Source organism: Pyrus communis, chromosome 17, assembly GCF_041283825.1.
Source record: "Pyrus communis isolate YQ-2024b chromosome 17, ASM4128382v1, whole genome shotgun sequence".
Classification (NCBI taxonomy): Eukaryota; Viridiplantae; Streptophyta; class Magnoliopsida; order Rosales; family Rosaceae; genus Pyrus; species Pyrus communis.
This window is the reverse complement of record NC_142581.1, coordinates 23,177,352-23,299,247: the sequence shown is the minus strand read 5'-3', so window position 1 is coordinate 23,299,247 and position 121,896 is coordinate 23,177,352. Positions and strand designations below refer to the sequence as shown.

The 121,896-nt window shown below is 36.8% G+C and overlaps 11 protein-coding genes, 1 long non-coding RNA gene and 1 pseudogene across 15 annotated transcripts; 6 read left to right on the top strand and 7 right to left on the bottom strand.

Moving 5' to 3' along the window:
• Positions 1 to 6,734: 6,734 nt before the first annotated feature.
• On the top strand, positions 6,735 to 7,997 carry LOC137749196 (ethylene-responsive transcription factor ERF003-like). The gene is made up of 2 exons (XM_068489311.2): positions 6,735 to 6,921; positions 7,139 to 7,997. Exons 1-2 carry the CDS (start codon positions 6,839 to 6,841, stop codon positions 7,641 to 7,643), a joined length of 588 nt encoding a protein of 195 aa, XP_068345412.2. The 5' UTR covers positions 6,735 to 6,838; the 3' UTR covers positions 7,644 to 7,997.
• Positions 7,998 to 10,624: 2,627 nt separating this feature from the next.
• Positions 10,625 to 11,225, top strand: LOC148689638 (uncharacterized). The gene is made up of 2 exons (XR_015958730.1): positions 10,625 to 10,846; positions 11,058 to 11,225. It is a non-coding gene; the product is annotated as an uncharacterized LOC148689638 (long non-coding RNA).
• Positions 11,226 to 20,229: 9,004 nt separating this feature from the next.
• On the top strand, positions 20,230 to 26,157 carry LOC148689637 (1-aminocyclopropane-1-carboxylate synthase 1-like). Its single transcript, XM_088688690.1, has 3 exons — positions 20,230 to 20,494; positions 23,440 to 23,570; positions 25,954 to 26,157. The coding sequence occupies exons 1-3, from the start codon at positions 20,324 to 20,326 to the stop codon at positions 26,036 to 26,038; spliced, it is 387 nt and encodes a 128-aa protein (XP_088544816.1). The 5' UTR covers positions 20,230 to 20,323; the 3' UTR covers positions 26,039 to 26,157.
• A 13,154-nt stretch (positions 26,158 to 39,311) lies between these two features.
• LOC148689636 (uncharacterized) lies at positions 39,312 to 43,267 on the bottom strand. The gene is made up of 5 exons (XM_088688516.1): positions 42,385 to 43,267; positions 42,112 to 42,303; positions 40,271 to 40,495; positions 39,558 to 39,790; positions 39,312 to 39,485 (listed from the first exon to the last, which is right to left on the bottom strand). The coding sequence occupies exons 1-5, from the start codon at positions 43,265 to 43,267 to the stop codon at positions 39,312 to 39,314; spliced, it is 1,707 nt and encodes a 568-aa protein (XP_088544642.1).
• Positions 43,268 to 48,132: 4,865 nt separating this feature from the next.
• On the top strand, positions 48,133 to 53,284 carry LOC137708270 (ATPase 9, plasma membrane-type). Its single transcript, XM_068447311.2, has 14 exons — positions 48,133 to 48,444; positions 49,007 to 49,126; positions 49,200 to 49,298; positions 49,389 to 49,526; positions 49,605 to 49,919; positions 50,023 to 50,349; positions 50,496 to 50,615; positions 50,735 to 50,962; positions 51,056 to 51,365; positions 51,458 to 51,972; positions 52,061 to 52,234; positions 52,338 to 52,520; positions 52,605 to 52,783; positions 52,892 to 53,284. The coding sequence occupies exons 1-14, from the start codon at positions 48,388 to 48,390 to the stop codon at positions 52,986 to 52,988; spliced, it is 2,862 nt and encodes a 953-aa protein (XP_068303412.2). The 5' UTR covers positions 48,133 to 48,387; the 3' UTR covers positions 52,989 to 53,284.
• Positions 53,285 to 53,741: 457 nt separating this feature from the next.
• Positions 53,742 to 55,945, bottom strand: LOC137749187 (ribonuclease 3-like protein 1). 2 transcript variants are annotated; one of them, XM_088688856.1, is made up of 4 exons: positions 55,829 to 55,945; positions 55,018 to 55,247; positions 54,374 to 54,488; positions 53,742 to 54,141 (listed from the first exon to the last, which is right to left on the bottom strand). In XM_088688856.1, the coding sequence occupies exons 2-4, from the start codon at positions 55,217 to 55,219 to the stop codon at positions 53,982 to 53,984; spliced, it is 477 nt and encodes a 158-aa protein (XP_088544982.1). In that variant the 5' UTR covers positions 55,220 to 55,247; positions 55,829 to 55,945; the 3' UTR covers positions 53,742 to 53,981. The 2 variants fall into 2 exon arrangements, with proteins under 2 accessions (XP_088544982.1, XP_068345405.2); XM_068489304.2 differs by lacking the exon at positions 55,829 to 55,945 and adding an exon at positions 55,337 to 55,732.
• An 8,064-nt stretch (positions 55,946 to 64,009) lies between these two features.
• Positions 64,010 to 68,102, bottom strand: LOC137708775 (Protein kinase superfamily protein). 2 transcript variants are annotated; one of them, XM_088689784.1, is made up of 10 exons: positions 67,605 to 68,102; positions 66,487 to 66,657; positions 66,129 to 66,379; positions 65,904 to 66,036; positions 65,734 to 65,797; positions 65,531 to 65,627; positions 65,352 to 65,454; positions 64,689 to 64,807; positions 64,520 to 64,609; positions 64,010 to 64,428 (listed from the first exon to the last, which is right to left on the bottom strand). In XM_088689784.1, the coding sequence occupies exons 1-10, from the start codon at positions 67,780 to 67,782 to the stop codon at positions 64,285 to 64,287; spliced, it is 1,350 nt and encodes a 449-aa protein (XP_088545910.1). In that variant the 5' UTR covers positions 67,783 to 68,102; the 3' UTR covers positions 64,010 to 64,284. The 2 variants fall into 2 exon arrangements, with proteins under 2 accessions (XP_088545910.1, XP_068304026.2); XM_068447925.2 differs by having other exon boundaries at positions 66,487 to 66,660; positions 67,605 to 67,923.
• A 10,596-nt stretch (positions 68,103 to 78,698) lies between these two features.
• On the bottom strand, positions 78,699 to 79,757 carry LOC137708934 (patatin-like protein 5 pseudogene; annotated as a pseudogene).
• A 4,515-nt stretch (positions 79,758 to 84,272) lies between these two features.
• On the top strand, positions 84,273 to 86,292 carry LOC137708935 (RNI-like superfamily protein). Its single transcript, XM_068448093.2, has one exon. The coding sequence runs from the start codon at positions 84,361 to 84,363 to the stop codon at positions 86,116 to 86,118; it is 1,758 nt and encodes a 585-aa protein (XP_068304194.2). The 5' UTR covers positions 84,273 to 84,360; the 3' UTR covers positions 86,119 to 86,292.
• A 32-nt stretch (positions 86,293 to 86,324) lies between these two features.
• On the bottom strand, positions 86,325 to 91,471 carry LOC137707887 (S15/NS1, RNA-binding protein). Of its 2 annotated transcripts, none has more exons than XM_068446821.2 (5): positions 90,294 to 91,471; positions 89,442 to 89,527; positions 88,984 to 89,095; positions 87,507 to 87,559; positions 86,325 to 86,788 (listed from the first exon to the last, which is right to left on the bottom strand). In XM_068446821.2, exons 1-5 carry the CDS (start codon positions 91,261 to 91,263, stop codon positions 86,609 to 86,611), a joined length of 1,401 nt encoding a protein of 466 aa, XP_068302922.2. In that variant the 5' UTR covers positions 91,264 to 91,471; the 3' UTR covers positions 86,325 to 86,608. The 2 variants fall into 2 exon arrangements, with proteins under 2 accessions (XP_068302922.2, XP_068302923.2); XM_068446822.2 differs by having other exon boundaries at positions 89,442 to 89,524; positions 90,294 to 91,467.
• Positions 91,472 to 92,671: 1,200 nt separating this feature from the next.
• Positions 92,672 to 97,209, top strand: LOC137708753 (uncharacterized). Its single transcript, XM_068447905.2, has 5 exons — positions 92,672 to 93,294; positions 94,972 to 95,022; positions 95,444 to 95,506; positions 95,596 to 95,664; positions 96,523 to 97,209. Exons 1-5 carry the CDS (start codon positions 92,926 to 92,928, stop codon positions 96,802 to 96,804), a joined length of 834 nt encoding a protein of 277 aa, XP_068304006.2. The 5' UTR covers positions 92,672 to 92,925; the 3' UTR covers positions 96,805 to 97,209.
• A 3,565-nt stretch (positions 97,210 to 100,774) lies between these two features.
• Positions 100,775 to 106,050, bottom strand: LOC137708936 (beta-amyrin 28-monooxygenase-like). Its single transcript, XM_068448095.2, has 3 exons — positions 105,472 to 106,050; positions 104,559 to 104,977; positions 100,775 to 101,511 (listed from the first exon to the last, which is right to left on the bottom strand). The coding sequence occupies exons 1-3, from the start codon at positions 106,005 to 106,007 to the stop codon at positions 101,021 to 101,023; spliced, it is 1,446 nt and encodes a 481-aa protein (XP_068304196.2). The 5' UTR covers positions 106,008 to 106,050; the 3' UTR covers positions 100,775 to 101,020.
• Positions 106,051 to 110,973: 4,923 nt separating this feature from the next.
• Positions 110,974 to 114,836, bottom strand: LOC137707733 (Actin-like ATPase superfamily protein). The gene is made up of 5 exons (XM_068446643.2): positions 114,616 to 114,836; positions 113,953 to 114,532; positions 112,906 to 113,061; positions 112,347 to 112,713; positions 110,974 to 111,296 (listed from the first exon to the last, which is right to left on the bottom strand). The coding sequence occupies exons 2-4, from the start codon at positions 114,505 to 114,507 to the stop codon at positions 112,363 to 112,365; spliced, it is 1,062 nt and encodes a 353-aa protein (XP_068302744.2). The 5' UTR covers positions 114,508 to 114,532; positions 114,616 to 114,836; the 3' UTR covers positions 110,974 to 111,296; positions 112,347 to 112,362.
• Positions 114,837 to 121,896: the final 7,060 nt, after the last annotated feature.

The window sequence follows — 121,896 nt, the reverse complement described above, 5'->3', positions numbered from 1 at the left end:
ATGCTGGTTTACACTCAAAATAATTATACTTTCTTAAAAAAATTTCTATGTAGTGAGATTGATCTAAAGAAAACCCATGTTCGGACCTAGTTATTTTCAAACCAAGTATTACACTAGCTTCACCCAAGTCTTTCATATGAAAATTAGCACATAACAAAGATTTGACATTATTCACAACATGAATATTTGAACCAAAAATAAGCAAATCATCCACATATAGGCATATTATAGTGCATATATTACTTTCAGACTTATAATAGATGCATTTGTCACTTTCATTTATTTTAAAACCATTCGAAGTAACCAAACTATCAAATTTTGCATGCCATTGTTTAGGAGCCTATTTCAATCCATAAAGTGACTTATCTAACTTGCAAACTTTATTTTCTTGTCCTGAAATAATAAAACCCTTTGGTTGATCCATATATATATTTCTTCCTCTAATTCACCATTTAAGAAAGTTGTTTTAACATCCATTTGGTGCACAACAAGATCATGAATAGAAGCTAAAGCAAACAATACACGAATAGAAGTTATTCTAGTCACAGGTGAATAAGTATCAAAGAAATCAATATTTTCTCTTTGTCTATAGCCTTTGGCAACATGTCGGGCTTTAAAATTTTCAATTGATCCGTCAGGTTTTAATTTTCTTTTAAGAATCCATTTGCAACCTATTGTTTTGCAACCAGGTGGAAGATCCACCAAGTGCCAAGTTTGACTTGACTCCAGGGAGTCGATTTCATCATTTATAGCTTCTTGCCACAAATCTGCATCTAAAGAAGTCAAAGCTTCTTGAATTGTATTAGGATCTTCTTGTAAGTTATATACATGAAAATCAGGCCCAAAATCTTTAGCTATTCGAGCTCTTTTACTTTTCCTCAGTTCTAATGCAGATTCGCTATGTTCTACAATAGTAGGTTCATAAATTTTAGAAGAATTAGAACCCCCACTATTTGGAAGATTAAAAGGAAATTTATTCTCATAAAAATCAGCATAAAGTGACTCAATTATGACATGATTTTTCAAATCATAAAATCTATATGCTTTGCTATTACATGCATAACCAATAAAAACACATTCATATGCTCTACTAGCCAATTTCAATCTTTTTGGATCAAGTTTACGAACATAAGCTAAACAACCCCAAGTTCTGAAATACAACACATTTGGTTTCTTATTTTTCCAAATTTCATAAGGAGAAATATTCGTTTTTGAATTAGGAATATTTAACACATAACAAACAGTCAACACAATTTCACTCCACCAATAAGAAGCAGCTCCAAAACTAAGCAAAGTAGCAATAGTCAATTCACAAAGAGTTCGATTTTTTCTTTCCGCTTTACCATTCATTTCAGGAGAATAAGGAGCAGTAGTTTCATGAATAATTCCATGAGACTTAAACAAATTAACAAATTAAGTGGAATCATATTCTTGTCCTCTATCACTAAGAAATCTTTTATCCTTACGATTAAATTGATTTTCAACTTTAGTCAAGAAAGTTTTGAACATATCAATAGCTTCACTTTTATTTTTCACAAGTAATTCGAACAATCATCAATAAAGGTAATAAAATAACGTTTTCCATTTCTAGTTAACACTATCAAATTCGTATATATCGGAATGAATTAAGTCAAGTGGTTCAGATTCTCTATTGACAAATTTATGCGAAGTTCTAGTGATTTTAGCTTGACTACAAAATTCACATTTTTCAAAATCATTCAATAATAAGTTGGGTAAAAAGCCTAAGTTACTCATGGTCTTAACCAAGCGTTTGTTAACATGACAAAGTCTAGCACGCCAAGTATTAAAAGAAGACAACATGTAAGCAGAAGTAGACATTTTATCAACATTCAATTTAAACATTCCATCAGTAGCATATCCCTTTCCCACAAAAACCCCATTTTTAGTAAGAGTATACATATCTGCTCCAAACGTTTGAGTGAATCCAGCCTTGTTGAGAAGAAAGCCTGAGACCAGATTCTTCCTTATTGCTGGAGTGTGCATCACATCTTTCAGTATCATGGTTTTTCCAGAGGTGAATTTCAACTCCACCTCTCCAGTACCAGCAACATCAGTTGAGTGCAAATCACCCAACAACACCTTCCTTCCATCAGCCACATAATAGGTTTTGAAAAGGGAACGATCATAGCAAACATGGCGAGAAGTGCCAGTGTCCACCCACCATCCCTCGGATCCATCAACTACGTTGATTTTTGATATCATTGCAATCAGTTGTTCTTCAACAAGATTTGCCTGAGAAGCAGAGTTTGCCTTATAATGCATGGCATATTGAATTCGTCTTAAAATTGTTGAAAACTGAAATAGAAAATGAAAGAAATTACCCGAAAAATGTAGAAGTCTTGAGTGGTGAATGATTCTTGGGATGAGTCGCGGACTAAGTCGCAATTTTTAAGACGTTTTGCGGCTCTGTCTAAAAGTGTGCAAGCAGTTCACAAATATCATGTCGTCCCCAGGATAAAACAGCCCAGAACCTTCTTCTTCTGAACTCACACCCTCTCAATATGTTGCTTTTTAAATCAATATTTGTAAAACTTTTTTTTTTTTTCTCTTCACTTTTTTTATATACCATCTGCCTATATATATATATATATATATATATATAAGTAGACGTTGTGAGGTGTACGAATGTAAGAAATCAAGGGAGTAATGGGGATTTATGGCGTGCAAAACTATCTGCAATTAAATGCAAAACTGTCTGTAATCAAAGGTTGATAACAATTTATGTTTTATATTTAATGTTTGTAATAAACCAAAATATAAATATATTTAAAATATTTAATAAAAACATAACTACTCCAACATGGTCGATACAATAATATACACCAATTAAGCAGTGGGTGATTTGGGTTAAGCCATCCAATAGGCTAACCAAAGTAAATTGGTACTGCCTTGCCAAAAAGAAAAGAGAGTAAATTAGTAATGAACTTAATTATTATTTATGACAATTAAATCTAAAATATATCGCTTGTAAATAAAGAGAAACATTAGTCTTGATAAAATTCTTAATTTTGCATAGATTTTGATTGACAGTCTTATAGCACTATAGGTCAAACGGTCAAAGAAATGAAGGCGGATTCTCTGCCCTTCCACTTTTCGTGTTTTCCCGTACCTTCCTGTTTGTGTGGTCACAGTTAAGTCATGTCAACATTTTATATTACTATTCTTTTTTGTCTTATTATCTCTATAAAAAAAATATAAAATGTTGACATGGCTTAACCGTGACCACACAAAACAGGAGGACACAGGAGGGCATAAGAAGTGGGAGGGCAGAGAATCTGCCTCCCAAAGAAATAATAAGAGAATGATACTCTTGAGAATGCTGCAGTGTGTGTGAAGGTTTGATTTTAAGGAGTTTTAACGAAACACTTCAGGTATTGTTTATTTTTAACAAAAAATCATATTTTTATCTTTTTTTTCTGGTACTACTCTACATATTTATTTGTCATTTTTCATTAAAACTAAAGTTTTTTTTGTACTTTTCGTTAGTTTTCCTTTGATTTTATACATATGTGCGAATTACATGGTGGAAAATAACAAGAGCAAACAAACAAAAGTACAAGAACATATTTTGATATGCAAATATATAGATATTTTATCAAGAATCTAAAGAGATTTTGTTTGCTTATTTCCCTTGCATATCAGATTGCTGTCGATATAAAGTTTCTCCTTCGACTTAAGAATTAAGTACAAGAACATGTTGAAAACATGGGGACACAAACATATAATAAGTGTTCATCCAAGTATTCAACGAGTCTCTTATAATTTATTGAAAAAATAAAATGTAAAATAAAAGTATGAGTTGTGACCTAACGACCTAGACGGATACCTAGGCAGATCTAGGCATCTGTTATTACTATTCAAATACCTAGGAGTTAATCGAGATGGTACTAAGGGAAGATTTTCATAACAGTGGGTAAAATGCAAGAAGAGAGGCCAATCCTTGTGTTAATTATGATAAAGTATTTATCCATGATTAAATTGGTCAATGAAAGAAAGTTGAGTTGCTGGGGTAATATTGGTAATTACATCCCCCACCAAGTCAATGACTCAGATTTTGGGATGGCCCCGCAAATATTCTTAGGACGTATTAGGGTGCATGGAGGACAATGAAACTAAAGTGAATCGCAAAGCCACAGTATCTTTGAGTAAATGTCAAGAAAAGAACAAATAAGGCCAAGAATTAATGTCTTCATTTGAAGTGGACTTAAAAAAATAAAAGCTTTTGTTCTTGGACTGGAATATGAATTATACCATATATAAAGCACGCGCAATCTCACCTTTTCCTCTAAGTCACACAACAAAGCTTTCTAGCCTTGTAGCCTTCTAAGAATTTTACCCTAAATCATGTTTGTTTTTTGGTCTACACACCAAAGTAATTCTTTCTAGGCTTGTAGCCTAGAGCCTTCTAACAAAATTTGAATTAATTGTGATCGAATTTGCAAAGGGCTTGTAACAAGTGGTTAAAATCAATTTTCTCTGCATTCCAGGTCTTAAGTTTGATTTTCTTCTTTGAAGTTCACTTGTATGAAAGGGTTGTGATAGAAGTGGAGCATTAATCATAAATAACGCATATTGAGTTATGCATGAGCATGTGTAGTATTTCTTCAAAGGTTTCATTGATGACCACATGGAAGTGATATACGATAAAAGATATCATTTTTTTTGGACAAGTGAAGCTACTTATATACAAAAACTGACTATATTGATGACCACATTTCTTGTATAGGCTTGTGGTTGTTGATACACTACATATTGTGTCATTATTATCTACTACAATGTTAGTTGACATCAATCATATTAGATAAACTTTTTGTAAGTATTCATCACAAATGATAGAATAATCTACATGAAATTCATTTAAATTAGGGAGACAAATTCATCAATTATTAATTAACAAATGATGTGTTATATATAACATGCTAATATTTTACTTAAAAGGGCATGAAATTCTGTATGGCCTCTAGCCCATATATGCCTCTACAAGCCCGTGCTTGAATGAGCTTATATATATTTTCGTCTCTTTAGAATTACCCAATTCATAAATTAACCAACAAAATAATGTAATTATCATAACAATACTTGCTATTACTAATTCATGTATCATAATACACCGTGCACTGCATGTTGAGGTTATATTATAGGATATGTAAAACATTATCAAATATTCACACATAACAACATAAGTTGATGAGAACCACCATGTATATAATGTTCGGATGACACAAAAACTTACTCCTATAAGAGTAAGACATTCAAGAGGCAACAAATACTTGTCCTATATATCATCCTATCGATCAACTTGGCTCAACAACGTATACTAGCAATACCAAATGGCATGTCATGTACGAATGACCTAGGCCTTGCTGCCTTTATAGAGTGAATGAACGTAAATTGGGTGTATATTTCGATGTCACCCCTTACATCACATCTAAATATCTGCATGCTTTGGCTTCGCTTAATACAACAAAACAAACACAATAATGGTCAAATATAACACCTAACGGCTGCCACTGCTAGTCTACAAGCCCACGAGAGAAGGGAAGAGAAGAGAAGAGAGGTTGAGGGCATGGGCATGGCATGAAAATTACATCAAACATGGGTTTGTATCTTCATCCTGTGTTGTGGCATATGGGAAGGTTTCCTGTGTTTAGAAATTGTGATGTAAGCCACGTACCCATGTCCTAATCACTACGATGTATACAAAAACAACCATGTACCCTCTACACATGCATGCATGATCTACAACTAGAGACATTTTTATACTTTTTCTTTTTGGTATAAAGAAACATTTATATTCTACCTGTTTGTGTAAAATCAAACGTTATACTTATCTGTTATAAACTATCGTATTTGTAAATTAAGAAATAACCTTTTGTAGGAAGTTTTGTGTTTGAATTTTATGAACGACAATAATTCATATGAAAATTGACACAATTGATGTAGTAACATTGTGTCTTAAATAAAACAAATTAAATTTTAAGCTTTCTAACTCTAGCGGTAGAGTACTTTAACATTCATAATCTTGCTTGTTTAATGATGATGTATTGTTTAGGGTTTAGATAAACGAGTAATTCTACTTTGCAACCAGTTAGGTACAATTATGTGTCTATCTTTTGATGGACGTATTGATTCTAGAATTAATGGTTAATAGGTCTTCACAGTTAATCAAGGATTGTTTGGAGTGTAAGTAAGGTTAGAATTCAGTAAAGGCTATTGCTTGGATCCTAAGAAAGGCTAATATCAGATTAGGAATTAAGGGCTTCTAATACTATCCTATTTGGAATTGGACTTGGTGGATCAATCATATTAGCTAAAAGAATCCTCTTCACTAAGGTTAAACATATATGAACACAAGGCTATGGTCCTAGTGCGCGGACACACACCAGAAAACGCCAGAAAGCGCCCAATTAGTTTGAGTGCTAAGAAACACTAAGTGTGTAAAGGACTTAGCTTGCTAGCTTTGACAAGTTAACATCTCTTTCATCACATGACAATTCTTACCAATCAACAAAAACCCACACCCTTATTACTAGCATAATTAATAAAGTAGGATACAAAATCATTGTTTGGTTGAAAAATTATAACCTTGCAATGATAAAGCTAAACAAAAAAGGAAAAGAACATAAAAGAGAAGGGCGAAAAGCCCTAACCAGAGGGCCCCATTGGTCACAAAGGCCGCAAGATAGAACGCCTATATAAATCCCCTTTGCCTTCCTACTTGTCACCTCCTCTTCTGCTACTCTCACAAAGTACACCATATTGGGCCCCTTCAGACTTTCGAAACGCTTCTCTTTGCACAACAACCACCACCACCACCATGGCTAGATCCCAGCAGCGGTATCGAGGCGTCCGACAGAGGCATTGGGGCTCTTGGGTCTCCGAGATTCGCCACCCTCTACTGTAATTCCCTCTCCGAACCGTTTCTTTTAAATCCTTTACAAACGTTTATGTCATATTCCTTCAGTATTCAATGAAATATCTTCATATCATGCTTTAACTAAATAAAGCTTGCTTTTTATCCTAATGGTTAATGATAATTGTTTTAATTGAAATTTTTTTATGCATATTTCTTTGATTAATTCTGAACTAGAAAAGCGTTTCGTTGTTGTTTTTTCAGGAAGACACGAATTTGGCTAGGCACATTCGAAACTGCGGAGGACGCTGCACGAGCATACGATGAAGCAGCAAGGCTCATGTGTGGCCTAAAAGCGCGCACAAATTTCCCATACAATCCTAACGAGCCCATGTTGCATTCATCCACGCTTCTCTCAGCAGCTTTGATGGCAAAGCTGCACAAATGCAACATGGCCTCTCTCCAAATGGCCAAAACTACCAAACCTGCAGTGCCAAAGGAGGAGCCCCAAGAACAAGTACACATGCCACTCCCTTCTACCACCTGGATTACCGGAAAAGGGGGCGAGAAGGTCAGGGATTATAGCGGAGCAGAACAATGGGTAGATCATGGGAACTGGGTTGGTGGTGATCTGCAGGGGGTTCCTCATGATCATCATCATCAGCAGCAGGAGTTTATTAAGCCTCTTCAGGATGATCATATTGAGCAGATGATTGAGGAGCTTCTTGATTACGGCTACATTGAGATTTGTCCTGGTGTTTCTGCATAGGCAACGATGAACTCAATTGCAGCTAGAGCTAGCATTTTAGCATCTTGTATGTGGAAATGCAAAATTTTTTATATTAGCATATGTAGCCTTATATGTAATAAAATTAGTTAGATGAATTTAAATGAATGGTTATTGACTAATAAATATATCCAAAACTTATATGAGGAAAAAGAACGACAATATATGTAAGATATATAGTACACAGTCTTAGGAGAAATTTTAGTTAATGTTTTTTTTAATATCTTTAATGTGGGGTGATAGTGTCATAATCTCAAAGTGAGGCTCAAAACGCTTTACGCCTCAGTGCAATTAGAGGTGAAACTACTTAATATAAGTTCTAGTTTATTATGTCAAGGTTTGTGATGTTGGATTACATTTTTCAACACTCTCCCTCACGTGAGATCACATCTTTAGTGTGCCACATGTAAACCAATTTCACATCAGCACCCTTTTTTTCCCAATAAATGAAAGATTCGTAGTCGAGTCAGAGTTTTGTTCATCGTTACGACAGGGTCTTGTTCACAATTGGAACGGTTGTCATATCAAATCAAGTTGGAGTAAACCTGCTCCGACACCATGTGAAGATTTTAGCGGGCTAATGACCGACTATTAATCACACTAATACTATCCCAACTTAATCACCTGCACAACAAGACAATTGTGATTTTTATCATAAGGCCTCAACGCAATTAGAAGTGGAACTATTCAATAAAATTTGTGATTCTCCAACGTGGCACTGCATTTTTCAACATATAGTATTGGTCTCATTTCAGCTTGGTATTTTGATCAAATTTGAAAAACAAAATTGTAAAAATTAAAGTACAAACTCACTGATTATTTATTCTATGAGTATTTAATTTTCATCATGTTAGAGGAGACTTTGAATTCAAATCATACGAATAATAGATAGATGTTGATTAAAAATAGCTTAGATATGAGTACTGTTTGAGTGGAATCTAACTTTAAATCTCTTTTAATGGCCAAAATGTGAGAGAACATGGAATGCCTTGATCAGGACAACACGAAAAGGCAAGGAGGGGAAAACAAAATACTTGTATAAACTGTGAGCGAAAGAGTATTATGTGTACAGAACTGTGTTCAGTATCTAGTGGATAAGACATTTTCAAAACCTTTTGTTTTGTACCCGCTGATATTTCATATCTTGAGCTTCAACATGACTCACAAAAGAATAGATTGCTCTGGACTGTAGAAATCTTTAATAAAATATTGCCCATCCATAATCCAACAAAAAAGCAGCACATGAAGTTTGGAAATTCAATTAATGTATAGTCCAATCGACGTAAAAATTTACATTTCCAACAATACAATGCAGCAGGTGATAAATTTGGGATGCCGTCGCCTTGATATTTAGTTCTGCATCGATTCGATTTGAGTTGGATGTCATGGTTGAACCAAAATTGGTTGATGGTAATACGAAATATTTGCCACGAAGGGGTGTCGTTCCATTATATGTATGAAGCCGACAAGCATTCAGTCAGTAGTTGTGGCAATAGTGGCAACACAGTGAAATAATGTTAGTGTCCAATTTTCGAGTCAATGTTATTTGTATATAGGTGTCTCTCCAAGCAACGCGCAATGATCAGATGCTGCCAAAATATGAACAAATTGTTGCAGACTTGGAGCCATAAATATACGACTGCTTTCCTCTCTCTGCAGAGACGTTCTCATTGTTTTCTCACTTGCTTTTCTGAGCTGATATACACATTAGACAGCTTTGTTATCCTTCCAGCTTAGATCCACGGATTCCAATAGCTAAAAGCCTCACTTTTGACCAACAGAAAAAGAAGGGGAGAAAAACACTTACAATCCACTTTCTTGTTTTCTGTGGTTGGGCACGTAATACCGTTAAGTAGTGTTATCTTTCCTCATAAATTATAAGTTGTAGTGCCTGTGAATTTTGATTTTAAGCTTTATAATTAACAAGTGTGTTACAACACGAGCATTACATTCACTCGTTTTATCTAACTATTAAGTGAATCGCAATTGATATCATAATTGTGCAAAAAAAAAAAAAAAACAAAAAGATTAACACACCTTTGGCCGGTTTTATACACGTTTAATTAATTTAGACATATATATGTAGTGGTAACGATTCGATTCAAAAGATTGAAAAATTTGGCTTTCGTGTGTTAATGATTAACAGCTTAATATGTTGTCAAAAAGCGATTTCAACATATATTTTTCTCATTTTGCACACCCTTACTATTATTTTTTTATTTTTTTAATAAAATAAATTAAAAGATAATTAAAAGCAGACTAACCGTAATCAATTTCACGTCATAAGGCAAAACATATATTATTGATAAAGCATCCATTGGAAATTGTTATTATTGCAATTAAGTTTTGCAATTGTCTAATCGAAGAATGTTAAGAAGATCGTATTTTTTGCAAGTGATGAGTAATGTATATATGTCACGTCAATTAATAAATCTATTTGATTAAGTGATGGTTGTATGCATTATTTATCATATGAGATTGTACATCAATATGATTTAAAAATGTAGTCTTCCTAACATTGTTCTCATATAACCGTTAATATAGCATCAAAAAGAGATTACAGCTTCATATTTTGAAGGTAGGTATAATGATCTCTGCGGAGTAAAGAAAATTAGAAAAGTTCTTCCGACGATAATTACCTACTAGTCAAGATCGAGATGCACTTCGTCCGTTACTTTTGGTTTGTGCTTATGGATCTCTTATATGCTAAACAAACAAGGACTTGCAGTTTGACAAAAAAACAAGATCATGTAGTTTCCAACAGATTGGGGTCACATGTCACTCTGTTTTTATATTTATTTATGTCATAGTCATGCAGTTCCATCAAACATATACAGTATTGCGCCTGTATTTATTTTCTTGTCAAAAATCTTTGTCAATACAAATGCATGTTATAAATTGTTCCTCCCATTGCCGTTCTTTTCCAAATCCAAAACTTCATCCACCCCCACACTCTACTTTCCTTCCCCATGGATTTGGATCCTCGCAGGATCTTCAGAAAGGGGATTCGGCGAGGATCCAAATCCCTTCCCTATAAACCATCCATACCCCATCCTTTGCTCTGATATGCAGACTCCGCACCAAATATGTTTGCCAAATTTATTTCCCTCCCTCGATGTACCCCCAAAACGGCATGCTAGATTTCTCCTGAGGCCAAGTGTACTGCAGCTTTGGCCAAAGTAAAGGTATTTTACATACGCCTCACCTTTTATCCATGTGTTATTGTGTTTGTATATATTTGCAGGGATTTGTGAATGAGATTTGGATCTGGTGACTATATTTTGGTTTTTGCGTCTTTAGTGAAGAAATCTAGATGTGCTGTGCTTCTTGTTGCGGGTTTGGTACTTTTGTGCTGCGATGTCTTGTTCGTTTTCACCACTCGATTATTTTTTCTAGTGTTGCTGCTTCGGTATTTGCTGGCAAGGCTTTTGTGGCAGTGACGGCGCCGGACGCTGCTTTCTGCGGTCGGAAATTAGAGATTTGGGCTTCTGTTTTAGTTCATTTTATTGAGTTGGGCTTTTATGTATCTGTTTCCATCCAATGTATTTGAGTTATTTTGCTTTCTTGTTGGCCTGTAAATTTCTATCGGATTAATGCAAATTTTTTAGACCAAAAAAAAAAAAATTTAAATTTACTTCAAAAATCCTTTCAGGTCAAAAACAACTATTCGTTTTTGAAGTGATTGGACTTAACTCTTCCAACAAAAGTAGTCATCCATTGCTTTAATATGATATAATATTATTATATTGAGGAAAAAACATAATAGCAAAGAAAAAAACGCATAAAATTTGAATAAGGGAAAACAAGTTTGGAAAAAGACAGAAGAAAACAAGGATGGTTACAAGATTAGTGTGGGATTTCCCCCCACGCTGTAATCGTATTGTTTAATGTTTATCTCTCTGGAATTGATTTTGTCCCCCGCAACCTTTTTTGTGATCATTTTATTATCAACTTTTACAGAATTCGGCATATTGTAATAACATGTCATAGGAGTCAAATATAGATCATGTATTCAGAAATTTGTGATCATCTTTACATTCGGTTTTTGTGACAGAAAACAAAAAAATTGGATGTGTAATTTATGAATCTCTCCCGTAGACATCTGTGACATCGTATAATTGTAATACCAAAAGTAACATTCAATCTTTTACCCTAAAATGATAAAAAAACAACTTATTACCCTGTAATGTGGTATTTAATTTTTTTTTTTTTTCTCTTTCCTTGAAAAAAAAAAGAAAAGAAAGAAGCAATATCAAGACAGTCAAGATTAATCATGGTACATGGAATTTAATGTGTCAAAATTGATCACAAGTAGGCAATCATATGCCATTAGCAATCCCCAAGCCCTTTAAATCATAAATTGGATATGCGTCAATCTTATATATTCTAGTTAATTGGATTCGCTTTATCATTGTATTTGGATACCTGCGGGAATGAAGCAAACATGCGGCCGGGCAGCAGGTTGGTGGCCAAACTTCCCATATTGCATGCCAAAACACTTTCAACCCCATTTTTTTCTTCTAAAAAACAACATGTAGAACCAAACAAAGCGCTCTCTCTCTCTCTCTCTCTGAGCATGGGCATGCATGTAATATATGTTCCCCTTTACACTCCCTTCCACTCCCATTCCTTCACATGGACGACCATGTTATCCTCAAATGTATAGACTCTCGATGTATATATATGCATGTTAGCATGCACATGGTTTTAGCTACCCCCTTTACGATGTAGGGTTAGCTCGCGCTCTCTCTCTCTCTCTCTCGCTCTCTCTCTCTCTCTCTCGGTACTTGTTTACCTTGTAGTTCTTTGTTCACTTTGTCTCACCCAATTCCTTCACATGAGCAAACATTTTATCCAAATAATTTGTCTCAATATGCATGATTGTTAGCATGCACGCACATGGTTTTAGGCTTTTAGCTGCCCGGTCACATGAGCCATGTTATGGCACATTGGAACAATATTTTCCATTTTACCTAGGAGTTCTCACGTCATTGTCTTCCCTCTCCTTTATCATTTTGAATTTTAACACTAAAATCATAAGAAAAACTAACAAAAATGACTTCAAAACTTTGCATTTTAACAAAAAAATCACCTAATAACTTTATTTAATGATAAAAATTAGATAATATATATAAAAGCATTGGCCCACCGCCTCCCACCATTACCCCCCCCCTCCTCCCTAAAAAAAGCCACCTTTCCTCCTCGTCATTGAAGTGATCAAGTTTTTGATAAAAATCAAAGATGATTAGTAAAAATGATACTCCTCTCTACAAATGATGGTCCAATATCTACATCAATCTCTAGGAAATTGGCTTGCCTCAAATATTATAGGATACAACCTTTTTTGGTAGGTAAGCTTTTGTTGCAACATCATGCGCACTTGACCATCCAATATCCTTCAACAGTACTTGGAATTAACTTTAATCTTGCATTGCAAAACATGTCACTTCCATTCACAAACTTAGCCTTTAACAAAGCAAGATAACATAAACACACGTCTAGTACTATAATCTCGTAAAGTGTATTTCATGTGTATAATAAATTATATATATAAGTGATATATGTAGATTTCACTCGTACCTACTTAAGGAAAAATAAATAATATACGTATATACATAGTATAGTACTGTTAAGGTTCATAAACATTGTAGTACCGTTAAGGTTCATAAATATTGTAGTACCGTTAAGTTTCATAAGCAGTGTAATAAGTTTTATAAACAATATGTGTGAGGACACGTGGGTCCCGAGCGTTAGTTTTTTTTTATTTTTTATTTTTAATATTAAAATTATGTCTTTTTCATTAAAATTTAAGTTCTTTTGTTATTTTTATTAAAATTTAAGAGTTTTTCATTAAAATTTAAGTCTTTTCATTAAATAAAGTTATAGCATGGTTTTTGGTTAAAATAAACTTAGCTCAAGCCCTTTTCATGAAAGTTCCCAAAATCATAGGCTTTTAACCTATATTAGCAACAATGCTCACTTTTTAATACAACAATTAGATACCACCTTATGTGATGATTGATATGTCCTGACACGTAATCAATTGTATTCATGTTTTATTGTTGAGAGAGAATCCATTTCCGTAAAAGAATCTTCCACAGGTGTATAAGGAGTTGGATTGCTTATCATATTGTTAATTAATTTTATGGTCGAACTTCAACCTTCTTATTTATATTATTTTTAAATAATTTTATTTTTGATTAATTAGAGAATATAGTTGTGTTTACTCAGTTGGGATTATGAAGGATGGCAAGTCCAACATCAACCAAAACCTGAAGTCAATAAGCCGATATAAGTGAGGGATCCTTACTTATAATTAAAATGAATTAAGCCAACCCATGGACCTTGTGATCTTGAGTTTGGATTTGGGCTTGGGTATATATTAATATTAAAATATCAAGGATGGCTTTGGGTTTTGGGGCTCATCAGATGATTTAAGTATTGGGTTCACATTTTTGTTTTTTGATTCAGCTTTTTTGAAAGGATAAAGTTGCTTCAGTCAACAGTTGTAACAATTTCGAAAGGATAAGATTGATTTCAAAAGGTTGTAATTGTGATATCTCATCCCCAAAATTAGTATTTTATTTTATTTTAGACATATTACGGAGATTTAATTGAAGTTAGTTTGTTAATTCTCCGATTTCGAGAAAAGTGAAGTGAAGGGCATTTCTGCCATTTCAAATTTTACTCGACCTTTTCGGTCAATTCTTGAGTTGTTTAGGTAGAGCTTGATTCCACTAGCACGTAGGTGCAAACATATCTTAATTCCGAGTTAAAATGAAGAAGTTACGAGTCTTGAAAGTAATGAGACCTTTTAAACATGTGGACATCCTATAATTAGTAAGGACTATTTGTGGAAACCCAGAAATGGGTAAGTTTCTATTTCAGGAAACTGAACCCAAATCCCGAAACTAACCCAGAAAACCCACCCAATTGACCTCCGCGACCCATGAACTTCTGACGCCAATTCCAGTTAACTTCGGCGGTATTTTTCGACGCCACCACCACCATCTTGAATCTCTCATGTCCCTCTACAAAACCCACCTAAGAACCACCTTGATTAACCACCGTATGTGGCGGTGCGAGGCCATAAAAACCGACGAAAATCAACAATGCTCAGGCCACCCTTTTCATTTTTCTGGTGAATCGGCAAATTGATGACCGATTCCACCACTTGAAACTTATATCCCATCATCCAAGGAGTAAATCCCGATCATAATTGACCCTGTTGGACCACCATAGACGATGAATCGACGCCGGGAAGCTTTAGGCACCTGCCAGATTTATCATCAAAATTGATCATCTTCCGTCCACTTTTGGACTTTGTGGCAGGTATAAAACTTGTTCCTCTTGTTGAGTTCTATCTTCCTGTAAATTTTGGTAGAATTTAGAGTTAGTCGGAAAAGTGAATTTCCGGTCGCCGGAAACCACCACGCGTGGGGGAGAATCTGTTATCATGGATTTTGGACAGTGGGACATTCTCGATGTCCTGAGCCCATATCCAAAGTCCATTCATCGAAATTCGATACAATGTTTCAATTATTCAAGTTTTCGGATAATTGTACCGTTATACGATTTTTGTAATTGACAACAATCCGACCGTTGGATTGTTGTGCAATGAGCACCCTATTTATCAGTTGTTGGACCTTCGAGAACTTATGGATCGGGAATCCGATGAGTGGATCTTCTGAATTGAATTACCTAGGTTTGTTGACCTTAGAGGACCTTTGATAGACATTTGGCTTTTTAGTCAATGTACCCTATTTTAGTGTGCTGTTATTTTTAGAATGTTTTTAAGGCTTGATGGAGCTTAGTTGGCTCATGACGATGATATGTCGTTCTCGGTTGACGTGCATTTTGATTTACGGTGGCACTTGGCCTTGTTTTACGTGTTGGTCTTATTAAGTTTCCTAAGTGGGATTTTGTATGTTGTATTAGGTTCTTGGAGGCGGAGTTAGTGAATGTAGAAGTGCAAATAACTCAGGCGAGTGACATTAATATTATGTAATATGGTTATCACCTGTGAAATTCCTTGTTATATACTTTGTGGATATAACATGGATTTACAAATGATTTTATGGAAATGTGTGCTACCATACTATGTTTACTTGATGGTGCTATCGGAAATATATATATATATATATATATATATATATGTGCTATGCTTGAAATGATTGTGATATGTGAGGCTAGTAGAAGACCGTTAACCCAGTACATGGGGTAATGTGGGATTTAATCAGAATCTGCACCATATGGCAGTGGTACATGGATGGTCTTGCTTGGTTAATCCGCAATGAGGGACCATACTACCTTGGGATTGTACTTGGTTAATCCGCGATGGGCGATCCTTATTACTTAGGTATGGCCATACATACATATTTAAGGGTGATCATGCTTGGTTAATCTGCGATGTGTGATCACTATTTATAGTATTCGTAGAAGTGACTCTGCTTGGTTAATCCACTATGGGGGGTCACTACCTACATGATGTTCTTAGGAGTGATTTTTCTTGGCCAATCCGCAATGGGGGACCACATCCTGATCGGTTGCCTAATGTAGGATTCAGCCGAACTGTGTCTCTCTATAGCCCTAGACTGTTGTTTGTTACATATATGAAAGTTAAGGTTGAAAGCTTGTGTGACTCAATCTAAAAAGTGACGATTGAACCAATTAGTTCACATGATGGTGTTGCCTAAAAGATAACAGATTTAGATGTGACTCATTCCTACTCGTAACGAAGAGATGCAATGAGGAAAAGATACCAATCTTATTCCTACACATAAATGTATTTATGATGGTGTGACATTCCTACACAACTTCGGGTTGTGTGATGACTGAATGTTATCTTGATAGACGTCGTGAGATTCAGAATTGAATAACCATTCTTATATGTAATAATGAGGCGTATGGTGGTTAAATTATGAAATTTGTGGCAATTGGACCCTTGTGATTACTCGAAAATGATGAAAGGCGAGTGGTGAGTCACAATCTGAAAGGAATGACGGAATAATATTGACAATGATGATATTGATGGTTGATACGTTATACAGAGAAATGTCATATGTGGATGTAGTACTACTTTGACATTTAATCATTTGATGTTATTTTTTTTTCACATATGTTGTATTATTGTCACTCACACGAGCTTCGCAGCTTATCCGGGTTTTGCTTTGCCCGGTTTGTCCTTATGACGTAGGGTTATTTTGCAGAGTAACGGGTAGCAATTAGAGGAGAAGATTGCAGGTGGTGTAGCTATTATGAGCAGTGCACTTGAGAATAGGATTGCCACTCTTTGTTGTAAGTTACTTTCGTTGATGCTCTGATGTATATTATATGTATGAGTCTTGGTGACTATATATTTTATATTGTACCGCTACAGTCCTTGATCGTGCGTTGATTTCGGGTGTATCTTGGGATCTGGCCGTGACAATAATTGCATCCAACAATTGCAAACGTTGGGATTAAGCCATTATATATATGGTTGCAGGATTAAATGAAAGCATGCTTTTTAATCTTTCACTGAGAAACACATATCAATTGGCCAAGAATTCAAGTTCTAGTGCAAGAACTTAGATTAGATAGTTATATCCTGCAAGATAGATGTCTGCGAACTATTGCACTGGTGTGGGGATGTATTTCTGTCTTAGGAGATTGCTATCTTTTTCGAAAACAAGTCAGTGATATTTGTTGTGATTTTATTTACAACTTCATTAATTATTCATATTGTGGTTTAATTATTACATATATTATATAATCCGTATTTGATTGGTTTTAACAATCTAAGACAAAAATATGGATCAATCAAATGTTTGTGTCATTAAGCAACACATTGAGAAACCTGAGAAATTCAAGGGAGTTGATTTCAAACGTTGGCAACATAAGATTTTGTTTTACTTGACAACTTTGAACTTGAATCATATCATTATAACTGAAGCCCTTAAAGTAGCAGAATAGGGAGATATCAATGCTAAAATTCTGCAGGCCATGGAAGCTTGGACTCATAGTGAATTTCTATGTAGGAACCTTGGACTCACAATGAATTTCTATGTAGGAACTACATTTTGAATGCTTTAGATGACCCTCCTTCATATAAGACGGCTAAGGAACTGTGGCAGTTCTAGACAAAAAATATAAGTCTTAAGTGCCTAGTTCCGAGAAGTTTGTGATTGAAAAATTTATGTATTATACGCTTCATTTGACAGAACCATTTAGCCGTCGAATTTGGACCGACTCGCTTTGGGATCAGTCAATCTGACAGATGGAATTAATGAATAATATAGGAGGAGATTTCTTGTTTTTTGTGTACACACCACAAGTGCAAGGTCTCATCATTACAAGCTTTAGGGCACGATGTTTAAAGGCACACGTCATGAATCCAAAACGGCTCCACTTCAACTCTAAGAGTTGGATCAAACATACATAAAGATTGAAGACTAAACGATACGTATTCCAGCTTATTCCGAAATGCATGGTTTTTGGATAACAATCCATCCTTAAGGGAATGGGTTGCATCTCAAAGGCATAGTTAAGGGCAATTGTAAGACCATGATTTTCTAGAGCCGAGTAAAGCTGATCCGAATACAGTTATCTTAGGAGTCTAGTCATGGACACACTAGATTTGGGCGGAGTTGGATTATATGGAGTAGCGGTGCCACCATCACCTTATTCCAGGGCAATATGCAGAGTCCAAGCAATTCAGCTGGATGACCATGCTTCATCTACCATTGTTGTTGCGTCTTCCATCTTTAACACCAGCAAAGGAAGAAATGACTCGTGTCACGAATTTGATCCACATGATTTGTGACGACTTTAGACCTACATCACTCACCAGAGTCGTTAAGGGAATTGATGCAAAACATGAAATAAAAACATACATTTGGTATATTGCACAATAAATTATTGAAAGATAAATTTATATACTGGAATAAAGAGGGTGTTGTAAAACAATAGATTGCTGGCTAATTACTGAGAAATGCTTGCAAGAATAGCCCTTAAAGCGAGAGATTTTTCAGTCTGACCGGAACACGAGATGATATATCACGTGTCACTATACAAATTGTGGGATATGTGTGTTAAAAAGTTAATAACTTAAAAAATAAAATTTCTCATCACTTATATAAAAACATATGGTATACTATCCGTGTTCCGTTTATAATGAAAAATTTCTTCCTTCAAGCGAGTTTGCACATACTTGCTAGACACGTGGATTTCCACTTGGAGTAATAAATAGTGCAGTTTGGACTACTAAAACCAAAATAAAATGCTAATCAGGAAAGCTTCATTCCTAGATGGGAAGCTTCACTCCTAGATACATAAACACCACACATCCAGAGAAAAATACCTAATTGACAAGAAAATGAAAAACAACTCTATATGGATTTGAAAAACAACCAAATGATGTGTTTGTATACACCTTAATCTCGTATTTACTATAAACAAATGAAGTTGATATTGAACTCTAATTTGAATAAAAAATATTATGTCGATCGTTTTATATTGTGCGTAACATATGATAAATATCAATTATAAGAAAATTATTAGGCTGGCCGCCACACCGCCCAATATAAAGATTGTTTGAAAAAGTGATGTACTTTGAGAACCACCAAGAGGTACTCTGCCGCCACACCGCCTACCGCCTACTATAAAAGGATGGTTCGTGAAAAAGTGGTGTACTTTGAGAACCACCAAGAGGTACTCGCCACACCGCCCATTATAAAGAATGTTTGCCGGTGCACACGTGGTTGTGCAGTTTTTAACATGCTTGATGGTTCGGTATCATGTACAACACTCAAGCAATTACGACATATTGACCAACACTAACAAATTCTCTTACTTCCGCTCTTAGACCATCTTCAATTTTTAAGCTAAAATTTAAAATTTTTAACTTATAAAATTTAGGTATTAATCTAGAAATAATATTTTTATTCAAATTTTTCTGGGTTAAAATTTGAACCCCAAATCATTAAAGAATGAATTTAGGCTATTTTTTTTTCTTCTTAAAGTAACATTTTTAAAAGAAAAAAAATTATGTAGACTATCATAATTTAATTTTATAAACATTTTAACCTAAAAATATTTAAATTTCGACAAATATTGAAAAATAACTAACCGACACTATGAAAGAATATGAAACACATAAAGGAATTTTTTTTAATTACTTGAGCCGTTGGATTTAAATTTGGAACGTTGATTTTTTTTTTTTTTTTTTTTTTTTTCCGTTGGATTCAATGAATTTATAAATATAAAACTAAAAAAAATATACATATATGGTGGATTAGCCCTACCAACCAAAGGGAATCTTGGGCTAAATTTGGCACATAAATGAGTTTTGAGTTTTAACTCATATTTGTCCCAAAGGTTGGAGCAAGTTAGAATAAGTTTAGAACCTCAAATTTAAGTTTTACTTCAAGGTTGGAGTAGGTCTTAGGGGTCGGTTTTTCCACATTTGAATTTCGAGATTGACTTTTCCTCAAATTTTGCTTCCTGTGCTGCTTGCCAATCAATCTTCCACTGCCTATAAATTCCACAACTGCTTTACCCTTTGCTTCACACTTCATTGCTTGAAAAAACAATCACTATTGTCGTTCCAGACTTCCAGTAATGGTATTATCATTTCCCCACAAGCTTTGTAGCTTGTGTGTTTGTTCTTTGGAACTAAGAAAATGGCCTCATCTGCAAGTGAAAATCGCTTAGTGTTATCCAAGATTGCAACCAATGGAAAACATGGTGAGAACTCTCCGTACTTCGACGGATGGAAAGTGTACGATCAAAACCCTTTTCACCCAACTGAAAATCCTGAGGGTGTAATCCAGATGGGCTTTGCAGAAACTCAGGTTTGCACTGTGCTCCGTTGTTTTTCTTCTTCACATTTAGTTTTTTCAGTTACAAGGAGGTCAAAGGGCCGGGGTGGGGGATTCAAACTCTTGCCTTGGAGTCCCACTAAAAATATTCACTTAGAGGTTTCATCATAAAATCAATTGGTAACGGTGAGAGTAGCTCATAAGCACATGCAAAGTTTCTTCTTTAGGATTCACTCTCAACTTGCTTCCTCACGTGTGGCTGTTGGGCTTCACATATGAAACAACTGTTGTGCCTTGGTTGATTATCTTCACCAACATACAAACCCACAGTTGAATAGTTTAAAATACGAGAAATAAAGACACCGAGAAATTTACGAGGTTCGGCAAAAACCTGCCTACGTCCTCGGAGAGATATTGCTCTTCACTATGAGAAAAACAGTACAAGTTACACATGAGTTAAATCGACATAACCCAATCCCATATCACTTGTACACCCTCTCACAGAATTTTCCCAAGAGCCTCACTCTACCCCAAGAGTTCTTTCACAAGAGATTTTTCACTCTAGCTCTCTAGATTTTTTCTCACCCTTGCCCCCTTGTTTAGCCAAATGCTCTCACCATCTCTTTTTATGCTTTTCTTCATCCTAGCCAAATAATTATGGCTTTGAAAAAGCCACAAAACAAGGAGCAAATTAAGCCACAAAATAAGCCACAAAACAAGCCACAAAACAAGGAGCAAATTAAGCCACAAAATAAGCCACAAAACAAGCCACAAAACAAGGAAACATAATCCTCATCATGATGTTCCCTCATCAATTTTGTTTTGTTTCCTAGCCTAATTTGGCCACTATCCAACAATCTCCACCTTGGCCAAATTGTACCAAAGTCCATTGGCCTTACGTACCAGCATGCACACTCTGAATCAACCTCGTTGGTCCTGTTCCGATTCAGTCACTGCCAATGCATGTGCAGCTGCTGCAAGCAAAAAAAAACATTTAGCTTCAGACAGGATCTCGACACATCCTCGTCTCCTATAGCAGGTTTTCCTCCTCTTCATTGTCTGCAACTTGGAAACTTGTCAGTGCACCCATTTCCAGCAACACCCGTCGAGCCAGACAAACATTCCTCACACTTCTCATTCTTCAGGACCATCTCATCACCTGTGAATCCCATAGCTCCACCTGCTGCAAAACCCCTGCAACACTTGAGACTATACATCACCAGGAGATGTGTTGCTTCGAGTACCTAGAGGGCATACTCGAAGTCTTCCGCCACAAAATTGCTGCTACCTGGACCAAGATCATCCTTTCTTTTTCTCAAAGGACAATTTATCCTTTTATGCCCGAATTCTTTGCAGTCATAGCATTGTGGTCCCTTGCCTTTGGAGCTTGATTTGAACCTGCTGTCTCTCTCAAATCCTCCTCCCAATTTTCTTCCATGATTCCAACCTTGAACAGCTAAAGCAGTCTCGTGCCCACCATCAACAATGGTCTTTCTCTTTTGTGTATCATAAGACACCAAAGAAGCCTGCACCTGCTCCAAACTTACTGTATCTTTTCCATGCAATAAGGTTGTCACAAGATTCTCATATGAATCTGGAAGTGAGGTAAGAAGTAAGAGGGCTTTATCTTCTTCCTCAACCTTAACATCAACTTTCCTCAATTGATCCAAGTATCCATTGAACACATTCATGTGGTCCATGAGATTCCCGCCTTCATCCATCTTCAGCTTGTACAGCTTCCTCTTCAGATGTAACTTGTTGGTCAAACTCTTAGCAATATAGAGTTTTTCCAACTTCTCCCACAGTGCAGGCGCAGAATCTTCATCCATAACATTGTTGATAATGTTATCAGCTATGCAGTGTCGAATCGTGCTAACACAACGCGACTCCAGCTCCTCCCACTGGTCATCTGTCATTTCTTTAGGCTTCCCATCTTTTCCCTTCAAAGCTCTAACCAAGCCTTGTTGAGTCAAGACATCCTTTACTCTCATCTGCCAGAGAGTAAAACTGCCCTTCCCATTAAACTTCTCAACTAAAAACGACATGTTTGTAGTCATCATGGTGAATAATAAATCTGAACCTTCAATGAACCAAAGCTTCCAACAAAGCTCTGATACCAATTGTTGTGCCTTGGTTGATTATCTTCACCAACATACAAACCCACAGTTGAATAGTTTAAAATACGAGAAATAAAGACACCGAGAAATTTACGAGGTTCGGCAAAAACCTGCCTACGTCCTCGGAGAGATATTGCTCTTCACTATGAGAAAAACAGTACAAGTTACACATGAGTTAAATCGACATAACCCAATCCCATATCACTTGTACACCCTCTCACAGAATTTTCCCAAGAGCCTCACTCTACCCCAAGAGTTCTTTCACAAGAGATTTTTCACTCTAGCTCTCTAGATTTTTTCTCACCCTTGCCCCCTTGTTTAGCCAAATGCTCTCACCATCTCTTTTTATGCTTTTCTTCATCCTAGCCAAATAATTATGGCTTTGAAAAAGCCACAAAACAAGGAGCAAATTAAGCCACAAAATAAGCCACAAAACAAGCCACAAAACAAGGAGCAAATTAAGCCACAAAATAAGCCACAAAACAAGCCACAAAACAAGGAAACATAATCCTCATCATGATGTTCCCTCATCAATTTTGTTTTGTTTCCTAGCCTAATTTGGCCACTATCCAACAACAACCTGTTATAATACTGTTCCAATATCATAAAGAAAGTTGAAGTTCCACTATAAAACCAATTGGCAATATGGAGAGTAATCCAATCTCTTATAAGTTCTTGCAAAGTTTTTCCTTTTACTGTGTGGTGAGATTGTTTTACCTTCACATCTTCACAAGCCTCTTTTCCTTATTCATGAGGAATCCCTTGTTTTTCTACCAAACACAAAATGCAGAAGTTATTACATTATAGTTAAGAAGTAATTAATCTACCAAAATGCATGGTTTAACTTTCATTTGTTTCCAGCTTCCCTTTGATTTGGTTGAAGAGTTGATTAGGAAATATCCCAAAGCCTTATTTGCACTGCTGAAGGAGTTGAGAAGTTCAGAAACGTGGCCAATTTTCAAGACTACCATGGCTTCCCAAAGTTCAGACAGGTATATACACACATATGCATGCATGGCATGGTCCACGGAAATCATTTATTTAGTAATTGGCGCTTTATACTTGCATGATATTAATTAATTTTCAGGCCATTGCTACGTTCATGTCGAAAGCATGAGGTGGTTGAGTCATATCTGATTCTCACCGAGGCGAAGCCACCGGAGCAAACGAGCTGGTCATGTTCTGTTTAGCCGACCCCGGGGATTTCAAATATTGTGTGAAAATTGTTTTAGTTTACGTAGGTACTTTGATAATTATATTCCGTGCTGAATAGTTGAGTGCTTAAATCCTCAAGAGCCTCCATAGCCATCATTTTTTTTTTCGAGTAAAATACAAAAAAACTACCTCAACTATTGTGTCACGGCACTTTCATACATCATCTTTTAACATTGACAATGTCATACTTCATTTTTAGAATTCGGTACAATGTTATACCTTCCGTTACTTGTCCGTTTACTTTTTAGTTAAATACTGACGTGACTTGATTCAGGACCCATTTTTCATTAAAATATTATTAAAAACTAAAAAAATGATTAAATATTTTTAAAATAATAAAGAAAAGTATTATTATTATTATTTTTTTTTTTTGAAAACCCATTAACCCCCCTGCCGGAAGAAGAAGAGGAAGAAAAAAAAAATCCAAAGTGAACCCAGTTCGTCCCTCCTTCCCGAAAAAAAAAAACCCAACCCTCTGCCAACCCTAAATCCACCACCCTCATCCATTCTCCACATCCTCTTCCGCACCCATCCTTTATCTTCTCCGCGCACCCATCTTCTCGTCGACGGGATCTGGGTTTTTTTTTTTTTTTTTTTTTTTTTGGGTTGCAGGAGGGAGAAAAAAGGGGGGGGGGGTTGGTGGGGAGGGGGGGAAGACAAACTGAGGGTGGGTGCGAGGGTAAGACAAATTGGAAAATTTTTTTTTTGAGGGATTGGAGGTGGGGGGAAGAAGATGAAGATGGGGGAGAGGGGAGAGGGGAGTGGGGAGAGGAAGGGGGGAGGGGGAGGGGGAGGGACGAACTGAGGGTTGTTTTTATTTATTTTTATTATTTTAATATTTAAAAAATATTAAATATTTTTTTTAGTTGTTAATAATATTTTAATAGAAAGTGAGTCCCTAACCAAGCCACGTGAGTATTTAATTGAAAAGTAAACAGTTAAGTAACGGAAGGTATAATATTTGATCAAATTCTAAAGATAAGGTATGACATTATCAATAAATAGTTAAGATAGTTTATTATATTTTGCCCTTTTTTTCCTCATTCGTTTGGTTGACTACGTGTTCTTTAATTTGTACATACAATCTAGCAGTAGGTTTTAGAATTTTTGGTAGAAAGAAACTTGTGGTGTCCAAGTCATGGGCTTGTCCAGAAGGTTTTGAAATCCTTAAATTTAACACATATTTGGGCTTTTATGAAGGTCACCAGATTTGGTCCAACTCAGATAGAGAGTTGGAATTTTCATATCTGGTACGCACCTATGTGTGTTTAGGGTCATAATGAAATATAAATAAGGATTATAGTTCAATAAGTTAGGTGGACGATCACAAGCTTTTTATTTTTATTTTTTTTAATATATATATATATATATATATATATATATATATATATATATATATATATCTATGTATGTATCTATGTATGTGGGAAGGTCCAAAAATTCTGAATTTCGCCTAATCTTACTCATCATTCTATACTTAATTCTAATGATCACGTATTTTAATTGGTATGATATGTTTTTAAAAGAGGAACAACTGGTGGTAAGCCACAGTTATTCATCCCTTCTGGAGAATGGGAAGACTCACATAGACATTTTAGTCTTTCCTGGCCACAAGTTTGGCTTCCAACCAGCGGGTTTCGAACCCAAGACCTCCAGTTTTTAATTTGAATGAAGCCTACAATCCGTCATTTACCACTGAATCACGAGCTCGTGATTATTTTATCAAACTTGCAATATTATTAATGTGGATTTTAAGAACTAGTTAAGACTTTTTGACTCCACAGTTAGAAATTTACTATAAGATCAAAGCCATACGCATCATACTCAACCATCCATATTCACATTGGATGATAATTTAAATCAGATTAGTCTCTGTTGTTTACAGCTGGATGTTTAGGCAAAACTTCAACTTCGTCAATTTCCTTCCCATAATTGTTTAACGTCTTTATCTTTATACCATAATGTTAAATTTCCCAATTAGCTTCAATTTCCGTTCTCATATATTTCTCACCAAATTTGATATGCTCAGTGTACCTCTCATTTTCTTATATCGATATGTACAAGCATGAAGAAATTGCTAATTACAAGTCACCAAGCTAAATTAGAAGCTTAACTAATTTTACTCGTAAATTAATTACGATTTCATGTATCTAACTGCAGATTTTACCGAGACCTCGGATGGAGAACTGGAGTCCAAATTGTCCCCCTCGATTGTGATAGCTCCAAGAATTTCAAAATAACCTAAGAAGCACTGGAAGCAGCTTATGAAAATGCCCAAAAAACAACAACAATGTGAGGGGCTTGATCATAACAAAAGCATCAAATCCATTAGGCACAACCCTTGACAAAGACACACTTGAAAGCCTTGTCACATTCATCAGCCAAATGAACATGCACTGTGGCTTATGAAAGTGACAAGGCTTTCAAGTGTGTCTTTGTAAAGGGTTGTGCCTAATGGATTTGATGGATTCGATGGCTTTATTATGATCAAAGCTTTCAGTTGGGTGAAAAGGAGTTGGGTTTTTCGCCGAATTCTCTTTGTGAGGATTCCAGAGATTCATGAATCGTGTCTGTTAATCGTACATTATGAGGTCAGAAATTATTTTAAATATTTTTATTGAAAAATGAACATAAACAGTATTTGATAAAAACTAACCGTACGATATACGATGAACGGATACGATTCATGGATTCATAAAATCCTTACAAAAATGATCCGTAGAGGATTCTGCTGGGGTGGGGGTGAAACGTTTTGATCGTACGCTTTCCATCTGTCGTAGTACGGAGAGTTCTCACCATGCTTTTCATTGGTTGCAATCTTGGATAACACTAAGCGATATTCACTTGCAGATGAGGCCATTTTCTTGGTTCCAAAGAACAAACACACAAGCTATATGGCTGGAGGGGGAATGATAATACTATTATTGGAAGTCTGGAACGACAATAGTGATTGCTTTTCAAAGCAATGAAGATGAAGCAAAGGGTAAGGCAGTTGTGGAATTTATAGGCGTGGAAGATTGATTGGCAAGCAGCACAGGAAGCAAATTTGAGGGAAAAGTCCATCTTTCAAATGTGGAAAAACTGACCCCTAAGAACGGAAGTAACAGATTTAATTGTGGTAGTTTTGGTCAATGGGTCGTAATCGCTTCCATGTTGTACATGATACCCAGCCATCAAGTATGTAAAAACCTGCACAACCAGGTGTACACCGGCAGTGTACCTCTTGGTGGTTCTTATAGTTGGTGGTGTGATGGTCAAACTATTAGTTTTCTTATAATTGATATATTGTATGATATTATCACACAATATAAGAGCTCAATCTCGACTTTATTTGTTTATAATAAAATATAATACTAACATGTATACAAACACATCATTTAGTAGTTTTTTAAATTCATCTAGAAAGTTGTTTTTCATTTTCCTGTTAATTAGGTATTTGCTTTTGTTTTCATTTTATTTTTGGCTGGATGTTATGTTTCTAGGAATGAACCTTCCCCGAAACACTATGAGTTTGGCTAGCATTATCTAATTAGTTATGTACCTTTAGTTTTCTAGAATATTTTCTTATAAGTTATAAGCCTTTATTTCGTATGTCTTTTCATACCGGCAGTGTACCACTTGGTGGTTCTTATAGTTGGTGGTGTGACGGTCAAATTAATAGTTTTTATTTTTTTTATTTTTAAAATTTGATATATTGCATGATATTATGCACACAATATAAGACGGTTGAAATGATATCATTTATTTAAATTAGAGCTTAATTTCGACTTCATTTGTTTATAATGAAATACAATATTGACGTGTATACAAACATGTCATTTGGTGGTTTTCTAAATCCATCTAGAAAGTTGTTTTTCATTTTCCGGTTAATTAGGTATTTGCTTTTGTTTTCATTTTATTTTTGGCTGGATGTGGTGTTTAAGTTTCTAGGAATGAAGCTTCACCGAAACACTATGAGTTTGGCTAGCGTTATCTAATTAGTTATCTACTTTTAGTTTTCTAGAATATTTTCTTATGAGCCTTTATTTCGTATGTCTTTTCATATTTCTTACTTGAAGTTGTAAGTCTATAAATATATATTTATAAGGAAGAAAAGAAGGTAGAAATTATTTGAATTTTCACTTTGAAATTTGAGTTGTAAACTCGTTTTTAAGTGTCTTTCTCTTGTTTAAGAGTTTGTTACTTTGTTCTTCAGTTGTATATACGTCATAGGTTGTTACTAGAAGTGAATCTCTTAGGGCTTTTAGGTCTCTCCTGGCACAAGAAGATAGTGGACACTACTTCTCTATCATATCTTTTCATTTTTATTTCCCACCACATTGCCTTCCTACATCAGTTGGTATCAGAGCATCAACTTGATCCAAGAGTAATGCTATATCAAAGATAATGATGTCAGTTCGAGTTCCTACTACGACAATCAAGTTAGTCAACAAATCTATAATTCTTAAGACCTGAAAATCCTAAGAACTTCACTTCTACTACCAGCTTAGACAACTAGAAGAAAGTACAAATCAACAAACTCTGAAACAAGAGTAAGGCACTTACCAATGAGTTTACAACTCAAATTTCTATATGATAATTCAAACAACTGTTATCTCCCTTTTTACCTTCCAAATACATATTTATAGGCTTACAACTTCAAGTGAGAAATGTGAAAAGACATATATAAGAAAATATTCTAGAGAACTAATAAATACATGATTAATTAGATAATACAAGTAATATAATTAGCCAGCACCATAAATATATTAAAAATAGCTCATGTCTTCCTTCTCCACTCACTAGGAGTTTGAAAGCTTCAATCAACAGAGTCCTATGCGCACTAGAATGGATAGCACATGTCGTAGATGAAGCTTCTAGACCAACATCTTCCCTGGGCTCTGTATGATTTCAAGAGTTAGTCACCAGGAATGGTAGAGAGAGTTCCTTTTTTGTTCGTTTGACCCATGAAAAATGCTTTTTATTGGTCTCTCAATAGGCGAAGCAAAACAGAACTACGCTCAATCTAGCACTAGTAATGAGGAAAAATAGGTCTTTTGCCTAGTAGTCGTCTTTCTCTTGTCTAGATCGGAAGTTGGAAATAAGGAGTTCGGTATTGAACGATAAAGTTTTTAGACAGAATTGAGAAGAAAGTTATGTTTCAGCTCATTTTGAGGGGGACTTGGTATATGGTGTTCCAATTTCTCCCTTTTATTCCTTTCTTCCACCTTTTGCCTCTGTTTCCTTTTGTGGAAATTTTCAGGTCGACGGGCCGAGGGCCCACTCCAACAACACCGATACTGTCCCCACTTAACCACCTGCACAATCCTCAGGTGTGGGGTTTTATCACAAAAGGCCTCGGTGTTAATTAGAGAAGGGTATTTCTATTTAAAGCACTCTTCTCTTCTCCCTCTGTCCGATGTGGGACTGGGGGTTCCAACACTCCCCCGCACGTGAGACCCCACTTATGGGTCACACGTGAATTTCCACACATCGGCAACCACGTGGAGCCATGTCGGGACTCACCCAATCACGCGGGGCCAATGGGGACCCACCTAAACACGTGGCATCTTTGGCCTACGTGGACAATCACGCGGGGCCAATGGGGACCCACCCAATCACGTGGCAGTACAGGCCCGTCCCCTGGCTCTGATACCATGTGGAAATTTTCAGGTCGACGGGCCGATGGCCCACTCCAACAACACCGATACTGTCCCCACTTAACCACCTGCACAATCCTCAGGTGTCGGGTTTTATCACAAAAGGCCTCGGTGTTAATTAGAGAGAGGTATTTCTATTTAAAGCACTATTCTCTTCTCCCTCTGTCCGATGTGGGACTGGGGGTTCCAACACCTTTCGTCTTCCTTCCCCCTTTTCTACCTTTTCTCCTTCTTTCCACCTTTTCCCTTTATTTTTTTCCCACCTTTTTTCTCCTCATTTCCCCCACGTTCCCCAATCCAGATCGGCTTTATCCTTCTCTGACTTCACAGTCCGGCTTGGCTCCCACTTTTTTCAACGCGATTTTTCGCGCTTCTCCCGGAAGGTGAGTAGAGCTTTTGCTCGGGTGTTCACACCACCTCCTTCCTTTGGTTTGCCTTGGTTGGCACTGTTGCTAGTGGGTTTTGTCTTGCTAGCTTCCTTCGATTTGTGGCAGCTATTGCTATGGTGTGATGTGAAGGAGTTTGGGCTCTATTTTGGGGTCCTGTTGTTACTCTGTTTTCATCCAGTTTTGGGATTATAGTTTTGTTGCTTTTCGATGGTTGCAAGGGCTGTTCGTTTGGTAAGTGGGTTGACGGGGGAGGGAGGAAGTTGCTAGGGTTTACTTTGGTGTTTTTCCTGTTCAGGCCTCAAAACTATGTTTTGAGTTGTTGGGTTACCATGGAGGTCCGTCTTTTTGTTGGGTGTTTCTTGTATTTGGGCCTTCCCTGTTGTAATATGTTGTGTTATAAACAAAGTAAGCCTTTGTCCAAAAAAAAAAAAAAAAAAAAAAAAAAAAACTACATTTTGTGTAGTACACCTCTTTATTCCTGCACGTAATTTATCTTCTAATAATATATTGTGCTCCATGCCAGATGGATATTTTTTTATTTCACGTCCTGCATCAGGAACTCTGTGAAATATTTGATGGACCTGGCTTCGATTTACACCTCTTCTAAGTCGACTCGCCGAAATCTCCGTCTTTATCTTCAATGCTCGCATATTTCGCCATTCTCTCTTGAATTTCGCTTTCCAAATTCCTGCAAAATCCTAACTTTTCTTCACTCCTCTACTCCAGTCTAGCTTCCTAATCCAGAATTGATTCTCTTTTCGATGTGGGTTTCTATTGTTCCTCTGTTTATTCGGTTCTCACCAACAAGCCCCAAAATTTGCTCGTCAGAGACGACGACCTGTATGGTGCAAATTTGTACCAGATTAACATCAAGGCGTTCTTCTACGACGTGTAGGAAGAAGGGTGATGATGGCGGTGGCTGGTAGGAGTGACAGAGGGGCGAATGATGGTGAAGATGGGGGACAAGGATTATCTGTCTTTCCACTTCCGGTGCCCTTGTCACGCTCCGATCCCAACATAAGTTCAGGATCGACACATGACGTCACCCAAATACTCATATAACTCACATATCCCGTCTCAGGAATATGGCAATCACAATTCGAGAATCAAATTGCAAAGAAATCTTTCGTTTACCTTATGACTGCATCTAACCTCCTCGTTAGACTGCCTACGTACCCTCAAATAGGGATCAAGCCATTCGTACTTCATTTCCACAAAACCATACGTTTATTCTACTAAGTTCAAGCAGAGAAGCATAGCATTCCTCAATCATTTATTATAACTTGACAACATGTAATTCCTGGACTCAGACTACAAAACCAACCTCCATGAAAACATGATTTCTCTCCCATCCAACATATAAATCATTATATCTCATCATGATATCACAATTCCCAACATACATCATATTTAAGAACCGACGAAACACAAAACCATTCTCTAGCCGCATTAATTAATTAATTTGATCAAAGTAATAACAATCATTCCCATATCTTCTAAATTCATACCTTATGAAATCATAATCGAATCATGAAAAATCCCGAAGGAGTCACTCAGACGTCCAACATCTTTTCTAACTCAATTCACAAGACTCTCGAAACCATTGACACAAATATATATATATATATATATGTATATATATAACTAAGGCTAGAGTTACATAGTTAGGCCAAGCCTACTTCTCCAAACAATGGGATTTTAGTCCACTCCACAAAATTCAACAACCTCGGGTTCCGGACCACTCAACGGAACCAAACCAAATATGATCGTCTAAAAATGTACCATGTACAACCAATTATCATCACCTCTAGAATGCGTATGGTCCCCCATCGCGGATATACCAAGCAAGACCATCCATGTACCACAACTACTTGGTGCAATCTCATCATCACACATTAACATAATTATACGCATACCTGCTATTGATTCCACATATTAACCAGCATCCAACTATATGGAGTACAACACAAGGAATTCCCTTAATTACTAATTCTACTAAAAATCTAATAAAGTACCCAACTCATCTCCTGACTTCAATCTTCATCTCATGCTAGGTAGTAATGCCAAGTTCACATAGGTATTCAGTTGACAAGCATAAGCATATCCAAATAATTATCAAACAATATTTAGATCCCATAATTGTCATAACATTCATCATAATTATCATTCACATTATTAAAAATTTAATCACACACACACACACATATATATCACAACATCAATACACAAGTCAAGTCATAGTTAATTAGCTTCGGTTTATGGATAAATATATAAAATTCACATTTCAATAGAAATCATAATTATAATACCAATTAATATTCGCAAATGATAATAATATAAGAAATTAAGATAATAACCATATCACCTATGTTAAAGTTTGGTGATGTTCCAACGGTCGGATTGTCGATTCACACTTTTACCGATTAACGTATCATAGAGAATTTAGGTTCCAACCATCAACTTATGTCATACAATTACCAAAACTAAGCTCAAGGCATCTAATTTAGCCTAAGAATGACACACGGCTCCCTGGCCACGCGCCGCCGTGGGTGGCGGTCGACCACTCCAACTGGCCGGAAAAATCCAACTATTTCCAAAAATTACCAAAATTTACAGGAATGAAGATCTCAATGAGTAGAGTAAACATTATACCTGTAGCCAAGGCCAATTTGGCCGGAAAACACCCCAAACTGGCCACGAACTGCTGGAACCCTAAGGTGGGTGTGCTTCGAATTTGGCTTCCAATCGACTCCAACGCCTCCAACACCACTTGGGCTTTTTTCTTGGGGTTGAGGGGAGTCTTTTGGTGGTGGTCATGGACGGTGAAACTTGCTGGAGCCACTGGGAAAAGGGATAAAGCCGCTGGAACACCCGTGGGTTTGTGGCTTCGAACTGGAAAAATGGGAAAGAAATTGAGAAATCTAACACTACAAAGATGTAGGGCTCATCAAGGGCTTTCCATGGACACCAAGATCACCCAAAACGGAGTTTGGATGAAGGAGATATGGCCGGGTCAAAATTGGAGTTTTGCGGGTCAAAAATGACCCAACTCGGGTCTCTCTCCTTCCCCCTCCTTGCCTTCCTCTGATTGGGCTGTATTCCCTTCCTTAAAAATCTGATTGGTTCCCTTTTTATTAAACTAACTTAACTTTTAACCCACACGCGGGAATTAACAATCTATAGTTCACAATTTCAAACATCCGTAATTATATCGTTATAATTCGGACTTGCAAACGGCTTTCGCCTATGCGTTTGTGGGTTCGAGATCTATTCGAAAACGTTACTTGTGACTTCAAAAGGTCCACAAGTAAATAATATTTTTCCAAACTTCACTCTTCGTAACTAGTTTAATTGAAGTCTAGTTTCAAATAAATTAGTATACTTTCTTGAAAAATAATATAAAATCTCAATAATACAAATACATAGATTATAACAGTGTAATCCGGGAACGGGATTTCATAGCCCTTTCGTGCCCTCCTGTTTGTGTGGTCACGATTAAGCCACGTCAACATTTTATATTACTATTCATTTTTGTCTTATTATCTCTATAAAAAAAATATAAAATATTGACGTGGCTTAACCGTGACCACACAAAACAGGAGGGCACGAGAGGGCAACCGAAGTGGGAGGGCAAACAATCCTTGTCCGAATATGGATGGGTGTAAGTGGTAGGGAGTAGGGCCCACCGTGTTTTGTAAGTTTTTATTTTTATTTTTTAAGTTATTTAAATCTTTAAAAAAAAAAAAAAAAAAATTCCTTTGTGGCCTTCTAATACTTAATTTGCTTTAGCCTGTCACCTCCACAAACCCAAATTTAAGGGTACATTTGTTGTATTGGATTATCTCGGAGTAGACTAGTTTCAAGACTTAAGTTGGACTGGCTTAGTATAGACTAAGCTGAACTGGCTTAAAATAAACTAAGCTGGACTAACGTAGTAAAACATTTGTTACAATTGGACTAAAAAACAGGATAATGAAAACAATACAAAATAGACCGTATTTGAGCAATCACAATAAATAATTTCTTAGAATCCATACATTACCAAGATTTACATACCCAATTAAAATCAAACCAAACAATTTCTCAAAATTCACACATCCCAATAAATTTCCCACAAATCCAAAAGAAAAAAAAATTGGGGTATAAAAAAAAAAAAAAGAAGAGAATTAAATTTCCTCTATCTGGGTAATTAAGTTGCAGTCGCGATCTTGAACAAAGCAAATCAAACCTCCCATCTTCTCCCCAGTAGCCCATACCACACCCTTTTGTAGATTTTATGTGGTTATATACTTAAAACACAGACAAGGAGTTAGCCGACTTGGTCGTGAAGCAATAGGCATTGAATACCAAGTGGAATGATGTAAGATGCGGCAACACCAAAGTCTTCTACAAAGCACCTAGCCGAATACAACTACTTTATGGGAAGCATTTGTTGTGTATCTAGTGTTTGCAAGGACCTTACTATTTATACTGGCTCAGGTATTAAGTTTCTGTCCATAAAGGAATCCCAAATCCCACTTTTTTAGCCTATCAGTTAGGTATCATAATCACATAAAATCAAGGACTCCATCAATCTTACTTGTATTATAAGACACCTAATATAAGATCGATATCTTTAGGAAATCAAATCACAATATCTACCTTAATCTCCAATATTACATTCCTATTATGTTGTAGACTATTTAAGGTTGATTTACATCGGAATAAATCCAACATTCTCCCACTGGTCTACACATATAATATTTATGTTTATACTTGAAATTGGAAATTAATGTCACTTTAATGGCCATGTAGTTATGATAACATCCTATCCTTGATACAAATTTCTGTCAAATAAGTCTTTCAACATGGAACTAACAAGGTTGTAAGGTTGACACAACCCAAAACCTTCATAATTACACATGCTAAAATCCTCATTCACAAGAAACAACGTCAAATTATGATTGCAGAGATGAACTTTAACTACCTTAATGCGTCTCAACTTTTATCATCTCAGGTCCTCTTTAATGCAAACTTCTACTGCAGTTGCAAACAAAACTTCATAAAACATAATTAATTCAACACCTACGAGCAAGATGAATTAACATGTTTTTGACACTGGTTCATATACCATATCAATTACTTTCGTGAGAAAATTTTCAACACTTACGAGCAAGATGAAAAAAACCCTCACAACTAATACAACATATAAATTATGTCATGCCATTTTAAGTTGAACCAAAAGAATTAATCCACACTTACGAGTAAGAAGATTAACCATTCCTTTATGATTTAAAATGCAATTTGCTTAACTAGATATCAGATATATCGTCATCTGATAATTGACCAACACATAAACATGTGACTGAATGAATCCAACCAGAGATTAAACTGAATACATGGATTCAAAAAATCATACATACCTTATAAGTCATCTGCAAATCTAAGCATTACTAACATGAAACTCAAGCTCCCACTGATATGCAACATTGTCACTTAATTTGCAAATCCATACTTAAATCATACCTTTTGAAATATGTTGTGGGAACACCCTTACTTAGTCAATGAATGCATATCACTACAAAATTGTCTTTGTTTAACCTTTCCTTAACACCTTAAATAGCATAATCTCAATGAAAGGTAAAACTAAGACATTCACCGTTGTTTATACAAAATCATGCATCCCACAACCATCTTATTTGCATTAATAATTCCATATTTGTGCTAAGTCTCCATGACTCTCAAAATTCTTTCTAAAGATTAACAAATAATCAATCAAGGCATCCAAATGATTGAAAGTAAAAATATACACATACACCTAGTACTCATTTTGCAACTTAAACATATTATTGTCATTCGAGTCATAGCATAATTCTAATTTCATCAACCAAAATACATATTCATGGAAGATAGAATAACACTTTAATAGATTTATGCAAGTCCACTTAATGCTCAAAACTTTAGAACAACTTCCACTAAACTTTTAGAGTTTATACACTTGTTGCAAATAAGTTAATGAGTGTGAAGCCCAATTTTCTTTCACTAATTATCCCACTTGGGAAAACACTCATTCATATATTCTTTCAAGGCTGTACCTAAACAAAATTGCTTCATATTTTAGACATAATTAAATAGACATCACAACCAACATAAAGTTATCAAACGTAATTTCAGCAATGAGTTACACTTGCTTTAGAATTTATCACAATTAATTTATAAGCTTAATTGCTACCAAAATTTTACAGATCAAAATAGACATACTAATCTTTATAAAATAAAAATATAGAGCCGTTTTAGGTCAAAATAATTGTCTAAAGTGACGTCTCAAAAGACAAAAACAATCTGCCAGCAAAACTGCCTGTACGAGCATGGGTTACTAGTAAATTCACCATACTTAGACTACATGGCAAAAATTTACGAAAATTTGCAAACGCATATTAGACATATATATGTTGAACATATCAAAAATTCAGGTCATTTGATGACCATTAGACGTGTCATTCACCTGATTTAAATCAAGACACGCAATCTGCCAGAAACAATTATGTGCATCTATCATGAATTTATACACCCATAACAAATTCAATTTCATATCATTTCAATTTCGATGTCCATAGGAAACTCTAGTAGTCAAATTTCATCCTCTAAACTGACATCATAGTTCAAATGAACATAAAGGAACCCCAAATCCCACTTTTTTAGCCTATCGGTTAGGTATCATAATCACAGAAAATCAAGGACTCCATCAATCTTACTTGTATTACAAGACTCCTAATATAAGATTGATATCTTTAGGAAATCAAATCACAATATCTATATTAATCTCCAATATTACATTCCCATTATATGTTGTAGACCTTTAAGGTTGATTTACATCGGAATAAATCCAACACCTTTCCCCTTCTCCACCTACCTCCATTCAATTGTAGACCTCAGTCACCCAAATTCGTCTCTCCGTCGACTCCACTATCGTCTCCTTCTACAACCTCTCTTCTTTGATACCCGCCCCCTCCCCTCATCCAATCGACGTGAATGGCCATGCCGCTGGCGGTGGAGAGCTTCATGTGGAAGAAGCACGGAGTCAAGAACTCGTAGATCTCATCGACGATCATCGTCGTCGCCGTCGGTAGGGTTGTTCGGCGAGGTCGGTCGAGTAGACCAAGACAAATGGGCGACTGGACGAGGACGCGAGGATGAAGAAGAAACAAACAGTCTTAGCAGTCAACTTCTTGTTGGGGGTTCTTGCTAAGAATTCCTAACGAAGAACTTAGTCGAAGCGTATCCGGCTTAATCCCATTAACTCTATTCCTATTCATAACAAACACGGTATTTGACTAGTAGCTAGTCCACGGTTGCATCTGATAATTTCGGACTGAACTAGTTTGAGAGACTAAATTAAACTGATTTAATAAAGTGTTTAGTGTAGTATCGAACTAAAAACTAGAATAATAAAAATAATAATATTTAGTTCTATCTTTTACATGTTTTTTCTTGTTCTTTTTTCTTTTACTTTTCTAGAACACTCCTTCTCTGTTCGAGTCCTGAATGCTCTTCATTTTTTTCTCCTTCACATCCAACTCTCTCTCTGTCTCTCTTTAGTTTCTCCCTCATCACCAAATTCCTTTTTTTTTGGCCACTTTCTCCATCATCACTGAATTCAGTTCTTCATTCAATCTTAGAAAAAGCTTCTGGATTTGTCATGTGGGGTTTTTTTTTTTTTTTTGGATTTTTCACAAGCTTTTGAATTTCATTTGGGTTTTGGCAGATCTGGTATTGGGGTTTTTGTCTTCTGGGTTTTGGCCGGTGTTTGGTGACAATGTCACAATGGATAAAGGCGATGGTCGAGCGGAGATCAAGATTGGGAGTCGAGGAAGACGAGAATCTGAGTAGAGGAGAAGCGCTGCCTCTGACAGTGAGCTCGGCATAAACTTAAGATGTGCGAAGGGAAAGTGGATTTAAGGTCTTGTGATTTTGGGTTCGGAGTGAGGAAAGAAGAAGAGAGTAGGACAAAGTGAAACAGAGAGTGGAGATAGGCAGTTCTCAGCCAGTCCCATGGTTTTTGGGGACTCCTACTAATATTCTTTAGACCCCGTTTGACAGCTCGGACTGTACTGATTATTTTTGTTGGATAGGATAAATAGTTGTTGGATAGTACTGACTAATTTAAATATTGGTCGTTTGATGCAATATCGGACTAATGATCGTATTATTTATATTGTGTTTGGTATAATACGGATATATCGTTGTACTAAAATAAAAATAAAAATAATGTTATTATATCTAAAAAAACCCAAATATTTCTCAAATATTATCTTCAAAATATAGACATCGCCACCGTTTACCAGAAACGTAAAATTAGATATTGAATAAAAAACAGCAACCATGGAGGTTCGACCCAATCCGATAGCCGACAACTCGTTGGCCATGCAGAAGCAGCCTCAGCGCCACCCTCAACTACTCAGAAAATTTCGAACAAAACCCCGAAAATTAGAATCAAATAAAAAAGCCCCCAAAATTAGAACAAAACCTAATTTCAAATGAACATTGCCCAGACGAAATCTGTCCTAATCTTCAAACCCTTTCATCGATTCCCAGTCAACATTCTAAAACCCATTTGAAAAATACCCAAATCACAAAAAGCAGCAAAAAGCTAACCTAAATCCCACTTAAGTTCAAACACCCAGATGATCAAATCTCCCAAATATCACCAACTAATGATTCAAATGTTATGAGACAAGAAAGAAGCAATGGTCGGTGCGACTGGTCTTTCAGTCTTTGTGGGCATCTCTAATTATTAGACAAAGAGTGAGGATGAAGAGAGAATAGAGCCGGTGAGAGAAGAAAACAAGGAGAATGGTGAAGAAATGAGAGAGAGATACAGATAGAAACTAAAGGTTAAATATGATTTTGCTCGGTGAACATTCCTTCTGTATATTCATCTTTATATAGAGATTACAAAAGAGAGTTTGATGTAGAACAAACTCTTGTATAATACAGATAATACAAGTGATAATTACAAGTGATAAATGGATTAATCCAAAATACAAAAATCAGATAAGTTCACTGCTAGGACTCATCAGCATCTTTTAAATATTCTTGCGTTTGTTGTGGTTTCTGTTGGCCAGAGGAAATATTTGAATTTCCTCTTGGCGGGCTGGATGGTTTATCACGCCCCCGCAAGTTGAGCGGTCGATGACGAACGGGAAGCTTGGGCAGAAGAAAATTGAAACGTGCTGTTGACAAACCTTTGGAAAGGAAATTGGCAATTTGCTCTTGTGTGGCAACAAACCCCACAGTAAGTTCGCGATGAGTTACCTTTTCACGGAATTAGTGGTAGTCCACCTCTACATGACTAGTGCGAGTATGGAAAACAGGATTAGATGCCAAAGAGATCGCTGAAATATTGTCACACCAAATTTTAGGAGGTGAGAACGGAATATGAAGATCATTAAACAACTTGCGAAACCAAGAAATGGTGGTGGCAGTATAAGCAAGTTGCCAATACTCAGATTCAGTGCTCGAACGAGAAACCCCGCGTTGCTTCTTTGAACTCCATGAAATAAGATTGTTGCCCAAAAATACAGTAACCCCCAGTAGACTTACGGTCATCAGCATAGTCAGCATCAACATAAGCCACAAGATTCAAAGAACTTGGCTTGTACACTAAACCATGGTAAGAAGTAGTCTTCAGATATCATAAGATACGTTTAACCGCGATCCAATGAGTAGTAGTAGGACGATGCATGTACTGACATACCTGATTGACGGAAAAGGCGATATCTGGTCGGGTGAAGGTGAGATACTGAAGAGCACCAACCACACTACGAAATTCAGTTACATTGGAAAGTGGTTCACCGTCATACAAGCTGAGACGACGACCACTAATGGCAGGAATGGAGACAGGTTTGCAATCCAACACGTTGGTGCGTTTAAGTAAGTCCATGACATATTTAGCTTGGGACATATGCATACCATTCGCAGAACGATGAACTTCCATACCCAAAAAATAACTTAAAGGACCCAGGTCTTTCATGGAGAATAGCCGAGCCATTTCTTGAATCAAGAAAGAAATGGTAGATGTATGATTTCAAGTTATAAGTATGTCATCCACGTAAATGAGTAAATAGATGGTGACGAAACCATGAGAATAAATAAATAGAGAAGAATCTACCAGGGATGCAACAAATCCTACGTTCTCCAAATGATTGGAAAAACATTGAAACCAAGCTCGTGGAGCTTGTTTCAATCCATATAATGAGCGTCGAAGTTGACAAACATGAGTGAGATATTGTGGATCAACAAAACCAGTGGGTTGCCGCATATAAACTTCATCAGAAATTGTGCCATGTAAAAAGGCATTTTGGACATCCAATTGTCTTATAGGCTAAGAAAAATGCACAACAATGGACAAGATCATACATATGGTAGAATGAGTAACAATTGGACTGAAAGTCTCACCATAATCAATACCTTCTTGTTCGTGAAAACCATTGGCCACTAAACGAGCCTTATAGTGCTCAATTGAGCCATCAGAACGTCGCTTGATGCGAAAAACCCACTTGTTAGGAAGAACATTCATGTGAGACTGAGGAGGAATTAAAACCCATGTTCCCGCACGTTGTAATGCATTAAACTCGTCAGCCATAGCTGTACGCCATTCTGGATACTTTTGAGCCTGTGAAAAACCTGTAGGCTCTGCAATAATATTAGTAGAGGACACATGAACATACTTAGGATTCGGTTTATGAATACCAAGTTTTGCTCGAGTAACCATTGGATGCATTGAATTACTCATACTGGAAGAGGAAGATGTCGGTGGTTGAGACAAGGGAATGGACTGAGGTATATTGACTGAAGGGTGAAGCAGTGACTGAGGGTGTGCAGGACTAGTGGGGTGGTAAGGAATGAGCTGGATGTCAGTCTGTAAAGAAGAGTTGACGTGTTGTAGAGGGGCAACAGTGACAGGTTGAAGAGGTGTGGGTAGTGAAGTGGTGAGTGGTGGGGTAGGTATAGGATTGGGATGTGTGTGGTCACGGGTTTGACTAGGGATGGGGGGGGGGGGTGGGATGGTCCTATTTCATGGATAGGGGGATGAGGCATACTCTTTCCAGAAACATTAGGAGAACACAAAGATGCATATGGAAATGAGGATTCATAAAAAAATACATGTTTTGAAAGAAAAACTCGCCCAGTTTGAGGATCAAGACAACGATAGCCCAATTGATTTAACGAGTAGCCTAGAAAAATGCATTTGCGAGATCGAAATTGAAGTTTATTATTATTGTAAGGACGAAGATACGAAAAACACGCACAACCAAAAACTTTCAAAAATTCATATGTGGGATCTCGTTGAAACAATTTAGTATATGGGGAAACAAGGTTGAGAACTTTAGTTGGAAGACGATTTATTAAATAATTTGCCGTATGAAAAGCCTCAGCCCAATATGTGGGAGGCATTTTAGCATGAGCTAGTAACGTTAAACTAGTTTCAACCAAATGACGATGCTTACGTTCAGCCATACCATTTTGCTCAGGATGATGGGGACATGTATAACGATGAAGAATCCCATGAGTTTCAAAATTTGTTTTAAAAACATTGTTGACATATTCACCACCACCATCCGTTTGGAAAGTCTTAATTTTAGTATTGAACAAATTTTCCACATGATTTTTAAATTTGACAAAAGTGGCATAAACATTAGATTTTAACTTAAGTGGATACAACCAAGTGTAACGAGAAAAATCATCAATAAAAACCACATAATAACGGAAACCAGAAATAGACAAAGTAGGTGATGACCAAACATCCAAATGAATTAATTGCAATGGAAAATGAGAAACAGAAGTAGACAAAGAAAATGGCAATTTCTTGCTCTTTCCTAATGGGCATGAATGACAAAGAAAATCAGAGACATGTCTAGTAATAGACAATTTACTACACGAAATTAAATGTTTTAAAATGAAAGGAGATGGATGACCCAAACGCGAGTGCCAAACACGATCATCCAATCGGACTCCAACATAGGCAATTGCTCCATTTGTTTTATTTTTAGCACTTATAGCATCAAGAAAACTGGAATAGGGATAAATGCCAGTGCTAATCCAGCCAGATAAAAGGATATTCCCCGTGCATGAATCCTGGACACGAAAATAATTAGGATGCAATACAAAATAACAATCATGATCAGAAGAAAACTTGTTAATGGAAAGAATATTATGAGAGGCATTAGGGCAGTGGAGGGTATTAGAGAGAAGATAGGATTTTGTAGGGGTATGAATATATGAATTTCCAATATGAGAAATTTGCAAACCTGTGCCTCCATTGACTCCATTCACTTGATCAGTACCATTGTATTCGTGGGAGTTGGTAAGCTGGGTAGCATCATGAGTGATGTGGGTATTAGCACCCAAGTCGAGAAGCCACGTGGTGGCAGGTTGTACAGGAGGAGCACGAGAAGAGCTTTGAGCAGCATAGGCGGAGAGACTGGCAGAAGGTACACGTTCTTCATATGAAGCATTCATGCGATTAAAACAGTCAATGGTTGAGTGTCCATACCGTCGACATATTTAACATTGAATCTTACCACCCATGAAACGATCGTGGGATGGAAGACCACTGGGAGCAGTACCCAAAAGACCAGGACGGGGATGGGCATTGGAGGATGAGCCAGAAAATGAGCCTTCATGAGAACTAGAGAAAGAGCCGCCACGAGAACCGGAGAAAGAGCCTCCACGAGAGCCAGAGAATGAGCCACCACGAGGTGGGTTTGTAGGAATACGGCGACCACGAGTCGCAGCCATAGCAGTGACATTAGAATCACCAGGAAGAGTAAACGTCAACTGACGACGTTCAACACTAAGCAACAGAGCTTCAAAAGCAGCATAGGAAATTGGTGTTTCACGGGCTTGAATGGATGCAACAGTATGCTCATACAACGGACCAACATTGTTCATTATGGTGGCAACTAAGTCTTCATCAGTGATGGGAGACCCAGACAGGGTAAGCTGATCAGCCAAAGAATTAAGTTTGTCCAAAAAATCCGTGATGGAAAGATCACCACGACGCTGATTCATGAGCTCCCTACGGAGTTGAACAACCCTGTTATGCAAAGAAGACGCATACCGGTCTTGAAGAGTGCGCCACGCATCAGCAACGCAGACTTTGTTCACAATAACGAAGAAGACGTTGGGAGTTAAGGAACTCGCCAACCAAGAAAGTACCAGTTGATCTTGCTGTATCCAAGCCTCATACAGCAGATTAACCGTATCAATCAATGTGCCATCAGCGTCGAACAAAAAAACAGGTGGACAAACGGTAGAGCCGTCTACAAAGGAAAGCAGACCACGACTACGAAGAAGAGGAAGGAATTGAGCCCTCCATAGAGGGTAATTGGTACGGTCTAATTTAATAGTCAGAAAAGTGGTGACATTGGGGTGGGAAATGGTATGTGCAGCGGGTAAAGCCATTGAGATGGGAGAAGTGTTTGAGTCGTTGGACAGAGAGAGGATGATACCAAGATAGAAACTAAAGGTTGAGTATGATTTTGCTCGGTGAACATTCCTTCTGTATATTCATCCTTATATAGAGATTACAAAAGAGAGTTTGATGTAGAACAAACTCTTGTATAATAAACAGATAATACAAGTGATAATTACAAGTGATAAATGGATTAATCCAAAATACAAAAATCAGATAAGTTCACAGCTAGGACTCATCAGCATCTTTTAAATATTCTTGCGTTTGTTGCGTCTGCTGTTGCATTTGTTGCGGCTTCTGTTGGCCAAAGGAAATATTTGAATTTCCTCTTGGTGGGCTGGATGGTTTATCAGATACCAGTTTGCACGAGAGAGAGTAAAAAGAACCCGACTAATAATCCGGGTCTTTTGGACGGTTTTATTACGCGGGTGTATGGCGTAAAAAACAAGCGGATCGTATTAATTAATCCAGTCCAATTTAATACGGGATGGCGCCAAACGACTGAGTTCGTATTATTAGTCCTCTCCGGTCACTTATAAGACTTGCCAAACGAGGCATTAGTGATGCATTTAGTCAAGGCGAGTCAGGGCTAGTCTTACTAACACTAGTCCCGCATGATAACAAATAGAGTCCAGTTTAATCCAGTGACACTTAATGATGGCAAACAACCCTTAAAGATTTAACAATAGTTTCCAAGGGCAAGCTCCATGAAAGTCCAATCTCTTAACACTTTGTGTAAAACTCAGAAAATGACCAAGAAAGCTCGAACAAGATGAAGCTTGAAGAAGACACTAAAAATACCTTAGTGTTTTTCATTAAATGTTTCTCAACAAATATAACAACATAATAGAAAATACAATGAGGGAAAACTATTTATACTTTTCAATTACATCAACTTAAAGAGTAAGCTACTATTGTATGGGTGGCACTACTGACATGTGCCATGGCACGTCACCTACATACTTATCCAATAGCCTCCCTCAATCTTAAGTGGGATATCCTAGTTTAAGATTGAAGCACTATCGAGGAAAATCAGGTCCATGCAGTCCCTTGGTTGATACATTTGCTACTTGATCCTTGGCGTATAAGTACTTAACTGATAAGTCTTCTTTTTGAACCCTCCATGAACAAAATGAAAATCAATTTCTAAGTGTTTGATCCAAGAGTGTTGAACAAGATTCAAACTCAATGCAATTGCATATTGATTATCACAATAATGCATTAGAGGAGAATGCAAATACTCATGTAAATCTTTAAGAATTAACCTGATCCAAGCAACTGCAATGGTATGAACTAACGCTCTGTATTCAGCCTTTGTAGAGCTTTTAGAAACTGAGAATTGTTTCTTTGATTTCCAAGATATAAGGAGTATCCCCTATATATACCACATAACCAGTAATTGACCTCTTGGTATTCAAATATGCAACCCAATTAGAGTCACTATATGCATTCAAGTTTGGTTCTTTTTAATGCCTTGCCTATTAAGGACATTAATTGTTTCTCGAAACTACCATAAACCACTAAGATGAATTTGGATATAAACTGGCTATACTCACACCGCTTTAGTCATTCACACCAAAAGAAAGACAATAAGTAACAACAATAGTAAGTACAAAACTAAAACTGATATTAATATATTGAGTATCACAAGATAAGTAAAGTACATAAATGAGCTCAAAACAATCAATAAAACTCTTACAGGATTGAATTCATGGATGTTGGATTGGGTTAAAGATGCTTCCTTATAAAGAGTTTCAACGAAAGAGACAATACTAAATGGTTGGTAACTCGATACTATGAATGCAAAGAGATGGTAGCAGCGCAAATTGTTGTTAGTCTAAGAGTCTATAGGAAATGATTCCTAGAGTTCTAAAGTCTTGGTTTCAAGTGGTCATTTGGCAAGGAAAAATGAATGAAACAAGTAAAGATAGAGAACTTTGGTTTTGTTGAATGATTTGAGTATCCTTTATTCATAGCCTTTAATTTGTATTTGTGACCTTTTACTTCCTCCTTCAATGCTTCTCATGTCTTCATTTGAAGCCGGCATAGAATTACTTGTCAGAAAGTAATGCATCAACAGTAAAACTAATCCAAAATATGTGGGCGGTGAATCTAGATAAAGCCTAACCAAGATGATGATTTTGCTTAAATCTATGATCATTTAATTTCCCTCCAAAAATACCTAAGTGCTTTTCATTCAATGCTTCCAGCAGTCGAGATGGAAAACTGGGACTTTGCATCTTTGACAAATAAAAAGTAGGGTAAAGTACAAAAAATTACCTCAATTATTGGTGTCACGACACTTTAATACCTCATCTTTTAAAATTGACAATGTCATACCTCATCTTAGGAATTTGTGCCAATGTCTCCGTCAGTTTTTCTATTAATTTCTCTGTTAAATGCTGACATGGCCTGACACGTGTCCCATTCACTAATCCAACTGGATTAAAAAATAATTAAATATTCAAAAATTTAAAAAAAAAAAAAAAATATATATATATATATATATATATATTAAATCTCTCTCTCTCTCCTCTTTCTCTCCCACCCTTTCTTGCCTCTCTCTCTTCTCTGCATCCCAGAAAACCCAAAACCCCTTCCCACCCAACCCCTCCCGGACCCCTTCCCACCCGTCCTCCACCACCCTTTCTCTCCCCTCTCTCTCGCCTCTCCCTCTCCTCTCCACCGTAGTCTCCTTCCTCCCCACTTCTCTCTCTCGCCGTGCCCAAAACCGCCCAAACCCACCTGGGTTTTTTCATCCGCCAAACTCTTGCCCATTAACCCGTCCCCCCAAACTCTTGCTCATTGACCCGTGTCCCCCCTCCCCACTACCCCATAGGCTCGGACTTCGTCGTAAATCAGACCGGTTCCTAGTCCGAGTTCAGGTCAACGCCATCGTTTTGGGCGTCCAGGTGCAGATCGAGGGTGGCGGAGTAGTCGAGCAATATTGGGTTCTTTGTTTTGGGGTTTTCGAATTGCAGCAACAATTGCAGCAATGAGAAGGTGGGTTTTGTTCCTCCGGGGTTTGGGTCTTCTGGGATGCAGAGATGAGAGAGAGAGGCGAGAAAAGGGGGAGAGAGAGAGGAGAAAGAGAGGAGAAAGAGGGTGGTGGAGGACGGGTGGGAAGAGGTCTTGGGTTGCAAAGAAGAGAGAGAGGCGAGAAATGAGGGAGAAAGAGAGGAGAGAGTGAGAGAGATTTAATATATATATATATATATATTTTTTTTTTTTTTTAAATTTTTGAATATTTAATTATTTTTTAATCCAATTGGATTAGTGAGTGGGACATGTGTCGGGCAACGTCAACATTTAACAAAGAAATTAACAGAAAAACTGACGGAGGTCTGACATTGGCATAAATTTGTAAGACGATGTATGATATTGTCAATTTTAAAAGATGAGGTATGGAAGTGTCATGACATCAATAGTTAAGGTTGTTTTTTGTACTTTACCCTAAAAAGTAATATGGGCTATGTATTGTTTATTTAAAATAAATTGAAGGCTTAAACTCTAAATTCCTTTGTGAATCATCTTATCATGTCAAAACCACCCATTTGTAACCGTTCCGAAAAGTGAATTTTGACCAGCAAAAAACCTGTACTTCCGAATCTTTCAAAAGAGGGAGATTTAACAAAACATTCCTGATATTGTTCACTTTTAACGAAAAATCACATTTCTACATTTCTTTGGTACTATTCACTATACTTTTAAAAAGGGTTTTTCATTAAAAGGGAATTTTTTTTAGACTTTTCGTTAGTTTTTATTTCAAAAGATAAAAGACCACTTAAAACAACTCTAAAAATTGTTCATCCATATTGTAAAAATCCTTAATTGGTACCTCCAAACACAACCCTAGAAAGCAGTTTATACATTCATCAACTTCAAAGGACTTATAACCACATTTTACACGAATTAGGAGTCTTTCATGGTCGACTTAAGAAAATACTAAAAGGTAACGCTTTGCAAACTAAAAGATATGAAAGTTGGTAATTAGATTATTACTTAAACATTGATTAACGTGCTTATTTCTTATTAGTGACACATCATTTAGTTTGCAAATTTATTCTACAAATTTTGTCTCTCTAATATTATCCAAACACTAAATTGTAGTAATCGTCTCGTCATTGCCCATTTAGTCACATTTTGTTCTTGTAGTTTCGTTGTGGTAGCGGTAGCGTCATCAATCTTTTCTTGACCCTTTCCATTGAGATAAAATTTGTTTCAAATTGTGTTCTTAATTAGATGAGAAGACGTGCACAAAAATGAAAGAAAACGTTAATTTAGTTGTTGAATTAAACTAAAATCTAGGTAAACTACGACAACTATTAGTACAATTTGGCCTAAGAAAATTACTAGTTTATCTCCTTCTAACAAAGCCGCGTAATTAGATAACAAAAATTTTACATTTACTACATTTGTATCACCCACTTTAATAGAGAAGAGCCTTATATATGTTGGTGAACCTACCTCTACCAAAGAGATGATACAAATATAATTAAAAAAATGTTATGAATGTAACATTACTCTTAGAAAATTATTAGGCAATTCAAGTGGTGTCTTGTAACGCTAGAACTAGATAAAAGAAAAAATAAAGAAGGAAGGGATTAGTTACGACGTAAATCATATGATAATAATCTATAAAACTATAGAAGGCGATTGGGCCATGCAGTTAAGACAATAATGAAGAAGCGCAGTAAGCGTAAGGAAGCTGGTTGTGAGTTTTAACTGGCCTTTTGACCGGGGCTAAACTCTAGAAAGCAGGCCGAAACTCCCGCTTCTTCATCCAATTTTTCATTTTCCATAAAAACCTATGCCCTTTTCCATTATAAAAAGAAACTACCAGTCCTAGTCCTCTACAAAGACGATTATTCCTCCATCAGAGACATCAACCTAGTGTGTGAATGTACCCCATATTGATTGAGGACTTGGCCCACTGAGATAAAAGAAACTGAGTTCTAACTTGCTGGGCATTGAGAGTTTCTAAAAGTGCCAACCCTAGAGACGGATATATAAATATATGTGTGTGTGTTTGTTTTCTGTATGAGTAGATGAGCGTCTAGACCACCTTTGTTCTGGGTTTGGTTTTTGTTGAAATAAAACAAAAGAGAAAATGGCGGCAGCCAAAGGCATTAGCTTGGAGGAAATCAAGAAGGAAAATGTCGACCTGGTAAGTTTTTCTTGATCGTGTTTTTGCTGTACATTTTGTACGTGTTCATGTTGTCACCATGCAGATTCTGATTCTTTACTTATATAGCAACACTTTAATTTGGGTTTTTTTTTCTCTCTATCGTTTTCTTAGTTTCGATCTTTGTTTTTTGTTTTCAGATTTAATCCTAAATGTTTGTCTTAATCCATTCTATGTCATTTCTCAAAATTCATTTTGCGCGAAGGGATAATTTAGTTGATAAATTGAGACAGCTCTTAGGTTCAAATCTATTATTTTTTTTTTAATGCATGCATGCATGAGTGCAAGTTTTTATTTGCACCTTGGGTTTCATCGCAGATCCAGTTGATGAATCGTTGGATGATTGTTTTTTGTAATCCTGGAATAATAACTATAAATATTGAGGATTAAAATTCTATTCTGATGAGGTGTTTTTGGCGCAAGATCCCTCGGACTTTGTTTGATGGCTGAGAAAATTTTGAAAATTGAAGAGAAGACGACTATGTCAAGTAATTGAGTTGTTAAGGAATATCAGTCATTAACTTTGCCTTCCTTTGCATTGCAGGAGCGCATTCCAATTCAGGAAGTGTTCGAACAACTGAATTGCACAAAAGAGGGCTTGTCAAGCGAAGAAGGGCAGAAAAGGATTCAGATCTTCGGGCCAAACAAGCTCGAAGAAAAGAAGGTAATTCTCGAGTATATTTCTGTCCCTAATATTGGTTTTCAAAGGAAAAATCTTGTGATATATCTTTTAACAGGAAAACAAGGTGCTCAAGTTCTTGGGTTTTATGTGGAATCCCCTATCATGGGTGATGGAGGCTGCTGCAATCATGGCCATTGCCTTGGCAAATGGAGGGGTAACATTTCTCTCTCCCTCTCTCTCTCTCTCTCTCTCTCTCTCTCTCTCTCTCTCTCTCATATTCTCATGATTTTAATGAACAATGCAGGGGAGACCACCGGACTGGCAGGACTTTGTGGGAATTACTGCTCTCTTGATCATCAACTCCACCATAAGCTTTATCGAAGAAAACAATGCAGGAAATGCTGCAGCGGCATTGATGGCGGGTCTTGCACCGAAAACAAAGGTGAACATTAGTAATGGTTACATCAAATTTATAAAAACAATGAAAATGGGATATTTATATATGCTTGTTCGATTGTAGGTTCTGAGAGATGGAAAATGGAACGAGCTAGAGGCTGAAATCTTGGTACCAGGAGATGTGGTCAGTATTAAGTTGGGAGATATCGTCCCAGCAGATGCTCGTCTCTTGGACGGAGATCCTCTAAAGATCGATCAGGCTGCCCTCACTGGTGAATCTCTGCCCGTGACAAGGTACCCTGGTGACGAAGTTTTCTCTGGCTCCACCGTCAAGCAAGGTGAGATTGAGGCAGTTGTAATTGCCACCGGTGTTCATACCTTCTTTGGGAAGGCTGCTCACCTTGTTGACAGCACCAACCAAGTAGGCCACTTCCAAAAGGTACTAGACATCTGTCCGAAGCTGCAAGTATTAATACGAGCAGTTAGTACTTTTCAGTATTTTTCCATGTTTCGTTTCCTGATATGCACTGCGCATTGATCAGGTTTTGACTGCCATTGGAAACTTCTGCATATGCTCCATTGGCGTGGGAATTGTTATTGAGGTAATAGTCATGTATCCAATTCAGCACCGGGCATACAGAGATGGGATTGACAATCTCCTGGTGCTTCTCATTGGAGGCATTCCAATTGCTATGCCAACGGTGTTGTCAGTTACCATGGCAATTGGTTCCCACCGCCTTTCGACCCAAGGTGCCATCACCAAGAGAATGACAGCCATTGAGGAGATGGCCGGAATGGATGTCCTCTGCAGTGATAAGACTGGGACACTTACTCTCAACAAGCTTACAGTTGACAAGACCATGGTTGAGGTGAGTATGACCGTTCAATTGATTTACTATTCATGAAATTTGTTTTATGATGCAAAGAAAAGAGAATAAGAGGAAAAAAAATCAAGAACCTAGAACATGATTTCATTGCTTAACTAATAATTAATTAAATTTGTTTTGATTTTCAGGTGTTTGTAAAGGATGTGGACAAGGACGGTCTAATTCTGCTCGGAGCCAGGGCATCCAGGGTTGAGAATCAGGATGCTATTGACACGTGCATCGTTGGAATGCTGGGAGACCCCAAGGAGGTGTATCCCAATCAAATTTCTTTATGTACTTGCATTTGGAGCATAACTATTTCTCCGGGTTTTGACAGCGAACAATTAATTTGACCGTCTTAATGTACCGACTACTGTTTGTGTTGCAGGCCAGGCAAGGAATAACTGAAGTCCATTTCTTGCCCTTTAATCCAGTGGAAAAGCGTACCGCCATAACATACATCGACCCTGAAGCAAATTGGCATCGGGTTAGCAAAGGTGCACCGGAGCAGATCATTGAGCTTTGCAACCTAAAGGGTGATGTTGAGAAGAAAGCACATGCTATCATTGGCAAGTTTGCAGATCGCGGCCTTCGCTCCCTTGCTGTTGCTAGACAGGTGAGTTTTAGGCCTTATTCCTAATAATTATAATTTGATGATGATGCTTTCGTATAACTGAAGTTGATGTCTTCATAAATCGTTTTTATTTAGACCGTGCCGGAAAAAAACAAAGAGAGTGCTGGAACACCATGGGAGTTTGTGGGTCTCTTGCCTCTCTTTGATCCTCCAAGGCATGACAGTGCAGAGACCATTCGCCGAGCCCTTAATCTCGGTGTCAATGTCAAGATGATCACTGGTGATCAGCTTGCCATTGGCAAGGAGACTGGCCGCAGACTTGGAATGGGCACCAACATGTATCCTTCTTCTTCCCTCCTTGGTGACACCAAGGACGAGTCGATTGCTGGCCTCCCTATTGATGAGCTTATTGAAAAGGCTGATGGCTTTGCCGGTGTCTTCCCAGGTAACTGAACTAAATCCTTCATGCAAGTAAGTTAAAGTTCTGAAAATTCCAGGGTTTTGTAAAGTAGAACTAAGTAATGAGGTACCATGCAGAACATAAGTACGAAATTGTCAAGAGGCTGCAAGACAAGAAGCATATTTGTGGGATGACTGGAGATGGTGTGAATGATGCCCCAGCTCTAAAGAGGGCAGACATAGGAATTGCAGTGGATGATGCAACTGATGCAGCTCGCAGCGCATCAGACATTGTCCTGACAGAGCCAGGGTTGTCTGTGATCATCAGTGCTGTGTTGACGAGCAGAGCCATCTTCCAGAGAATGAAGAATTACACAATCTACGCTGTTTCCATAACAATCCGTGTCGTGCTAGGTTTTCTGCTCCTTGCTCTCATCTGGAAGTTTGATTTCTCTCCTTTCATGGTTTTGGTTATCGCCATACTCAACGATGGAACAATCATGACTATTTCCAAGGATAGGGTGAAGCCATCTCCTCTTCCAGACTCATGGAAGCTAAAGGAGATCTTTGCGACCGGGGTAGTCCTGGGCACCTACATGGCTGTCATGACTGTTGTTTTCTTCTGGGCTGCTCATGGCTCTGACTTTTTCACAGTAAGAAAAATTCCTAAAATCCAACTAAATCAAAAGCTTTTTGTGGATCAATCTTATTGCAAATATACTTACATTAAAAAATTTGCAGGAACGATTTGGGGTAAGATCGATCAGGGGAAATTTTCCTGAGCTTACAGGAGCTATCTACCTTCAAGTGAGTATTATTAGTCAGGCACTCATCTTTGTTACTCGATCCCGAAGCTGGTCTTACGTTGAACGCCCCGGTTTACTTCTCTTGGGAGCCTTTTTCATAGCACAGCTGGTAAGTTTCAAGACAAGTTTGCGGTTGAGCATCATATCTAAAATTTTTCGTATTTCAAGAACAACAAACCACTAATTTCCTCTTGCTGTTATATTTCATCAAGATTGCTACCATCATTGCTGTTTATGCAAACTGGGGCTTTGCAAGAATCCGTGGCATTGGATGGGGATGGGCAGGGGTTATCTGGCTCTACAGCATTGTCACTTACATACCTTTGGACATTCTTAAGTTCATCATTCGATACATATTGAGCGGCAAGGCCTGGGATAATGTACTTGAGAATAAGGTATGTTTGATCAAATCCGATGCTTAAAACAGTATGTTTTCATCCTCGTATCCTAAATGTTTGATTCTTCATACTGGTATCCAGACTGCTTTCACAACAAAGAAGGATTACGGAAAGGGAGACAGGGAGGCCCAATGGGCTACCGCTCAACGAACCCTCCACGGTCTGCAGCCTCCCGAGACAGCTGAGCTCTTCCATGACAAGAACTACAGAGAGTTGTCTGAAATCGCCGAACAGGCCAAGAAGCGGGCTGAAGTTGCTAGGTAATTATACAACTGGAAGTTGGAATTGCCCCTCTTTTTGTAACACTAACCGGAACATGTCAATGGATCCTATGCTCCTAACCATTCTTGTGGTTGTTTGGTTTCCAGGTTGAGGGAGCTTAACACACTCAAGGGGCACGTCGAGTCGGTGGTGAAGCTCAAAGGACTGGACATTGACACCATTCAACAGCACTACACCGTTTGAGTGAGTGGTAAGAATTTTTGGGCAAAGCGAGTCTTGAGAGGGCAGAAGACAACTAGCGCATTGATAGGACAATTTAGTGTTCATCCTTGAAAAACCAGCAGAAAAACAAGAAAAAAAATGTTGTTGTTTGTCATTTGACTTTGTAGGAGGATGAAGGGGTTGGGAATAATCCGAGGGAGTTGTCTCAGACAACCTAAGGTTGGAATAAATTATATCAGGAGGTTGAACCTTGTATTCTCTATGGATTAAATAATTAGTTCATTTCAATGATAATTCGCTATTTTTCGCTTCTACCATTTCAATTTCAACTTCTATATTTGTACTCAGAATACAAGTAGAGAATTATAGCAACTCGAGGTCTCGAGCACCTTTGAGCACCGCTCGAACCACTCTTAAGGACGAACGCTTGTGCCCCCTTTGAGTGGTTAAAATTCTAAAGGTCGAAAAACAGAGCTAGAATTCTTTAGCATGTTTTGAATTTGGCTACGATTGAGTCTCGCAGCCAAATCGCTTCCCTCTAGGTTTCTGCTAAAGTACTCTAACTGAGCTTCTAGTTGTAGAAACATGTTTCTTCAAGTTGCATTAAACACAACTCCGAATCTTCAAGAGAACTTACATACGCATAACTATTTTACACGGTCTTATGAAATGTGTGTAAATAATTCATGTGTGCAGGTCATTGATGTTGTAGGAGTATTGTTGGGGCAAATGATAGATGGGGAAAACGAGACTTTGAACAGGTATAATTTCAGGTTTATGAAAACATGAAAATTCCTTTGATCAATCAATTCTACAAGATCTGAACTAGTTCAATAGCAAGTTATTCTAAGACTACGACATCTCTGTGGTTAACTGGACCATTACCGAAAGCTAGTCGGCTACATGTGAATCCGTTGTCTCTAAAGTCTAAAGACTCTAAACTGTGTGCCAAGGGAAGAAGCCAAGAATAAAAACCTGTATCTGACCTAAACTGATGTTCCACAATCATTAATTTCACCGACCCTTCGAGTCATAACCAACGTTCTTCAAGTACCATAACGCTCCTTCAGCTGCGTGCTCTGCTGCTGCTTTCTTTTTTGAATGTGGAGAGCTAAAGCATTCCAAAAGGGTTTTTGATTCGTCGTCTATCTCAACAATAACCTTGAAGGTGAACCTGTTTAGAACAATGGATCAGTTAAACACCTTATACCCCTCTTGGATAACGCAAGTAAAACTGCATTGTGGATGATCAGTGAAGATTGCAACGGGCCATTGTATAAAAGAAGTAAGAAAACTAGGAGTAAGATATTACATCGACTTATAGAATGTGGAATGTAGAACCCGTTTAGAAAACATTTCTTGACGAGGCAACTATGACTTGGGTTTGTAGAATGTGGTCAACTTACATTCTCATGTGGAGCGGTCCTTCCTCTTTCCAGCACTCGAACGTAGGGTTCTTCCATTTTCTTGCAACGCATATCTGGAACAACTGGGATTTTGCTGATAGCTTCTTACCAGTGCCTACGAAATTGATTAATTGGAGTAAGTCTAAAGATTTCATTAATAAAAACTGATTCTGCTGATATTCTTCTGGAAAGCAACTTTGAGCAGCACAAAAGTTTGACCATTGGAATACAATTACACCTTACTAGAAACAAAATTGGATTTCTCTATACAATTTAAACCTGTAATTCATAGAAGCAGCAATGTCGATGGATGCTCGTTGGCGAATAAAGAGAGTGCATTTGCTAACTATAAAGTGATTACATAATTTAGTTTCAAAGTTTTTGGATAAGTTACTTTTTATCTCTTGTTAAACAAAAGGTTATGTTAAAGATGCAGAAAATTGAGTTCCAAAGTTACGGCAACTCTGCTAAAGCAGTAAGCCGCTTTTGTAACAAATTTAGTCTAATTTCCACGAAACTTTAAAATCCCTCATCCAAACGCACTACAAATCTTTTTATTAGAAGAAAACTGCAGGGAAATCCTGCAATAAATATCAAATAAAACAGAGAGCAATGGATTTTTTAAACATTGGAAATATTTGTACCTTCATTTGTTGAATCACTGGCCCCAATCTCTCTGGTAGAGGAAACTTCACTGCGCTCTTGTGTAGAACCAAAAGAAATATTTTTACCCTTCAAATTCTCATCATGTGATTGAGAAGTGTTGCTAGGATCTGATTTCTTAGCCGTCCCGCCATCTTCAACTCCTCGAAAGGAGCTTGCACTTGCACCTTTGAGTACAGTCATGGCACTGGCTTTTTCTCGATACCTTGACCTGAGAACCAACAAATTAACGAAAACCCACTAATTAGAAAGAATATATAAAATATGTGAAAAGTGGGTTTTTGGGATTAGAGGGTTTACATGGGAGATAAAATGATGAGGAATTTTTCTGGGTTTTCACCAAATTCTTCAACCAGGTGGGAGATAAGAACATTCTTAACAAAAGACAGTTTCTTTTTATATATTTGATTCTTTGGGAACCCATGTGTAAGAAATTAACTGGATCTTCCTTTCAAAGAGCTATCAATAAAATTTGAGAGATAAACATCGGCGTGAATAAGTAAAAAATGCGTAAAAGTTAATTTTTTAAATTTTTTGGAACAGCGCAACGGACCATACATTGGAACTAGACAAGAATTATGAGTAAAATGAAAGAATTATGAGTAAAATGAAATCTTAAATTTATATCTCTTCTATTGGAGTAGAACTTCCATCTACATCTTTCAAAAATGTAAAATGGGATGTAAAATGATTTTTGCATCTCTCCATTACCGAAAAAGTGATAGAGATGCTCTAATCACATCTAGATGAACAAAAAAGTAAACTCACTCATGGTATGAAAAGTACACTTACTCATAGGGATGGCGACATGGCACTATCTCCCACCTCCATTAGTCATTTTTTGCCCCATAACCATTTTTAAAAGGGGAATTCTCCATCCCACTTCTTCTGCAAAAGGTACCTCCAAATCCACACCCACGAACCCGCCTATCATAATATTCATCATTCTATGTCTAAAAACTTATTGAACAAAAAAGAAAATATGAAAAAAATTGCAAGACCAATATATAGAACTCAAAATCATAATGTTCACCGGAAAAAGCAAAAACTTAAAAGTCTGAGTAAGATTGATCTAAGATCAAGATATCATCAGTTAAATATTTGTACTGAGGATGTTCCGAAGACTGCATTTAGAACACGATATGGTCATTATGAATATCTTATCATGCTTTTCGATTTGACAAACGCCCCTGTAGCTTTCATGGATCTAATGAATAGGGTTTCGAAACTTATTTAGATAGATTTGTGATAGTCTTGTTTATGGCAAAATGTGGATCTGGCCCTTCACACAACTCCCCAAGGGTGGATGGCACTTTGTGTCTGTATGTTTGGCAATCGAGCTCTTGCTACTCGGTGTGCTGCAAGAAGAGTACAAAGTTAGCTTTGAAATGTGCCCCTGTAGGGCCAAAGTGCTTAAGCGTGCCACTGCTATCTCAGTATAGCAGATGTAGAACAGGTGTGTTTTAAGTTGATTACTTGAGCCACAAGTTACTCAAACTTCTTGTTATCAAAAGATTGTTACAAACGGGTTAAGTCTACATTAAGTTCTTTTTTTTGCCTTGTAAATAAGGACTTTTTAGTTCATGATCTTGTATGTTTGAATGTAGGGAGTCCAGATCCCTTTAAGTCATTTGTCTGATTCCAAGTTGCTCTTAATGAAAACAAATCTATTAAGTTAAAAGATCCAGATGCAAATGGGACTTTTAAAATAGAGAACAAGTGACAATGTCTTGAATACATGCTGAAGAGTGCATTAAGTAATAGATCTATTAATTTAGAGGATAAACAAAGAGACTCGGGCAAGATTTCACTTTGTCTAGCAAGGTTAAACCTCTTGTAGCTACTTCTCTTTGAGTTTACAGGGGTTGTATGCTAAAGAATGATGGATGGTAAACGGGTTTACACGAGGGAATCGATACTACAACTCTAAAAGAGGTAGCAGAGCTTTTACACTAGACGAAAGATAGCTTTTCTAAGGACACTATTGCTAAAAGGACTGAATATGGGTTGATTTCAGCTTTTCTGGATGCAAATCTGGCTTGAGAGCAGAGTTTGTATGTTTGTTTGTTTGATTAGTTAACTGTCCTTGTCTCAGATACTTGCCTCCTCTTTTATAGGCAATTTGGCCTGATTGCCTTTAGCTCTCTGATTGCCTTTAGCTCTACTCTTGCCCCAAAACTCTTAAAGGGTAGTGAGTCATCAGCTTTTTACATGTAGTGCCACTAGAAAGTGTTTTTTGGCTGATAGTAGGTTGGTCTTCATCACTTGTCACTTCAGTTATAGACACGTAGCTCATGTCTTGGCTGAGAAGGCTTCAATTTGCTTCAGATTTCGTGACTGGACTTCGGGCAAGTCTTCATTTAATTTGGCATCTTTGGGCCTTCCTTCATTCAAGCCCAATATTCAAATATTAACCCAAACAAGTCTTTATTGAGGACATACTAGTGTACTTTAAAAATGAATAGAAGCATGTTCGACAGAGACTTGTGCTGGAAAAGGCTAAAAAGAATGAGACTCTATGCTAAGTTCCATAAATGTCAGTTCTGGCTGGATGACATTGGTTTTTTAGGTTATACATTTTGGCTGAAGGAATCTTTGTCGACTCGCAGAAGGTTTCTTCAATTGTTAACTGGGAACAACCCAATAATGTAACTAAAGCTAGAAGTTTCTTGGGATTGGCTGAATATTATCAAAGATTTGTAAGAGATTTTTGTTCTATTGTTGCCCCTACTTACTAAGTTGACCCGAAAGAGAGTAAGAATGATGAGTGTAAGTATAATTTTCAAGAACTGAAGTATTGTCTTACTCATGCTTTAGTATTCGCTCTTCCAGATGAGAGCGAGGAACTTGAAATGTAATGGATGCTTCACACCAAGGTTTGGGTAGTGTTCTTATGTAGCATGGCTAGTCAATAACGTGTTGTTTCTCAACAGTTGAAACATCATGACCAGAACTATCATACCTATGACTTGGAGTTGACTGCAATAGTATTTGCGTTTACGTTATAGAGACATTAATTTTATGTTGAAATTTGTCATATTTTCATAGACCATAAGAGTTTGAAGTATCTATTTGATTAAAAGGATCTTAATTTAAGGCAACAAAGATGGATGGAGTTAATTAGCGATTGTAATTGTACAATCATTTACCATCCTGGTCGTGCTAACGTGGTGGTTGATGCACTTAGTTGAAAATCCTATGGTCAACCTTCTTCTTTTATGGAAGTCTATAATTCTAATCTTGTGGAACTCACGAAGACGGGAGTTCAGCTTGAAATAGAGAATGGTGCAACTTTATTGGCTCATTTCGAAGTTCAACTTGTGCTCGTTGATCGCATTTGTTCGGCTCAAGGAAATGATCAGCTATGTTTGAGATTAATTGAAACAGTGACTAATGGGACATGACATGATCTTAGGGTCAGAATAGATGATACACTAGTCTCCGGGAATGGACTTTTTTCCCCTAAGATGAAGAATTGAAGAAAGAAATCTTAGATGAAGCTCACATTTCAGTGTATGCTATGCATCCTAGTTCTACCAAGATATATCACACTATTAAGCCTTTCTACTACTGGTGGGGTATGAAAAAGAATCTTGCTGAGTATGTGAGAAAATACTTAGTTTATCAGCAAGTGAAAGTTGAGAGAAAGAAGCCTTCGAGATTGTCTCAACCCCTTCCATTCTTGCATGGAAGTGGGAGGAGATTACAATGGATTTTTAGTATAAACCCCCTAAAATAATATGTAGTCATGAAGGCACATGGGTCGCTGTTGAACATCTCACGAAGTGAGCACATTTTCCTACTGTTCATGACATATATTCTATTGCTGGATTGGCTAAACTCTTTGTCGACCAAATTGTTCGTTTGTATGGAGTGCCTATGACAATTATTTCTGTTTGGGATGCCCGATTTACATCCACGTTTTGGAAAACTTTTCAACAAGCCATGGGTACAAATTTATTATACAACACTCATTTTCATCCTTGGACTAATAGACAATTCGAGAGAACTATTCAAACATTAAAGGATATGTTAAGGGCTACTATGATGCAGATTAATGATAGTTGGGATTGTCATCTACCTTTGATGGAATTTTCCTATAACAACAGTTTCTATACTAGTTTTGGTATGTCACCATTAGAGGCATTGTATGGTAAAGCTTGTAGAACTCTATTTTGTTGGAATGAAGTTGGAGAACAGGCTACTTTGGGTCTGGAATTAGTGGATGATGCCACTGAAAAGATGGAAGTGACTAGGATAAATCTAAAGGTAGCTCAAGATAGACACAAAAATTATTGCGAATGGTCATGCAAGAAACAGAGAATAAAATGTTAGGGATTGTGTATTCCCGAAATGATCACCCTAGAAAAGAGTGATGAGGTTTGAGAAGTGAGGAAAACATAGTCCTTGATACATCAGTCCTTATTACATCACTAAAAGAGTTGGAAATTGCCCATATCATTCGGAATTGCCCCCAGAGTTATGACGTGTGCATAATGTGTTTCATGTAACGATGTTTAAAGGGTATGTGTCAGATGAATCGCATGTGCTAGGATTATCACCAATGGAGTTGCAAAAGGATTTGAGTTATGAAGAGAAACAAGTTGCTATATTGGATCGAAGAGAGAATGCTCTTCGGAACACGGTGATACCTGTTGTGAAGGTTGTGTGGAGGAACCATAAGATTGAAGAAGCTACATGAAAGACAGAGGAAAGTATAAGAACTCAGTATCCATATATTTTTTCTAGTTTGTTGTAGAAATTTCGAGAAGTAAATTTTCTTAACAAAATAGATTGGTACAACTTGTACCTTAAAATAAGGCATTTTATTCTCGAGAAATGTGATATGATCAAAATACCCCTGGTTAGGTATCTTGAATAATTATGGGGCTCTGAGTTAAATTCCAATTTCTCATATTTTCTATTTTATTAGTTATGTTTTCTTACTCAGGAGTGCGTGGGCAAAAGTGAAATCAAATTGGGAGTCATGAGAAACAAGTTAATTAAATTAATGGAGGGGCAATTTGATAATTTTATTGGGTATATTTTAAGTGGGTTTAAACCCCTACTCCAGCTCCTTGTTCCTCTTTATTTTTTCTAAAACTCTCTCTAACTCTCAAATTCCCTCATTAACTCTCTCTCTCTCTTACACCAAACACCACCACCTCGAATTGCCAATCTTTATGTCCAAGCTTTATCTTGAAACCACCATGGCTAAACTCACTGTGACCTGAGGATTAGGAAAGTAATCTTGCATGGAAGGTTGGAGGCTGGAGGTACTGAACTTGAAGAACCCGTGAGCTCCAAGTTGTCTCGTTAAGCTTCGGCTTAATTCTCATTTAATTATTATTGGTGTACAGTTTGGATATCAATGGGGTTGTCATTGTCTTTTGCTGAAAAATGACTCTTTCAGTGTTATTTCTGCTCTCCAATCAACTGGTTTTGATCCTCTTTAGCATTTTCTTATATTTGTCTGGACCACATTCAGAAAATGACTTTCTAGGCAGCTCACATATATTGCGAAGGAAATGTTGTTGCAGACAATTTTGCAAATATGGGCTCGTCTTCTCCAACTTTTGTATGGCATGATTAACCTCAGGCGGCGACTCCTGCTGCTTTGTTTTCAGACTATGCTGGCTTGCATGGCTTCCACTTCTCAAATTGATGTACATCTCGATATATAAGTTTGTCTCTCCTTTTGTTTTCTTTTTTCTAACCTTGTGGTGTTGTTCGACTTGTTTTGACTTTAGAGGGGTTAGGTTCATGTCACCCCTTTTTTCTTTGTATCTTTCTTGTTCTCATTTTAGAGGGGTAAGATTTTTTAACTCCCCGCCGGCCCCCCCTCCCCCCCCCCCCCCCCCCAACAAAACCCCACTTTTTTTTTTTTTTTTTTCATTTAAACTTTCTCTCTCTCTATTTTTTAGGAGGGGTAAGATTTATGTCTCCCCTGACTAAGTGTAACTTCTTTTTTCATTATCAATAAAATCCCCTCACATCGTGGATCTTTTCTTTAAAAATAAAAATAGATAAAGACATAACCACTATTACCATCAATTAGACAATCTTGTGTTCACACTCATGCACGCGTATTTGTTCACTCACTTGTGATTAACATATTTTAACAATAATCGAAACTAATTTTCTTTTCATAATTAAATATCATCTCTGCAAAAGGTCAATCAATTTTGAGATGTTTTAGTCATATCAAACGTAATGGTTTTGGCAAAAAGGTAACATCCTCATAAACAATAGTACATTTATTTAATACATACAACTGAATAAACGATCTTCAACTTGATATATTTTTCGATAGATAATCTTTAAATGATGACAATGAGAATGAAAGAAAACGTATAATGTTTGTACAATGAACTTCCGTTAACCATGAATGTGGGTGTACAAGTAGATACCCCCATATGGTGGACACAAGTATTACCATGCTATTCCAACTTGAGACTTCTAAGAAATTAAATTACTACTACCAATAACTAATAGAAATTTCATAGTGTGCAATGAGTAGGAACAAGAAAGTACCCTTCTACTCTACATAGTACACATCCAGATCAAGTTCAAGATTATTTAATTACTAATTAAAGTTTGTGCTAAATTAATAGGATTTGATGAAGTTTTTGTTTGCTTATTAAGCCAAGTAAGAACAAGATGTAAATAGCCACATCCAGCAATTTCAAAGGTATATACACAACTAAATCAAAATCTATTCTCAATGGTATTCAATTAGGTGATTCTCTTAACCCAACTGAAGAAAGAGCATGGATCCCAACAAACAAAAGGGTGTTAATTAATTAATTATTTCATTCTTCATGGATGCTCTCTAGACTTGGCTGCCAATGATCTAGGGATGACAATCTTTTAGGTGTTGAATCTTTGCCCCAGTGCTTTGTAGAATTCCTGTTCCTCTTCCTTGTAAGCGTCTTTGTCTCAATCTCAGAAGATGAAATGCTGCTGCTTGATGATTCTGCTTCCTCTTTCGAATCGTGATCGCCGCCATTTTCTTTAATCTTTGCCCCCTTAAAAAAGCAAGCAAAGCAATTATCTTCAGAAAAACATCCTCCCTCCTTCACATTGTTTTCCTCATGGTTACAAACACAAGCATACGAAAACTTGGAAGATTTTTTATTCCTTGCGTAAAACCAATTACAATAATTAGAAAGCATGTCATCACGTTTCTCATCTTCTTTGCTTGGTGGGGGTGTCACATTTCTTTGAGTGTCATGAATTGAAGTGGGTGAATACTTTATGGAGAGCCTTTGAAGCTTCCGAATCGTGCTTACGGGCACGACGTAGTACTTTTGCCCTAGACTTAGCATGGTATCCGGCTCCACAATCGCCCATGGCTGCTGGAAAATGTGAGGGTGCGCAACGCAACATTGCGGATTCCTTAGCATGATCTCCACTGCGAGAAGAGGACTATCGTGCAGCTCCACATGCCCTCCGGGGTGAACAATTTTTACAAGCATGTTCTTGGTGCTTTTAGTGCAGAGCCATGTCGACATCGACATTGTTTTCCTTGTAATTGTGAGGAATATTAGACTGATTAGGGTTGGAAATTCTGCAGGGAGAGTCTATTTAAGTAGTGATATTCTTCTCTAGTGTGAAATCAAAGTGAATCGAGGAAATCCATGAGATGTTGGAGTGTGACCTTTTACAATGTATCAGTAATTAATTATATAAATCTTTGATAACATCGTTGACCTTTTGTTGCATGTAGGTTTTAAATCATTGAGTTTGGCTGGTATTAAAACATGTTTTTATTTGCTGGAAAATAAAAACATTTTTGAATCATTGGGACCTTTTCATGTCTTAAGTTTTATATTTTATGAGATTTTGTCATCCTATCTCGTTAATTAGGCGGATATTTCTATAAAATGTGTATTTTATAGTTGATATGCTTTTGTTTGTTACTTAAAATTTTAAATGCCTAAGACATAATGTTTTGGTTAGCTTTAAACTTATTGATGTTTACAAAGAAAGTGAGTGATACATATTTTATTTTTATTTCTGGGAGATTAGTGCTCATTTTAATTGTGGTAATCAACAATTTAGTATTACAGTCTAATGGTATTTCTCTATACGTGTAAATGAGATGGTTTAGATTTGATTTTCGCCAAATGCGAATTTGAACTACATTATTGCTAGTTATTGTGAGGATTAGCCAACTCCCCCACCCCCTTAGTATAGTTAATATTTTTTGTGAAAAAAAAAAATTGTGGTAATCAGCATCAATGGTTGTAATTGTACACCTCAGGTCCTCAAGGAACTTTGGAAAGAACTTAATTAATTAAAGTGATCGGAGGAAAAATTTTGTTGGTAGCATTTGTAGTTTTGCTCATTTGGCGTATGGCATGAGGCAAATTGTCTGCTTAGGTTTACCAATTTGTTTTCATTTGGCACACGATACCATTGACTTGTAGTTGTTTCTTTTTCTTTTTCTTTTTAGTTTAAGATAGGAACACCTGTGAGGTTAGGTTAGATAACCACTATATTTTGAATTAATAACATATCATGTCATGTCATGTCCTGTCTAAAATACATTTTGACACAATAAACATAGGATGGGTTACAAGGCCAGTTTAATAAAATATAACTCATCTCATCCTGCCTACTAGACGGGGCCATGGTCTCTCGATTACACATTTATCAAACTTGTTGTTTAAGCATATAACAATTGATGAGATAGTTGTAAACAATAACATTTGTCCTTCGATTAAATAAATAAGTTTAATACATAAAATATCGGTAAAATATCATTTTATGATTGAGTTTTATGACACACTTCCAGCACCTATACTATAAGGAATTCGTCTAACCCATTCGAATGCCTTTCGTCCCTATAGTGAAGTTCATACGATGGTGTGTGAACTCCTTTAGTGTCTCATTGGAGATGGTTTTTGCATCACTTGAGCTCACAGGTAAACATGCCAAGGAATCATCCAAGGAAAAAACTGTCCTGAGTAATCCAACGGCAAAAGCTTCTCTGATTGCTATGAAACGTCTACTTTCAATGTGTTTCAATTTACATACAACTGCAACAAAAATAAGCTGGTATATTTCTTAGCAACGCCTCCCGGATCTGAATCCTTTGAGGAAAATGATACACAAAAACAATGACAAGTACATAAGGAAATCTATCCGCGGATTCAGACCATCCTCCAGAGTTATAAGAAACGTAACCATCTCTGGCACTGGATTATGTATAAAACTTCTACCAGTTTATGGGAAGACTCAGCTCACGCCGAAGGTACATTCCCTGTAATTCTAAGCGACCCTCCGAGATGAATAGGCACAAGAGGGATTAGCGAGTGCAGCACATCCGTTATCAATGGTCTGTAACTTGGTTCAGGTTGTACACATAGTACCGCTACAGCGGCAACCTGTTCATGGCACAAGAAACCCAACTTAGCAATTCAAACAGGATCATACAAGTAAAAAAAGTATCAATATTAGTCGATTTCACCAAGGAACCTGGTACAGGTGTTTTAAATCCATAGTATCTTTGATCACATGATCCACAATGTTTGGAAGCCTTGATCTGTCAGTGAGCTGGGGCATGGCCTGCATGTCAATAAATCAACAGATACATGAAGTTTCCAACAACTAATGTAGGACCATCGTAGGGCTTGAGAATAAATACCCATGTGACTATAGATTGACGTTCAGCTCCAGTGTTACTTTCCACCGACTTTCTTCCCATCAAGAGCTCCAAAAGGACAACGCCAAAAGCATAGACATCACTCTTATCAGTTAATTGACCTAAAAAACAAAGAAAATTACATATTATCCTCAGAATTACTTAACGCTCATCAGTGAAAAAATCAGGGCGTGGGCAATACTCTTAAGACAATTCACTATTACTACACTTGCAGAACAATGAAATTGAATAAAGGCCAATTTCTTGGATGCAAGCATTTGGCTAAATAACTGGTTTATTTGTATTATTTTTCGCCATGAGAGTTGTTTGCCTTGAAATTGAAAGAGGCGTAATGCAAAACTACATGGTGGCCAGAAAAAAGAAGATTACCAGGATCACTTCAAGGGCCACTGGGGATGATCTATTTAGGGTGATGGTGCTTGTCCGAAACATAAGAGCTAATAATGTCTCTGAAGACTAATTTAGTGGGAATGGATGATTAGTTATCACAGCTTTTTAAGGCAGCCACACTGACATTAACTAATTTCTTGACAGGAGATACGATATGAAAAATGCTCTAGAATTTTAAGCAGTTTTGCTGGTTAGAGTTTCATCTCAAAATGGACATCGCCAGCATATTCGAACTTAGATTGTATATCCACATACCATCCGAAATGTACTCTGGTGGTACATAACCTAGAGCCCCAGACAGCTTTAAGTTGTCCTCATCCTTCACCCCAGAAGTTACAGCAAGACCAAAATCTGAAAGCTAAACCAAGGCAAAACTCATCAGACAACTAATCTCTTATGGTAATCAATAATATGGCCTCGTATATGGATCTAACCTTAGCATTAAAATTTGAATCCAGAAGAATGTTAGATGATTTAAGGTCTCTGTGCACCACAGGGGGATTACAATGCTCATGAAGATATTCCAATCCCCTAAAAGAGCATTAATGGTAGTGGAAAAAGCTAATTAACAAACAAATGTACATATCTATGTAAGAAATAAAGAAAGAAAGAGGGTGACAATAAGTAATGAGTTTACCTGGCTACATCTACAGCAATTTTCAATCGTAGATGCCATGTCAAAGAGGACCCATGACTAGGTCCTGCAAGATTAGTCAAAATGAGTAAAAAATAAATGGTATGTCGTGATGAGCATTTGCAAATGTCTTTTGTCGTCTGCAAAACTAGAGACTGATAGAAAATTCATACCGCACAATTGAGTATCTAAGGACCCATTCTGCACCATGTCATAAACAAGGAACCTTGCTTCGCCATGAACGCAGTAACCCAAAAGTCTGATGATGTTTTGATGCTGGATTTTGCTCAACCAGTTCACCTCATTCTGCACAACAAGTACTCATAAAAAAAGGTAAACCCATAGCAAGAAAATCATATTCAGAAAAGCGAATTCAAACCATTTTAAGATGGAAATACCTTAAATTCTCTTTCAGAATCCTGCCTTGCGCTATTTACTTTCTTAACAGCCGCAATAAATTTCTCATCAAAACTAGCTCTGTAGAGAAGTCCAGAACCCCTCTCAATCAAGACATTACTTTTACTGAAATTGTTTGTTGCAGCTTCCAGCAATGGATAATTGAATATCGCAACTGAACCCTTCCTACTCCCGACCCTCAAGGAATTAAATTCAACCATGATTGGATTTGATGGAACCCCTTTTGCAGCCTCTTCAATTGGATATTAAAAGGATGGGGTGGGGGAAGGGAAAAGAAGAACGTTAGAGTATGAGCAATTGAACTTATAGAGAATGCAATGTTAAATGTAAAGAGGATACCCATTGTCATTTCCTTTTTCCCAATATAGTGTTTCAGGGTTTTCTGTCTACAGATCCAAAAACATGACAGGAACAGCAAGCTTCCCCCAAGGAGTGTGGAAGCAACAATGAGTGCTATAAGAATTCTCTTATTCAACTCAGAATGGTGAACCACTCGAACCTCAGGCAATCCTGCTTTAACAGAAAAAAAGATCCAAATTTTACCTCATTAGGAATCAAGTGACCAATTAACGAGGATATGAACAAGTGTACACATGAAGTCCATAAAAGCCAAATCATAGAATTCGGAACACCAACACATTTTCGTAAGATATAAAGATGATCTATAACTAAATCTTATACTTTGTTATGTTTGGTTGCTGAGAAATCTGTCTGAAACATGGAGGACGGAAAGAGAACAAAATTTCATACTTTTCGTATCTATATGTCCTCCTACACTTTTCCAATTTTCTCATAAAAAGTAAAGAAACAAAGTCACAACTGAGAAGAACCTTTTGCTTTTTAATGGTTTCAGTTTCAGAATACTAATAATGTAAAGGTTCGCAATTTGAATTTCCTTTTTCCTTTCCCACATTTGTAAGCAACCAAAAGAGGTTGCAAGATCAATTTCAAATTTATTACCTTTAAGCTTTTAACCAGACCTACATGAGAACCATTTTCCAAAAGTGAAAGTGGACAATGGGGTACCCCAAGAGCTTTCTTATGAACAATAATTGGAGATTGAATTATTCAACTCTTTTCTTTTCCACTGCATTTTCTCAGCAGCCAAGGCATTCCAAGAACACAACAGCTTAAAAGAAACGGGAAATTAAATAGTATAAATGATGAACTAATTGAACTGAGACTCTACTCGTTTAGTCGGAATTTTAGTGATTTGGTTCAGAATTTAGAAATCAAACAAAGTCATTAACCCATTTAATAAGCAGAACTTAAATTAAAGATAATGTGAAACTAACATAAAACAGAAAAAGAAACTAAACTTTGCCCAGAGTAGTGTGCGACTTTCCACCAATTTCTAATCCCACTTTCCCTTCCCGTAGTTCAGATTAGATTAGTATCGCTCGAATAAAATAGAACATAAAACAGAAAAGAAACAAAAATGGGGAATGTAGAAATACCTGGAGATTGAGCTTCCATTCTCACAGAAAACTGCGTGATGGGTTGTTCCTGAAGAGGCATAATGCGGCCAGAAATGGTGGAACTTGCTGCCTCTAAGACTCTTCCTGCCTCAATTATGGTTACCAACAAAGGGGTAGCTAAAACCCACATGGGTATTAAGAGAAGAGCAAGTTCCATGTCCAAATTTTGACAGAGAAAGTGAAGGGGTGTTTGGACACTGTTTGTTTTGAATGATTTTGTTGGAGAGGTGACGGGGACAAAGACTGTATTGCAGGGAAACAAAGAAAGCACTTTTTTAACGTGATTTGTCTGTCTGTTATCGACTAACTAGGCAAAGCCAAATGGGGCATGAAATCGTGTGGCAGTCATCAGTCAGAAGGTTGAAAGTTGAGACTTGAAAAACGTTATGGATGGGATGATGTCGACACTTGAAAGTGGGAGGGAGAAGGTTGTCTTTCCTCGTGAGCAGTGTCCTCCTCGGGAGATTATCCGTGGCCAAAAATATCATGGGCCATGTTAGTCATTATCTTCTACCCATAAAGTAAAAGAATAAATTTTCATACCTAATATCTATTAAAAAAATAAAGAATTTTAACGAAACATTTATGATATTATTCATTTTTAATGTTAAAGATATTTTTACTCTAAAAAGTCACTCATGATGTTATTCACTTACAACACGTCTTTGTCTTTTTGGTTAAAACTCGAAATTTTCAAATCCTTTTTATTAGTTTTTTCTTAAAAACTAATTCGTTTTTCTACGTCGTCATTTTGACTTATCTTGGTTTTGACTCATTTTATCACTACATTTCATGCTAATTCATTTCGTTCTTTTTTAACTCTGGCAATAGAATGAGAATGAAAAATGAAAAATCATTTAGATACCTAATTATTATAGTTGATTTATGTGTGATTTAGTGGTATGTGATTTAGTTTGAAATGAAAACGAATGAAAATGGTTTGAAAACTTTAAGTTTTAACGATAAGAACAAAATAAAGAGTAAATTGCATAGTACCAGGATTGACTTTTTAGTGTAAAAATATGATTTTTCGTTAAAATGAACAGTACCAGAAGTTTTTCGGTAAAATTTCCTAGTTTAAATTCTTTACTCTTATGCATTACACTAAAAAATGGTTGTTTATTATTTCTAGATCTGGTACGTGGACACGTTGGGTGTGGTGTGTGGATACGGTGGGTGTGGTGCGTGGACTCGTCAGTTCTGGCCTTAGGCGGGTGGTTTCAGCTTCAACTTTAATACATCATCAAATTAAGCCCCCAAGGATCGCACATGTTTTGATACCAAGTTGAAAATCAGAACATGTTAACAGAAATAAAATCACTATATTAATTGAAAACAAAGAAACAAAAAAAATGTCAAGACATCTCTGAACTAGATGACTACATTTTATCCGACTTATTATTCTACAAAGTTACCGATCACATCCTATTTATAAAGAAAACTAAAACAAACATTAATCTTAATGGACTATGAATTAGAAGAGTGTGTAAAAAATAAAAATGAATGTGTGGATAGTACACCTCTATACTATGTGGGCCATTAGATAGTTTATTAAGGAAAATACTAGGATATCACATATTGTAATCCACATCTAAACTATATAACTAGTAGAGGTGAGATCCACTACTATGTTGTGGACCCTATTTTAATTAGAGAGATAGTTTAAGGTCCTGTATAGAAATGTTTTTAAAATGGATGAAGTGCTTTATGTGAAAATGTTTTAGAAACCAATCATTGGTAAATATGCAAGTGAATTCTGAAAAAATATTTGAAGTGATTCCTGCAAGAAACACAATTTCAAGTGCTTTTGGAATATAAAAGTATTTTCTTTAAAAGTGGTTTCAGTAATTTCAAAAATACTTTCAAATGAGCCCTAAATATAATTTACAAAAATGAGGTCTCCCTTTTATTAAACACAACATTGTTAGATAAAATGCTTAGACATGTATCCACATGTTAGAGGTGGCAATTTTTTAGCATAAATAAACCAGTCGCATAGATTTCAAACCATGAAGTATATTTATTTGTTTCTGTTTGGGCCTGAAATGCAAAGTTAGGATGAAAAATGATATTTTGGGTTGGAAGGCCTTAACTTTTAATCCAAGGTTGATTTCTCAGTTGGGTCCCAGCCCAGAAGAGCATTGATTTGGCTGAGTTCTGATAGAAGTGGGTGATAGGATTTTTAGTACCTGCGCAAATAGGGTTAAAATCACTGAAAATACTTGTAAGAATATAAGGTAATTGTAGTGTAAATGTTCATGCAAGGTCGTTGTGTTTGACTAATTTCTAATTAAACTAACTCTTAATTAATTATTAAAACAAATTTTATCAAAGATTTGAGATTTATGAATTTAAATAGATTAAATTAACAATAAAAGAAATCTGAAAGTTTGGAAATAATAACAGCAAAGAAGAAAAACGTTTTTTAAAATTAACAATTTAGAGAAATCTAAGGTTTAGCCATCACCATCACAATCCTATGCAATTCTATCAATTACTTATGAATTTCCACATACATGCTTTGAAGGTTAGGTTTCCTAATGCATATTTTCCTTGTGATGTTCAAGCGAAAATGTATATCCAACATGCAATTTGTCTGTGATATTCAGATCAAATATAAACATGCAAGACTCATTAAGTTTCGTGAAAACCCTTTGAAAAACCATGCAACCCTTAAGAGCGTAATGTTCACCTTAAGTGAACTTACAATTACTAATCACAAGAAGCCCTCCTCAATTTCAGGGTGATGTTCCAACAGAAATTCCATCAAATTACTTGTCTAAATATCCTAATTAGACCCAGCAGTTTTTTACATGACACGAAAACGATACGAAAATAACACGTTTCGGGTCAACACAATAACTAATAGGGTCATTATCGGGTGACCCTTTAAAAACCCACGGGTATACATGCGGGTAACCCGTTAAGAAAAACTTATTTTGATAATTTTAAAGTTTAATTACTAAAAGATTTATTATAAAATACAATAGCCATATTAATATATACAATGTATTCTATATTAAATATATAGTTTTGTATTATTATTCTATATAAGTTATTAAAAAAAAAGTTTTAGTCATTATTTATTTTTATTATGAGAGTTCATTACTATCATTACTAGGATAAATTTTACTTAACATGTTGTCCAAAATTAAAATAAACTAGTATAATATTTGTATAGACAAGAACTAAGAAGGCATACATACAAGTATGAAAAAATATGAAAGAATATATAAAGGGGTGTGATATCCACACACCCCATATTACTTCTCACACACCCTTCTAATTTTCATCCGTCGGAACGGATGAATTGAAGAAGATCAACGGACATAAATTAATAAGGGGTGTGTGAGAAGTAATTTGGGGTGTGTGGATAGCACATCCCTATATAAATACTCGTGATTCATCGTTATTCCTCCACGAGTAGATAATGGTTACACTTACATTATTGTTTAGATTTTTAAAATCCTCCAAACCCTCATGAATAATGTTTTTTATTTAAGGGAAAAATTAATAATAATTATTGTAAAAGTGTAAAAAATGTAAAAAAAATATACAATCACTCATAGTGACAAGCTTTATAACTTTCATGAATGGGTCAACTTCGAAATCCAACACTATAATCCATAAACCTTAAATTTATATTTAACCGTCGATTGTCATTTACGCTTTATTCATCTTATTGAATTTCATTTTTTTTTTTTTTTTGAAAACATGATCATCTACCGAATGGAAGAAGATGAACGGTTCAGATCTTTGATATCATGTTTCGATAATTACGGTTAACTGAAATATGAGTCGATGTCATATAGTTTGTAAAACTTTATAAATATCAAGCAATATTTTCACTAACCGTAAAACTCTGAATATAATATCAACGATCCAAACCGTTCATCTTCTTGCATCCTCTAATAGATAATGTTTTCAAAAAGGAAAATATGAAAAAACAAAATTTGATGGGAACAATGAAGCGTAAATATAAACAACAATCAATGGTTAAATTTTGATCTATGATTTATATGATTATTGTGGCGAATTTCAAAGTTAAGCTCTTCATGAAAGTTGTAAAGTTTGTCATTACGAGCGTTTATATATATTTTTTCTATATTTTTTGACACTTCTACATTAATTAAAAAACTATTAAAGACTTTACTTAAATAACAGCCGTAAGATAAATGAGAGTAAATCTGTATCGTTGGATTCTATTTCACTTATATTATTAGAACTTTTTTGGACGAAAAAAAAAACCCTTCTCTATTCCAATATTTTCCAATTTTACCATTTGATCAATTTAGGTAAGCAAAAATATACTTAAAAAGAAAAATGCATTTTTATGTTTTGGATGTGACAATATGATATGTATATGCTTATTTAGTATTATATTTTTCATTTGATTATTTATTGGTTTAAAATATATTTTTCTTAACGGGTAACAAGTCGGGTCATTTTACCTGTTAATATTACTGGGTCGATTTCGAGTTGGGTCATTTTACCTGTTTATTTTAACGGGTGTTACACGACACGACCCGTTAAGATATCGGGTATGACATGAACACAGAAAACACGACACAAATGCCAGGTCTAATCCTAATGGTGATCAATCATTAAAATATATAGATAATTTTAATCGCGGTGATTAATAATTCAAACCAAGCATGCATCCATTCACAAGAAAATTAATAAAATTACATATTCATGCTAAGGCTCATGGCCTAACCCTAGCAAAGGAATTAGTTACGCATACTCATAATAAAAATAAAAATAAATATCGCTAAAATGAATAAGAATGAAAACACCTTGAAGTAAAAAATCTTCAAGAATCCTAGCAATTCTCTCTGTCTCCAAGTTTCATAAAAGAAAGTGAAAGGAAAAACTGTGAACTACAAGGCTTTATATCCTACGCCTAAAAACCAACGCACACACCCTAGAAAATAGTCTTTTGTTCCAACTAGAAACCAAATAATAAATAAAATATTTTAGAAAATAAAATCCTAATTGAGCTAGGAGAATCTGCAAGGAAACTGTCCAGCCACGTTTTAATCTGAAATATCCTCCAAATCTGGCTCATGATTGCTTGTTTTGAAGATCAGGACGTTCTGAACATATCTCCAAAAGGCCACAAACTCATCCGAGGTTATCTTGGGCTCCAAAAATGCAATTAAAGCCTAGAAACGTCACTTTCCAGCACCGTGCAATGCTCCTTTATTTTATTGCCAGAAAATAACTACTTGGTGGAAAAATATGATATCATGACACGATCAAGCCGAGTGACTCGCAAGCATCCTCCAATTGGAATTACTCCAAAATTCATCCATTTGATTATGTTTTGATCCAGAGGAATTTGAAAGTCCTATATTGGAAATACAATTCAAAGTATCAAAATTCTTCCAAATTAAGAGCTAAAATATACAAAGATTAGGGTTAAATATATAATATAAAATATACTCATCAGTGGGACTGCTAAGGGATCAGATTTAGGCGTGGCTCGGTCGAGTCCTAGTTGAATTATGGTTGTTAAGGATCAAAATGGGTTTTGGTAAAATTCAAATTATTCCAGGAATCGAAACCTATAGCTGATCAAATAAGAATTAATTAAGTATATAAGGAGACTAGGTTCAGAATTTTAGTTTAAGTCAAAGAGGTCAAGACTAGATAGAGATTGTGTTTCAGCTAAAAAGAGGGATAAAGAGAGAAATTCAAAGGATATCTAGGTGTGTGCCAAGTAGGTATAGTCCTACCAAGAAGACTCTACCTCCACAAACCTTGTTACCATGAAACCCACCACTATAAATAGAAGTGGTTTTGCAACATAAGAAGCCCCTTTCAACTCAACAAACAACTCAAAACGCTTAATGCAAAAAACCTCTCCAGTAAAAAGAGGTGTTCTATGATTGGTTACGTCCATGTGCACTTCATAGTATGACATCCAGGCAGTTGTGTGAAATCCCGTTTCTGGATTTCACTGTTATAATCAACGTATTTGTATTATTGAGATTTTATATTATTTTTCGAGAATTTATATTAGTTTATTTGAAATTAGATTTCAATTAAACTAGTTACGAAGAGTGAAGTTTGGAAAATTATTATTTACTCGTTGACCTTTTGAGGTCACAAGTAATGTTTTCGAATAGGTCTCGAACCCACGCGCGTAGACAAAAGCCGTTGACGATTCCGAATTATAACGGTGTAGTTACGGACGTTTGAAGTTGTGAAACTATAGATTGTGGGAATTATTTTAATTTCCACTTAGGGGTAAAAAGGCCCAAACACTTTTTGGGATGAAAGGACCGGCCATTATAAGTGGAAATGGGCAAAAATTATATGGGGGGATTTGTTTCCATTCGGCTAACTGGGCACCACAACACCACATCTTCAGCCGGTCCAAACTCAGCCATCTTCCACCATATTTTTAGGTAATCTTCAACCATCCCACACCTGCCACATCTTCCATCACCTTCCATCTTCCATCTCCACCAAAAATCAAGGGTTTTAAGGTTTAATTCGGGTAGAACTCTACAAGAGAAACCAGGGGTTCTCGACGACGAATTGTCGTTTCGGAGAGTATCATCATTCACCATCATCCTTAATCAACTTCCCTTGAACCCAGGAACTTGACCCAACAGATTGTAGGGGCGTTGGAACACCGAGGAAGTCGAATTGAAGAACACCCACCTTAGGGTTTCCGGCGGTTCGTGACCAGTTTGAGGTGTTTTCCGGCCAAATTGGCCTTGGCTGCAGGTATAAAATTTACTCTACTTGTTGAGATCTTCATTCTTATAAAATTTGAGAATTTTTTGAAGAAGTCGAATTTTTCGATATGTAACATTCGATCTATGAAATGCTGTTGGTTGAATATATTTTCGATAGGGTCTGCCACTTGAATATTCTAACAATTGACGATCTTACCATTGAATTGACACCAAATTTTAGTATGCTATTGTAGATATGGTTTACGGACCTTAGGAAATTACTAGTGAAAATCTAGTGGGCCTATATTGGTTAGATAGTGACCTAAATATATGATTATTATCTTAAAATTTTATATTATTATCATTTGTGAATATGAATTGGTCTTATAATTATGATTTCTATTGAAATGTGAATTTTATATATTTAGCCATAGACCTATGCTAATTAACTATGATTTGGCTTGTGTATTGTTGATGTTTGTGATACATATGTGTTTAATTAACTTTTTAATAATGTGAATGATAATTATAATGAATGTTATGACAATTATGGGATCTAAATATTGTTTGATAATTATTTGGATATGCTTGCCAACTGAATACCTATTTGAACTTGGCACTATTACCTATCATGAGATGGAGATGGAAGTCAGGAGATGAGTTAGGTACCTTATTAGATTTTTAGTAGAAATAGTAATTAAGAGAATTCCTTGTTTTGTGCTCCATATGACTAGATGCTGGTTGATATGTGGAATCGATAGCATGTATGCGTATAATTATGTTTAATGTGTGATGATGAGATTGCACCACGTAGTTGTGGTACGTGGATGGTCCTGCTTGGTATATCCGTGATGGGGGGACCATATGTATTCAGAGGTGATCATGCTTGGTATATCTGCGATAGGTGATCACTGCCTACACGATGAGTTTATGCCTATAGTCCTGCTTGGTATATCCGCGATGGGGGACCATACGCATTCTAGAGGTGATGATAATTAGTTGTACATGGTACATATTTGGTTTGGTTTGGTTCCGTTGAGTGGTTTAGAACCCGAGGTTGTTGAATTTCGTGGAGTGGCCTAAAATCCCATTGTTTGGAGAAGTAGGCTTGGCCTAACTGTGACACTCTAGCCTTAGTTATATATATATATATATATATATATATATATTTGTGTCAATGGTTTCGAGAGTCTTGTGAATTGAGTTAGAAAAGATGTTGGACGTCTAAGTGACTCCTTAGGGATTTTCTATGATTCGATTATGATTTCATAAGGTATGAATTTAGAAGATATGGGAATGATTGTTATTACTTTGATCAAATTAATTAATTAATGCGGCTAGAGGATGGTTTTGTGTTTAATCGGTTCTTAAATATGATGTGTTGTGAATTGCGATATCATGATGAGACATAATGATTTATATGTTGGATGGGAGAGAATCATGTTTTCATGGGGATTGGTTATGTAGCATGAGTCTAGGAATTACATGTTGTCAGGTTATATTGAATGATTAAGGAATACTATGCTTTTTTGCTTGAACTTAGTGGAATAAACGTCTGATTTTGTGATAGTGAACTATGAATGGCTTGATCCCTATTGAGGGTACGTTGGCAGTCTAACGAGAAGGTTAGATGCAGCCATAAGGTAAACGAAAAATTTCTTTACAATTTGAGTCTCGAATTGTGATTTGCCATATTCCTGAGATGGGGTATGTGAGATATACGAGTAATTGGGTGACGTCACATATCGATCCTGGATGTATGTTGGGATCGGGGCGTGACAAGCTGAACCACATTCACCATAAAGACACTCATCTCTCTTGAGTATCTTTTCTCATACAGCCTGATACCGATTCGACGCACTTATATACTCACAAATATAGTTGAAGTCGTCGAAACTGGTGCAAAAGATCCTGAACTTCGCAGTGAATTAAGCAACCTTGCTTTCATGTTCTAGGACTCTAGGGCGAGAGGCGTTCTTTCCTCAGCTGCAATTGGTCAGGTGCAAAGTCAGCAATGTATTAACACCACCACCACATCTATTCTACACATCCAACTGAGCTCGATTGCGAGTTGACGTGCCTACATTCACAATAAAAACATAGTTAACTCAGTAATTGCTCAACTTGTGTGCGACATAAGTTTTCTCATTTTTAGGGTCTAACAGTTTCTTACAGTCTGCATCAACTAAAAAAGAAGATTAAATTGATTGGGATCTTTCCCCAACTGTTTTTCAGTACAAGCTTGAGAATTTTATTATATATCAGTCTAACAAAATTAAGGAAGCAAATGTGTATTCAATAGCATGCACATAGGGATGCAGCATGCAGGACACCCCCACCATATTTTCATTTCATTTCATTTCTTGGTTGTGTTGTAAACATTGGCACTTCAAACTAGGCAACCCACTCCAGCCTTAGCCAGAGGGAGATGTAGAGAGACTGATGTTCACTGTATCGATTTTTTGACGTGATTGTCACACGTTATTATGTATGTATTTTCCTTACAACGCTTAAATATATTTTGTAACAATATATTTGAAGTGTATGATGTATTAACAATGTCGTTTATATATATTGTAACACAACAACTAATAACAACACATGATAGTGTAAAAGTTGCTCCAAAATATCAAATCCATATTGGTAGATTCTTATCTGATTCATAGTAACTCGGTAACAGCAGCACATAAATGCAGACTGGTGTGGATTTAAAGCATCGCACAAGTTTAGCAGTTGACTTCTATACACCACCTCATACTAAACCAATTAGAAACATGTTTGACAAATATTTTTATCTAACAAAAGTCAAATTTAGATACGAAATTAGTGATAAGATTAAACTCAACCTTTTGTTCTCCGTATATAAGTTTGAACCTCTCAAAGTACGAAAGAAAAACGAAAAACATGCACCAGAAATGAAAGCAAACATACTAGTCATTGCGAGTATTTTAGCACTGCTTCTGATCACAAAAACAATAACAGATGCTCAGCAAGTTCCTACACACAAGGAAGTAGAGGAAGAAAAGAGATCAAGAGGCACTAGAAGCAGTCCCAGAAGAAGCAGCAGAAGCAGAAGCGGAAGCAGAAGCGGAAGCGGAAGCGGAAGCAGAGGTAGAGGTAGCAGTGGAGGAGGAAGAACAAGATCAAACTGTGATCCCTTATTCCAATACCTATTTGGAAGCTGTGGCCAATGGCCTTTCCCTACCAACCCTTCCCCAAACAACCCTTTTGCCCCAACACCTCGACCACCGCGAATTCCGCCTTCTCCTCCTACTCTCCCCTTCCCACCTTCACTCCCATCTCCACCACCAGTAGTACTATCTCCACCCCCACTAGTGTTATCTCCACCACCAGCGGCACCCCCACCCGTAGCCACTGCTCCACCACCGTCATCACCGCCACCTTCCGCACCACCGCCATCATTGCCACAGCCTCCTCCGTCCCCGCCACCACCCTCTCCACCTCCTCCACCACCCTTAGTTCCCTCACCCCCTCCACCATCTCCAAGTCCACCACCACCACCAGAATTCCTCCCCCCACCAATCCCTTTTGTATTTCCCTCCCCACCACCAGATCAATCGATACAACCACCGACCCTTCCGTGGCTAACACCTCCACCGTTGGTACCAACAACACCAGCGCAACCAGTTTTTAGTTTTCCTCCACCGTTAGTACCAACAACACCAGACCAACCAGTTTTTAGTTTTCCTCCACCTACACCAGACATACTACCACCAGGTGATGACACTAGTACTACTCCATCACCCCCACTTGTTCCTATATTTACATCACCGCCGCTGCTGGGTGATCCGCCTCCATATTCGTTTGCACCACCTATTATATCAACCCCAACCGTACCAGACCCTGGTGTGATTGATCAGCCACCGTTTCTTCCGATTCCACAATCACCAGAAGTCTTTCTGCCACCCCCAATTCCTGAAGTGCCCTTAACTCCACAGGAACCATTCCCATTTGGGTCCACACCACCAGCACCAGAACTCCCTTTTCTGCCTCCTGTTGATAAGCTTCCACCGGCGTTTGATCCACCTCCAATTCCTGAAATGCCCTTAACTCCACAGGAACCATTCCCATTTGGGTCCACACCACCAGCACCAGAACTTCCTTTTCTGCCTCCTGTTGATCAGCTTCCACCAATGTTTGATCCACCTCCAATTCCTGAAGTACTGCCCTAAAACTAATTTTTTTTTTTTCGAAGATGGCTGCGGCTAGTTGAATAATAATTTTTACAAAAATGTACGAGTGCTTTCTTTTCATATATTTACTGTGTCCTTGAGTAATCAGATATTATTTATCTAAGAACTGTTTTCTCACGAACAAGACTAAGGAAATTATTTGCGTTTGAAGAAAAAAAATTTCCTTCATGCTATTGAATCTTTATATTGATGAAAGTTGAGCTTCCATTATAAAACTAATTAGCAATATGGGGAGTAGCCCAAGATCATATAAGCACATAGCAAATCTTGTTCCTCACCGATGTAGGACAACTCTCAACACACCCCCGCACGTGTGGCGGATTTTCAAACCTACACGTGAACAACAATTGGGTGACATGAAGCGTGTGTGGCCGTTCAGCTTCACACGTGGATAACCTTGCTCTGATACCATGATGAAATTTGAGGTTCTACCATAAAACCAATTGGCAATATAGGGAGTAGCCTAATATCATATAAGCACATAGCAAACCTCCTTCCACGCGGGACAACTCTCAACATATACATATAGGGAGCTGTGATTCTGCACTCAAGAAAATAAAACTATCATGCACTTCTCTAACTAAAACAAAAAATGAATGAATGCACAATAACTTTTGTTTTGACTTTTTTGCAATTAATTCAACCAATTTTTTTGCAGATAAGATCATAAGAACTTGCATTGATCTGTGTTCACGTTCATATCGATGCTCTGTGGCAGGGGCGAAGCTGATGAAGGGCTGGGGGCACGTGCCCTCTCTCATTTTTTTTGGTCAAAAAAATTAAAAATATACAAGTTTTAAGTAATTGTAAAAAAAACTACACCAAATAATCTCTTCTTCATTCAATGGAAGTCTAAGAGTGTATATATGTACCGGATTGTTGGTTGCAAGTTCACCATCGACGAGGTTAAATGCTCTCGGGATGCCATTTGATGGTTTGTGCTCGAAATAGTAAAGAGGGACATAGTATGGTGCTGCGGATGTGCCAATACAGACATATGCTAGCAGAACATCCTTCGATTCATCACGTTTAACCTGTGAGGTGGAGAAGATGACTGATTGGAGAAACTTGACATCATAAGAGGGGATGATAACGTTGGTTAGAGTTTCACGACGTGTTTTCCTGATGATCTTGTTGATTCTGTCATTCAGAGCAGAACCATTGTATTTGGGGCATAACACTTCTTTGTCGACCAATGCCACGAATTTTACCGCCTTTTCTACCTCCATTGCTATCCATACCGCTCATTCCTTCAGTTTTTCAAGCCATCCGGATATGCGGAAGAACCTAATTCATCAGTTCAATTTGTAAGGCAAATACATAGAAAGAACTGTTATCAACATTTTAAAATAGTCTCATCTTTTGGTACATACACTAGAGTGGGTTTTGCTTGGTTCGGGAGGGAATATGTGTCAACTCCCATCAAAATAAAACTTTATGATTTCATGTGCTTCAAAATAAATCTTTGAGTCAATAACAAAAAGATTTAGTTGAAGCCCCTAAATGAATTCTCAAAAAGTGGCGGTAGAGTCCTTGTAATGGAATATATAAAACTATACATGTTGGTATAAAATGTTACATGCAGGCAACAACATCCAAGTTCATAATTTAATGTTGTCCCGTTATCCATATTTTATAAATATATTAAATCTACATATATTTCACGACATGGACAACATGAGAGGTTAAAACAATAAAATTAAAAGTCAAGCAACTTATCTAAGAGGAGATCATGCAGATGCAGATGGTATACAATTTTTCAATGCTTTCCAACTATAAATTATAGTTGTCCTACTTCCAATTGAATATAAGTTAACGACACAACCCTTAGTTGATCAAAATCAACTATTTTGAATTGAAACTTACAAGAGATCATGGTTGAAATGGGTGGGAGATAGAGAGAATGAGACAACAATATGTGATATAGGTGCAATGGAAAGAGGCATCAATTCATGATTTTCAACAAAATGGGCATTCTGTCAGTTAAAATTTCAAAAATAATATATTAATTTTCCATTTTAATCGGGTCTATATTTATAAACCAAAATACCACGAGTAATGTTAAGGAGACCAAATTTTTTAAACCAAATTTGCAAACTAAATGATGTGGTTGTAAATGATTGGATTATTAATTAAGTGTCGATTAACATGCTTGTTTCTTATTGGTGACACATCATTTGGTTTAAAAAATTTGGTCTCCCTAACATTACTCAAATACCACATAAGGGAAAATAGAAAGAAGGAAACAAAGTGAACCCAATAAGAAAAAGATAAATTAGAGTGCAAATCTGAAAAAAATAAAAATAAAAAAAAATAAAAAAATAAAAAAAAGAGAGAAAAGAGAAAAGTGGAAATTGCCGTTATGATTCAAAGAGACGAGAATGAAGAAAAGGTGGTGTGTTGGGGACTTTTAGGTTAAGATGGACTTAGGCTTTGAAAGCATCCTCTTGTCTCCCTCAGTTCAGTTTTGTACCAAATCCTGGAATATCTCAAAAGGATTAGCACGTCTTAGGAAATATCTCAGTTGAATTAATGACTCAAAGATAGCATTGTTAAGCAAATAATGACTTGCTCAAGTGAGGCATGATGTGGAAGCTAGAAGTTTATCAGTTTAGCATGAGAGAGAGAGTTGGCATGGTTGCATGGTGTTCTTGTTTGAATAATCTCGGCTTCCTAGAGTGGTAACAAGGTTTCTGATGGCTAGTATGCTTAGAGGAAGGTTATGGAAAACACTAAGGTTGCAGGGGTGATGCTTTCTGGGATTTGTGGCTGTTTGCACTAAGGGAGAGATTTTCCTAACTTGGTGCAATACAATCCACCTAACTTTCTAAGCTTTTCTCTCTAGGTTGAGTTCTTGGATTTCTCTTAATGGTTCTAACCTCCCTTTTGTAGGATAATGACCCCTTTCTAGGATTCCTAAGGAATCTCTAATAATGACTTGGTCTTCTTCTTCTTTCTCCTGGTCTCATTGTGGCTTTTCTTCTTTGTATAAGACAGATATATATTGTTGGTCTCGTAAAGCTTGCGTTGGACTTTCTTCCGAGGCGTTGCTTTTCTGGGTCAACTTCCACATGTGTTATTTCTGGTAACGTGTCTCTTGGCTTTCAAGCATTGATCTTCAGCGTGAGCTAGGAAATGAAGGTCAACTTCTCTATTAATTAAAATGTCTGCTTTGCTAGGCTTTCAAGTGAAATTAGGACTAGGATTTGGTCCCTTCCTAACTAGATTGGTTGGTTTGCTAAGGAAAGAAAGAAACTAGGCTGGTCTTCTCTCAAACTTGCCCATGTGGACTACAAAGGTTATTGGCTTAGATCTTTGGGCTCCTAAGCAACCCAAAGTCTTCCATAATCTTGACTCCACGTAGGCCTATTGAACTTCCGTAACGATCCACACCAAAATTCATTTGGCAATCCCTGAGCACGTGACTTGGGCTTATTTTAGCATGAATAGTGATTTAAAGTGATGAGGTTTGGCGTGATGTAGATGCATGGATTTTCGTAGGCATAGTGTGATTTCTATCTGGTTTAATAACTATAGCGTGGCATGATTATAAGTAATCATTTTTCTCGATTCTATTCCCTTGCATGTGTTTAGGCTTGGTTTGGGGTCTTTTATACGATTGGGTCTTGAGATTTGGTCGGGCTTGCATGTGACATTTTGGGGTGTCAACAAATTGCAAAGCTTACCATTACCGTCTTCGACCAACAAGAATGAGTTTGGAGAGTGTTTCAGAACGTTCAAGAGTGCAACGCCCTTAACTGCTTTCTCGTTCTACAAAGTGAGTGTGGTTGAACGAGAGAGACAAAGCGATAGACTGAAGCAGAGTGACTGAATGAGTTTAGTTGGTAATTCATTTTTCTTTTTTATTTCACGCCAAACGACCCTTAGAAAAATATTGGGCTTAAAAAAACTTGGGCTGTCTGCGAGAAAATATTTTCTCACTAAACCCTTATTCAACCTCATTAAAATATTTCTCACTGTATGTATGAATAAAACATCGCCGTATTTGAGACATTTGGGAAATACAGCAAGAGTGCCATAGTGAGACTCATTTTTCTTGCTAAAAATTTTATTCAGCGAGAAACGTAATAATTTCCTAGCTAATATTTTGGCAAGAAGGAAAAATAATTCCCACTAAACCTAGAGGGTGATGAAAAAAATTTCCACACTAGCATGGAGATCAAAGTGAGCTCACTTTTTGCTAGAACTCGAAATTTTCCTCGCCGAAAGGAACTCTATAGAGAGAAAGATAAGTTTCACGCTAAAATGTTTCTAGGTAAATGACCGATTTGTTGTTGTGGGTAGAGACCTTAACTTACGGTCTCTCATTGGAAATACGCTAAGCAAGGTGGTGTTGGGTCGAGGAAGGGCTCGAAACTCGAGAACATAAACCTTAAAGACGAGACTTAGCATTCTAGTGTAAGGCTTCTGACCAGAGACAGAGTTGAAACCTTAACTTAAACGAGGACTTTTCAGCATAGGACTTGATACTTAATATCTAAAATTAAAAATATAAATCTCAAAGCTACTATTTAGATTAGATTAGAGTATCGTTCAAATAAAAAAAGAGTCAACTATATTTCAATAATTTTCAAAATTTTGTGCCTCTGGCATATTTTCTTTAGGTTGAATCCTGTTCTGTAGATACTTCAATTGTAAACATATTTGGGGTTTTAGGTCAATCAGATAGGTATTTTTAAGGAGTGAAATATCACACCCCTTGCTATTCAAGATACTCTAAATCAATTTAGTACTACGATCGATTGCATTGGCAAAGACATACTCGATGAGCACGAAAACTAGATATGCTGAAAGAGTAACGATATTGTATCACATCATCTCGATGAGAGATATGGTTACTAAATGCACTAGAAATAGTGTGTTGCTTTTTCTTTTATGGTTTGTGTTGCCTTCCATGAATACATGCTGTGTTGGTATAGAAATTTTTTTAAAATTTTTTTTTTTTAACAATGGTATATTATTCTAAGGGATGAGGAATAAATTGGTAACGAACTCGACATTCATGAGATTCGATACTAAGACGTCTTACTTATTAGTGAAGAAGAACAATTGGTTTCCTTCTTCTTCCTTCCTCCATTCCTCTGCAACTTTGAGATTACATTCTCAGTGATTTCATGCTTTAAATTCAATTGGAAATCGAGCTCATTAGCTTTGAAAATAGTAACAAAATCGATTACAACTCTCAAGAATCTACGTTGGATTCTTTCTCTCAATTCCGTTACAAAGAGAGCATAGTAGCGTGTGGAAATAGCCGTTACTAGGCATCACACCTCAGCAACATATGGACGACATCGTTGTGGTAAAGGTCGTAATATCAGAGGAATCATTACTCCAAGTCATAGAGAGGAAGGTCATAAGCGTCTATACCGTAAAATTGATTTTTGATGAGAGCGGTACCAAATCGAGGTAAAATCTAAATACTAGATATGACTTCAAAATAACAAGGGTTAAGTTCGGCCAATGAAACAATGGGTACATGCTTCATCGTCGAGAGAAAAACAGTTCGGATCACCAGCTAAGGCCCCTAAATGACCGCTCAATGATAAAGGAGGTAAGAGTGCAAAGACTGCGAGGAGGTTTGCCTAGAAGCTAGTCACCAAAATTTTCAAAATTTGAAACCAAAATTTCAACTTTAGAGAGTGTGACCATATTTGAAATATCATATACATGATATCATAAGGTCTTTTTATTTATATATTTATTTATTTAAGTGAACTCCTTCTTAAAGCTAAAGCCCGCAACACCCACCCATCCACATCCACATCCACTTCTAGCGCTTCAGCTTCTTCCAAACCTTGGAGAAGAACAGCAATGGCAGAGAAATCTGCAGATTTGCCAGAAGAATGCTGGGAATTGATACTCAAACAGCTACTGCTAGACCTAGACCCAGACCACCCCTCTCCCTTCAATTCACTATCTCTCGTCAGCAAGCAGTTCCTCTCCTTCACCAATCGCCTTCTATCCACTCTCAAACTCAAACGCTCCGATCCAGCACTCCAATCCCTCCTCCCTCGTCTTCTCCGACGGTTCCCTCGTCTCAAACACATCGACCTCGCCAAATTCCATGGCGACATGAACCCAATTCTGCATCAAATTGCGCTATCTGGGTTGAACCTAGAATCCCTCAACGTTTCCGATCAGGCGACTTTACCCGCGGTTGGTTTAAGATCATTGGGTTCGAAATTGGAGAATTTGAAGAGTCTGAACTGCTCCAAAATCCGATGTTTTGGGGATTCTGATCTGAATTTGATTGCAGATTCTTTTCCACGCCTTGAAGAGCTTGACATCGGCTGGCCTGATGATGAATATGGTTTCTCCCCAATTGGGGTTTCAGATTCCACCCCTCTCTCGAGGCCGATATCCGATTCGGGCATCTTATCGCTGTCGGGGAAGCTCAAGAGCCTGAGAAAGATCCACCTCTCTGGTAATAGCTTCATCACTGATAAATCGCTTGTGTTCTTGTCCACCAACTGTTTGTGTTTATGCCAAATTGTGTTGAACTTTTGTCACTTCATAACACTGAATGGCATATCTAAGCTCCTCTGTGACTGTCGCCAATTGAATTATATTTCGGCTAGTAGAACTGGGAACCTATCCTTTGATGTACCACCTCAAGTACCATTCATAAGCTCGAAAGCTTTGTTGGCTATTGATCTTTCGGGTTGGATGATTTCGGATGAATTTCTGGATGCGGTTGCAGAAGCACATTTGCCTTTAAAGCAGCTCATTCTTTCTGGATGTACAAACTACAGTTTTGCTGGAATTCGGGTTTTGTTGAGTGAGTACCAGTCCCTTGAGTACTTAGATCTTGAGTCGGCACATTTTCTCAGAGACAAGGACATGGCCGAGCTATCCCTGTTCCTCCATAGTATCAGATATATTAACCTTAATTATTGCAGTAAGGTGACCGATATCACCTTCTATATCCTCATAGCAAGCTGTCTGGTTTTGAACACAATGGAAATGGCAGGAACAGGTATTGGGGACGGAGACATTGAGACGGATTGTAAGGCAAACAATCAAATGAAATCGCTGAACTTGGCTCAAAATAGCTCAATAGACGATGCCTTTTTGACAAGTTTCGCATCTATTTTCCCCAATTTGGAAGTGCTTGATTTGAGCGGCTGTAAGGGAGTATCAGAAGAAGGCATTGTAGAAGTACTAAAGAGATGCTCTGAGATTAGGGAATTGAAGATAGATGGTAGAGTGAGGAAGAATCTTAGTTTACTCCTTGAGTTTCAACTTCCGAAGTTGACGGTATTGAAATGGATGCGTTCGGGAATCGATGATGAGGCACTGGCTATGATTGGGAAAAGATGTCCCAGCCTACAGAAATTGAACTTGTTGGGCAGCGGGAGTTTGACATCAGAAGGGGTGAAGGGAGTGGTGAAGAACTGCAAAGGGCTGAGGGAGATAAATTTGAGGTCTTGTAATAATGTCAGTGCTGATATTGTTTCGTGGATGGTTTTCTCTTCGTCGCTGAAGAAAATAGTTCCGCCTCCTGGTTATGTTCATACCGAAACCCAAAGGAACTTTTTCTTGCTTCATGGGTGCCTTGTTTGTGAGTGAGGCAAACGAACCACACATGATTTATAGTACTTCTGCAAAGAAGAGTGAAAAGATTGTATTTGTGCCTTTTAAGAGTAGAGATGTGTGAAAGGGTTGTATTTGTGCAAGTTTAGAGTATGTTTTACGGACGGTTTTCGCTTCGGAACTATAATATTCAACCAATTTGCATCCAAACCAATCGAGAATGAATTCAGATCTTTCATTACGCTTAATATAGCGAAACTTGATAAATTTATCCCCTAATTTGTAATCCAATTACAAAAATTCCATTCTGTCGGCGAAAAAAGAAACGACCAGAAATCGAATGCAGAGTGAAGTCCGAAACTTGAAGAGAAATAGCAAACAAAAACGAAACGTAGAGATAGAAAATAGAACTGAAACTAGCACGGGCCTTCAATTTCGCTTTTCTTCCCTGCAAAACTGGAAGAAGTAATGGTTGACCGGGCACGAACCAAAATGCTGAAGAAACGGAGAAACAGTGCCGACTGGTCTAATTCTTGTTATTTTCCTTGTACCGGAGACCAAGTTTAGAAAGAAACTCTGGCTTGTCCCGGAGACCAAGTTTAGAGAGCACAAGGCAGTAAGAATCCCAGTCAGTTCTTCGAAGATACTTCAATAACCTCTTCCTCTGCTGCACCATCGCTTGAAGACCCTTCAGAGAATGCTTGTCCTACATAAAACAAATATGCAAAGATTTTACATCGAGTAATAAAACAACTTGGCACACATTCGGTATCCTAAAATCCAACACCAGCATATGGTTTTTTACTTTTTTGGTCACAAGGAAAACCCTGACGACTCATTCCTGTATTGGGTACAAGGCAGTAAACATATCTCACAACCCATATCTATCGACAGTAGTTTTTGCTCCAGTGAGGTTTAAAGGGAGTACTTAAGGCTAACAATAACTATGATAACAGCTATAAGAGTAATGGGAGAGTGGCAAGTATGTACCAGACATGTATGTTGGTGTCTGAGCGTTAGATATGTATTTAAAAATGTCTAGTACACACCTCTGTATTTACAAGAGTGCGGAATTTGGTAAACAGAATCACGAGAAACTTATGAGTGTAAACCCAAACACACCAGCACCTAGATAGTTGCACACTAGTGTCAACATCTGTTTTCAAGGTCAACTTTCAGAGTAAAAGCTAGGAATAGATACATTGCGTTGGTCCACCCAACATGCCGACCATTAACTTTATCTCTAATTACTTTGGACTATTAAAACTTCACAAATTATCTCAAACCCAAGTCAAAGTTGTAGCATGTAAATTGTGCACTAGAAACAGAAAAGAGTCAAATTGCCTCAAATATTAGCATGACGATAAATTTATGAAATATAAACGTGAAAGCATAAAACAGAAGATTATTGGTTCCATAGTGACCTTTTTATGTAAAACTGAAGATAGATGCTTGATCTTTGTTGTCAATTGTGCCACTGCAGAGCAACCAAGAAAACAAAACGTTAGTTAACCTTCAAATCAAGTGTCAGAAGGGGTAAACGTGCTATGTATGTACTAATTTCAGCACAGTTAAACCCTTTATTTTTCCCCAGCAAAAGGGGTGTGGGGTTGAAGATTTTTTCTCTTCAAATCAGTTCTTGGTCATCAACCATTTTAACAGCTAAAATAATAAATCCCGGTTTCAACTTGTTCCTTTTCTCCCCTTCTTTGATAAGCAAGACAACTTTTTTTCACATAAAAGTGTCTACTGTTTCTGTCTCTTCGTATACACACGGGAGCTGTGTTCCAAAGGAAACCTTTCACTGAGCCAGACATAATTAACTGAACCACATAGAAGTAGAGGAAAGTAGATGACAACTCTGAAGCTGAGTATAGCAGAAAGTGGTGAACTGATTCCTAGCATTTTTTCAGCTACAAAGTATTTACCCAAAATGACATCTTGAAATTATCAAAGGTGAGGACTCTACCCCACACCAAAGACCAAGCAAAGAACCACTCTGGCAGTATTCAAGCTCAACAAACGGCCCTTGACAAAGAGTATGCATGACAACCAATGTTATTTTTGTAGAATATACGAACTTAAAACACCCTTATTGAACCCCACCATCTAAGTACATCTCCAAAACTCTTGAACCTTCGCTACATAAAACATTTCTTCCTATTTGTCTGTTTAATTACTTTAGTTAGCTCCATTGATGATGGAAAGGTGCCTCGAATTTTTTCTTGTTCTGATGTTTATTTACCAAAAGCAAAAGTCAAGGGGGCTATCACTCGGTTAAAATAATAAGAGGACACAACCCTGTGATGCAAACCAGTGTCAACATCTTTGTGCATGGTAACCTTTCTCACCTTTGTCTTCTCTACGAATAGTATAATGTGATGGCAAAGAATAAATATTATTTTTTTGGATGAATCCAGGGTATCCCCCCGCACATAGGCGAGACTAATCCCTCGTGCTGGGTCGGACCCCATTCGCGGCCGCGCGGCGGGGGGGGGGGGGGGGGGGGCGGGGTGGTGGAGGAAGCTCTCCCAATGCTGGCTTCTCCATTCACAAGGCTCGAACTCAAGACCTTGCTTAAGGGGAACAAGCTCCTTACCACTTGAACCACCAAGCATTGGTAAAGAATAAATATTATAACAACAACAACAGAGCCTTATATAGAAAGAAAACTTTCAAAAGATAACAAAAATGTTATGGATGAAAGGAGATTGAAAGATTGTTTGCAAGTAAATTGAAAAACCCAAAAGAAAAAAGGAATTAAATTTCTGGACAATTCAAAAATTAGCTTGAATGTATGTGCCAATGATAAAGATAGAACACTTGGCATGATGGACAAGAAACTCAGAAAAATTATTCTGCAAATAAAAGGTGTAATGAACCCAAAACTAAAACCGATACCTTGAACTCGAGCAGAACCACAATCTGACTCTGACATTTTAAACTCATCTCTAACTTTGGCAAGCTCAAGTTTCAGGTTTTCTGCAGAAGACATGTTATCTGGATGGAAATACTGCATAAACATTTTATTAATATATTAGGCACCAAACTATTGATCAAAATTAACAAAATTTGCAATGTAGAATTATTTCGTGTGAGAATCACGACAATTCAAGCATCTATTAAGTGAAAACCAAAATTTTTCTGAGCTTTCAAACAGATAGCATACAACATGAACCAAATAAGACCTCAAGTGATAACAGACAGTCGTGCATACTATGTGTTGTTATGAAGGCTGATTAATATTGAGGACAACATCATAGCACATGGTGGAGTAAGGACAATTGAGTATTTGAATTACGTGAATCTTGTGCAAATTCTTAACTGACGTGTAAAGTTAACAGAAAAGCTATACTTGCCTTTTCGACCAAATTTTCCTTTGGAGGTTGCAGCATAAAGTTGGGAGTTCGACCTATATGTGACAAGACATCAATTCTCTGGACTGCTGCAACAACAGAATCAATCAGTAAATTGCAAGATACGCATCAAATAAAATAAAATCGAGCAACACAATTTGAAACTTTTGTTGTAGCTTTGGCTGTAAATTAAAAATTTTAAACATACAAACCAACAAACTGAAATTTGTTAAGTCACTTTTCTACTTTACATTGTGATAATCCAGCACTTCGATTTGGAAAGAAAACATAAGACAGAACTTGAGCCAATTCCTGTACCTAGTCCTCGTTTTCAAATTTTAAATCAAACTAGGAAGGAAAGCAAATTAGTTTCAGTTGGGGAAGATCACTATATTTGAAGCACATTTAACTTACTCCAAACATGGAAAAATTTCACGCGTAGTATGAAAGCGAACTTAAACCTATGAATTCTGTAAACAAACGAAAAACATAGTACGTAAACAACACAATACTATAAAATTCAAGTTTATCCCAAATTGTCAGAAACAGAGTACCAGACTAGACTCTACCTTGTCATTAAGCCTGGAGCCATTACAGTCATAACAAACTTTGGAACTAAATCCAAATATAATTTAAAAGGTTCTTATTCAATAATTAGCGATACGGAATTGTGGCTCCTATGTAGCAAGAAGCACAAAAGTTTTTCCAGAAAATGGCTTGTTGAGCAGGAATCTGTTCAATTTCATCCCATTCCATCAGTACAACATCTCAGCAAACAGACTGCTTAATTCAAGAAGTGAACTTTTCAAATAACACAAGACAATAAAGAAATCCAGCACAAAACTGCTCACTTACTCGATGATTTCTTCGCCTTTTCCTGGTCCGACATCTGCAACTTCACCAAGCTTTCCCTTAAATCCCGGAATGTAAGGTTGCCAATGGCGGCCTGAGTCTCCTTCTCTTCCATCTCCCTCAACTTCATCAGCCTCTCATTTAACTCCTCCAATGAAAACCATTTTTGCCCCTTCTCGTCCGGCCTCAACTTCCTCAACTTCTCCCCCAACTCTGCATAACTGTACATCTTCACGAAATTCGTCTTCATTTCATTCGAGCCATTTTCTGCATTTTTCTCCTCTCTTAACTCCTTACCAAAAATCGACGACGGCAAAGGAGTGCCAGTCCCACCGATCACATTCGGCTGGTTCGGCTCCAGGCGCAAACTCTCTGTATACCGCGACAATGACAAAGGGTCCTTTCTATCATTTTGCACACTGGGATTCTTTATCTTCCTCAAACTCTCTCGAATCGTATCGAAAGAGAGCTTCCGGTCACTATTGGCATTGCCGCCTTCGGCCTTGCCAAGCACATTTCTCTTGTAGAGCTCTTGAAAAGAGATTTGCTGTGGGAAACCTGGAGCCGTAGAAGAATGTTGCGAAGCTGCAGGGCCTGATTCGGTGGGGTCCGGCACGGAGGTTCGGCGCCGGTACTCGGAGAGGTTTTTGCGGATTTCTTCCAAGGAAGCAACTTTGGAGGTCCTGGAGGGAGAAGGGTTTGGATACGAGGGGTTTTGAAGAGTGGGTCTTCTCTGTTCCGGCGGCGGCGGCGGTTGTTGCTGCTGTTGATGTTGCCTGAGGCTGGCTTTGACGTCGCTGAAATAGGAAGACAGAGAGGAAGAGTGAGATTGGGGATGTGCGTCGGTATCCTTCGGGTCAGATGGGTCCTTTGGGTCAGATGGGTCGGAGGAGGATGAGGATTTGGTGCAGAACAGGTGGGTGAGAGATGGGTTCGTGAGGTTTCGGTGCCTGGATCTCAGTTGGAGAGCCATTGTTAGCCGAAATGGATGATGGCCTAGGTTTTGGAATTTGAGGAAGACGAAGATGTAGACGAAGAAAACTACAGGGTTTAGAAGGGAACTTGGGTTTTAGTGACCGGTTTTTTGGCGAGGTCAGACCGGGTTTGGCTATGTGGCAGTTTTGACACTTCCAAAACCATGTGTCATTAACTCAAATTTGGAGGACCAATTACAATCATTTACTTAATACGATGATTATCTAGCGGTTATATATGATATTTTATCTATTTTGCTGCAAATCTGACCGTTAAATAGTAAATGTATAAAGTAAATACAAGTATCTTAGTTCAATATCAACTTTTAATACATCAAATGTTGATTATGTAACGGTGTTTTTCAGATTGATTGGATAGAAAACAACGTTTACTCTTCATTTCAAAATTTTAGAATCAAATCGGATTATTCTTTCAACTTCAAAATTTTTAAGAATATTTGAAATCTAAATAATCTTCAATGGCGTCTCGGATATCATTCGAAGGGATGCGTAGAGTTTCAATGGTCATGCCTGTTCAAGTGTTTGCAACACTACCTCTTTCATTGTCTATCTTTTTTGGTAGTGCTGTTTGTGGTATATCCACGAACTTCTTTCAATTTCTGATAGAGATTGGCGGCGTTCGTGTCTAGATGATGGGATTTTCCTTCATTTAATATCTGCGGTGCTGCTTGGTAGGATTTTTGGCTTTTGCTGGGGAAATCGAAGCGGTTTGATTGGGAAATACTATTGCAATGGTGGTAGAAGGGTTTTAGAATTTTCTTTTGTTATGTATCTGGCTTTGGGCCCTTGGTTGGGCTTTTTATGTTAGCTTGGGTGGCCCCTGTTTGTTTTGTTTACAGGTGTATTTGGGCCTTTGGTTTGTAAATTAATTTTGGAATAAAATTTTGTCCCTTTTACGGAAAGGATTTACTTTAAAAAAAAAAAAAAAAACTCAACAATTAAAATATAAAAGTACATACTCAGTATTACAGTATGGTGTTATTCTTTTCTGCTTAAAAATGAGAGGTCTTATGTTCGAATTTCATGAATAACAAGTTCGATACCAAATTAGATTGTTTGATATGTGACTTAGTCAAATTATCTTTGCGCTAGTGTAAAAATATATATGTACTCAAAAAATATAAAAAATATATATATAAAGAGTGCCAACATCCGAAGCGAAACGTGCCGCATCACTAACTGACAGACGTCACTATCTTCTACATCTGCCCCATTTCTTCGTCCTCACTCACCTCCAGTCCCAAGCGCGTCTACCCACACCACAGCCCTCAACCAATCTACAACTACAAACCCTATCAAATGAGCTAGTGTGTACTGCCATGGCCCACCATAAAATTGAGAAAAAGATGGACAGATAAAATAAAAAAGAAAAAAAAGGGAAAAGTCCACACAAAGGGGAAGAAGCGGAAGAGTTGTGACTTGTGAGTTTGTTGTTGATGAGAAACACAAGAAAAGAAAGTCGACAAAGCTTTCAATTATATTTATATTCTTTCCTTCTTTTCTTCTTTCTGTACAAAGACAAACCCACATAAATTTAAAAAGATTCTTTCTCCCCTTTTCTCTCTCGCCACCCTCTTCTTCTTCGTCCTCTCCCTCTTTTCAAAAACCAGGAGAAGCAAAAAACCGTCAGTGAATACACTATGACTTCCCCCGATGACAGTGACGGCGGCTGGGTCAACCTCGCCATGAACGACGAGGCGGCGGTCGTCGACCTTCTTCTCCGCCTCAAGCACTCCGCGCCGCCTCCGCCGTCGAAGCGCAGTACTATTCACGGCTTTCCGACTTTGCGGTGGTGCGTAAGGCAGCGCCGCTCCAGGAACGTGCCACGTCGCCACCATGCCGACGACGTCGATGCTGAGGACAGAAAGAGCAAGAAGGGTGAGTCGAGCGGCGCCGGGGCCAGCCCCACCACGCCACTTTCCTGGAGCGGTGCCACTTCGGCTGGCGGCGTCGACGGCTCCGAAGAGTCCAGCAAGCTGCTTAAGCCGACCGATGCCGCGAGATCTAAGGTCTGTATATGTCTCTGTCACCGTCACTCATTAGGGTCGGCCCGGGGTTTGGTTCGGTGGCTTTTTTTCTACTTTTTTATCTTAATTTTTGGATTATCTAATTGACGAAACTACCCCTTAGAACCTAAGGTATTTACACGGGAGTGGAACCCGTCAGTCTCTTTCTATTTCCGCAGTCTGTTTGTGGAGGGGGCTTCCAACCGGTCGTTGTCCTTTTGACTATTATGCCCCTACGTTGCATTTGCTTGTGGATGCATCTTTGCCGCCGGGGCAATTTCGGTCAGCACACCGTACCGGTTTCTCTGCTCGCCGGTCGTTTGGACTCGGCGCTGTCGTTTTACCATTGTCAACGTCTTCCGTTATTTTCTAGGATTTTAGGGTTTTTCAGAGGACGCGATGACACTTTGACTATTCTTTTCCGCTCCTGTCACGCTTGTTCCGCTGGAAACCCCAAAATACCCTTCTATCAGTGGCATTTTCGTCATTGGACAAAGTCTCAGCCAACCCATAAACTGTCCCGAAATGACGTAATTCTGTCCTCGAAAGTCAAACCGTACTTGAAACTTGGAGGGCAATTGGGGAATATAGAAACATGGCGACCTGCTTTATCGGTGGCGTGTCTTAGTGGCAAAATAGGCCTGCGTGTTGTGTGGTTTGGTGTGGTGCTGGTAGTGGGTGTGCGGTGAGGGGGAAATCATTGGGTGCGGTCGGGCGTAGTTTGGCGTTTCCTGCAGACGCATGGTAACGACCAAATCGAATCAGCGCCCTGCGACGTCGTTTGTTCCATATGGAGCATTAAAACAAGATAGAAATAGGGTATGATATTCACACACCTCGTTTTACTTTTCATATTCTTTTAATTTTCGATCGTTGAAGAAGATGAAATGAAAAAAATCAACAGATAAAAATTAACAAGAGGTGTAAAAAGTAAATTGGGCTGTGTGAAGGCTCCACACATCCCTAGAAGTATTGTTACCAATGGGTATGAAGACGAGGTCAAGCTTGGATCCAATGGAAACTCAGTCAAATGGGAAAACTTTGTGATCGGACTGTCTGTCACGAGATCGTAAGTGACAGCCTGGCATGTTAGCCTTTTTATGCTTTGGTGGGTCCCAAAGGAAGATATAAAAAAGTGGCTCTTTGGGTTATAAGCTGAATTTGTTGTTGCTTGGTGCCCTTAAGGGTTTTCTCTGTGTGTTTTTTTTTTTTTTTTTTTTTTTTTTTTTTTTAGGTTGAATGATTGCATTGGGCACATTTTTGGTCGAAAACCGAGACGCGAATTGCTCCAAGAAATTAACTAAAAAGAGTATGGGAAGTTTGCATAATGTGTGGGTTGCTCATTTGAAGTTGTCACCGTATGTACATAAGTGAAATGCACATTGATATTGTTACGAGAAAATCGTTGGAAAACCCTTTAAAAGTGTTTTTTGGGTCTCGGAGCGGTGGGAATTAGAATACGTGGAATTATTGTTTACATGGACTTTGCAGTGGTTTCGATCACTCCGTTTGACATGTGTACCTGGTTATATTTTTTTTTCACTTGTAAGCTGTTTGCGGCCTTTTCTATATCTGCCGAGCCGGCTAGCTCTGATATGTATTTTTTTTTTACTGTTCAACTTGCTGAGTAGTGTTTTGCTTGACTAATTTATTGGGTTGTGTTATGTTCGGTGTGTGCAGGTTGCTGTTAGAAATGAATCAACCATCTTCAAGAGGCCAAGAAAGAAGAAGGTAAATATACCGTTATGTATTTGCACTAGTACGATATTCGTGGAAAGTTTATGACCTATTTGGCTTGAACGAAAGAAATTCCAATTAAATTTATGTATTTTGGCTAATTGAAGTCTTAGCTCAAAGGCTCAAACCACAAAAAGTTCCAACTCTTAATGGTAATAAGTATCCGAAAGTCATGAGTAAGATATCTTTGCTGAGCAGACCATACTAAAAGCTCTGAACGAGTGACCTTGACGGGGCTTAAACTTGGGATCTCTTTCATTTGCAGCGTAAATATCCTCGGAATAACTTACTCACTGGTTGCATTTCAGTAGTTTCTCCTCCCCTGTTCTTTCTTTGGTTTGTTTGTGGTGGTGTGCTGAATATTGTTGGATTCATATGTCATAGCGTGGTGATAAAATCTTGTGGCTGCATGCAGACTTTAGCTGAATTAAAAGAGGAGGAGAGTCTGCTGTTGAAGGAAAGAAGAAATTTGGAAAATGTACGTCTTAAAGATACTATACTATATGTCCCAATATGTCTTCGTGGAGATACCTGGATATTGATTTCTTTAATTTATTCTCTGAGCAGGAATTGGCAACTCTACGCCTCGTTGTTGAGAAGCAGAGGGCCACAAATGAAAGCTTGAAAAAAGTGAAGGTGAATGCGCTGTTACTACTCTCTGTAGGCTCTAAGTATGTATGCATTTATAATATACATAAAACTTACAGTCTGAAAAGTCGTAACGGAGTGACTATTGTGCGGAAATACATGCGGCTGTTGTGCAATAGTCTTACCTCATAGGATTACAATAAATTTCACTAATAGGATTTTTTATGCGTAATTTGCCAGTTTCTCTCCTTACTATGTACTGTTTAACATGATTCTTTAGCCTTTAGTCATTTCAGAGGAGTGGTTGACGCCTGCATTTTGCGGTCTCTTTTGTGTCGTTAAGATGCAGATGTTGAAAGTTGTAGACTTTTCGTTTCATCCTCTTAGAGTTGCTATCCTGGTAAAACATTTCCCATCCCATTGCACTTAAGTAGGAAGTCCACCGCTGTCAGAATATGTATATGGACATTATGTGTATATTATGCATCAGTGACCAGCTTGCTCCATGAATCGTGATGCAGTGCTTCATCTTTTCTTGAGGGTTGACTTTTTTTATGCATGGATAGTGCAAAATATGGTCTTCTGGGTTTGTAGCTTCCTCCAATAAGGATGTTTCTTCCATTGAACTACTTGTTTCGTAGCTTATAGAATAAAATAGAAAAAGAAAACTTAACTGTTCACACTCTGTTTGAAAATTCTTGTACTAAGAAATTATCAACATGAAAGTTTGAATAAATTACTTACTTTTGAGGAGTACATAACTTACGTCGATGATAGCTTAGTGTAGATTTGCTTTTTTAATCATTTGCGAGACGAGAAAGAACCAAGTATGCAATCATTTACATTTTCAGGATTATCAGCATGTATAACATGTTTTGTAATATTGGTTTTATCTTTTGGTTACAGCTTGAGTTGCAGTCGCCGCAGACAAAAATGAAAGCCATATTGTCTGGTGAAGCCATTTGGCACCAACATGAGCAAATAAATGCGGTTGGTGACACTACTCCAATAATGAAAACAAGTGTTCATTGCAATAACGTTGGCACTTCACAAAGCTCCTGTCCCTCAAATGTTTCTTCCAAGGTGCAACAAGAGGTTGGGAGCCGAGACACTGCCTTTTCGCTACCTGATCTAAATCTTCCATTTGGAGAGGACCCTAGCTCCGAGGTTTTATATGGAACGAGCTGAGAAGATTCAGATTTGTACTATTATTCAGTTTTCTAATCACGCAGCGCCAAGATCTGCAGCAGCGTTTAGCTTAATAAGATAGAACTCATCCATCCTACGTTCCTAACGGTATTTTAGGTTGACAAACTGAAAGTGCAAGTATAAAAGCCAGTCTCCTCCGCCGCCTTATGAAGTGAACACGGCGGATATTATTTTGTTTCTTTATAGATGAAAGGACTGAGGGTAGTGTAGAGATCCTAACCCTTAACACATTTTCACTTTTCCAGGTTTCTATGTTTTGTCTGAAGTTCTTTGGGAACCCTCATCCCTGTCCCTTTTTTTTCGTTTATTATAATTTTTTTTTTTTGGAAATATTGACTCTAATGTAATCGGACTCCATAATGTTTTAATTCTCTGTTATTGTCACTCTTGCATTTTATTTTATTTTTCATCATCTTTTCGGGTCTGTCTCCTTGGATAATGGAGTTTTGGACAATGAAGTTTGGATGTGTAGGCAGAACTGCTGCTACCAGACCCTACTAATATTGGTCTGGGAAGAACTCAAATTATGGAGATGCCGATTTGCAGGTACCGATTCCGGCCACTTGATGTTGCCATGACGCCATTTCCGTCTTTTGCAGTGAGGAACTGCCGTTGAGTTTCAGAGCTATTTGCAATCGGGAACCTAAAAGACTAACGGCTGCTGGATCAGTTCCTCAAGGGATTATTTCCTAATTATTTTTGTAGTTGTTTTTATCTGTGGCCTTCAATCATACTTTTGCATAAAAGGCGATAAAATGGGATTGGTAAGAAACCTCTATGGTTACTTCCTTGAGCTGAGAAATGAAGTCCAGGCTTTGGAGTTCCCAGTATCCCCTATCAAATCTAGATGCCTAGAAAAATTGTCGAACAAGCAAATCAATCAAAACATTCCAAAACCATATGTACCACCTCAACACAGAGAAATACAAGTGAAGATTTTCAACGTACCTAGTCTGGGAGAGAGTGGACTCAAACCATTTCCAGCTCCAAACTTAACGAGTACCGTTATGTTTAAAGTGTTTAAATTAGGGAGTCTTGGAAAGAGTGATCATTGTCGAGACTAGGTTGTCATAAAAATAGTCCTGAATACTCACACTCAAAGACCAAACATTGCGTGATGGTGGTGATGCGTGGTAAGAGATCACTTGCAAGGGCTCTAAAAAGTTAACTCGAAAGAGATTGAAGGAGATTCACATCCAGCTTTGAGGATCCATATTGGTACGTTACTGCAGTTCTAATGTGTAACTTTCCTTGAATAAACGGTTAAGAAATCACTTGCAAGGGCTCTAAAGAGTTAATTTGAAGGAGATTCATAATTGACATAGATTCACATTCTTCTTTGAGGATCCATATTGCTACGTTGCAGCGACGCAACTCGATACATAAACTGCACACCAAATGTGTAAGTACGAAAACTTCATTTCGTACCCAGTAAGCGACTGTAACACTATAAATAGGGTGGATGGTGATGGGCCTCAGGCGGACAAACATAATTGGCATACAAGATTGTATAGCCTTAGGCAAAAACCAAAAGCTTGGTGTGTTCACCAAGGTCTAGGTGATCAATTGATTAAGCTATATGACAGTTCTGCGAGATTTTTTATTGGGGTGAACATAGGGAATATGATGTTCAATTTCAAACACAAAAGACATGCAATACTTATTGAACAATCTTCGATGTGAAAATTTTGGCATTATCTAGTCATCGCCCTATTCCGTAGGAAAACTGAACAACTGCCAAGCGTACTTGTTGTTGAAAGTCGCATTGGTCTCATTAGGTCATGAGGGGTTGAAAAAGCAAAGTATGAGTGGATCGTAATTATTTATCTAGTCAAAACATTTCGAAAGTACTAACCCCATGCTCTGGAAATCTCATATAGTCAAAACATTTCAAATTAAGTGTATGTATAAACCAATCAACTCCATCTGCATGTGTTCTAATATCTTAATGGATAAAATGTTAGGTTTGCACCCTTGCGTCCCGGATTCGAAACTTTTCCCTCTCACAAATTATTGTAATAGTTTCAAACCCTCCACTCTCTTTAATAATAATAAATTACAAAAAGAAAAAGAAAAAAAATTCAACTCATCTGTATGCCGAGAAACCAACCTGAAATCATTCTGAAACATTGGACAATAAACCTCGACTTGCGAGATTAACTTGAGTTTTATTACAATTCAGTCTAGGAACTTGAAATAATTAATTTCAAGGAACTTTACAAATGTTAAAAAAACAAACAGGTAACAAATTAATCTACAACAACAATCCCACTAAGACACGACCTGCCGGATGGGGATTCATTCTGGGTACAGTGGTAGACCTTGTGTGGTAGTCTGCACGTGGTTTAACTAGGAAACCATCTGGATAGCCGAAGGTTGAGCTGATGATGCCTTTCTTCAACATTCCCTTCTGCTGTTTAACCACCTGGGTATGATGATCATTGGCTTCTAATGCTTGTGGCTGTGCTACAAAACGATGGAGCAAGAGCTTTTCAGCTGTCAACCTTTCCCGAGGTCTCGGGGTAAAGCAACTCTTCGGGAAATCTCTAGCCTCGTTTGAGATCTCAGCAGGGCTATTGGGAGTTAATTCAAAAGAAGCCATGTCTAAGAACTCGACAAGTTCACATGGGAGCTTGCCGGTTAGCATTTGAAGTACAATACAACCCAGTGACCATATATCAATTGAAGTCTCTTCCTGAGCATTATCAGTCCAAGCATATGCGTCTGCATACATGGGATTGCCTTTCCATCCACTCCTTCTCTTAGCCAATCCTAAATCTGCAACCTCGGCTACCAAGTTAGCAGTACTCACATTAGACGCGGTCGTACTAGGCATATGAAGAATGTTTTCCATAATTCTTTTCTCCCTTTTCTAATTGTTCTTGAGCCTTTCGTTTCATGATTCTTCTTCACAACTTCTTATTTCTTTGTTTAGCAGTCTGGATTTGTCACGTGAATGACAAGTTACTAGGTAAAAGGTATAATACTTTCGAAACAGTTCCTTCTCAAGCGTGTTTAATTTGACTCTGGAAACTATATCCATACAGCTAAGCAAAGACTAATGACTTGAATTTAGGGAAAATTATCTCAACTTCCACAACTACTTGGATATGAAGCTACGTGCAAATACAATGGCGTTTAAAGTCGCATCTTTCTTGGATATTCCTCCAAGTTCAGCGGTCACCGCCACAAAGCGTCCAGTTTTCACTAGTATATTCTCATACTTTGATTTGGTTTTCACATCTTCCACTAGACGATACATCAACCGCCTATTACAATTTACAATCTCCGCTCCTTTTTACCATTCTACCCATTTTTGTAAGTTATTTTATAAAAAAAAAAAATATCCTACTTTTTCTACAAAACAGAAGGAAAAAAAATAGAAGAGGAAAGAAAGGGGGAGGAGATCCATATCCTATGCACACAAATTTTTAATTTTTTTAATTGCCCAGCCGCAACAAACCCGCACACCCTTGTTTACCAGCACCCGTGCCCAGCGCGTGTCCTCCCTCACCACCCCCCTCCAGCATCTTCCACAACAACCAGAAACCAAGATCAATGGAAAGCTGGTGAAGAATCCCGTTGTGATTTTAGTTATTAAAATGTCAAAAACTAAACTCCCCACTTTTTTTTTTTTCAAAAAATAGAAACAACCGGTGGAAAGCTAAACTTTAAAAAAAATGACATCACCACTGCCCATAGGCCACAAACCCACCTTCAATTTCAAACTGTTAAAAGATAAGAGGCAAAGATGGAGAGGAACGATTGGTTGGCGTTCGGTTAGTTAGTTTTTTATTTTTTATTTTATATCAATTGACTTGATTATTTCCTATATAAAAAATTATTATTTTTTTCTAACAAACGATATTATCTACACTAAGGAAAAGAAATGGACTTAACCTTACAATGAGTTAACAATAATATGGTTCAAACTCGCATTTGACGAGAATTGAACCTAAGACCTCTCATTTATAAATGAAAAAATTATACAAAGGATATTTAGACTCATACAAATTTTTATTCCGATTCAAGTGAATTATAAACAATTTATTTTCAATCAGTACCATTTCTACTCCAATTTCATAAAACTGTAATTTTAATGAAAATCTGGATTTAAAATCTCCTTTATTCAATTCATCTTCAATCCAATTCCACCTATTTTTAAACAAGCCATCAAGACTAAGTCGATACTTCTTTAATTTTGGGTGTGAGGATAAAGGCGGATCGGAAGTCCTTCAGCAGGCACGGGCAATGGATTAATAACAATCGTCTCGTCCGCTAGAACTTTCTCAAATTTGAACCTTTTCACCAAGTTGTGCATGAACACTAGTATTGCCAATCTTGCGTACTCTTTCCCGGGGCACATCCGTACGCCTCCACCGAATGGAACATATGTGTATGGTGCTGGTCCGCTTCCTTCAAATCTTGACGGGTCGAATTTCTCCGGCTCGGGGAAATAAGCCTCGTTCTTGTGCGTTGAGGTTGCACTCCAATATAACTTCCACCCTTTTGGAATGTATAAACCATGAAACATGAAGTCGGTCAAGGGTTCCCTCCAGCCTCCTTGAACAGGTGAAGACATTCTCAGCACTTCGGAAGCTACATTCCATGAGTATTTCATCTTCTTAAGGTCATCCCAGTTCAGTAACTTCCCTGGACTTTTTGAATTTGCAATCTCCATTTGTTCTGTTAAGTATAAGACAATTTTGCGCTGTTAGTCCACCACATTCGACTAATATATGCGTATGTGTTGCCAACTAAAAATTTTTCTATAAATATTCTTATTTGCTTACTTGGAAATTCATATGTACCTCTGTCTTTTCCTAGGAAAAGGCAATCTCTAAAAGATGTGAATGTCACACCTCACATTATATTATATAAAATAAGTGGACAACAGCATCATTAGTATATTATAGACTTAGAATAATAATAATAATAATAATAATAATAATAATAATAAATTTATATCTTAAATCATTTTGTAACACCAAGACTTTCCTAGAGATCGGGAGTTAACAAAACTAAAAATCTTATTTTTAAAAGAAAAACTAACGAAAAGTTAGTTTTAATAAAAAAATAATAAATAAAAATGTAAGTAAATAGTAATAGAAAAAATGAACAGTATAAAAAATGTTTATTTAAAACTTCTATTTTTAAATGCTTGAAAAACTGAGCTCATATGATCCATTGGCTTTCTAGAGACACGCGGCTCCTTTCCTATTTAAGTTATATCATGTGGGCTCATATCCATCGACTTTCTTATATATGTACACAAAAGCGTATACTATCAACGGGATCAAACTTTAATTGGTTTTTCACCTTCTCTTATCATTAAAATTTAGAAAAACTAATGAAAAGAGTTTGAAAACTTTGAGTTTTAATGATAAGGACAAAATAAAGGGTAAAGTGAATAGTACTAGGATTAACTTTTTAGTGTGAAAATGTGATTTTTCGTTAAAGTGAACAATACCGTGGGCTTTTCGTTAAAATTTCCTTCAATAATATCAAATTTTCTGTTTACAAACAACATTATACTGTATATATTGAATTACGAGAAAAGAGATTCAAACACGGAATTTCGAATATAAATAAAAATAGGGTTCTTTAAATATAGACCCTTGCAACTCTTATTTCCTAGATAAAAATCCACCTAATTCTAAACATCCAAATAAAAACCAAATTTGAAAACGAATGCCAAATAGAAAAGTAATTGACCTATTATTACAAAATATTTACAACTTGTGCCACAATATTCAAATCAAACCAATAAATATTATTACTTACCTTAATTATAATGAACAAATAATTATTGCACATACTATTACCCCTAAAATATATAAATAATATATATACATAAATACATTCAAAGGTATATCATACTACTAAAAGTTCAATATACATATAATTTACCTACATGTATATAGTACTACTATACGTTCAAATATATATATTCGCAGTACTAACATATATGTTAAAAAATTATTATATGTAATTGATTTACCTATTTGTAAATTTATGATTAGAAAATAATATATTTTGTAGGTAAATTAGTATTAAATAAAATAATGTTGCTTTATTAAGTAGGTAAATTATTTTGCATATATTGGGTTTGTTTATTATGTAGGTAAATTATTTTTCATGTATTTTACATATATAAGGTAAATTATTTTGAGCAATATAACATTTTAAAATTTTAATAGTAGGTGCACTATTTGGTATCAAATAACATTTTTTTAGGTAAATTATTTTGCATGAAATTTTACATATATTAGTCATTTTTTTAGGGGGACTTTGGATGCAGTCCTTAGGTATGAATATCCTTTGATTAAAACCTTGTTGGTTTTTAATTTTTAATTGGGGTCCCTGAAATTAATGTGATAATTTATTTCTATGTACGTTACTATATTTTTTAAATTAAAAATAAATTTTTTTTGTTATTTATATAAATGAAATTTTAAATAAAAAACCATAATTTGTGGGATTAAAAATATTAAAATATAAATATACTATTGTGTGTGTGTGTATAAACATGGGTACATTCATCAAAATTAACCAAAAAAATTATTGTATCAAAACATGGGTACATTCTTCAAAATCACAAAAAAAAAAAAAAAACAAAAAAAAAAAAAAGATATTTCTTTATGACATTAGTAAATTTCTTCAATTAAACTTGACATGGATACATTTTAAAATCAAAGAAAAAAGAATGTACCCATATAAGTTTACAAATGGATTAGAAAAAAAATTGAATAGGCTTTATATAAAAAATAAAATGGTACATTTTGCTTATAACAAATTGGTATATTTAAGAATGAGTACATTTTAAGATTAAAAAGTTTTACATGAATGGGTACATTTAGCGAAAAAAAAAAGGTACAAATAAAAAAAATATATGGGTACAAATACAAATAAACTTTAAAAAATATGGGCACAAAAAGAAATTAATATATGGGTACAAATTAAAACTGAAAATAAAATTGGTACAAATTAAAAAAGAATTACAAATTAAAAATGGGTACAAACTAAAACTAAAAATATATGATAAAAAATTTAGTCATAAATATAAATATACTAATTGTAACATTTTTAACATTAAATGAATATATTTAGAAATAAAAAAATATTTTATTATTGAAATAATTAATGATGTTATTAATAACCAAGGACCTTAATCAAAAATTGAAAAGGAATAGGATTTTAATCAATGGAATAGCAAAAGGAAGGATGAGAACCTATTTTCTCCTTTATATATATATATATATGTGTGTGTGTGTGTGTGTGTGTGTGTGTGAAATAATTTACCTACATTAATATGTAAAATATAATTTTAGTGACTTAATTAAGCATGTTAATATATTAGACATGTTTTATTTTATTATATATTAGGCGATGAATTTATAACAAATGTTTTTTAAGTAAAATTATTAATTCTCCTTTATAATTCGCATGCATTAATTGTGTACATCAAACATTGAAATAGGGGTATTTTAGGCATCTAGAAAAATTTAAATGTGTTAAGTCAAACATAATTAATAAATTTGCTGATGTGGAATCTAGTAAATGAGTTTTGTTCGAGTAAAAAACTTATATCAGGTTTTATGTGGAAAAAATTAATTTTTAGGGACTAAAGTTATATTTTCAGATAAAAATATGATGCATGTGACTGAAATGGAGAGTATTTGACAAATATGTTCACAGGTTTTTTGGTCAGAATATGTTTGACAGTTGGTTACCGTTGTAGACTGCATCATAAACATGAGGAAGCTCGGCAAGATACTTGACAATGAAAGCGCAGGTAGCGCTCGTCGTTTCATGGCCAGCAATCAACAACCCATTAATCCAATCAGCAATTTCCAATTCCGTCGCGCACGTTCCATTCTCATCGCACGTCAACAGCATGTGTGACAATATGTCTTGTGTTGGGGAGGCCTTGCCCTCTGCCAAATCAATCTTCCTCTGCTTAATTATCTTATGCAGCTCGTCCCTGATGAATTTGGAGGACTTTATGGCAGTATGAAATGGGGTCCCTGGGAAGTCAATCGGCATCGATATGATTCCGGCGTTCAACAGATGGATTGAATGACCGATTTCTTCCATTTCCTTTGGGTTCTCAAGGCTCAGAAACAAGCGTACAGCAAGACCAAAGGTGTAGCTGTATTCATGTACGTAACACACATTATATATCATATAAAAACCAAATATTCGTACGTCCAAGCTTTATTTTTGAAATTTCATTCTTTAAAAAATTGAAAATGAATTAGAACATGGTGTTCTAATTCAAATTCATATTATATATTGTTTTAATATTTAATGAGTGTTTTTTACTTAAGTATTGATTAACGTATTTAGTTCTTATTGATGACACATCACGTGGTTTACAGATGTGGTCTAAAAAGTTAGTCTACCAAGCATTATTCATAATTTTTAGCTTCATTATTCATATCACATCCGAAATATATGGAATTGATCTCTAAACGTACATATATGTTATCAGACTATAAATCTTGCGATGTTGATCCATTATCGTCATATTTTAATGTGAATCTAAATAGTAAATTTTTGTTGAGATTGAGATTCACAAAAGTCTACCAGAAAGAAAATATATAAATTAATAAATTTCTTGATGTACACAATAGTTGGACTTACTCGTTAGTGAGGAGGAAGGCTTGAACTTGGTTTTTATTTTCCCAAGCATCTGCAAAGTGTGTACGGGCACTAGTGTCCATGATGCCGATGTATCGTTGCAAAACCTCAGGCCTCATGAACTTCGGAATCAACTTTCTAAACTTCTTTTTAGAAGTTTCAGTGGAAGAAGGGAAGATCTTTTTGATAGAGCTGGGATACCAAACAGCGACAAGCTTGTTCTCGTTGGAGAACAAGAATTTGTTGCAAGCCGCACCGCAGAAGATGGCAGCTTGCTCCCCAAAGAGGGAGGTCTTGAAGACTTGGGAGGAAAATTTGGTTATTCGGTCGAAGAAGAACTTTTCAGGTTGGCCTTTCCATCCAGAAGCCAAGAACTTAAAGCTTTCTCCGATCACGGGGTAGCCTACATTTCCTGGCGGGAGGTTTTCGCTAGTGAATTGGGATCTGTACCTATATAAGAGGACAACTAGAGAGAGGGAGATGAAGGAAACTGAGGTAGCCCAGAACAATGGGTTGAGAAAGAAATAATGCTCCTCCATTTTGCTTTTTGTTGTTTAAGCAGAACCCCAGTTTGTTAATCTGAATGTTTCAGTTTGTAACTCATGATATTTTATAGGCGGTTTACGTGAGAATGACAGATCATATTAGGTTGTCTTTGATGGTGCAGTCGTGCAGGCCATCATATTAGGCAGTCTTTGATGGTGCAGTCGTGCAGGCCAGTCTACGTAATAGTAGTTTTGAAGGTTCTTGTTGGTAAGAGCTCAAGAAAGACTCCGGAGAGTCGATCGGGGTCTGAAAAGATTAGAGCCTACGTATGAAAAAAAAATATATTACTGAACATCTTTATCAACCTATAACAAAGGTACAAAATATTGAATATTGGTATCTACTTGTAGCACTTCTTTACCTATGACGAAGATATGTAACATCATTATTATCTACCTATGAAAAAGATTCGAGTCATTTGACACAACTATCTACGTATGAAAAATATTTATCATCCTTATCTACCACTAACAAAGATACAAAAATTGAACATCATTGTCTACTTTTAGTAGTTATTTCCTTATTAGGCTCTTGTTCTGTAAAAAAATCATCAAAGTTGAAGTTAAAATAACCGTTAAATCGTGATTTTTTGTTGATAACCGTCGAAAAGTTTTGTCTCGTTACTTGATCTCTGAATGTTTGTTTTTTGTGATTTTTGGCATATGCGATCTTGAAGCATATACAAACAAGTTTGACGGTTAGATCGTTGAAATTAGTTTCGTAGGATGCGTATCCCATCAAAACAATAGATTCGCTAACACTTAAGACTTTATTTATACTTTCATTAAGTATAACATAAGATTTTGTGGTATCCACCAGTGTAAATATTTTAAATTGAAGATCGAATTCATTCATTGTATTCATATAGGGTCAAGGAGTGTAGCTGTAAAAAACCATCAAAATCGGAGTTAAAATAACCATTAAATCATGATTTTTTTGTTTATGACTGTCGAAAAGTTTTGTCTTGTTACTTGATCTATGAATGTTTATTTTTTGCAATTTTTGGCGTATGCAATCTCGAAGTATATACAAACATGTTTGATGGTTGGATCGTTGAAACTAGTTTTGTAGAATGCGTATCCCATCAAAACAATAGATTCACTAACACTTAAGAGTTTATTCATATTTTCATTAAGTATAACATACAATTTTGTGGTATCCACTAATGTAAATATTTTAAATTGAAGATCGAGTTCATTCATTATATTCATATAGAGTCAAGGAGTGTAGCTGTAAAAAATCATCAAAATCGGAGTTAAAATAACCGTTAAATCGTATTTTTTGTTGATAACCGTCGAAAAGTTTTATCCCGTTACTTGATCTTTGAATGTTTGTTTTTTGCGATTTTTTGCTGATACGATCTCGAAAAATGTACAAACAAGTTTGATGGTTGGATCGTTGAAATTAGTTTCGTAGAATTCGTATCTCATCAAGTTCAATGGTGTGTGTGTATATATATATATTTATTAAGTAGATTTAAATTGTTTTATTTTGTACGTATAACACTCAAGAAATTGAATGGTATGTATATTTTAGCCGATCCAATTGTCACATCCTGACCCGGGCTCCACCACATCCTGGGCTCGACTTTGCCGTAGCATGATATTGTCCACTTTGAGCCCCGACCACACATTTACGGTTTTGTTTCTGGGAACTCACACGAGAACTTTTCAGTGGGTCACCCATCCTGGGATTGCTCTCGAGCGAACTTGTTTAACTTCAGAGTTCCGATGAACTCCGAAGCCAATAAGCTCTCAAAAAACCTCGTGTTTTATGGTGGTGGGCATGTACATATAAAGCATATAGGATCCACAATGGTCACCAATTCTTAATATTTAATTTAATATATATATATATATATTATAGTTTTTAGGGGTATAAAATTGTTAAATTAATATATACTAGCATTTGCCTACACACTTTGTGTGTATGAACGCATTTTTTTAGAAAATGAGAAGGAGAGAAGAGAGAGAGAGGGAGAGAGAGAGAGAGAGAGAACATAGGGGAGTAGGAGGTATTTGGTTTTTTTTTTTTTTTTTTTGTTTTTGTTTTTTTTAATTTTTAATTTTTATAAATATTAGAGGTATTTTAACATTACCTGATGTGATGCTTCAATAAAAAACAGTAAAATTTGGACTTGAGAAATTATATTATTGCCCATCATTTTTTTTGTGTGATAAAAGACTAATTTGTCTTTTCACCTTCTTTTAGTTGACAAAGAGGGTTTCATTAATTAGTAGAGATAATTATTATAGTATTTTTTTAGGGTTATAAAATTATAAAATTAATATTTTGCTCATTGTACATCGTGTTACTCACGTGTATACCCGAATCAATCCGTTATCTTAACAGATACTTATTGGGTTATACAATAACGACCCGATTCGTTATCGTGTCGATCCGAACACCTATTAATTTTATGTCGTGTCGGATCAGGTTATCGGTTAGTGTCAGAAATTACCAAGCCTACATACAACTAAGGAAAGACTAATAACTTGAATTTAGGGAAAATTATCTCAACTTCCACTACTACTTGGATTTATATGAAGCTACGCGCAATGGCAATACTGAGTCAGGTTTTAAAGTCGCATCTTTCTTGGATATTCTTCATAGTCCAGCGGCCACCTCCACAAAGCTTCCAATTTCCACTAGTAGTTCGGGTTAATTACACTAGCACCCTTAGAGGTTTATTGAGTTTTCATAAAATTCTTTCACGTTTGAGACATAACACTAACACCCCCTCATGTTTTAATTCACTTTCACATAACCCCTTCATCAGAATTCTGCTAATAAATGAACAACTTTACCCTTATAATTAATTACTTAAACAATAAACAAAATCTTTATAATTATACAGAAAAAGAAAATATTAAAAAGTAAATTAAACATTAAAAAAATGAGGGAATTAATGATGCCCAATGAACTATGGCTAGTGATCTCAAAGAATGTTCGAGTCTAAGTGCTTTTGAACAAGGAAAGCAAATCCATGCCCGTACCATCAAGTATGGGTTCAGTCTTATAGCACCAATTGGAAGTGCTCTTTCAACCATGTATGCAAAGTGTGGGAATTTGGAAGGCAACAGTCTGGTGTGTAGTAGGATGCCAACGAGGGTTACCGTAACTTGGAATGCATGTTATCAGGGCTTTCACAAAATGGGAGGGGCATCGAAGTTCTGAACTTTATGATAACTGTAAGTTATTCAACAAGTTTATGCATCAACGTTCCATTGTTCTTCAGGAATTCTCGTTTTACTCTTTTTTCTAGAAATTAATTTGAGGAAGAAAAGCAACCATCTCCTCCTTTTTTTAGTTTGAAAGAATAGAATTGGACCAATATACAAGAAATTTCATTACAAGTTGCAACTACAGTTGATTCCTCTTGCGCCTCTTGACTTGTTTTGGCATATCAAAGTAATTTTTCATTTCATTAAAATTTTGTTGCTGTTAATTATTTCCTTATGGCTGCAAGCAGAATGCTTATGAAGTCGAATCCCATTGTTCATAAGCATTCTCATGGAAAAAGAAGATGAAGATGGTGATATTTTGTTAATGTTTAATTTATTTTTCTATAAAATTATAAAGATTATTTTATTGTTTAAGTATTAGTTATGAGGGTAAAGTTGTTAATTTATTAGAAGAATTTTGATTGAAGGAATTATGTGAAAGTGAATTAAACCTTAAAAGGGTATTAGTGTAATCTCTCAAATGTAAGAGAATTTTACGAAAATTCAATAAACCTCAGAGATTGTTAGTGTAATTAACCCCTAGTAGTTCTCATAATTTGATTTGGTTTCCACATCTTCCACTATACGATACATCAACTGCATATTACAATTTACAAAAGGCACTATTATTTCCACTCCTTGCTTACCATTCTGCCGATTTTTGCAAGCGATTTAATAATAACAGAAGAAAATTCTGTTTACAATTCCTAGATCTAAAATTAAAAAATGAAAAGAAAACAAGGGAAAGGAGGTTGGTGCCGTAACATCCCCCTCCCTCCCCCACCTATCTCTCTCTCCCCCTCACCCCATCTCATCAGCCGTCAAGGCTATCTGTATCCTATACACACAGTGCAGCCCACACGCCCATCAAGCCACTATTCAACCCAACTACCTCATGCCCTTTCTATCCTCAATCTCTTTTAATATGCCTCTAGATTATATTAGGGTAACCACAAATGAAGATTAGAAGATGCGTCTATTACATTTGAAGATTAGGGTAACCACAAATGAAGATTAGGGTAACCGCATAATTCTATGAAATCCAACACCTAAAAAATTCTATTAAAATCCTCTGAAATCCAAATTCACTACGCCCTCTAAAGTATACGTATATATTTTGCCCTCAAGCTTAACTTATTAGTCAATTGTGAGTTACGTGAAATTTTGAGTTTTTGGGTTATTGAAACATATGTAGCTTAGGTGGATTAAATTTTTGCACCATTAGCCTCGGAAATCGAGGTGTGAATTTTTTGAAATTTCATAACCATTGATACGAAGTTAATTATGTTGGTTGATTTGGTATAATAAAATATTATACGAAGCAGAGACTTATAGTTTGAAATTATAATTTTGCAGATGTTGCGTTTGACATCTGCACCTGTTTTCCCTACTAACCAGACATCCAACAGTCTTGCGGCATCGACAGTTGAAGGAGGTGGGTCGCAAACAGCTAGTAAGCAAATTTTATGAATTTTACGTTTGTTGGTTGGATGCGGACAACATATGAATATAACTATTTGCAGGTTATGGGAAATGTTATATTTTTAGGGGAGGTTATACCGATTATTTGGCAAAATTTTACATTGGTTTTGTATCATGTTTGTTTTTTTTTGGTTGAGCCTTGCAACGGATCAAGTCTGCTAGGATCACACGTGTGTACACGCATTAAATATGATCCCCTGCACCGCGCAGCTTCTACACCCAAGTCACTTTAAAATGCAGAAAATATAGAAAATATTGTAACAAGAATTCTTTGCAAACTAAAATATTCAGAAGAATCGGCCATTTTTAGTGTACAACCATATCCGCAATGAGAGCACAAGCTCAACAGACAGTAGGAATACATATAAAAGGGTAGCAGCCATATCGGTTTTCGATTTCCCTCGGAACTCAATGATTCAAAGTTTAATGACAAACATGGTGCTTCATGGACATTGGAAAAGCATACGATTATGATTACCGCAGAACAAGCTCTTTTCTAATATCATGCCAGACACTGCAAATCTTATAAGATTGTTGAAGGTTGCACCAAGAAGAAATGAAATGCCTCAGCTTTACCTGATAAATTCAATCAAAGACAATACATTAATTTACAGAGGCAATTGCAAAACGTGAACCTGTCAATTGCAAAACGTGAAAACATAGTAAGCGAAACAAGTGCACACATGATTTAATGCTATCTTATAGTTCCTACAATATTTACCGTCATGACTGACTCCAAATATTCCGATGAGAAGAGGAAAACCTGATGTCTAACTAACACACGTATCATCTTCTAAGTAAGTTTTTGGCCAGGAAAACCTGATGACTTCAGTTCTCATATGTCTCCCTTCCCAACATATGAGAACTGAAGTCAATATCCTTCGTGTGCGCAAGGGAAAAAAAAATAACTACAATCTTCTACTATAACCATTTCTGTTGCTTGATCAGAAAAAATTAGGCCCGTGCCAAACTGCTGGCAAACAAGGTGTGACAGATTCAAGTCACTCAGGTTGTTGAGATCTGGCTTTCCAACTGTTTAATAAACTAAACCAACCTGCTTTTAATTTGAAGCTTGATGCAAGAGCAGCAGGGCAGAAGCAAAACATATACATAAATACACTCACACACATCATCGTACTGTTCATCAAAACTTTTCAAGCAATTATATGTGATTGTTCTGACTTGTTCTGTCTATCAATGTCATGTTTATTAGGACTTTTCTTTTGGGGTAGTAAACACCACGACACTTTTTTCATAAAAAGAAAAAGACAAATTAAGGAATGGAAAATATAAGTACTCCTTAATCTAGGCTTAAACCAAAGCAATATATGTGTATATGTAAAATGAGTTCAGCCCACTGATGTTCTGTAGTGAGATCAGCCAACTAGCATTAAACGAAACCAGACCTCAAAATAAAAAATTGTGTAGATGCGTCGATAACTAAATGCACAATGAAGAGCATGCATCCTGATGCATAGCATGGTGTAAATGCAACACGACTTGCTTAACATGCAAGGGCAACAAAACCAAGTCACCTTCCTAAGAAAAATTATGATAATTCTAATCATGAATCAGACTAGAAATTCATCATTTATGTTAATTATTGAAGCACCAGAAGCACCATACCTAAGAATTATAAGATTCAGGTACTATCCTTCTTCAACCCATTTACTTTTTCTGACTCTTCTTTTATTCTCCAGACGGCTTCAACGTCATCAGTACGAAACCGTTGGGTAAAAGTTGATTCCTCCAGCGGGGTTGATGTGCCATTGGCAAAAGCAAGAAGACCAGTATAAGCAATCATGGCCCCATTGTCAATACAATACCTATCATCAGTTGCAAACAACCTTCCACCCCGTTCGGTGCACATGGTCCTCATCATCTCTTGCAACCGTTCATTGCAACCCACACCACCAACAATAAGAACATCTTTCTTGTCACAATGCGCCATTGCACGTTCTGTTATCTCCACAAGCATTGCAAACACATTTTCCTGAAGCAATAAGATAAATAAGATAAGTTAATCATGTAGGTAGACCATTGGTATAGTTGTTAAAGTCGTTATTCTTCGTCTTTTGCTTGCAGAGCTATTAAATTGAAAAACTCAGTCGCTCGGTTTTTTCTTGACAAGCTCCATCGATTAAAACCTATATTCTCATGAAAATAGCATTGATTCCAATTTTACCTGAAGCGAGTAGCACAGGTCTGCAGGTGTGCACTCATTATTCTTGAGCTTTTCCACAGCAGTAGCTTCAATATAGCTCAAAATTCCACTAAAAGACACATCCATTCCTTTGACAACATAAGGAAGATCTATAAACTGTTCTCCTTTCTTTGCAAGCTGCAACGGGGAGGGATCACACAAGTCATGATATAAGCACTTCCAAAAAGGAATTCAATTCAAGCACTGAGCATGAGTGTATGGTTAAAGTAGGCATAATAATAGTAATATGGATGACACTAACGATGATAAAAATTCTGTGCAATCTAAGGCAAGATGAACAATCCAATATGATAAAATACATGCAAGGCACGGGAAGTTGACGGCAAAAACTGATAACCCCAATATTGAGCAATCGATCTCCACAAGCATTTAAAACTTGTGAAGAAACTGTCAAAGCATACATGTATTAAGAAAGATAATCTACTACTCAACTATGAGGGGTTCATAGATTTCAAATGCACCATATATAAGCCGCAAGTCGGCCACCCACAATGTAATACATAGAAATATCATAACGGCATTCTCAACTTCAGAAAGAAGAATCCGAGTAATTGACAACCAACATTCACATCTTACAATCTCGACGAACCATCAAAATCAGGCTTCTTCAATGATACTAAATCTAGGATTAGGTACCATATGAAAATATCAAACAAGAACTGCAAACTCAACCTATTCTCTAATACCACGGGCTGCTTAGGCAACAAGAAACAAGGAAGCCATTTCACCTCCTGTCTACATTAATGCCACCATCTCCCATACAATACAATTTTTTCTCCATTGTGCTCTCTTTGTGGTAACAATCATTTTAATGAGTTTAAATGTTACAATGGAATAAAAAAAGTTTCATGTTCAATTTATCTTTTTGATAAATGCTTTGTTCGTTATCATTAAAAAATCAGCCTGACCTCAAACTTTGGCCAGGTCAAGCTCCAACCAATTAACAACAACTATGAAAGTTTCAACCTCCACTGGTAAAACGGAATGAAAATACCACATTCAAGTTACCTGCTCAATGTTATATCCCGGGGCTGGATCATTGGAGAGTGTTAATACCCTGGCGAACCGATCCAAGCAGTTTCCAACAGCGATATCAATGGTCTCGCCAAAGATTCGATACCTCCCTTCACTATATGCAATTACCTGTGTGTTCCCACCACTAACATACAACACAACAGGATCATCTGCACCGGTCACAACCCTTCCCATCTCAATATGTGCAATACAGTGATTAACTGCAACAATGGGCTTCTTCCACAGCTGTGAAAGAACCCTCACAACAATGGCAGCAACTTGTAGTGGTGCTCCCATGCCAGGACCCTTGGTGTAACAGAGGCAATCAATTTCCTTAGGCGTTATTTGGGCAGTTTCCAAAGCAGATTTGACCAGCGGGAGGATGTGTTGGAAGTGATGTTGTGCAGTTTCCCGGGGAAGGAACCCTTGACCGGGAGGCGTAATGTATGTGTGGCGTGGGTTCGACAAAATTGTGCCATCTAAAGTGACGACCCCGACACCAATCTTGTTGGCTGAACCCTCGAACCCTAGAGCTATCATTTTCTTCATTTTTGCCGACGAATTCAGGCACGCCCTGTAAAGCAAAACCAAATTCAAACAAAGTCGAACAGATTCGCCTCAACTATTTTTTAAGCAACGACATCTAAATTTTCATACCAAATAGTGGATGAAGTGGCGGTGGTTGGCCGCTGAGGAAGACCTGAAGTCGCGACGGCTGGCGGTGGATGGTGGTGGTCTCTGAACTGATTTGGTCTGGGTTCGAGTATTAGACAATCGAGGAGGGGAGACTCAAGTGAACTGACCTGAGTCTTCTCTCTTAATATTGGAATCAAACCAACGGTTGAGATTTAATTTCAACCAATCCAATTCCAATGGCTATAATTATTTAAAAAATATTTATATTTGATTCGGTTCAGTATTACCAAACATACTGTGCTGTGATCCCAAATCTCGTACCAAAAGTTTTGGGAGTTTTTTCAGTTTCAGTTACTAAATGGTTCGGGGTTCACGCTTTTGATTTTTTTGGGTCGGGTTTGGATTTTTAGGTTTTTTTTTTTTAGGGAAATATCTTAAAATTGGACAATTTTATAATATTGAAACAAAAATAGGATAAATTGGTCATGCACAAGCCATACACACTATGTACAAAATTGAAATTACTAAAATATCCACATATAAATGGGTTATTTGCTCCCATTTTCTGATTTCTCTCGCTACTTTCTTTCTTTCCCTCCTTCTCTCTTCTTTCATTTTCTCCCTCACGCACTCTCTCTCCCCTTCTCACTGTGCAAACACGATGCACTGTCATCCCGACCAACACCGTCCAAATCGAAGCTGCCACCAATTTCATCTCGTCCTCACGAGTCTAAAACACCTAGCCTTGTCACAAATCTCATCCCCAATCGTTGGGATCGAAACTCAAGCAGGCCGCGAGTTTTTCGGCCATTTTCCAACAACACAAGCAACCGAGACTTGAGACCACCACGACTGGACTCACATCGAGGGTGGGAACAAGGCCCAGTCATTAAATGTTGGTGTGTTTGTTGGATGAATTTTTAAGGATTTGCCCATTGTATGTATAGGACATGCACATGATATGCACACATATTTGGCCCAACCCAAAAACCCAAATGAATAAATACTTGGAAGTTAAATTATGGCTTGTGTTTCATGTTGGGGCCTATGGGTTGTGGAATAAATTTCAAGTTTTGACGTGCTACAAAACTGGGATGTAACAATTTCTGGTTCAATTGTCCAATTGTAGAAATTTGTGAAAATTTTTCTGTAATGTGCATGTGGTATGCATATGGTGTGCATGGCTAACTTCATAATAATATTCCAATTCCAAAAACCTAGAGCTCGCAGCACTCTTTTCGAAATCAGAAAAATGACGTCATCACCACCATTTACACTATATGCACATCATATGTATGTTACATGCATATGATATGCATAGAACTGGAGATCGAGCAACGAGTTGCTTTTCGCATTAATAAGAAACTTTAACGGCAACCTATTGGTATAATGAATACAATTAAAACATAATTGTTACGTATATAAGGTTACAGTGGCAGTTTGAAAAGTCTTGTTACGTATATCAATCACTGCTTAACCATGCATGTGAAAAACATGATACTTGTTGTCGTTATTTCATGGACATGCATGATACTTAAGATCCTTTAAGCTTTTTCTTAATTTTTTATTTTTTTTTTGCTGAGGCCAACTAGGTTGTGGTTATACTTGTTAAATTTCAGGGCACAACATACATGCATCATAACTAGTGAACATTCCCGCTTCTCATATTAAGATGTAGCCATGCACATGATATCCACACCACATGCACATTACAGAAAAATTTTCACAAATTTTTGCAATTGGACACTTGAACCAGAAATTGTTCCATCCCAGTTTTGTAGCACGTCAAAACTTGATATCTATTCCACAACCCATAGGCCCCAACATGAAACACAAACCCTAATTTATCTTCTTAGTATTAATTCATCTGGGTTTTTGGGTTGGCTCACATTTGTGAGCATATCATGTGCATGCCGTGTACATGCAGTGGGCAAATCCTGAAATATTCATCGAACAAAACACCAACATTTAATGATTGGGCTTTGTTCCCACCCTTGATGCCAGTCCAGTGGTGGTGGTCTCGAGCCTCGGTTGTTCGTGTTATTGGAAAATGGCCGAAAAACTCGCGGCCGGCTTGAGTTTCGATCCCAACGATCATGGATGAGATTTGTGACAAGGCTAGGTGTTTTGGACTCGTGAGGGCGAGATGAAATTGGTGGCAGCTTCGATTTGGACAGTGTTGGTAGGGATGACAGTGCATTGTGTGTGCACAGTGAGAAGGGGAGAAAGAGTGCATGAGGGAGAAAGTGAGAGAGTAGAGAGAGAGAGGGAGAGAGAGTAGAGAGAGAGAAATAAGAAAATAAGAGCAAATAACCCATTTATATACAAGGGAAATTAAGTCATTTCAAGGTGTAGAAAAATCCTATTTCTATCCGATTTTTATGCATGACGTGTGCATATTTGAAATGTCCTATTTCTGTTATAAGATTAAGAAAGTGTCCTCCTTCTGGGTGCCTTTTTTTTTAATCAGCCCTACCATAGGAGTTAGGGTAAGCCACAAACAATGAGTCATTAAACATTTGGTATCAGACATGTTAATTATGAGAATCAAACTAATGGCGTGTTTATGTAAAGAGAATCGAATGAGAGGAATGGGGATTGCAGTTCTAGCAACAAGTTGTAGACCATGGCACCCTTGTCAGTGGTTGTGATCTCTTCATCAAAGTGTTGGATATATGAATAATTACCATGAAATTGTTACCTAGTACTCACAATATCCATTTATTTCACAATTACGGATTATAATTTGTTAATAGGATCTTGTAATTGAATCTGTAGATCCCTTATCCATTAGCAGAGCCAAGTACAAGGCTCTCCTAGGCTATATAGCATACGGAGAGTTTTGGTTCTTTAAGCTTAAAATATTAATATTTTGGATTATTTTATGATTTTTAATTGTTATATTCTACTTAGCAAATGAAAATTTTGAATCTTAAGACTCCCTTTAAGAAAAACAAGAGCTAATAAATGTTAAATAAACTCATAACTTTAACAAATATTATAATTTATTAGTAATACATTAAAACTTCCATACGACAAATGGTTCCTTATTTTATTCACTTCAAAGCTTTGAAGGTTATAAGCTTAGAAAACATAGTAAATTTCTTACTTCAAATGATTACTTTCAAGTTTACAATTATATAACTTTATGTAGGCAACAAAAGATTAAAAATTTGATTTCATAGTAAATCATTTTAGCTTAGCCCACCCATCGAATAATTCTTGGCTACACCATTACCATTATCTCATTTTTCCCTTTTCACTAACAAACTGAACTTGCATCAAGTACCTCCTTCCTCACTATTTTCAGTATGATGTATGGCATGTTTCATAAAATGACGAATTTTTTTTCGCGCCTTTCATTATTTAGTGGAGATTTAATGTGTTGAACTAGTTGTCACATGTATTCTCATTCTATAATTTGTACGTACTATTCATATACAAGAACTAGCCCCGTCTGTCTATTTTTAACTGACACGATTTGCATAGCTGGCATTATATCGATCAATATATTGTTGGACAAAAAGAGGGGGAATATCACCTACTACCAATCAAGTGGAATGGGTGTTTTGGGTTGTCTCATACCTGCTCTAAGGCTATATATAGTACGGCAATGGCAACCTTAAAGACCAAATACAATAATAATCTGTATTTGAGAAGGTACATCGTACATACTCTATAACGCTTTACACAACGATGTACGTACTATGACGTTGGAGTTTACAGAGGCTTGTGATATACCTGATTTGAATGAGTTACAAGACAGAATCGAGTTACCAAAATTAAAAAAAAAAAAAAAAAAAAAAAAAAGAAAAAAAAAAAAACAGAGCTACAGCCATAGGCCGGAGCAAAAGTCTTAGTCACGTACCATGAACAACATTTTTATTCTTCTTCGTAGGGTGCTAGCTGAATGAAGGAAAATGTGGGGTGGCAATCACATACAAATCATTTTTTTTTCTCCTAGAAATGGCTCCAAATGAACCTTCTTTTGGAAGGAAATGGTATTATTGGCTTTGTTGATGGATCAATGTCTTGTCCTAAATAATTTGATGACAATAAATCTGTGGATGATACTGTTGAAACTACTGAAGTCATTTCTGATGTGTACAAGATATGGAAGATTCATGATAAGGCTTTAATGACTCTTATTGTTGCCACTTTATCCACTTCTGCACTATCTTGCATTATTGGTTGCCAGAGTTCTAAGAAAATGTGGGATAATCATCGTGAATGGCTTGCTAGTGTAACTTGTACTAGCATTGTGCAGATGAAAATTGATTTACAGAATATTAAAAAAGGGCCCGAGTCCATTGATCAATATCTTCAACGGATCAATGATTCTCGAGATCAATTGGCAGCTGTTGGGGTTACTATTTCTGATGAGGATATTGCTATTGTGGCTTTACAGGGTTTACCTTCTGAACATAATACTATCAAAGCTGTGATTCATGGCACGGAAAGTTTGGTGTCCTTGAAAGAACTCTGATCTCAATTAAAAGCTGAAGAATCTACTCAGGATGAAGTCCACAAGAAAATTCCTTTAATGTCTGATATGTATGCTTAGGGTGCTCTGACTAACTATGATCTAGGTTAGTCTTCTGGACATGCTGGGATGCAAGATGGGGCTTCTTTGGGTTATTCTTAGCTGTCTATGCCTTGTTTTTCATTGTTGTCAATGATTAGCTATCAACATCTAGTGCATGTTCAGATGCTTATGCCTGGTTATCCACCTTGTGCATTTCCTTCACAATATGCCTCTGGGTTTTTTAACAACTTCAGAGGTAATAATTTCAAGTCTAAAGGCAAGGATAAACGATTTTATTCCGGTTCTCAGTCTTCACCAGTCATAGTATGGAGCTAATACCTCTCAGAACTTCTCACATGTTCAATCTCATCCTGGTTCAGCATATAATTTGTTTCAAATTTGTCAAATTTATGACAAGAAAGGTCATGCCCTCACCTGTTTCAGAATAAATGTTAAATCTGTCACAGGAAAGGCCATACTGCAACTACTTGTTTTGACAAAAATGTTTCTCATTCACAGTTTCCTATGGCTAGTGTTCTTCCTCCCAACAGATTTATGTTAATCCATTTACACAGTTTCATTCTTCTGTTGGAATCACACCTGGCTATTATCCTTCTGGCTCACAATTTCAGCAACCTCTCCAGTATCAATTTCCTCAGTCTCATCTTGTTGTTATGCAAGCCAAGGCCAACTTGTCTCCAAGTGCACCTCACCAAGATTTTTTGTTGGTTGATTAAGGTGCAACCAACCATATAACTTCCGATATTGCTAGTTTCCAAGCTGCAGTTCCTTATCCTTCAACTGAGACAATCACTGGTGCGAGTGGTGAAGATTTAAGTATTGCTCATATTGGCAACACTGTCTTTCTCACCAAATCACATACTTTTCAGCTTAATTTCTAAACTTTCTCAAGATTTGCTATCTATGTATCAATTGTATAAAGATAACACATGACGATGTATTGTTGATGAGTTCTCTATCTGTATACAGGACAAGGTCACAGAAAAAGTGTTATATCAAGGACTGAGTAACAATGTAGTCTACCCAATTCCAGTTCTAAAGTCTTCCAGATTGCAAGTGACTACTCCAGCTGCTTTTTTGGGTCAAAATGTGTCCTCTAAACTTTGGCATTGTAGACTAGGGCATCACTCTAATGCTATTACTACTGCAACACTTAGGAATTCATCCATTTCTATTCCTTGTAATAAAGATTCAACCACATGTATCTCTTGCTTGCAAGACAAGTTTTCCAAATCTGTTTTTCCTTTTGAAGTGATACATTCTAATGTATGGGGTCTTGCTCCAATTGTATCTTTAGAAGGGTTTAGGTATTATGTGTCCTTTGTGGATAAATGTACAAGATATACATGAGTTTTTCCTATTTTCAATAAAGCTCCAGTTCTATCGGTTTTTGCTCAATTTGTTGCCTATGTTCAAACTCAGTTTCATGCTACTATTAAAACACTTCAAAGTGATAGTGGGGGTGAATATGTGGCTTTAGCTCTCAAAGCATTTCTTAGGGATAAGGGTATTGTTCATCAAATGTCTTGTCCTTATATCCCAGAACAAAACAGGTTGGATTAGAGTAAAGATAGGCATATGTTGGAAAATGATATTACTTTACTGTAAAAAGGATCCATGCCTTCTTATTTCTAGTTTGATGCTTGTGCCATTGCTGCCTATCTAATCAATAGAATGCCTACACCTATTCTTCACGTGAAATCTCATTTTGAACTTCTGTTTAAGTCTCTACCCAAACTGGATCACTTGAGAGTCTTTGGGTGTGCTTGCTATCCTTCCATGAGATCTTATAAGAGCACTAAGTTAGATCCCAAAACTATAGAATGTATATTTTTGGGGTATACTTCATAGTCCAAGGGTTATATTTTTTTTTCTTTCAGCACTCATAAACTTCTTATGTCTAGACATATTCTATTTGATGAGCACAGCTCTCCTAGTGCGAAATTATTACCTTCTTCTTCTAGCCGTGCATCATCTCCTACTCCTAATGCTGTTGTACATCCTAATACTTTTGAACATCCTTTGGTTATACCTATACCTTTACTTCAAGTGTCACCATTATTGGGTTCCGGAACTTCAACACCTATTGTTACTCAATCCAGTTCTGCATAAACATATAACACTGGTGACTTTGTCTCTCCTCAAGCATCTCTTACTCCCAGATCAACTACACATGTGTCTTATTTTGGATCTAATGCACAGTCTTTCAGTCATGCAGAACAACATCCTGACATTTCTACATCTCAAGTTGATACACTACAATATGTACCAGTGTACACACTTTCTATTAAAAAATTAATAAAATATTATTAAAAACTTTTTTTTTAAATATTTTTAAATATTAAAATAATAAATAAAAGTTAAAAAAATAAAAAATAAAACCTTAGTTGTCCCTTCCCTCTCCCTCTCTCTCTCCCCCCATCTTCATCTACTTAATCTTTAACACAAAAAAAATAAAAATAAAAATAAATAAAAAATAAAAATTTTGAAAACCTAACCCCACCCGCCCTTGCCCCCCCCCAGGAGAAGGAGGAAGAACCGAAGAAGAAGAAGAAGAAGAAGAAGGAGGAAGAAGAGGAGGAGGAAAAAAAAAATTTGAAAACCCAACCCCCCACCCACCCCCCCCTCCCCCAAGGAGAAGGAGGAAGAACTGAAGAAGAAGGAGGAAAAAAAAAGGAAACTGCAACCCCAAAAAAAAAATTGGAAACCGCACCAATTTCAATTTTTTTTGTTCTTCTCCTTCTTCCTCCTTCTGC

What these genes read in the sequence shown, in the direction of transcription:
- LOC137749196 (XM_068489311.2), top strand. Translation starts at nt 6,839, where the DNA reads ATGGCTAGATCCCAGCAGCGGTATCGAGGCGTCCGACAGAGGCATTGG. An exon ending in GAGATTCGCCACCCTCTACT is followed by an intron (nt 6,922 to 7,138) that starts GTAATTCCCTCT and finishes TTGTTTTTTCAG; the next exon opens with GAAGACACGAATTTGGCTAG.
- LOC148689637 (XM_088688690.1), top strand. Translation starts at nt 20,324, where the DNA reads ATGGCCTCATCTGCAAGTGAAAATCGCTTAGTGTTATCCAAGATTGCA. An exon ending in TGGGCTTTGCAGAAACTCAG is followed by an intron (nt 20,495 to 23,439) that starts GTTTGCACTGTG and finishes ATTTGTTTCCAG; the next exon opens with CTTCCCTTTGATTTGGTTGA. An exon ending in GCTTCCCAAAGTTCAGACAG is followed by an intron (nt 23,571 to 25,953) that starts GTATATACACAC and finishes ATCTAACTGCAG; the next exon opens with ATTTTACCGAGACCTCGGAT.
- LOC148689636 (XM_088688516.1), bottom strand. Translation starts at nt 43,267, where the DNA reads ATGGCTTTACCCGCTGCACATACCATTTCCCACCCCAATGTCACCACT. An exon ending in TGGAGTCAATGGAGGCACAG is followed by an intron (nt 40,496 to 42,111) that starts GTTTGCAAATTT and finishes ATATTATTGCAG; the next exon opens with AGCCTACAGGTTTTTCACAG. An exon ending in TGGTTTTCACGAACAAGAAG is followed by an intron (nt 39,791 to 40,270) that starts GTATTGATTATG and finishes TGGGTATGGAAG; the next exon opens with TTCATCGTTCTGCGAATGGT.
- LOC137708270 (XM_068447311.2), top strand. Translation starts at nt 48,388, where the DNA reads ATGGCGGCAGCCAAAGGCATTAGCTTGGAGGAAATCAAGAAGGAAAAT. An exon ending in CCTTTTTCATAGCACAGCTG is followed by an intron (nt 52,235 to 52,337) that starts GTAAGTTTCAAG and finishes TATTTCATCAAG; the next exon opens with ATTGCTACCATCATTGCTGT. An exon ending in AAGCGGGCTGAAGTTGCTAG is followed by an intron (nt 52,784 to 52,891) that starts GTAATTATACAA and finishes TTTGGTTTCCAG; the next exon opens with GTTGAGGGAGCTTAACACAC.
- LOC137749187 (XM_068489304.2), bottom strand. An exon ending in CAGTGATTCAACAAATGAAG is followed by an intron (nt 54,489 to 55,017) that starts GTACAAATATTT and finishes TCAATTTCGTAG; the next exon opens with GCACTGGTAAGAAGCTATCA. An exon ending in GGACCGCTCCACATGAGAAT is followed by an intron (nt 54,142 to 54,373) that starts GTAAGTTGACCA and finishes TGTTCTAAACAG; the next exon opens with GTTCACCTTCAAGGTTATTG.
- LOC137708775 (XM_068447925.2), bottom strand. Translation starts at nt 67,782, where the DNA reads ATGGAACTTGCTCTTCTCTTAATACCCATGTGGGTTTTAGCTACCCCT. An exon ending in ATTCAAATTTTAATGCTAAG is followed by an intron (nt 65,455 to 65,530) that starts GTTAGATCCATA and finishes GCCTTGGTTTAG; the next exon opens with CTTTCAGATTTTGGTCTTGC. An exon ending in ACCAGAGTACATTTCGGATG is followed by an intron (nt 64,808 to 65,351) that starts GTATGTGGATAT and finishes TTTGTTTTTTAG; the next exon opens with GTCAATTAACTGATAAGAGT.
- LOC137708935 (XM_068448093.2), top strand. Translation starts at nt 84,361, where the DNA reads ATGGCAGAGAAATCTGCAGATTTGCCAGAAGAATGCTGGGAATTGATA.
- LOC137707887 (XM_068446821.2), bottom strand. Translation starts at nt 91,263, where the DNA reads ATGGCTCTCCAACTGAGATCCAGGCACCGAAACCTCACGAACCCATCT. An exon ending in TGGTTCTGCTCGAGTTCAAG is followed by an intron (nt 87,560 to 88,983) that starts GTATCGGTTTTA and finishes GTTGCTCTGCAG; the next exon opens with TGGCACAATTGACAACAAAG. An exon ending in CTTCAGTTTTACATAAAAAG is followed by an intron (nt 86,789 to 87,506) that starts GTCACTATGGAA and finishes TGTTTTATGTAG; the next exon opens with GACAAGCATTCTCTGAAGGG.
- LOC137708753 (XM_068447905.2), top strand. Translation starts at nt 92,926, where the DNA reads ATGACTTCCCCCGATGACAGTGACGGCGGCTGGGTCAACCTCGCCATG. An exon ending in AGAGGCCAAGAAAGAAGAAG is followed by an intron (nt 95,023 to 95,443) that starts GTAAATATACCG and finishes GGCTGCATGCAG; the next exon opens with ACTTTAGCTGAATTAAAAGA. An exon ending in AAAGAAGAAATTTGGAAAAT is followed by an intron (nt 95,507 to 95,595) that starts GTACGTCTTAAA and finishes TTCTCTGAGCAG; the next exon opens with GAATTGGCAACTCTACGCCT.
- LOC137708936 (XM_068448095.2), bottom strand. Translation starts at nt 106,007, where the DNA reads ATGGAGGAGCATTATTTCTTTCTCAACCCATTGTTCTGGGCTACCTCA. An exon ending in GCCTTCCTCCTCACTAACGA is followed by an intron (nt 104,978 to 105,471) that starts GTAAGTCCAACT and finishes ACATGAATACAG; the next exon opens with CTACACCTTTGGTCTTGCTG. An exon ending in TTATGATGCAGTCTACAACG is followed by an intron (nt 101,512 to 104,558) that starts GTAACCAACTGT and finishes TATACTTAACAG; the next exon opens with AACAAATGGAGATTGCAAAT.
- LOC137707733 (XM_068446643.2), bottom strand. Translation starts at nt 114,507, where the DNA reads ATGAAGAAAATGATAGCTCTAGGGTTCGAGGGTTCAGCCAACAAGATT. An exon ending in CGGGATATAACATTGAGCAG is followed by an intron (nt 113,062 to 113,952) that starts GTAACTTGAATG and finishes TCCCCGTTGCAG; the next exon opens with CTTGCAAAGAAAGGAGAACA. An exon ending in ACCTGTGCTACTCGCTTCAG is followed by an intron (nt 112,714 to 112,905) that starts GTAAAATTGGAA and finishes TTATTGCTTCAG; the next exon opens with GAAAATGTGTTTGCAATGCT.